This window comes from Diadema antillarum, unplaced genomic scaffold (assembly GCF_040938485.1).
Source record: "Diadema antillarum isolate AM-2024a unplaced genomic scaffold, OU_Dant_1.0 scf00000131, whole genome shotgun sequence".
NCBI classification, from domain to species: Eukaryota; Metazoa; Echinodermata; class Echinoidea; order Diadematoida; family Diadematidae; genus Diadema; species Diadema antillarum.
The window spans coordinates 2842288-2986466 of NW_027271020.1; the positions used below are offsets into that span (position 1 = coordinate 2842288).

The 144179-nt window shown below is 38.3% G+C and overlaps 10 protein-coding genes across 12 annotated transcripts; 2 read left to right on the forward strand and 8 right to left on the reverse strand.

The window, feature by feature from the left end:
- Window positions 1-291: 291 nt before the first annotated feature.
- Window positions 292-774, forward strand: LOC139720665 (uncharacterized). Its single transcript, XM_071632020.1, has one exon. It carries the CDS (start codon window positions 292-294, stop codon window positions 772-774), a length of 483 nt encoding a protein of 160 aa, XP_071488121.1.
- A 16485-nt stretch (window positions 775-17259) lies between these two features.
- On the forward strand, window positions 17260-36041 carry LOC139720627 (uncharacterized). Its single transcript, XM_071631982.1, has 4 exons — window positions 17260-17637; window positions 33115-33329; window positions 33854-33988; window positions 35367-36041. The coding sequence occupies exons 1-4, from the start codon at window positions 17631-17633 to the stop codon at window positions 35595-35597; spliced, it is 588 nt and encodes a 195-aa protein (XP_071488083.1). The 5' UTR covers window positions 17260-17630; the 3' UTR covers window positions 35598-36041.
- A 4338-nt stretch (window positions 36042-40379) lies between these two features.
- Window positions 40380-42465, reverse strand: LOC139720629 (solute carrier family 35 member G1-like). Its single transcript, XM_071631983.1, has one exon. The coding sequence runs from the start codon at window positions 42315-42317 to the stop codon at window positions 41139-41141; it is 1179 nt and encodes a 392-aa protein (XP_071488084.1). The 5' UTR covers window positions 42318-42465; the 3' UTR covers window positions 40380-41138.
- Window positions 42466-45187: 2722 nt separating this feature from the next.
- On the reverse strand, window positions 45188-46292 carry LOC139720630 (solute carrier family 35 member G1-like). Its single transcript, XM_071631984.1, has one exon. It carries the CDS (start codon window positions 46289-46291, stop codon window positions 45599-45601), a length of 693 nt encoding a protein of 230 aa, XP_071488085.1. The 5' UTR covers window position 46292; the 3' UTR covers window positions 45188-45598.
- A 9758-nt stretch (window positions 46293-56050) lies between these two features.
- LOC139720631 (solute carrier family 35 member G1-like) lies at window positions 56051-64120 on the reverse strand. Of its 3 annotated transcripts, none has more exons than XM_071631987.1 (2): window positions 63869-64120; window positions 56051-57774 (listed from the first exon to the last, which is right to left on the reverse strand). In XM_071631987.1, exon 2 carries the CDS (start codon window positions 57762-57764, stop codon window positions 56409-56411), a length of 1356 nt encoding a protein of 451 aa, XP_071488088.1. In that variant the 5' UTR covers window positions 57765-57774; window positions 63869-64120; the 3' UTR covers window positions 56051-56408. The 3 variants fall into 3 exon arrangements, with proteins under 3 accessions (XP_071488088.1, XP_071488086.1, XP_071488089.1); XM_071631985.1 differs by having other exon boundaries at window positions 63784-64120; XM_071631988.1 differs by lacking the exon at window positions 63869-64120 and adding an exon at window positions 63320-63381.
- Window positions 64121-70923: 6803 nt separating this feature from the next.
- Window positions 70924-72135, reverse strand: LOC139720666 (solute carrier family 35 member G1-like). Its single transcript, XM_071632022.1, has one exon. It carries the CDS (start codon window positions 72133-72135, stop codon window positions 70924-70926), a length of 1212 nt encoding a protein of 403 aa, XP_071488123.1.
- Window positions 72136-83082: 10947 nt separating this feature from the next.
- Window positions 83083-83796, reverse strand: LOC139720667 (solute carrier family 35 member G1-like). Its single transcript, XM_071632023.1, has one exon. The coding sequence runs from the start codon at window positions 83794-83796 to the stop codon at window positions 83083-83085; it is 714 nt and encodes a 237-aa protein (XP_071488124.1).
- Window positions 83797-93291: 9495 nt separating this feature from the next.
- On the reverse strand, window positions 93292-94536 carry LOC139720668 (solute carrier family 35 member G1-like). The gene has a single exon (XM_071632024.1). It carries the CDS (start codon window positions 94519-94521, stop codon window positions 93292-93294), a length of 1230 nt encoding a protein of 409 aa, XP_071488125.1. The 5' UTR covers window positions 94522-94536.
- A 2142-nt stretch (window positions 94537-96678) lies between these two features.
- On the reverse strand, window positions 96679-97884 carry LOC139720669 (solute carrier family 35 member G1-like). The gene has a single exon (XM_071632025.1). It carries the CDS (start codon window positions 97882-97884, stop codon window positions 96679-96681), a length of 1206 nt encoding a protein of 401 aa, XP_071488126.1.
- Window positions 97885-120964: 23080 nt separating this feature from the next.
- LOC139720670 (solute carrier family 35 member G1-like) lies at window positions 120965-122158 on the reverse strand. Its single transcript, XM_071632026.1, has one exon. It carries the CDS (start codon window positions 122156-122158, stop codon window positions 120965-120967), a length of 1194 nt encoding a protein of 397 aa, XP_071488127.1.
- Window positions 122159-144179: the final 22021 nt, after the last annotated feature.

The following is a 144179-nucleotide window of genomic DNA, read 5'->3' on the forward strand; positions in this document are numbered from 1 at the left end:
CAGATGATATCGACCTCATGGGGGCACCAACAGAGAATTACAGGACCTCATCAACAGACTGGTGGACAGAGCAGAGGTATATGGCATGGAAGTGAGCACAGTAAAGTCCAAAGTGATGGTCAATAGCCCAAACAATATTAGTGCAAACATCACTATGAATGGAGAGACCTTAGACGAGGTAACAAGCTTCAAATACCTGGGATCAACTATCTACAAGGACGGCACCTGTACGGGGGAAATTGGAACCAGGATAGCCACAGCAACAGCAGCGATGGCTAGACTCAACAGAATATGGAAGAGCAACATGTGCTTCAACACAAAGTACAAGTGTACATGCTATTCAGGTCTCTCGTCATCTCCATTCTCCTCTATGGCTGCGAGACGTGGACAATACTGGCCGAATCAGAAAAGCGAATCCAAGCTTTTGAGAGCAAATGCCTGATGAGACTGCTTGGCATCCACTACTGGGAACGCAAAACCAACGGGCCTCAAGTGACTCTCCTACAAATGGTCAAGAGACGCAAGCTGGCCTGGTTTGGTCATGTTACTAGGCATGACTGCCTCTCAAAGACTGTGATGCAGGGCACTGTAGAAGGTGGACGCTGCCGCGGCCAACAGAGAAAGAGCTGGTTGGACAATGCGAAGGAATGGACAGCTCTACCCTTGGCAGACCTCCTCATAGCAGCCCAAGATAGAGCCGGATGGAAACGGTCGACCGCTTACTATTCCTCGTGCCTCCCTAACGATCACAGAGGTCGAGGGATAAGTAAGTAAGTAAATGAAAGAGATATTATTCCGAGGGGTGAAGGTGAATGTGTGAGTCTCTTCAATTTGTCTCCCTCTACAAAAGGCTGTTGTTTCTAACAATCTGTTAATACCACACCGTCTCGATCCTTTATTCAGTACCGTCGTTATAAGTTATCAAGTTTCTAAAAATCTCCTCTACTTTTTCTTACTCAAGTTGCAAGTTATCATAATTATCTGATATAACAAACTATATGAAATACAATCAACGGAATAGAATAGATTATGTCGAAACTAATGGTCAAGTATTTTTGGCATTCCTTCCCAATGACATAAAAAATATTTGTTATTTTTTCTTGAGTTTTCCGATTAGAAATATCCCTGAATTTTAAATTGAAGGAGCAACATTGTCTTGCATATCGAAAGATTCCGTAGTTAGTTATCATTTATGTTAAATTTTCTTTGCTGAATACCTGTAGCTTAAAATTTGTGGATCCATTTTGAAACACAGTGCCAAACGAGTACCAAAAACAATGCTTTTGATATTAGTCCATGGGCCAAGACCCGGAAAATGGGTTATTGGAATGGTACCACCTGAGGTGGCAAAACCTTTTTGGTGTCATTTTGTTTGTCGGACATAGATATGCTTATCAAGCTATGATAGCATTTCCAAATGAGTAGCTTTGTCATAATATATGAATTTCTAACCAATTTGATCCCGTTTTTATATCCCTATACTTCTGAATCGAAACTAACCGCTATACAAAGAAGAGCACTGCCTTCTGTCACTGAACTCTATAGAGTTCAGTGCCTTCTGTATGTCCACAGGTGTTCTGTTGTAAACGCTGTGCGCTTAGTCTTTATTCAAGGCATCGATGGGAATATCCAAAGGGTTATGATGTCCACAGCTGTCACGCGGTGCGCTTTAATAGTCTTTATCTAGAACAATGTACCGTTATCATACAATCTAACGTTCCTAGTAAAAGGGATTATCTATACTGTTTTATACTACCCTCTCAACAAATACATCAGTTTTAAACAAAACTCACTCTGTTCATTTACAATTTTATTTATTATGATGTATTGTAGGTGTACCGGTACATTGTTTTTGCATTATCTTTCATTGTTGGATGGAGATAAAGCGACATTGGCGTAGTATTAGTGTTTCACCGTAGCAATTTCACCGGAAAATGATAAATAATGTAAAAATACGGTAAAATTCACGAGGAATAGCTTTTGTTGTTGTTGCTGTTTTTAGATAAAGGGATATACACTGTATTATAAGCTTTGGATATTCCCTTCGCTGCCTTGAATAAGCGCACCGCGTTTACAACAGAACACCTGTGAACATACAGAAGACAGTGATCTTCTTTGTTTAGCGGTTGGTCTCGATTCAGAAGTAAAGGGATAAAACAACGAGACCAAATTGGTTAAAAATTCATTTATTATGACTAAGCTACTCATTTGGAAATGCTATCATAGCTTGATAAGCATATCTACAAAAATGTTGTATGCCCGACAAACAAAATGACACCAAAGAGGTTTTGCCACCTCAGGTGGTACCAATATCTCAAATCTGGCCTGGCCCATGGACTATATATCATAGTAGTTGCTATATCCACGACGACCTTTTACTTTGAGAAAAAAAAAGGTAATGCATGGAAAAGACCACTTCTTCATGAAATTGATAGTTGTTTATCTTGTTGTTTTTAACATGTTATCTAATTTTCGCTTGGTACAGAAATTCTGCATAAAGCTGAAATTGAATTGTATGAGGCATTATCTTTCACGTTTTCTAAAATGGTGGCCAAATATTACACAATATACATTACTTCGAATGCCAAATACATTTGATATACATGATAATATTCGATCGTGATTCAAGTGAGTTCTATTTTCGTATATCAGCAGAGGTTTCTTGCGTGTTTTTTTATTCTGCCAATCAAAAAAGAAAAAGAAAAAGAGAGAGACAAAAAAAAAATCACCAAACTATATCTGCACTACTCTACATTGGGCGATACCTGCACATCCTGCACTTGTACACTACACCGGCCCACTCCTGCACACTCTGCATGACTTCTGTCTATACTTGTCTACGCGAAACCATGCCCGCACACTGTGCGCTATACCACACCCACTCACCCTGCACTTCTCTACACGATTATCAAGGCTATAGGCCTACGCCCACACACTCTGCACTACATTTACTTTCTTTTGAGATACAGAGAAAAGATATCATACCAGAGAAAAGATATCGTAAATGCAATCAGCTCGGAAAGTCGTTCACCGATTTGTTAACTTGCGTAGGTTAATGACGCTATCTTCATTCATTTCGCACTTCTACATTTTTGTTTCGTCATGTTTGTTTTGTTTACGTTTTTTGGGTGTTTTTTTTTTTTTACAGGAGGTTGGCAGTGTACGATTTGAACTCTCGAGCAAGGACTATCCGATACACATTGTATACGAAGGAAGCTATGATAATCCATGCCCTAAACATAACTGCTTTCATCATGTCCATTCCCTTGATTATGTTTCTCATGTCGTTTGCGTAATGTTGTTGCAATTATTTCATCAAGAACACGAGAAAAAGAATCTGATGTAAAAGCAAAAATGAATCTGATGTAAAAGCAAAAAAAAAAAAAAAAGCTCTCAAACGTTTCATTATGATGGAATTGATGTGGCAATTACAGTCTTTGTTTAAATTTCATTAAAACACGTGTTTGAAAGAGTATGCTATGCAGCTCTAGTTGTTTCAAAATAGATATTATGATAGACTCCCTGATTGTGGAAGTAACCAACACGTTTCATAAGCCCAACTGCGTGCATGATTTTTGTTTTTGTTGTTGTTGTTGTTCTTGGTCACACACAGTGTGTGGCTCCATCGACTAAAAAAAACTTTTTTTTTTCTATTTGTCTTTTTTTTAACGTGAAATTAAAGTGGCCCATGTAGCGTTAAAGAAGGGATGTAAAAAGAATTTCAGTTCAAGACAGTCATTGATTTTATTTTTCAAAATGTTCGTAATGCGAGCAGGGAGAAAGAGCACGTATAATTACCCAACACTAACTCGTTGCCTATACGATAAGCAGAGATCCAACAAGACTGCAGTTGGTAAGAGGCTACATTCCATTCCACTGCTACTATAACAATCATACTCTGTCCCCAACGCGTTGCAACGACTCCTTCTCCTATACCCTATATCGAGATGTCAAAAACCTCACAATGGTGGCGATGGATTTCCCTCCTCCTTACCTCCCTCCATCGCTGGCAGCAAACATTAAACAGTTTGGCGGGTATCTTTTCAGAGTTCCACCTCCTCCTCACCAAATGGTGCGTTTAGCTCCACCTCTTCCCGCCTATGCGGACAGACTCTGATGAGGTACCGTCTCACCCCTGCTCACCAGTGGTTCCTCCTCCCCTTCTTCATCCACCGGGCGAGATTCCACACCTTGAGCTTATTAGTCAACTCACACCTTCGGCATATCAATCAACAGGTAACGTATGATTTTTCGTGGCTGAGCAACAGGACAAGACGCTTAGTCGAGATGTTATATATTTCTGGCTGTTTGTTCAAATAAGATAAAACTCTCATCATCGATATTTCTTCTGATAAGGCAATATCCCCGTGTCTATGGCATGTCTCTTGAAATGAATGAGTACCTTTCTATTATAAATGAAATGATATGAAATTGAATGATATGAAATTTAATCATCATCAAATCCAATTTACTACATTTTCGTGGTCCATTGTTCGTCCTTTTGTCTATTGGTTTTCTTTGTGAATTCCTGTGAGTCGCTCGTTGCTAAACAACAGAATTAGCTCTACGACATTTCTGTCTATTTGAATAAACAGACGTATTTCTGATTAATGAATATCGAATTCAATCGGATTCCATCCACTGATCTCTTATACAAACGGCGTGTATAATAGAGATCAGTGCATGGTTCTACCTCTACTTAAAACAGGCTGCTGAAGCTTATCGTTGGGGGCGTCCTCCTCCAAATCAATTCAATTCAATCATAGTTTATTTCCAATCATCGAAAATCAAAAAAACATAGTACAAAGTATACATGTGATGAAATATTGTTCAAACGTTTGCATAAGATTCATGTAATATATATACGAGACATATTATAGAACAACATATAACATGTACAGTATTTAGGAAAACACTGTATAAATACTTCGTGGGCGAGCGGAAAATAAATTCGATTATGGAAAATAGTGATCCACTAAAAAGCATAGCTTGTCGGACGTGGATCGCTAGACAAATAATGAGTAAATTATATACTATTCTATAACAATATACATGTAATTATTTTGAGATACACCGGTTGGGAAAAAAATATAGAATACCAATGCTAGTGCCCGGACACTGCTCACTGTACCACGTGTACCGGGAAAATATGACAAGGACAACACGTTCGTACACACATTCAATTACCCACACGTATACACTGTAAGACGCGAGACAGTACCGAGAGGAGAGAAGACGGTAACAATACAAGTCTACGAAGAACAAGAGACAGGAAAGGAAGAGGAGAGAAGAAAGAAGAGAAGTCTGCACACAGAACACGCCAAGTGCTGCGACATCAGGACAAGTGAAGGCTCAAGCATAAATCAAAACAATTTAAATTATCTAAGATTATAAGTAGAAAGTAAATATTTTCTGAGTTTGTGTTTAAATGTAACAAATTTGGGGGAATCTTTTAAACTATTATCTAAATTATTCCAAAGTCTGGGTCCGGTATAAAGAAATGTATTTTGGGCATGTGCGGTTCTCATTAATGGAAGATGAAATTCGTCGGATCGTCGCGTGGGATAGTTATGAACATGACTATTTCGATGAAATGAATCATGGAATATTTTAGGTAAAAAGTTACTGTTGTAATTAAACATAAACTGGCCAAGTTGAAACACATACAAATCATTTACTTTTAATATTTTATGGTCAGAAAACAAAGCATCTGTATGTTCTCGGGTATGTAAATTAAAAACAATTCTAAGCGCTTTCTTTTGCAGTAAAAGAAGTTTATCAAGTAACATCTGACATGTATTACCCCAAGCAAGAATCCCGTAGTTTAAATAAGGTAGTATCAAACTAGAATAAAGAGTTAATAATGCAGATGAAGGAAGATAATATTTTAATCTATTCATTACACCAATGTTACGTGATATAATTTTACATATGTTATCAATATGATTCCTCCATGAAAGCTTGTTATCGACACAAACACCAAGAAATTTAAAGGAAGAAACTTCTTCTAAAGGAGTAGTATCAAATGTTACATTGCCTGGGAGGCTATTTAAAGAATTACTAAAAAACATAACTTTTGTTTTTTTTAATATTTAATGACAATTTATTTGCGTATATCCATTGTATAACCTTTTTCAGTTCTTCATTGACTGTTCTTATTAAAATGTTTGGGTCAGGGTGAGAAAAAAAAAGGTTAGAGTCATCCGCGAATAATATGAAAGATAGTTTCTCCGAGGATCTATGAAAATCATTAATATAAATAATGAATAACAATAGGCCTAATAAACTCCCTTGTGGAACACCAGATGCAATTGTTTTACTTTGAGAGTCAAAGCCGTTGACATGTACAAATTGGGATCTTTCTGATAGGTAACTCGTGAACCACTCCAAGGCCTTTCCACGTATTCCATAATGAGACAGTTTGGCGAGAAGTATTCCGTGGTTAATCGTGTCAAAGGCCTTGGAGAAGTCCAAGAAGATACCTATTGTGTGTGAAAGTGTGTCGAGTGCGTGTGTGACTTTGTCGATGAGGGCAAGTAGTGCGTGTGTTGTGCTGTGATTTTCCCTGAATCCAAATTGAAAGTTTGAGAATATGTCGCAGGTTTTAAGAAAACGTACTGTCCTGATATAAACTATTCTTTCAAGAATCTTTAATAGAGATATGGGTCTATAGTTATTGACATCATCCTTCTCCCCTTTCTTGTAAATAGGAATTACTTTCGCAATTTTCATGCTATTTGGCACATGGCCAGTTGTAAGCGATGAATTGATAATGTGTACTAAGGGATCCACTATTTGAGGAATTATGTTTTTTATCAAATAGTTGTCAATTCCGTCATGGCCAGGACTTTTTCCTTCTTTCAAATTAGCAACAATCTTTATTATTTCTTCTTTATATGTTGGGTCAAAAAATATAGTTTTGGAGTTAGGTGTATCTAAAAAATCATTAAAAGATTAACTAGAAAGAGGAATATTTTGAGAAAAATTTTTCCCAATTGAAGAGAAAAAGTCATTGAAAATTTCCGCCATGCCAGCGGGAGTGTTGCTGGAGGCATTGCCCCACCGAATTTCAGAAATATTAGATGAATTGTTAGATGTATTCATAGCATTCTTTAATGTTTTCCATGTGTTTTTAATATCATTTTTGTATTTGCTTATCTGATTCACATAAAACATTTTCTTCTGCGTACGTAATAATTTGGTGAGTGTGTTTTTGTATGAAACATATTTTTTCTTATTTTTTTCAGTGGGATTACATCTATATTTATAAAACAAATTGTTTTTCCTGTTTATAGATCGTAATATAGACTGGGTTATCCACGGGAGTCTTGGAATTTGCTTATATCTATTTTTTATGTTACGCAGGGGAATATGGTTATCGATTTCGGAGGTAAGAGTAGATATGAAATAGTCATAAGACAAGTTGACATCGGTAGTGTTGTATATAGAAGACCAGTCGATTTCTTTTAAACTGTTTTGAAGACTAGATTATCTGCAGTAATCTTACGACGCTTATAATAATTATTTTGTTTAATCAGTTTAATTGGTACATGAGTAAATATAGGAAAATGGTCAGTGATGTCTGAGAGGACGATACCAGACTCAGGAAGTGGAAAAACATTACAAAAAATGTTGTCTATGAGGGTAGCCGATTGGCTGGCGACACGGGTAGGCTTGGAGATTAATGGTAAAAACGAAGCAGACATTAATGTTTCTATAAATTCTTTTGAACTGTTTTGGGAGTTACATTTCATGAGGTCGATATTAAAATCGCCCATCAAAAATGTATCTTTATTAAGTATCATGGGATTTTGTACTAAATCCTGCAAAACAGTCAAAAAATCATTTAAATTCGAACGAGGGGGCCTGTAAATTACGCCAATCATAATGTTTTTTCCATGTGGATTTATCAATTCAATAAAAAGGGATTCAAGTACATCGCTCATAACACTAATCTCCTCATGTATAATATATTTAAATTTTTTTGAGATGTATAAACCAACTCCACCACCAACTCTCTCGCTTCTATTTCTAAATACAAATTCGAATCCGGGTAAAGAAAATAAATGACTGATATTAGAGTTCAGCCATGTTTCTGTTAACCCTATGATGGAGCAAGATTTATGATCTGGGTTTTCTAAGAGTAAGCGCAACTTATCAAAATTTTTGTTAATACTGCGTATGTTAAAGTGAGCTAACAAAAATTTTTCACCAACTGTATTCATGATCCGATTTTTATACTGATTTTCGGTCAAATAAACACACGATGGACTCTGGACTGGATCATTTGAGTCAAAGTTATATTCAAATTCTTGTGTTGAGGTATTGTATTTATCGGATATGTAATCTTCATATACACTGGAAATAATATTTACATGATCAGATTCAGAGTGCCTTACTGTGTTATAGAATTCATCACTATTCAAAGAATTAAAAGCAAATTTGTTGCGTTAGCCATGGGTTAAAATATAAAACATTCGGGAATTAATAGCTGGCTTCCCGTCTGGTCCTAGCTCAGTAGCTACGTGGGGGTATGCAGACCTAAAAGAAGAAAGGAAACCGAAATTCGTACAGAGAAACATGAAACACACACAGAACAGGGAAACGAACATGAACACGAACACAGATGACACAGAATCAACATCGTTGCGGATGGTACACAAGGCCATGGCCTCGTGTACAATGCCTAACATGAACTTATTTAACAAGCAAGGACGTGTGCTACACGTACTAGGCAGTGGAGAGTGGAAGTGGACAGAGCTCCCACTGACAAGAAAAAAATGTAAACAATCAGCTATTTACCGATATACATTTGCTTGGCAGGAAAAGAAATCATCCATATCACTGAATTATTCTTCAAACATATCAAACATTTACATGTATATGCATATATAATTATCTCGGAATCAATAATCACTAGACACCTCCGGTCTCCTACGTCACAGAAATCCCAAGGGGGGGGGGGGCGGCAGTAGCCCATAGTCATTTCATACGTTTCGGAAAGTACAACAATCTCTGCTTTGTAATTTCCCTCATGGAAAACAAGAGCAAAGAGACAAACTAAGATACAGCTAACTGAGACGCGACTTGGTATATTAAAATTAACCTAGGGATAAATACCAGTCGAACACCTCATAAGAGGTGAGCACCCTCTGAAAAGGTGAAACTTTGCAGCCCCATGTGCAAAAGATTGAACTGAGCAGCTTTGAATAGTAAGGCAACGACCAGCCAACCATAAATGAATAACAATGATGTGTTTTACGTAAGACTTCGTTGCCAAAATATATACCGTATGAAATATGTTGGGCACGTTGACTCTCACTTTTCGAATAGATTTGTAAATGGCGAGAGTCATTGATTTGAGCTTTTCTATCGAATCCAGGATGTTACGTACATAAAGCCCCAAACGAAAACTGGCCTGTTACACGTGATATGACAAAGATGAAAAATGTTTCGTGTCGACGACCGTGTGTTCGGAGTAGCAAAAGAATAATAAAACAGCTAAAAACCAGGGAGCTGGCCAAACAACTTGTTAGCTATCAAACAACAATGCTTTGTTACGTAATATTACGATGACACGTGTCCCCATTTGAGCACACAATAGTAATGTTACAATAAACAAAATTCACGTTTGAATCGCAAACGTTTCGCTCTTGGAGCCGGGGTAGCAAAGCTCAAAAGATTATTACGTAAAAGACTCTTCGTGGTGTTCAAGCCAGTTTTTACACATTTTAGAACGAATAAACAGCATTGAAATTAACTAGGGAAGTGGAGCATCGGCATTGATCCAAGAAGAGCTCTGTCTATAGTTGCTCTCTGCAGACGAACTCATCGTTTGAATGTACCACTAGACCCATATAATTGTACAGCCACTTGTGATACCGGAAACCGGCAGAAAACGCCCCCCCCCCCCCCCCCCTCCACCCACAGCACAAAAGACGCTCCAAGAGTGAAACGCAGAGAGTGGAAATAAATAGTTTAAAAAATAATCTGGAAATAAGCAAATCTGGACTGACATGTTAATATAGTGATCGTTGAATCGTGGAAGCCTTGTATTTTTCCATCATAAGCTACATGTACTTCTTGTTCTAAGTGTCGACTTGCTTTTGAAGGTCATCCCTGGTATAATATTCCATTTTCTGCTCTCACTGTTGTTGACCACTTAAGTTTACAGCATCAGTGCCAGCGAATTGTTCAGATTTTATTCAAATGGATGAAGTGAGATACTCAAATATAAAGAGAGAAAATAATGAATTAATGTGTGTATTACCGGTGAAGCTGGCTTCATCATGCAGACTGTGAACATAGACACCATACGACCATTATCACTAATACGAAAAAAAAAAAAAATATGAAGCAGGTATTCTAAAAAAAAACAACAACCAACAACAACCCACAATGACAACAACATGCATAATCTCATGGTACAATCAAATGTGATATGGTGTCTGCTACTACTCAAAAGGAGGAATACCTTGACGTTGACCTTGAGGAAAATTACTGGTTTAATTATCCGCTGCACAGGGATATGTGAACGAGCTGTGAAGAGTCAGGCGTTAAAAAAAATAATGCACACACGATTAGGGAAGCAGTTGACCTGCAACTTCCAGTAACTAGACGGCACTTCTATCTAATGAAAGCAGTAGTGGGAAGAGTCCATAGATCCTAACAGCGGAAGGAAGAAACTACCACTGAATCCCTTTGTCTATCTATTTTGTTCTATGTACATATGTAGAATGCCTTTAGTTCTGGCTTCTCTCTCTTTTTTTTTTTTTTTAGAAGAAAATTAAAAGACATGTTGTGCATATACTATGCACTCTCATGAACGAAGCTCACTCACACCTCTTAATACGATACATGATTGTAAACTAGACCATAATTATTTACAGGTGTACCCCCATGTACACTATTGGACTTATATTGTCTGTTTGTTTGTTTGTTTGTTTGTCTGTGTGCGTGTGTCAGTATTATCTGTGTTTGAGTGCTTCTATCTCTTCCCATGCATACCATAATACCGTGCATTTCTCTTCATATAACATACTAAAACTGAGTGGTCCACATCTCTACAAGCTGTCTGATACGTGGGCCTCTCTTTTACGATGATACAATGATTTTGTTCTATCAACAGTTTAAATCCATACAGTTTTGTATAACATTGCATTCTTGTAATGATTGTCTTTGAAAGAATTTATGTTATATTGAAAATAAAATCTGAATTAAATCAAGTTTGAAAGAATTGATTATTCATGTGTTATAAATGTGTTTGTCATTTGTGCATATATATCTGGTGTGTCCCTGGAAAACTCACGTTACTCGTTCATTACTCTTAGGTAGTAACTTCATTGTCTTTTATATGTGAGCCGGAGATGAATTCCCCGTTTAATTATCAACTAATGCGATACACTGAGAGTAAATTATGTACTCACGTATTCAAACACACATAAGAAGGAAACAGTTTTTTTTCCCTTTTGCTTTAACCTTTCTCCTAGTTTCGGTTGAGGTGTTTATGTCTAATTGTCCGGTAATATAAATTAATACGCTGAAGTGTCATACATGCATGCAATATGTACATGCAAACGCGAAAAGTTGATAAGCGAAAGTTGGCATGTTCACCGTATTTTATCATTCGATTGCTGTACTTTTTTTTTTTGCCGCAATGCCTGGTATTTCCTGAGGACTTCCGGTATAGATCTGATGTTTTCAGGAGCGTGAAGATCCGGTTTGAATGGTCAGAGAATGGATATCTGACCAAGGGAACTTCCCCCACGGGCAGGGAAACAAGATTATCAAAATCTGAAAATATTGTAAGCAAGGGAACCTCTATTTTCCAGAGCCTTTTCCACTCCAATTTACGAACGTGTATTCAAATTCACATGCACAGTGATAATATCCGGGCTTTCAAATTAAGAATCCAATCGATCAAAATTATTTGTAGAAGCTTTTGTTTCCTTTCTTTAAAGCCAAAATAACTCGTATTTGTATTCAGTTTCCAAATGCGAGCACTGTATATTTCTTAATACGGAAGTGTGCATTCAAATTCACATCATAACCACGATGTGCAGGTCTGGGGCGTTCGTTTTCATTTATTTTCAGGTGATCATTTTTTTTTTCACGTGGGTTGAGAAGATAATAATTTGGAAGAAGGGGGAGAACAGGGGACGAGCGTTGGGTGCTTTAACTTCTATACAAGCTCATTTATGCGATCCCCTCATTCCATCCACACGCAAAACACACACACACACACACACACACACACACACACACACACACTCACATACACCCTTCTGTTAGTAGGCTGTTTTATACAAGCTAGTATGTTTATTTCAGTTTTACATTATTCCGAAGTTAGGGGATCCCATTACAATAATAATAATATCACTGTAATGAGAATCTCTTACTTCTGAATAATGTGATATTTGAAGAATACTGGATCATAAATATGGACATGATATACCATGTCCATAATGTTCCTGTGTTCTTCCTGTCCAAATATAAGTTAATAGTCTGACTGGTAAATCTTACGAGTTCAAAGGTTAAAAAAATTGACTGAAATATGATGAAAAATAAGGAAGTTATGACATTTATGACAGTTTTTGTACAGTGGAAATGAATATGCAAAATGAGTGAGCTAATCATGTCATAACCTCACAACTTTTCATTGATCGTGCACCAAAAAATGACCAAAATTCAATGTTTCTATCATTGAAGTCTGAAACATGATGTTACTCCTGGTTGAATAACTTCAGAATAGTGATCATTGAGATATATACCAGGATTTAACCTTCGGGCATATTGCGCTTGAATGAAAAACCACAAATCTCAAAATTTCATCTACGAACTAAACATTGCAAGTTGTGAGGGGATGACACGCTCACTTTTCCATTTGCATATTCATATCAGCATTGCCCGTTCAAGAACTGTTTTTCATATAATCAGCAAAACTTCAAAATGTCATTACTTCCGTATTTTCATCCAATTTCAAAATTTCACCGATTTTGAACTCGTTACATTTTACTCTTTCTTATCAAACTAACTTATATTTGGACTGGATTTCCCCTTTAAAAGAGACAAGACACCAACACCGTGAACACCAAACACGCTAACCACACAATGCGTCAATTCAAAGACTAACTGACAAACAGCATGATCTAGTGTCGCTGTTGGAAGCCAAGATATATCATTAAACAACAAATAAGATGTACCTAATGTTCACGTTATCAGTATATTTAAACGATAACATTAATACGGCATAATCCTTTCAATTATTCGACCAAACATGAAATCAGAACATTAAGTACACACTGCTCAACGTGCTCTAAAACACTTCATAAGCTCTTCGACCTCCAAAGATACACTCCTATCAATACAATTTGTATATTCAAGCAGACACTTAAAAAACAACTCCTTGTATCATAATAGTGACATGAAAGCATGTCTCACATGAAACTCTGTTGTTCTGGTTTACCCAGTATACACTGTATACTTGTAAGTGCTAAGCAAGCATCATTTCACATCAATTGTCTGTAAAGAGCTCAGGCCTCAGTTCCCCATTTGACAGGAGGTGTACGATATGATGATTTTATCACCCTGCCGAGTCGCATTAGGGAAGAAATCTACCCCCCCCCCCCCCCCCAAAAAAAAAAAAAATAGGTTTCTGAAGAAAAAGAAAATATTCTTTACAGAATGATACAGAAATGTCAAAAATCGGATAGGAAATAAGAAAGATATGACATTTTGAAATTTCACATTTTTTTTTCGAAAAACATTTTTTGACCAGTCCTTATGAATATTCACATGAGCGATTTGATGCTGTCATACCCTCACAATTTCCATGTTTGTTATTTATGAAATTCGGGGGGGGGGGGGGATTTATTTTCAGCTAATACAAGTAAAAGCATGTTTCCATTCCAAGATTTATCAGAATTAGCATTATTTTGTTCTTTTTAATTCTGGGTGGCTTTAAGACAAGTTTCATGTCAAGTTTACACAGCTGGAATATAAGATTTTTGTATTTTCTGTATTTTCTGTATATGAAATGAATAAGAAATTGTGAGAGCATGGCATCGTCAACTGGTTGATTTGAATATTCATAAGGACTGGTCAAGAAATGTTATCCGAAAAAAAAAAATGTGATATTTCAAAATGTCATATCTTCCTTATTTCTTATCCGATTTTTATCATTTTTGTATCGCTCTGTATAGGGAACATTTTTTTTTTAATCTTTCTTTCAAGGTTTATATATTTTGGGAGTGGATTTCCTCTTTAAGTTAGTTCCCCAGAGATGGAAGCAGCTGTCAATTGGGTCAACTACCAATGATCGCGATGACTCGGATAGTCAGTGCCACATTTCCATAAAGCAATTTTGTAGCTTTTAACAGGAAGCCCACATGGGATGGTGATTGGTCAAAAGTATTTCCCTTATACGATAGTTTATATTGAAAGTCAGCCAAACAGAGTAGAATACAAGTTATGCATTTCTGGCCACCCACTATGATTAGGTATAAGTGCAATACGAACCCTCTTTTTGTCACCCTTTGTCTTTGACCACAGACAATACATATATTAACTTATATCCCGATTGGCTTGAAGTATGTTCTCTTTTATAGACCTTTATGTTATCCTGCTTATTGGAGGAGAAAAGAATAATAGATATATATATTACAATGTATAATGATGTGCTTAGCCCAAGTCCTAGAATGACGTGTAACTTAGAAGTCACTGACGGCACATTTTTACTGTAATTTTGTATCGGCAATCCACTTTGGGAAATGTACCAAACCATATGAAATTAGTTTCGTGTTTGTTTTACGTGTGTGTGTCTCTATACATAGAACTGGTATGCTTTCACAGTTCAAAACTGAGTGACATTTATAGCCTCGAAAATGATCGAAGGAATTGATCACCGACTGTAAGATTGGTGAAAAGAACAGATACTACGCATGATCTTAGCCAAAAGGCTGTTCAAAAAGCAGATTACATTCAGTTCTGACTCTTTTTTTCAAGCTCTCAAATACATAATATGGATTTATGTCTATTCACGTCTAATTATGCGTTTATCACTGAATTTATACCTTATCACTATCATGAACGACTCAAAGACGAAAACTTGCACCAGCACTCAACTCACTCTCCTTATTACTCTCTACTACGTTGTATCTATTCAATTCTGGCTGCATATCGCAATGTGATGCCAGAATTACACTATTTTTTTTTCTTCTCGCTCCCTCTCTCTCTCTCTCTCTCTTCTTTTCTTTTGTTTGCGATAATTATAGTTTACATGATGAATGTTTTGCCTGTTTTTTTCTCTCTTTTAAGGCTGTCCTATCTTCAAGCCATATGCTTATTTGACGACAGTCTTCTGCATTTACACTCCCAATACATGCGCCGTAATTCAGTCAGATCACTAGTTATCCCGAATAGTTCCCAATCGTCTGTTTTCTTATTCTTTTCTTCAATCTTTATACCTAAATTTCAATCATGTTCGGATGTACACACTGTATGTTTTATTGTGTCGGGAAAAAATGACTGTATTTCACTTGTGAAACATATTTAATGCAGAAATTTCCAATAAATTCATTTGAATCAAAAAGCATTCAGAAAAGGGGCTATGGAATAAGAAGTATATGGCAAGAAATACAATTGCCAATTGTCAATGGTTAGCTATACTAAGAATACAGGCAATAACTTACTGTATAACTTACATAATATTATGTAACTGTACTTAAATGCATACATGTACATCAAATCAATTGGTTGCAGAAACACAAGGTGACGTATAGTTTTTTGTGGTTCTTTTTGATATCCTTAATCCTTTTTAATTTGGCCACTTTCATTGACAGATCTCATCCATTAAGTCAGATATTTACTGTTCCTTCACGATAACACTCAAACTTGCAAAAAGTACAGTTTGCCATTGTTGTTTTTACAGTTAAAGGACAAGTCCACCTTCATCTACATGTGGATTGAGTGAATGTAGCAACATTAATAGAACACATCAGTGGAAGTTGGGGGAAAATCGGACAATCTGTTCAATTTTTAAAGTATCTGCGTAGTCACTCCTGGATGAGAAGACTACTACAGTGTATGATGTCATATGCGTACAACCATTTAAAAGAAAATAAAAAGAGAATTTCACAAAAAATATACTTTTTGAATAAAGTGCAAATTTCTTTGACTTGTAACTGACATATGTTCAGGGTAATATTATTCCCCCTACCTTCTGAAAGAGAGAAGTCAAATGTTCTTTTGTTATGCGAGAAAAGTGAAAATATGTTGAATTTTCTTTATTCTTTCTTTATATCGTTGTACTCATGTGACATCACAAGCTGTAGTAGTCTTCTCATCCAGCCTTGAGTGAGCAGAAACTTCAAAAATTCATAACTTTTGAACGGAATGTCCGATCTTCCTCAAACTCTCAATGTTGTGTTCTCCTAATATTGCTGAATTTACTCATGTCCATGAAGGTGAACTTGCCCTTTAATGTGCTCATTCATGCATGACAGTTGTCAACATAATTAGACATCAGTGGAAAGAGGAAGAGTTTCCCTTTCCTCAGGACCAATACTGTGCTCTCCATAGCTGACAATCGTGATATAGCTGCCCTCCAAAGTTGGATGATTTTTTACTACACTGTATATCATTGTCTTAGCTCTCTAAAAAAAATCGAGTGAAAATTTTCACTCTTGAAGGAGTGAATACAAAAAAGAGTGAATTTAGAGTGAAATTGGAGTGAATTTCGAGTGAAAATGATCATTTTCACACATTTTGGAGTGACGTCAGGGATCACTCGAAGATTTTGGAGTGATCCCTGACGTCACTCTAAAACGAGTGAAAATGAACATTTTCACTCGAAATTCACTCCAATTTCACTCTAAATTCACTCTTTTTTGTTTTCACTCCTTCAAGAGTGAAAATTTTCACTCGATTTTTTTAAGAGAGGTTTATGAGAGTTGGAGCTCCATACTGTGATGGCGGTGAGGACTGCATAGAGAAAGTGGTCGGCTTCAAATAGGGAACGTGACGTCATATCTTCTCAATCCTTTCCCTGCATGTCATTGCTTGCACCAGGGAGGTGACCTCTCTTCACCTCCCTGCTTGCACCATGCTTACACATCTTCTCGCGTCGCATGCAAAGTCAACTGACGTCACGGGCATGTTGGGCTTCATCCGAATCCGTTTCCGCTGTTTTCTATCTCAGCATAGAGCACGGCGCAAGATTCTTGCGCACAATTTGATGCTGGTACTAATATGGATAGCGCAAGCTCCACAAACCCGTTCGCGCGCGTGAGCTGTTAGGAATAATTCATCGATCTGCTGAAATTTTATTGTTTACACACACACCAACATTCGCCATTTTCGTTTGGATGAAAGGCTGCATCGCGTTCGTTTGTTTCCATCTGATTGCTCCCACTACCACCCACACTACAGTATACCCGGGTTCGACCTTCAGCTCGTTCACGTCAGTGAATTTTGCCTACAAGCCCAGTGTGTGGAGATAGAGTGCAAGGTGCAGACTTTAAACAGTCGTTCCAATCGACCACAGCTCTCTCTCTCTCTCTCTCAGCCTCTCAGTTGACGTTTGCACGTCTGAAACTCCTACACTTCTACTGACGTACAATACAGCACCCAAAATGACAGGTAAGTTTGAAGATTATTGCTGCTGCATGCGTTTTCCCATGTTTGTAGTGTGTCGGTATATGTAGACCGAGGCAATCATTGATCATCAGCAGATTTGCCAGACAAAAATACCGAAAAAATGCAACGCGCAGAGTTTCTCTTCTGTGCTGTGGGTATAGCACAGTACTTAAATACAAAGTGCCAGGAGGTGCATGGAAAGGAACCTCTACTATCTCCCTGCATAGCCTGCACAGAGCAGCTGATATAGAAACGGATACCGACATACTATGGAGGTGGGAATTTAGGACAAAAGGGGAAAAATTCCCACCTTCCTGGACATACCAATAACGATTGTACACCTCGTGAATTCTGACATTTCTAACAAGATGCATATTTCTGCGATAGATAAGGAGTCTCCTTTTGGCTAAAGGAGACCTCCGCATGATTTTCAGATTTTTACATATGAAAACAAAGCCATAAATTAGTTATATACTGAGGACAAGGTTTTAGAATTTACGAAAATTGGGATGAAGAATAGGGATATTTTTTAAACCTATAGCAAAGTGCAATGAACAAGGATGATGACATGGCAGAGTCACCATTAGAATGCATGCATGAGTTTGGGCTCAAGGAAGCAGCACAAAAGAAGAAGGCATGCATAGATTTATATACAGGTGAACTCGCAAGCAAGTGGCATTGTAATGGAATTACACAGCTACATTTCTGAAATATGTGAGCCTCCTATGTCATCATCCTTGTTCGGTGTAATTTGTTAAAAAGGTTTTTCAAAGTATTGTTTCTCTGCTCAAGAACCACAATAAATTCCACAAATCTGTACAAGGTGTTGTTGATTTATGTACTACATGATGTGAAATTATGAAAATCGTCTGGAATTCCCCTTTTACCTTCTTCTAGCTTCTGGACCTTGCCTTGGGAGATATATCACAAACACACAGAGACTTGGTTTTACCTTTAATTATTTTGTTTCAGGACTACAAAATGGCTATCTGTATTAACAAAGAAAAAATGGGTGCGGCGCTGGATACTTGAATCGGAGAGGGTTTTGATATTGTTGTACATGTATTTCTCTTATAGTTATTATAGGCCTACATGTATTTCTTATATACACTGACATGTTCTTCCTAAAATATCACTCTACATTTTAAACTCGATCCCCATTAAAATGTCGCTATCTTGGGTAGAACGGAACTCTTTCTTGTGAGCACTTCCCCTATAAGTCATCCAATGTATTAAATGGCCCTGTGTTGATATATTTGACCAGAAGAAGAAGAAGAAGAAGAAGAATCTTATTCTGTTTCACATTCCCTCTTTTTTAGATCACTTTCATACGGAAGTTTCGTATTATATAGTTTCCCGAGAAGATTTGATTTCAAAATTTTGCTCTGGTTGCGAACATTTTCAGTCACCCTTCCAAGGTGTAGACGTTGGGTGATTTCAAGTTCGGTGCTGGTGTTAATGCTAGTGCTAGTGCTAGTGCTATCTCCCCAAAGAGCGTTTGAGAGTAGAAAAATGTATTTGTATCTCCCAAACAACAGAGCTCCAACTCCGACGGTCAGATTACCCAATACCGATCACGATTATCAATCCCCAATACTGAGGTGTTGGCATCAAACCACGAAGAAAAATGGGATGCCAGATAAAAGTCAAATATTATTAAAAAGACGCATTCATGACCACTTGGTTTTAGACACATAATTAAGAAGACGGATTGAAATGCCGTAAATTTCATCTCTTCTCCAAAATACAGCGATCTTTATTTTGCACCCAGGCTCAGATATCATCAATAGGTAAGTAGTCATGTCTAGAGTGTTCGTGTACGATAAGTGGTTGCTGGATTGTAGGCGACAATAATTGCATCAGCTGCTAGCATAGACATTGCACGGACAACGTGCATCTACACGTGTACTTGTAGTATGCAGTGAGTGAATGTGGGTATCGCACAGCAACGCTAACACCAGCACCGAACTCGAAATGACAAAGATGATCGGTCTAGCAGACTACATTCAACACCGGGCCCAACACCGCCTACAGGAAATACGCCATGATTTTGAGGTCAACTTCCGTACACCGACTGATTTCACGTTCGGTTTTATTGCCGATGCTAGGGCTGAGATAACACTGACACTAGCACCTAGCTACCACCATCAACTTGAAATCACCCATTGTCATCCTTGACTTTCAGCCAGACATATTCTGTATCACCTTAATTTGCCAGTTCGGAGTTTAATGACCGAATAGCTCATCATGCGTCAACGTACAATAATCACCTTTCTTTTTCTGTTGGTTTGGCCACAGTTATAATAGGCACTTTGAAGCTTTTCAAAGTGGCAAAATGGAACAGCTTGCCATCAGACATAGCAATTTATCGAATTGTTTAAACAAAGGATGAATCTACTTTGACTGTGCGCGTTGACCAGTGAACCTGACTGGTCCGTTTGTCAACACTTGGGAAGGCATCCATTTTATTATCTTGTATTAATTGAACGCATTATAGCAAACATTCTCTATTGATGCTGCCGAATACCATGCAGGCTTGCTTTCAGGCGAATGCGCTATAACAAGCACCATTTACATGGTAAAACGCGAGTAATCACCCTATCACAGATGTTAATCTTCAAAACCATGTTTGTTAGTACAAATTACCTTTCTCTATTTTCGTGGGCAAGCTGGAACCCTGAGTTGGCTTCTTCTATAGTGCAGCTTCGCTCTGAATCCTGGTTGTCCTAGAAATAGGACAATCATAAACTTGTCATGCAAATGACTTCAGCTGCATACATGTCGCTATGCCCGTTCAGTGACCCTTTGACACCCCGAGGAAACTTGTATCGGTCAAAAGGCGTCCGAGGATTATGTTTGTTTGTTCATTTTCATATGAGAAGATGTTTGGATCACCCATATTAAGCTGCAATAGCTGGTCTTCCATGGGGTCCATTTGAATCTTAGGCGGGACCACTTCACCGGCCGATGAATAAATGAAATGGGATCTTTTGCGTGCATGAGTTGTGGCTCTCTCACACCCGAGACCTCCATTTAATGTCCTTACCGAGGAACAGAGTTTGTAGTCTCACTAGAGAAACGGTAGGATTACACACTAGGGAATCGGGAATCGAACCCGGATCCTTTGAATCGTAAGGGAGAACCCGCACTGCAAAAAATGCGGTGTTAAAAGTGTAACACCAACCGGGTGTCAAACTGTGGGTGTTAAATTTGGTGTTAAATTGACACAATTTGACACCCTTCGGTGTTAATTTAACACCAACATTCTCTCATTCATTGGGTGTTAGATTCTCGGTGTTAAAATGACACCCAAGTGGTGTTATAGTTTTGTCATGAAAAGGGGGTTTTCACTAATAACACCGTATCGGTGTTAGTTGTCCACCAGAGAGAGTCACGTGTTCGCAGTCCGATGATCTCATTGGTTACACATGCCAATGCCTGAAATTTGTCGCTGTGGCGCGGAGTCGTCAACGTCTGTCATCGCGATAGTCAGGTTTTCGATGTCGTCTGGGGCTAAAAATGACATTGAATCTATGATGGTGACTTTGCTAAGTCTGTCAGCGGGGATAAGTATCTTTTAAGGTAATTATTTCCTGTATCAGTTATTTTCTATCATAAACGATGTGCATGATTTTTACGGATTTCATCGCATATTATAGACAACTTTGTCTTTGCACGCACGTAATACTATAGTATACTATGTAGCGCAGCATACTAAGTACATGTAGCCTATAGTGTTTGCCATACATAATAGGCCATAACACCAACGCGCTAACAGCGGTGCATTGAGTCGGAATTTCGCTGAGGGTTCCTTTGTCCAATAATTGCATTTTAAAAATATCATCAAATTCTAAATATAAAAGGTTCCGTGGCATTTTGTATTGTTATTGATGTAGTTTTCTTACCTCTGAGGCTCTGGTGCGGATCTTTGTTAGCGCGCAAATCATTACCCGCTACTGACGTGCACGAAGACGAAGTTTGAACAATGTTTGTGTGTACATGTTCGTAGGTATGGGCACCTACTGGTAGGCCCCTAGGCCTACTATATTTTTTGTAGGGCCTACTGTAACTGTTCTAGGTCCAAACTGTTAGGTTTAAATTAGTACTAGGTACTAGTAGCAAATATCGCTTTGAAAAGAGCGTAAGTACCCGATTAAAGGGGCTGGGTGGGGGGTTCTCCCGACCCGATTTTTGTTTATCACAACAGGTTACGTGATGTTTTCAGTAGCTACAGTGTACACGTAGGAACGTAGGGGCATATAGGACGCTAGTGTTTGCGCGTGGATCTTACGTTAGAATCTACTAACTAGTTTCTAATATGAGTACTACTATTTATGAGTTTGCTAACCGCTTATACAAATTTACATTATATAAGAATATGCTCTTATAAAGTTGATGACGTCACATGCATGTAAAACCGGTATTTCCACCGAGTCCATGTTAAGACTCTAGACTCTAGATCTAATTGTAAGGTGCGAGTTCAAGGGTAGCGAGAAACAGAATCACAGCCCATATTAATAACTAAGTGGCAGTTGTTCTCTGTCTGAGAACTGATCCTAAATTTCACAAATGAGTCAAAATGGAATACATGTATCATCGTTTTTTTCATGATTCAAGTGAGGGAATATACGTCTACTTTGATGGTAGTATTTGTTGAAATAATCTCTTGAAAAAAAAAAATCCCTTCTGGAATATGCCTCTTCCCCATACTTATGTTATTGCCACACTTAATGATATTGGCAATAGTGCACTTGAGAATCTTGAAAATGACAGAATTGCAAAAAGACCTTTTATTATCTATCTAAAAAACCTTGAAAATGAGAGTAGATCAATTGCAAAATGGCATTTGATTTTTCCATTTCTCCTCAAATAATATTTGCATAAATGTACACTGCATAAAGATGATGAATACCTGGAAGCAGGATATTATTGCCACCCCCCCCCCCCCCCCCCCCGATGGCTAATTAAAACGAACTTGAAATTATGAGCATACAGTATCTCAAGTAGGTATATATAATAGAATCACCGACTGAATTAATCTGAAGCCACCTGAACAAAACCCTTTGTTTTCTGCAGTTCTGATCAAATCTTTCATGCACACAAGATAAATCTGTTTCATGCACTTGTATACAGTAAATACACTAGTGCAGTTATGTGGATGTTCAGTACTTTGAATCCTAAGCCAGTGCATCACACCTTGCGCACCAGTTTGACAGTTTGCGGACTTGTAGCCACTTGATAATTATGTATGTTCATGGTCCTTACACTTGCAGGTTGAACAGTACTTCTCACTCCTTCTCCCAGGCAACGATGCCAAGCTTTTTTGAGCAGTGGCCAGTTTTTGGTGGAAGGTCTTGTCAAGCTAGCAAGAGGAAAGCCTTCAGAAACCACAGTCAAGCTGTTGAGATTGCTGGGAGAACTCATGCGGAAAACTGATGTGGATTCATGAGACTTGGAGCAATCATCAAATAGTGTACCACCAGACCTGGTAGCAGTCAGGGTATGCACAATACTATAGGTTTTGAAAGCCTTTTTTTATGTTCTAGATGTCTATCCATCCAATATCGTTTCTTGTGTATCATGCCGCAAGTTGAAAACAATCATCTGTGAATGAAACTTGGTAAGGCTATGTAAATCCAGGGGGCGTTCCACAAAACTTGTCATTGGTGACAACTGTTATAAGTAGCTGAAATCTTTGCATCTGACAATACATTTTATCAAACGTTTCCCTGGAGTCGATGAGGGTCATGAGGTCAATAATCAATGGTCAGGAGCCCTTCATTATGAAAAATAAATGCAGGAAATATCTTGTGACTTTGATTTTTCAAAGGCAGATGAATGGATTTCACCAAACTCAATTGTAATATAAAAGTTCACAGTCACAAATCAATGTAATGTAATTTTGTTATTTTGGAGATGCTGATGAAATAAAGAAGAGTTTTTTTTCTTGTTTTTTTTTAAAGAAGTCACACAACAACCCATGGGTTCATCCTACATGAATGATCATATATTTTACTTAATGCTCCCTGATTATGCAGTGCAATTCACTGATAACTTCTGTTGATACCTGGATACTTTGTTAATGAGTCATAGAATAACATGCATTTCTTACAACACAGCATAGAGTGTAAGTAACCTGCAAATCCTTCTTGTACTCTATCTGCTTCCACCTGTGAACCAGGGCGCAAGGATTGTGCAAGATTGCTGTGGCTTTGGCTATAGACTACCTTATCCGATTTCAAAAGGTAAGTCTACATGACTGTAAGGTTTGTTCAAATATGATGCGACAAACCCCCTGACATTTTTAGTGTTCAGATATGGTGCGCCGAACCACGCCACTTTCATTATGTCAATGAATGCACATGACTCAAAAAAAAAATAAGATAAAGATAAACTCATGACATTGTATCTTCACTTACTTTTGAGCTTGATTGCACCATAACTTCTTGCCACTGTGTGGCAAAATATATTCCTCTTGCCTCAGTGTTTTTGTTTTGTTTTGTTGCATTTTGATCTGTTTATTTGTTTGTTTTTTACCATCTCATATCGCATTGATTTGTGCACTAAAATGTTGCCGGAGTTTGACTCATCATATCTGAACAAGCCTTTATGAGTCATTTTGGACAGGCAATTAGAACTCACAGTACTTTGGTATTCTGAAAATGAAATTGATTTTTAGGAGTTTAATTGATTTTGCATTTTCTACTTTCTATGATCTGTTTTTGTATTAGAAAAGAAATTAGAGGTCAAGGGAAATTTTCTGGTTTTTTTTTTGTGTTGTTGGACTATGTAATTTATTAAGATCACTTGCTTTTCAATGTTTCACAGGTTAACTTTTTTTTTTGGATGTTGTGAATATTTTTGCGCACTTGCCTTTGTCAGGGTTATGTCCTGATGTCGACGAGAACTTTTCTCGTGAATGCTTCAAAGACGATCCTTGAACTTTAAAGATTGTCTTCCCCATATGTAGGCTAAAATTTTGAAGTTGCTTTTTGATCAGTCACGAATAAGAGAAAAGTGATAAATTTCAAAGCTTCTTTAAGAAAAAATAGGTATAAGTGAGTTTTAATTCTGAAATTATAGTGATCTTTAAGTAAAATGGAATAAGATCCATTTATTATCCTCTGCCAAGAAGTGGTGCCTGAATTGTTATGGTTTTGAGTAGTCCATCCCTCTGTGTGTGTGATAGCTTGAAATCTGTTAAAATAATCATAAATGTGAATAAAATGTGTTAAGCCTATGTATGACTGAGTCTATCAAATTGCATTATGGAATCGAAATAAAGGTCACAGTCAAATTTGTCTAGTTTTTATTTGTAATAGATTCATACAATGTCTGTTTGTTTTTCATTGTTTCCTTACATTTTCAGCCTGATGCTAGTTTTGATCACCACTTGAAGAGGGAAAGCAGAAGAAGATGCAGCTCTTGATGCAGCTTGCTTGCTTGAAGATCAGAAGATGCAGCTTGCTTGACAGAGGACGTCAGAAGGATAACATACATGTGTACCAATATTACTTCATTGTTGACCACTTGGTACTACCCTGCCCTGGTGATATCATTCAGAGTGCCTTCGACACATTGTTCAAAGCACATTAAATATGTGTTTTGTCTACGGTATGCAAAACCTCTCATCAACCTTTGGACATTTGGAATTACCCCGAGTTCGTGAACCAAGATCTAAACTTTCAAATAGATAATGAAGTGATGCATTCTTTAGGAGTTCCCACTGAAACTGCTTTTTTTTTCACTGTTTGCCATACGAACATGGACTGAGTGATGGACAAACAATAAATTGCGCCCAGGGGGCCTGTGTATGGACATAATTTGATTCGTTCAATGGTTTTAGAAGACACTTGAAGAATCATCATTGTGACAATGAAACTGTGAAGATACTCCAAGTCCAGTTCTATGGAGGAACCGAGATAGAGACTGATGATACAAGTTGTATACAGTTGATGAAGCAGTACTCTCCATTAGTCGATGACAGTTTTTGATGAGGAGGTGATTACCTTTAGTCCAGGGGACATTGAACAACGACCTTGTAATTTTTACATGTCCTAGTTTACATGTGTCAGTATGGAGTAATGCATTACCATGGTAACATCAAATTTTCATAAAGATTACAAATACAGAATGTGGATCAAGCTACTCAGTTTTAAATCAATTCTGTTGAAATTCGATTGTCCAGAAATCTGTTGCCATGGCAATTGCAGTTTTTAAACAAATCATACAAAATTGTGTGGATCACGCTGCTCTCTTAGTTTCTTTTTTTTTAAATTTAAATTTGAATTTAATACATATGGTCACTATGATAATATGTTATCGTGCAAGACACTTTTTGTGGGGGTCATAAATCCGTTTCCATGGCAACAGCATCTTCATACAAATCATCCACAAGTACGATGTGGATTCAGCTAACTTCCTCAGATTTTGAGCATTTGACTTTAAATTTGGCACATGTGACCACTGTATTATGTACCTGTGCAAATTTTATTTTTCGTCATTGTCAAATAGTATGTTGTCAAGTTAATGGTATTTTGTAATGAGAATCGTATAAACTACAAGTGGATTGAGATTACTCTCTCAATTTGTAGCAATAACCTTGAGATATGACACCTGTATATTGTGACAAGATAAATTCTAGATGTGCAAAACACTTTTCTCGTCAATGTTAAACAATGCGTTGCCATGCTAACTTATTTTTTTTTAATACAAAGCAATCGAAGATATTGTGATTGACTCATAACTCCCTCATGTTTTAGGCATTTGACTTGAAATTTGGCACGTGACCACTGTAGTGCGCTAATGTGCAAATGTCATCTTTTGTATCGGTCAAAGAAAGTGTTATCATGGCAGTGACATTTTCAAATTAAAAACTTAGACAACAGATGATTATGCAATCTCCCTCAGTTTCTGAGCATCTGGCCTGAAATATTGCACAGAGTGCTAATGTAATGGCAACCATCTTTTAAAATGAAAATCAAACAAAAAATACTGTGAATTGGGTGAGCTCCCTCAGTTTTCTAGCATTTGACTTGAGGTTTCGCTCATGTAACCAGTGTAATCTTAAAATGAGTCGCACACTGATCTCACAGTTGAGTAATCTTGCTATGGTAACAACTTTTGTTACATTGTACTTTTTTTTCAACAAAAGGCATACAAGAATATCATGAATTGAGCTAACTCTCTAAGTTTTAGGTGGGGGTATCAATAATATCCAATTCGAGTTGAAAATATTGGCCCAAGAAGGCCTTATGTGTGTCATTTGAATATTTAAATGATCCGAATTTCACATGCTTGTATCATCACTTGCCATAGCATTGATCAAAAGAAAGAGTATGATTTTTTTTATGTTAACATTTTACAACCAGACTGGATGATCTATGTTGAATATTTGAATTATACAGCTGAGTAGACAATTCAATTTGAACATTTGAATGATAGAGCCAAGAAGATATAATACTAGTATCAATTTCATTTGAAAATTCAACTTGATAGTGCCAAGAAGGCCAAAGGTATTCAGAGTGAGTATTTAAATTTGATATTTTAGCCTACAATAACCATAATGTATCTCATTTGCATAGATAATCAAAGAACCAACTGACAGGGTCAAAGGTATTCCATTTTGATACTTATATTGTAGAGATGAGGCTTTCATTACATGTAATAGAATTATTGTGTTTTGTTGTGACAGACAGAATTTATTAAATATTTTGATCAACCTAGTAGCACGTGACTGTCTTTCACCTACTTACATTACTGTTTTATTTTGTGCGATTGAATGTGGAGAGTGTGAAATGATGTCGAGGTATCGACACTTCAAATTGTTAATAAGTTGGCATCACTTGGAATTTATTTCTCACTCTGAAGCGTTGAATCAACACTTCTGTGGTGTCAAATAAACACCAAATAATGCAAACTTATAACACTTTGAAGTGTTAGAATAACACCATGACAGGTGTTGGGGGTATAGATTCTAACAACAAATAGTGTTGAAGTTACACCGTCATTGGTGTTAAAGGGTGTCAAAAGAACACCAAAGTGGTGTCAACTTATCAATAATCTAAGCAACACCAAAGCTGGTGTTAGTATATTTTAACACCACGGGTGTTGAACCTACACCATAACTGGTGTTGGGATGTCAAATGAACACCATTATGGTGTCAACTTCTTAACACTCTCTTAAGTGTTGAAAAAACACCGAGGCTGGTGTTGGTATATTTTTACACCCTTTAACACCCATGGGTGTTGGATATTTTAACACCAGAGACGGTGTTACTTCAACACCAGATGGTGTGGTCCTTTATTGAAGTTCGGCCGGTGTTAGATTCAACACCAGTGGTGTTAAATCTAACACCACTGTTTTTGCAGTGCGGGTCCTTTGGATCATAAGGCATAATTAACCCTTTTTTCTTTTCTTTTTTTTTTTGCGGGGACCGTTTTAACATGCTCGGTGTAATTAGATTGCCTTGATGTTGTCAGCAAAACTCTGGTTCCGAAAGGATGGAAAGGCTCGCCTGTGTCATACTTAATTCTGAAATGCTCATAGACTTGATGCGCAGGTCACCAAGTTCCCCTACTGAGTGGGTTAAAACGGGGCTCCACTGAAGTCGGCTATGTAGCAAAGCATGTCAATATGTATGGGCCTACCGATAGACCAATTCGATTTGAGGTATGCCTAACAAAAGATAATTCATGCACTGTCATACCGACGCACCTAGCTTGTTTTTTTGTATCTTCTTTGGAAGTCCCCCAGTTATGGCCGCCAATTATAAAGTTACATTAGTTCCGTGAAGTCGGATTCGTCTAGGCACCGATCACCCACCAGATGTACGGGCTCACACGCTAAGGCTGCGTTCACATAGAAGTATACTATTCGGGTATTCGGGCTCGTTTTTCGAGGGCACGCGAATAGCTTGAATCGAACGATAGGATTTCCTCACACCGGTTCACATAGGAGGGCACTATTCGAAAGTACCGAATAGCTGCGAATAGTATAGCAAAGTGGGAATCGAGCTTGTTCGATTTTCTTGCAACGTATACCGTCTCTCGTTTATGAAATAATGACACTTTTGGTCTGGATTTGCCCTTTAGCAAAAATAAGCATGTTGACTGACATTCTGATGCAGTTTAAAAATTGTTAATAAGATTTGCTGGGATGTAGGAGGAAGAAATCCTCACTGCATGGGATGGCGAGTTGACGGTGCGGGTGATGGTGTACTCGGTGCCCGAATAGCGAATACCGAATACTTCTATGTGAACGCAGCCTTATAGCAATGACTATTATAATCAGAAATAATGTTCAATGCTGTATTCTGTGAGACTCGCAAAATTAATTGCTGTTGTGAATTTGAGCAGGCATTAGTCAAGGTAAGGTGCATGACAATTTGGCCTTGTGATACTCCCTTCAGCTGACTTTACCTGTTTACTGTTGTACTGTGCACTGTAAATTTCTGCAGCAGAGCCCACAGGGTGCAGACAAATAAAAACAAGATAAAGGGAGAAAATCCACAATTTCATTAATACATCATAATAGAGCAAACTGTTCCAGAATTATTTTGTAGGCCTTTGCATGATATGTCGGCAGATTTCAACAAACATTTTAGAAGTCGGAAATCCTTCGTCATCGTCCACTTTCGTCATTAAATTTCGCGTGTAGAACGTGGACTTCGACGTGATTACGTCAATTCATGATACATGTACTGGGCATGCTCCATATTCTCTGGCACGTCCACCGCCAGAATCGAGAACGCGTCCTCGAAGTTCTTCACGTCCTCCCAGACTGCGGACGGGCAGCGTGCGCAGCGTGTGCTGATTATGACGTCACCACATCCGTGGACTCGTACTTTCCGTCGACTAAATTAAAGGACAAGTCCAACGTCATAGACATGTGAATTGAGTGAATGCAGCGATACTAGTATTAGTAGAGCACTTCAGTGAGGGTTTGAGGACAATTGGACAACCCGTTAAAAAGTTATGAACTTCTGAAGTTTCTGCTTAGTCACTGCTGAATGAGAAGACTACCACATTCTGTGATCATACTGATGGCACATGTGTTCAACGATATAAATATTTAAAAACATAAAGAAAGTTCAACATTTTCACTTTTCTCGCATAATAAAGAAAAGCTTGACTTGCCTCTTTCAGAAGGCTGGGGAATAATATTACCCTTTACATATACGTCAGCGACAAGTCGAGGAAATGTGCACCTTTAAAAAGAATAAATCATGGCGGTATTTGTGCATGTGCTTGGTTTTACGCCTGAAATGTTCCATTTTTCTAATAAAGTAATTAGCTAATGCTTCTTCCCACGTGTGGTATAGTATTTTACAGGTTCTGAAGTACATGTACTTTAGTTTTCAGTGATTTGTCTTCCCATGGCCTGTTCTTTGCGCACTCAATGCAATGTTTGCTGCAATCAGCATGGAAAGGAAGAACGAACAGCTGCATAGTTTTGTTTTGTTTTGTTTTTTTTAATTTAAGAAAGTGCGCTCGGTTGCGTATTGTATTGAAAGCCTGATCATTAGGTTTACATGCAATTTACAAAGAAGGGATTCTGGTGTCTTCTCCCTCTTTGCTGAAAACGAATGAAGATTATAGTCGTCGCCATGTCGTGATTCGATTTTTGTCGCTGTTATGTTGTTGTCGTTTTATGTTTGTCTTTTCACCCAGCACAAATGTATCACTTATCATGAAGGAGGGAATATAGGGCCTATACAGTTATAATGGGGATTACCTTGCCTTGTACAGAGCTCTATAGGAAATGGAGGACATTGTGCTGGATTTTTAGAAACGCATTTCCGTATTTTCTGTATGAAAAAAGAAGATTTTTTGACGAACTCTGACCTGTACGCATTGTGAAACAAGAAAGAAAGTCTCAAAGGGTATTGTTGTCCTGCTATTCCGTGCAACGTCACGTTTATAGGCACACAGTTGAACCTGACGTACAAACCTGTAAACATTTTCGATTGTACTATATATAGTACACTCTGTGTCGTAAATGTTTACAGGTTTGTACCTTCATATCAGGCAACAAAAGGGCGTACGCTTGTACTTAAACATTTTGATTATCTAATGTCAATATACCTTGATGTGTTCTGTGTGGTACATGATTGTGAGTTTCATGGATAATGATGTCAAAATCGGGGCCGGAAAAAAAGAAAAGTTCCGCAACACACGACAAAGCAAGCGTTCCTGTTGAACTGTATGAACCTTTGTGAAATTGTTCCGCAGGAAGGAAGGTTACACACTGATGTACATAATAGTGCAAGTTTGCGGCAAACCTGTAACTTCCTCCTGTAAGGGTAATCATTTTCTTATGCTTGTGTGTGTGTGTGTGTGTGTGTGTGTGTGTAAAAAATCTTGCATCTACAATCAGAAGAGGTCAGGTTGAGTCTTAAGACAGTTTTTAATCAATGCATAATATATGAAACTATCTGTGTCGGAAAATTAACATCATAGTTATACCCGTGATCACCGAGACACATTAATCCCATTGTCTAAATGACTACGTGCAACCTGTAGACGTTCATGAAGCATTGATCAACGTAAATGCGCTGTGCTTCAGTTCAGGTGAATAAAGGAATATGACAATTACCAGAATTGCCAGAACTGCCAGGACATTAATAAAACAGCGCAGGCTGATATACTTACAGTGTATCGTGGTAAAGAATGTCATAAATATGTATGAAATAAAGGGAATAATTTCCCTTCTCGAAATCCAGTAGCAGTTTTATCGATAGGATTTAACACATATTTTGAACAAAAATGGCATACAATTATTCTGTGTACTAAAGTTGCCACACAAATGATATTTTGTAGAGCAGTTGTGTCCAAAGTTCATCGGAAATTGCTACACAGCCATCCGCAGGAAGATTATTCGCTGACATCATATGCTGTATAAGCCAATACGTAGGTTTACAGGTAATACAAATAACGGTTTATATTGCACCTGTCGATCCCTGAACCTTGGGCCTTTTAAAGGGGTAGTCTAGTTTTGGTTGAGGCCTAACTCCAGGTTTCTAAAAAAAAATAATTTATTTATTTATTTATTTATTTGGTTTTTTTTGGTGAGATGATGAGAAACCTCTAATACAATGTGAAAAGGCATGTTATTCCAAGAAGAATTCAGCATTCTATTTGATGAAACTTGCTTCGGAAATTACTCAGATATCCAAAAGAGAGCAATCCTAATAAAAGATGGGACCTACCTTTTGTTACGATCGCTTTGTTTCATTTTATTATTGGATGAATCGGCAATTTCAAAACCGATTTCCGTTAGATAAACTTTGAATTCCTCTTAGAAAATAAGTTTAAATTCTTCTTAGAATAGTATGCTCTGTACTATTTCATAAGTGGTTTCTTGGTATCTCGCAAAAAGTTTTTTAAAGCCCAATTCTCATCTCCACCAATAGCGTACGTGAATTGACACCCGACCCAATATATGCAGCCGATGTTGAATACTGTGTGCAGTTTATGATTATACTTCCATCTCTACGCTATTTACTCTTCCTTTCTGTTCCACTGCGTGAGAAATACAGTGTCTGTTCCTTTTGCTGACGTCACATCTCAAACCTAGTGGGAAAAATGCAAACACAGATATACGATTGTTTCCAATGTTGACTTTCATGAGAACGAACGAGAGAGAGAGAGAGAGAGGGGGGGGGGGGGCGGTGGGGGCAAAGAAGTGTATGCATGTACATGTACAAAAGCAAGGGTGGAAGAAGAAATGTAGACCAATTGATGGAAAGTAATGCAGTATTACGCATAAGTAGAGCAAATTGACAAAGAGGTTGTACAGGTCAAGAGCATTGGACGTTGAATCATTTATAATGATGACTGTATGAACGATAATGAACGCCTGTTGTCGTGAAAAGTTGTACGCATATTGGTGGAGGGAAGTTCAAGTTTCTGAATAATCTTCATAACCCAATCTCTCACCGTGAGTGTTCTGTTGATATTTAAAGGCTGTTCGTATATAGTTCCACATTGTGTACAGATAAAGGTTATTTGCCAGAATGGGCATGTTGCTTTTAAAGTAATGAAATGACTTTTCTCGTTATCCTGTTGAATACTGCTGCCAGCATGTTCACCAGACAGAAACAGTGTTCGTTAAATCCTATAGCTGACAGTGATAATTGGAAGAAAAAAATGTTATTTCCTTCAACGCAAAACAAGGGAAATGGATGTTTCCCCCAGATGTTAATTGATGCGCCTTTTCGTGTGACACCATGTCTACACAATTCGTTCTTATTTTCAAAATGAATTACATGAATCGTTACGTCGAGCAAACTAATTATGCATCAAATCGCTCAGAAAAGTGTGTAGTGCCTAATGCAAACTAAGGGGAAAAAGCTAATTTCCGAAATAATTAATGCGCATGCTGGCTTAGTAGGACCTGTGTCCTTTCAGAATTGTTCTCAATATGACCCAAAACACAAAAGGTGTTATCGTGTCTTCCCCGTTTCCACACGTCTGCAGACTACACACGCTTTCAAGAACCCCTGCCGGAAGTGAAGGTGCCTGGCGAAGCTCCGCCCTCAATGGTTCCACCACCCACTTACGAGGGTCAGCAGCCCCCAGCTGGCTACGAACAGCCGGCTCCAGCTGCTTACCCGCCACAGCCCCCAGCTGGCTACGGGCAGCCGCAGGCGTTTGGCATGCAGCCTCAGCCCCAGCCTCACGTTTATGTGCAGGTAATGGTTTAAAACAAGGAGCCTATCGTGTTCCAGTTGATCATTTAGAAAAGCAGAATTTCAAGTAAATTACTCGTAAAACTGAATACCAAGCAGGGAGAAGAATACCAGGAATGATAATGATAATGGTAATGTTTTGAATGCGCAAGTAAACTTGCCTTCTCTCGTGACTCTTGTGACTTCAACTGAAGTTTTACATTGTATTCAATGATTCCGCATTGTTGTAACACGGAGCAGTAGACAGTTTCATTCATGTGGTCTAATCAGAAAACAGTGTATGTCGTTTATTCTATGAGGAACAGATCTATTTTTGACAAATAACATATAATGCTTCACTATTAAATTTGAGTGTGGACTATTTTATAGAAACTCCCATAAATACATTCAAGCGCTAGAAAAAAAAAAGTGGCTTCAAGACGCAAAACTTATGAGAAAGTCCCTGCCGGGTGAGTCAAGTTTGAAAGCAAGCTATAAAGAAAGAGATTCCACGTCTAAAGAGCCATTGGCTGTTCTTTCTCTCGAAGGCGCCGGGCCAACAGATGATAACCCACGTGACCACGGCTGTCATCCCTCCCAGCGACTACTTCGGACTGGCCCTATTCGTTACGATCTGCTGCTGCCTCCCGCTCGGCATTGTGGGATTGGTGAAGTCCAGTGAGGTAATTAGAATTCACCGCCAAGATCCATCAACTCGCAGACAATTGGCTATAGCCATTCAGTATTTGCTTTGTGAGGTTAAAACTACAGTTTAATGGCCTGTTGTACGAGTCTCCTCTCTCTTCCCGTGTCTTCTAGCGCGTGATACAATTTAGAATGTAAAACAATGCAACGAACCATGCTCATGAGAAATGAACAGGCGATTTGAAGGAACCTATATACCCATTCACTAGATCAGATTGATTCACAATCAGTTTGGATTTTTAATCATCAATCAGTGCTGGTAATAATCTAACCAAGAGATGATAAACCCCTCGGTTCATTGTGCGTACCTTTTCAATGTAAGAAAAAAAAGATTACAGCAGAACGGTCATAGATCGAGGGCGAAAAGGAAAGCCTGAAAAAATACATTAACTGAAAATGGGAATCGAATGACAGTATATCTGTCAAAATATCTTCTACATATCGGGACAACGAGATTCACTTGTATTATGCATTTTATACGGCTAAATCCCGCTATAATGAAACAGAAGGGACCGGATAAGAATTCTCTCGTTTTAACGAAATCTCTGATGGTTCAAACTCTGTCAAACGGACGAAGTAAATACGTTAGAGGACACAATGACAGTTTTCCTGGATAAAAAATTCGTTCTAACGAAAGCTCATTGTATCCGTGCTTGTTGTAGCGGTGTATCATGAAGTAAATGCTTATTTTGCCTGTGATCCCTCTGAACAACAGATCGGTCCCAACACCTGAATTTGTATCGACGTTACGTCGGTACTTGACCAAAGAAGACTATAGCCTCGAGTAAAACAGGAATTTAAAAAAATCACTAAAATACATTGCTAAAAGATTCCATAACGAATTTCCCGCAGGATAAACAAAAAATAGAAACCGAGGCGATTGAGGAGACGTCTATGGAAGATTTTGTTTACAGTGTCACACGCAAGACACTACACATGATCATACCCCAAAAAGCCAAGCTCTGATAAGCAAAGGCCGAAATTCAGATTGTAGTCTGTATTTCTAAGTCCACCCATATTATTCTTGTTGACGCGTGAACTAACATAAAGCCATTTGTTTTGTTTTGTGTCTTTTCTTTTCGTTTTCAGTTCTGTTGATGATCACAGCGATAAATCGCTTTACTTACCATAATTATTTTTTAATGCATACCTGATGTTCGACGATCAGGTTGTTTGTGACAATTAGAAGATCATTGCCCACCCGAGCTGATCTGATCCTATCCGATTTGGCAACAACTAATTTTGGCAAGCTGAATTCCAGGTGTTGAAATGTTTTGAATATGAACATGTGGATTTCTCTCGATAAAACATACATAACATTTAATGTATTTGGGATATTTTCGCTGCCTTCTGCAGGTGAAAAACCGCGCTGCCATGGGCGATGCTGCGGGCGCCCAGCGTGCCTCCCACGAAGCCCATCGATACTCCATGATCGGTCTGGGGATCGGTATCGGGAGCTGGGTGATTGGCATTATCCTCATCATCGTCTACGTGGTGGTCATCGCCAGCGCCGTGGCCAGCGCGGGGAGTGAAATTTCCGACCAGGTTGATACCTGGAACGACTTTAACAGCTTCAATAATAATTGAGCTCAGTCGATGAATACTTTCTTTCGACTGGTCGTATGAGTTGCGTCCTTTCGATGATGCATTTATTCATCAGCGTGGCTAGGACCAAGACCATGCAGTAATGATATGAAATACCTTAACTTTATATAGCATTAATGTGTCTTTTCTATTTGGTTCTTTTTTGAGGAGCAACTGGGAGTTGACATTTCTTTTTGTTTGCTTGTTTATTTGTGTAACGGAGGAGGACCACAGAAACACAATTTGGTCGTTTTCTGTGTATTCTCGTTAATCTTACTGATCTATGAGGGTCAGTGAACAAAAGACAACAAAAACAATACTGATATGGTAGGTTTGTAAGATTTGGTCCTTTTCCCGAATAATGATCACGTGACACACCTCCCCCAGCCTCTCAAAAAGACAGTAGAATTCAAAAGAGATTAAATCTTCCACTATACGTTCCCTGTTCATCGTTAAAACATCCAGTCAAATCCTCTCAGTGACTCAACCCGTCTCAGTCCCTTTTGTTGTCATTCAAGCCTTCTTTTTAACCAATTTGAATAATTATCTCACAAAAGGATAAAAATCTGAAGCGCCCTCTCAACCAAATGTATGCCATGCCTGTACAGTCGTTATGCTTCTAGTGCTGCAGTTCTTTCGATAGGAAACGAGGCATAAAAATAGTTTGACTTTTATTTTGTTGTTGTTGTTGTTATACTCTTCAGTTTTGCATGTGTTAATGTTTGTGCAGTAGTTTCTATGAATTATAAGTTTGTGACCATTGTGTAAGCATTTATCTGCATTCTTTTCTCGAGTGCGAAAAACACTATAAAGATACTGTAATCTGTGATCATGGTACTTATTTCTGTTTGCGTAGTCATGCATACATTGTGTGTTGTAAGAAATAACTTATAATCACGTCAGTACTCGCCTGATATTTTGCTGGTAATCACAGCCTTTGTTAGTCGTAGTCGCGATTTGCACAGCAGTGTACTTCTGTGATATGAGTAATTGTTTTGGATTCAATGTCATAGTTTCCGAAATGTTTCGAGGCTTATTTTTGTTTTGCTTTTGTGTGTGTGTGTGTGTGTGTCGAATGTTTTCTAACCTTTAAATTGAAGAGATATTGTAAGTAGTGCTATTCCTGACAATAACCAAAGTGTATAGTCACATAGTGGCAACTTCGTTATACTAGTACAGTGTATTCGTTTATGTTCAAGTTTCTTTAATAAATACACACACGAAGTCGGGTTGTTTCCCCGTCACGTTCTCGTGCACCTTTGTAAATGGTGTTGGTCCTTGTACCGAGAATTATTTTGTGGTGGGGGTTGTCAGCGGTTAATCCTACAACATGATGTTTTTCCGACTTCACAGTTATCTCTACATGCGTTTTGCAAAGTTCTGCGCAGATACAATGTATCTGGTATAGCAGCAGTTAAGTCTTTACATGTACTTTGAAATCACGGAAACACAAGTATACACCCATAGTAGACACATCATTCTGTTCAAGAGCCAATTTCAGTACATGATCATAGATCATAATAGCAGTGCGTGTGTGTGTGTGTGTGTGTGTGTGTGTTACCTTACTCACGGACTTGAGTTCAAATTGCAGCAAATTGTCTTTTACTAAGCTCCCCCCCCCTCTCTCTCTCTCTCTCTCTCTCTGTACATATACAGTAGAATGTGTTTGTTTCTGCGTGTGCGCGTGTTTTTAACGGGGATGGAATGTTATACATTGCACCTTTACGTGTCACACCTATGAATAAAATGGATTTGCCCTGGCCCCTTCTCAAATTCGTTCTGTAGATACTCAAGAAATCAAGGAAAAAAATGATGAAAAATCGGTTGCTTGAGTAAGGTTTGTTGTTTTTGCAGTTGAAAGGAATACATGTACATGTATTTGCTCTTAAAAGATGCACTAAACATTAATGTCTGAAGTCTTCATGCTGATTGTAGATGATTGAGATGGACTATACATATATTTTGTTTATGTCGGGCCCTATAAGTTAACTAAATGCGTGTATGATGCTGTTGAAAACTTCTGAGTGAAAAAAAAAACCAAAACACGTAGTCAGCTTGAGCAGGAAAAGAAACAAGCAACATCAAAAATCCCCTTTGCAGATATGATGACTAATTTGAAATAAGTTGATTTAGCCTACTTGGAGACGGACCAGGAAAGACCGTGAATGTTTTGTGTATTTTCTGTTTTGTTGTTTGTTTGTTTGCATTTTGTTTTTGTGGTGTTTTCCTCTGGATGTAGGCCCTGTAAAGGTGTGAGACCTTCAGAGCAGACTGTACAACGGACGATCGATAGAGGGCGGGCGTAACAGGCAGAGAAAAGTCAGTTTGATGATGCTCAGCTGCGTCAGGTACACCAACCAGTCCGCAGGAAAACACACACACACACACACACACACACAAAAGCAAGCAAGCAGACAAACAAACAAACCAAAACAACCCCAGGTATACTTTCTTTCATTTTTATATCAATATTGTTACATGTATTCACTGCCATTTAACTCATCGCATTGTCATGATTATGTACATAAATTATGAAGGTTACAATATTGTGATTGAATAATAAAATCTATCTGATTCATCAAATAACGTTGTTAACCCTTTAACCCTCTGGTTTTAATCTTAACTGGCCAAGATGTTTCATCAGCATTCAATAATCCATTAAAACTTGTTTTGTTTTATTGCAAAAATATTTCGTCGCAAAATGATCTAAGCGCCATTTTTAAACATTTCAAAGTAAGTTCATCATCAGATAGATCAGATACAATTAAACCTTTCCAGTAATACCTCACTTAATTGTGACATAACAAGGAATATTCTAGAAATTATGATTAAAGATATCCTGTATTTTCTTGTTATTTACTTTGTTTTTAGCAGCTTTAATCACAAATATCTCAACTTAACAGGAATGGAGGTAGCTCGTTTTGCGATAGAACTCTTCACTTGCAGATTTAATAACTAGCCCATTCGGACCTAGCATTGGCCCTCAATCTACCACAATCATCAAGGTGCACAGAGGTGGAGATTAGGGATTTTAGGTAACCTCTGTTCATAAACAAAAATAGCTTCATTATATCTGTGCCAATTGTCGTAGAAAACACTTTCGTGTATACTTGCTATTAAAGTGAACAAAGCACAGTATGGGTTAAGCAAAAAAAGGTAACAGATACATGACATTGTATTCTCATTTATGACGCTATTTCAACAAACATTGTGGAAGCTCAAGAGCATCATAATAATATTATTTGGTGATGAAGAGGTAACGTGGGGATTTTGAGTGAATAGAAATATATGAAATGAAAAGCACACTGAAGATATTTAGTTCAAACATAAGAATTGACCCTAATCCATTAAGGTAAGTTAAATATAATTAGATTAAGTCTGAGGAATGAAATAAGAAATAGGCGGACCATACACATACCCGTGTCAGTGTGCGTTTAGTATCGAATGTCAGTTGACTACGTAATTATTTACGTCATACGTTCTCACCCAGTTGAAACTTGCACATCCCGAATCGATTGGCTGCTGTTTAAAACTACTTTCGCGAATTCAAACCATTGTGCCCATCAGTTAAAAAGACACGAAATCCGTCCCTTCTGCCAATGCTTAGTCACTTACACATGGACTTAGCTCGAGCAAACAATCTTATATCTAAGTCATAGAATGACTTGCAATTGCTCGATCAGGATATTGGCATCAAGGGGCGTGGTGAAATCGTCATAAAATATTAGTATACAGGTTGCAGGTTGTCTAAACAATAATGAAATGACTCAGATGTAACTTGCATTAATCATAATCCCCATTTGCAACACGTGAAAAATGACGGTAATCACTGATTAAACCATGGACCTACAGATAAAACAAACATATTATCTATCATATTTGCTCAAAATATTGGATAATGGTAATGATCTCTTGCTGTGTTCAAGGGGCTTTACGTTTTGATGCCTTCAGGATAATACCCGGCCTGTTTCAGAAAAAAAGAGAAGACTATGATATTACATATGATTATATATGTTAAAGGATAAAGCGGTCACTATGTTCTTTGGTAAAAGCTTATTACAACTTGTTTTCTTTGTGTTCTTTGTTTTCTTGTATTTCTAATCATTTCAGTTTCTTTGACAACATCACAGAAAGATTAACAGCAATTCTTTTGTTATTCAAAATGTTTGTGAGTGTTCAGAAAATAATGTCACACGATTTGTGTGGTTTGTATAGGAAATACGGAAAGCGACGTACTGGTCAAACATCTCGATATAGGCCTACATAGCGTAATAGCATCCAAGTGCTTATCCAGTGGCGGATCCAGAGGGGGGCGCAACCGGCGCACGCCCCCCCCCCCCTTTATTTTTCGTAAAAAACAAAAGAAATAAAAAGAAAAACAATGAAATGAAACCCGGAAGTGGCACCAGAAATATTAGTCACGCCCCCCCCCCCCCCCTTTACAGAATTCCTGGATCCGCCCCTGTTATCATGGTATAATGTAGCATTCACGTACAAGTCTCACATGTACATCGAGATAATAACCAGCATGCAGATATACGTTGAAAATAAATAATAAAACATGGTGATAATTATTATGATTATATTATAACAATGGAAAACAGACGAACATTTCATTCACAGTCTCACATATCAAGATAAATACCAACATGCAGTTACACGTTGAAAATGAATAGTTAAGTATGATGATATGATTATAACAATAAAACACAAACAAACATTTCATTCATAATATGGGGAATCAGTCCTGAAATGTTGTTGTTGGTATTGTGGTATTTTTATTGGGGGGGGGGGGGCGGTACATAAAGCTAAGTTCGTTTTCACTTGTTAAGCATAACGTTTACTGATTTAGACATTATTTTCGAGGAAGGTTTGATAGAGACCCATGAAATTTGTATTCTGTCTGGAGTTAGTCTGTTAGTACCATATCATGGCTTTTCTTTCTTTCATTCTTTCTTTCTCGAAGTAACTTGAACTGAACTAACGACTGACAATCAGCTTCTTCGGGTGTGGCGCTTTTAATCATTTGTATTCATGAAGCACAGCTTCAGATCCAGTTTTCTGATACATAAGAATTTGGAGGTTACGCTTCGACTGAATGAGTAATAATCTGCATGACAATATGCCACAGTATGACAGTTATGTAATACATATAAAACACACCGTTATATATCAGGGGTGCAGTAAGAACAACGATGACCTGCAATTATTGTCACGAATATTTTATTTTTTTTTTTTTACTATAGTAGACACTGTGCCTATCTAAACATGACTTGCACAGTGCAATTCAGATTGTTTTGGACATCAGCCGTGTTACAAAGGAGGATCACAGCCTCTATAGGTATCACGAACATATTTCAGAAGCACACACACACACACACACACACACACACACAGTCACACACACATTCATTCCAGGCTCTGCAAACATCTTCTACCATCATATAACGATGTCGCAATAATATTCACAGCAAGTGAATTGCATTTTACTTGTATCTGCGGCAGCAGCATGTGTGATAACATACAAACGGTTAAATACAATGTTCAGTCGATATGGCTTCTTTCTTCTTGTGATATTTCTTCTTTGGGATCTTGTTCACCGAGGTCAGATCTGCTCTCACTCCCTTTATCTCTTTCTTTTGTTTCCAGCCACCACTTTCGCAATGTAATCCCAACCAAGCTACCCACAATCAGAAAGGCCCCCATGACGGTAATGTAGTTAGGAACAATTCCGAAAATGGCATACTCCAGGATGAACGTGAAAAAGACGTCGTTTGTTCTAATCAATGATACAGTGGTCGGCCTTTCATTGTTGATGGCAAGCGTTATCGTGACCTGTGTCAAGAACCGAATCGCACCGTTCGCGATCAGTATGATGCGGTCCCTCCCGCAACGTGGTATCACCCACTCGTGGAGAGCTGTGGCGATGCAACCGGCAGCTATGGTCGAAATGAAAGAGTAGATCGTCAGCAGTGTAAGAGGGTGTACTCTGTAGTTGCCGATCTTTTTCAACATGATGAATATCATTCCAGAGAGGCAAGCGCAAATCAAACTCGCAATCGGCCCGAAGATCGAGGAGGAAGTCTCCTCGCCGCCGAAGATGAACGTCGGTTGGATGACGAGAAGGACGCCCGATAGTGTCACGCATGAGAACAAAACATCGAGGACAGTGCACGCTTCGTTGAGGATGATACAGCTGAAGAATCCGGTGAAGACAGGGGAACTGTACATGATGGCTTTGGCGTTCCCCACCGGCATCACTTGGTAGGCATAGTACGATAGCATCACTGCAGCCGACCCGGCGATGGATCGCAATATAATCACCAGGAATGCCTTCCTCGTCATACGGAAAGAAACGTTCTGAAAGGTGCCCGCGGACAGTGAACACAACAATATGATAAATGACGACACACAAGCAACCTCATTGGATCCAACGGATCCCGAAAGAAGTGCTACACACATGCTACCGAAGGACAACATGAGAGTCGAAATCATTGCATAAATGATGCCTTTAAAGTTACCATTCGAACAAGAAGGTCTCGGATCATTTTCCTTTGATGCAGTACTTGATGGAATGTCTTTTTCCGCTGAAGCCGTGGTGTCATCTCTTCTCTTATGTAATCCCTCGACCGAACTAGCAGACGATACTGATGACGTCACCTTGTCATTGACGTTTGTTTCTCTGTCCTCATCAAAAAGGACCTCGCAGCCAAAATTGTCCATTCCAAGGCTTTCATCTCGAACGAACAAATTCGCCGAGGCGACCTCAACAGAAGGAGGTTTAACCAGCTTTTGTCTATCAGACGTAGGGGAAGGTTGCAGCGACGACACACAACAGGTTCCCTGAAGCGAGCTCCGGTCATTGTCTGCGTACTCTAGGGCAGAATCCATGTTCTCTTGGATGGTTTCTTGCTCGATCGGCAACATGTCACTTTCGATGGTTGGTGCTATTCTCGTCCCTGAGGATTATAAGAGAGATTGTGATTTTGGCAGTGATTGATAATCAATCAAAAGAAATAGAAACATAGAAAAAAATGAGAAAATAGAATACATAGTTCTGGTTATCTAGCAATGAATTCATCAACAAACTCTTTGTTTTCCGACACCAAATTGTGAACCTTGTAACTCGGATACTATAATTATCTTTGCTGTAATGTTACTTCATTGATAGTTGTGAGAGCGTGTGTGTGCGACAGGTATCACATGCAAGCTTATACCATACAATGAAATATCAAAGAGTGACGTTTGTATACACTGTTCGATATTACACAGATTATAGCATCTCCTGCATCGTAAACATGAGTGATAGGGTTGGGATCATTTTCTGTATGTTAATTTCAGTTCTTTATGCATTGATAGAGATAATGATTTCGCAACATGTAGAATTTTAATGGAATTTTGTCTGATTCACATCAAATACATAGATATTCTATGCCTGATTCCAATAAAATACTAGTACCCGTGTAAGAAGTACTTAAGCCAGTACACTAACAGTCTGAGCAGGAAAGAGTCAAATACAATATTGTGTATCCGACTCAGGATAATGTATATTCCTATACACGAAAACACGAGGTAGCATGAATTTGAAAGCCAGTATAACCCCCATTTAGGAAACACTGGGTTGGTAGTATGCGAAAAGCTAAATGTAAATTGAAATTTTTCAGTTTACAAGGTTGGTACACATGAAGATTAAACTATTCTATCAAATCTGGTTATTAAACCCTCTTGAAATTTGTAAATTAAAGTCATGGCGGGCATTTTCAAAGTATTATTGTGGCAATAGTGTACAGTGTGACTTCATTTATTTAGTAACATGAATGTCTAAACAAGGCAAGTAAAATACTTATACAAAACGTTGCATTTTTCTTTCCGAGAAAGAACAATTATCTGATTTTCACTGTTACCGGTAAAATGCGAGACGAATTTGTACTTGCCTATACTTGATCTATATGGCGCTTTTTACTGCGTTTACACTGCCCATCGAGTCTAAAATTTTGATCATTAAATTCAAACCAAATCGGCTATCTGCCTCTAACTTGTGCCGTCGTCATCATCCTAACTCGATAAGATGACAGTTTTCAACTGTAATCAATGGGGCTGGGCATTGAAATGGACTTATGATAAGTATGTAAACATGAAACAGTATACTTGACATGCTTGACTACTATAAAAATTATGTACGCTCACATATCATCATGTGAGCGTACATTCTTTACCTCGCTGTCGCGTCATAAATTCCACAAGTTTTGAAACACTATTCAAATGGTCTTTAGATAATTATGTATAAGCCATAGCTGTATAGCCATTATACTCTTTGCGACACAGCTGACATAATGATTCTATACTTTCTATGGATAGGCAGAGAATTATAAGAATAAAGAAACCAAAAATAAACTATAGTAAGCACGATGGTTAAGTATCTTTAGAGTACATAGATACTTCTTACACCGGGACGATCATGCCGTTGTTCAGAACATTTTGTCAACGAAGTTGGATCCCTGTCACATCAAAATGTGCGCTTCTCGCATACAAGGTACGTGCATTGCCATGACAGCCGACATCTAGGTTTACACACTCATTCCCTTCAAACTTAATAATGAAATCATTGTTCCCGTAGGCACGCAGAACTGTCGATTATTGCTCCAAAAATGTACACGCATACATAAGGAATGTGTGAGATAACGCTGTAACAGGGATGCAGATAGGTAAAGAAAAATGCGAAATAATAGCCAAAAAGGTTCGGAGGAATACCATGATCTCAGAACTTACCCGATCGTTGTTGCTAAGTAATTTTTCATAATCGCATATCGATAATTGGCAAATCGGGCCAGAACAGCATTCACGATCTTCAGAGTGGTTCATATGTAGCTTGATGGAAAATACTATTTGTTAAAATCTGCCCAACTGATGTAGGGTGATGAGTTTTTTATTAGGTTGGGCAACTTAAATTGCCCATCAACTGTTGACCAATCAGACTTTACCCAACTTTGCAATTTCCCAACTGTTGGTTATATTTTGAGTTGGGTAATCATTTGCCCAACCAATTTTACCCAATTAGATATTGTTGACAAAATTAATTTTGTGTTGAATTATTTGATGTATGGGTGTTTACCAGAACATTTGTATGTCAAGACATTGTTCATAACTAACCTATCATAATCCTACAGCTAGTCGTGAAGCTTATACCTACAAATACATCTGGGCTTAGACTACATCCTTGACCTAGTTACTACCAGGAATATTTCATTCACGTAATTATATAGGGCCATTTAGTTGTAATGCTTTAAGACATACACATACACGCACAGACTTTTTTACTTGTCCATGAAAATTTACTAACTTAGAAAGGAACGTAACAAAATTACCCAAGTACTGGTAAGAAATACCCAGGCTTAATGTGCAAAATAATGTTGGTAAATCATATAAGACGAATTTCTACTTAAGTATTAGTTGCCCAACAAAAATTACCCAACACGCAAAGGGAATGCGTCACTTACACAGCGGGACAAAAAGTACCCAACTCTCCATTACCAATTCTGTTGGTAAATATTCGCCCAATATTTAAGTAAGGATAATTGCCCAATGTTGGTTTAATCACCTAAAAGCTCAATTGGGCGATAATTGCCCAGAATGCTGATTTTTTTTTTTTACCAATCAACAATTATACCCAACTAAATTTACCCAATATTTTAAGAGTGTACCCACGATGATAAATGAAAGTCGTATGCATACGATCAAGATAATTCTACACGCTTGATCTCAAAACACTCCAAAACAACTCATTAATCCTGGCAAATCGCGTCAGCCGGGTAAGTTTCTTGGTAGATACTTTTGATGTATTGCAAGCGAATTTCAAACGGTGGAAAATGAATTTTGAGCCTTTTTGTGAACTATGTTTTATCTCCAAGCGTGGTGATCCAAGGGTGATGACAGTATCCTCATGGAAATAATCTCAGAACAAAAAACCCTTTTCGTACCCAACAGCATCGCTCATGGAAGAGCTTTCACTCAGCTGCGTCTGAATGATTTTCTCTATTCTCCACTGATTTCCTCTCCAACCACCACTTTCTCAACGTGATTCCAACCAAGCTGCCCACTATAAGCACGGCGCCGATGACGGTGATGTAGTTGGGGACGATTCCGAAGATAGCGAACTCCAGGATGAACGTGAAGAGGACATCATTGGTTCTGATCAGCGCCACGGTGGTAGGCTTCTCGTAATGCACTGCAACGGTGACTGCGAACTGGGAGACAAACGTGACCACGCCATTGGCGACAAGTATGATTCGGTCCCTCCCGCAACGAGGTATCACCCACTCATGAAGGGCCGTCGCGGTACAAGCTGAGGCCAGCATAAATATGAAGGTGTAGATTGTGAGGAGTGTTAGTGGCTGTACTCTGTATTTACCAATCTTTTTCAACAAGATGAATATTATTCCTGCAAGGCATGCCCACAAGAGGCAGGCAATCGGCCCGAAGATCGAGGAGGAAGTGGCCTCCTCCCCGCCAAAGATGAACGACGGTTGGATAACGAGAAGCACACCTGATAGCGTCACACATGAGACCACGACATCGAGAGCCGTGCACGCTTCGTGAAGGATGATGCAGCTGAAGAATGCGGTAAAGACGGGGGAACTATACATGATGGCTTTGGCGTTCCCCACCGGCATCACTTGGTAGGCATAGTACGATAGCATCACTGCAGCCGACCCGGCGATGGATCGCATCATGACTGCGCCGAATGCCTTCCTCGTCATCCTGTAAGACACATTCTGGAAGGTTCCCATTGAGAGAGAGCACAGGAACTGGATGAATGCAGAGACAAATGCGACTTCATTTGATCCCACAGCACCCGAGAGTAGTGCAACGCATATGCTACCTAGCGACAGCATGACGGTGGATAACAAGGCGTAGAGGATGCCCCTCTGGTCACCTATTGAGCATGAGTGTTTCTTATCGTGGTCTACCTTGGAGAATGATGGCGTGGACGAAACGACATCTTCAGCGCCATCGATTTCCTTGCCACCCGATCGGTGTGTCGTGCTCGCGGAAGCTGCAGAGGTACAAGAGTTTTCTCTCTCCTCTGCATCCGATGATTTCTCGTAGCCCCAATTTTCCACTCCCGTCAACACGGCGCAATCGGTCTTTGTAGTTTCATCATCACCCGGTGGCGGGATGAGACACGTTCGGCCAGATGTTGAAGGGCACGACCTCTGAGACGAACGCATTCGCAAGGTCAAACTCTCTCCATGGTGCTTGTCCTCGGGGGAAGTAGTAGTAGCCATATTTGGAAATGCCTCTCGGTCCTCCGGAACCGTGTCCCGAGCGCGTCTTACCGGTCCTGCGGATGACATCGAAAATAGCAGTTTGGCCACTGGTGGGCTTTCTATAGTCACGTCTTCTTCATTAAACCACCATGCCCCCGATCCTCTCTTTATTCCCTTTTATCAACGCGTCGTTTTAACAGAATTTGGACCCTCTGTGTCTTGTCGGCAGCATCGATTCAAATGAAGTTAACAGGGCTTCAACCTCACTGGTCTGTCAAGAGGTAACAAACGATCCTAGTTAAACCTTTCAAGATCGCGTGGACGACGTGCACGACGTCCGCAACTATTGTCATAATTACCGCATCACAATCATTAGTTAATTGAGCAGAAAGTTCTCCATGCTATCTCGTTAACCGTCTGTTTATCAAACTGCAACATCCCAGGAAAGTCCATCCAAATTCTTTGCACGATTAGAAAAATTAAACTCACTCATTAGAATACCCTGCCAGAATATGTAATAAGACTGCTGTTGAACAGAAAAAAGTTTTAAAGATAATGTAAGAACTGTGCAACTCACAACGACAGCCACATTATATACGGAGCATGACTTGCGAAACGCGGGTCACACCGCGTTGTATCATTTAATGCTGAATCACATCGTGATATATAACGACGTGAATCAGCATTATTAAATCAGGATTCTATAGGATCCTTAAGAAAACAAGACCAAAGCATCCAGAGTACCTACCGAGAGTCATGTGGCTACCTGAAATACTTAACTGCTTAAAATTTGGTCTTTGTAACTCCCTGCTGTCACGAATCAGTTCTGCTTGCTGCTGCGGACCAAAAAATTCTGTCAACCCATTTGCAACATGCCAAGGGCGAAAGAGAAGATGTGCACCAACCGAAAATTCGGCGCTAAAGGTGACCTACGACTGATGTCCACAAAACTTCGGTGCAAACAACAATTATCGGCACTTTCTGTTTCTCTCGACAATCACTTGGATAATCTTCGATTCTAGTCAGGGTCAATCAACACGAACAATTAGAAACAAACGGTCAGTTGAGAACACTCTGAATGTGGTAGAAAAAAAAAAAACATGACTTACATCACTATTCTACAAGGGCCAAGGAGTGTTTTAAAATGTGTGTGTGAGTGTGTACTGGGGAGGGGGGGGGGGGTCAAGAACCGTGTTAATGTTCCTCTCTGGGTCCAGGGGCAACGGTTGGCATTGTGTGCACGTGATATTTTTCGTAACAATTTCGAACTCCTCGAAATTCGTACAATAGCAATGCATGAGTTATAAAGCTGCATGTAACGTACAATCTGCCAATAGAAATAGAATAGAACAGACATAACGCATTCCGAGGCGTTTTTGCAAGATTTCTAAAACGGGAAATGTTCAAAATTATTTAACTAAGGATAAGACATGACTACCAAGATGAATTCGTGTTTACTTGTGTATGTCTGCATGAACAGTTCAGGACAAGTGTGGTAATTTATTAGAGGTGAATTGAACAACTTTGAAGATTCCAAACTACCTGACTACACTATTGGATTGAACTGTCCGCATAATTCTATATTTATGATGTTATCTTCAGAATCTTTATTGATTAGATCAATAGACACACGGGGTATACTCCCCTCTTTACATGAGTTGTCACGTGTCTCAGTATTGTAAATTCCTATTTGACCTTAAAACAATAAAACGCTAATGTGTTCTGGATATATGTTCCGCTTCTATAGCTGCAAGTCAGCACCTGGAAACTTCATACTACACATATTATGACAGCATGCAATGTACAACTATGAAAACTATGAAATTTCATAACGTTGACAGAGATGTGCAAAAAATAAGCCAGCCATAGTTGGTGAGTTTTTTATATGATATTCATATGTATACATACATTTCAACATGTTACTTCAATTAAGTCTAAGTTCTTTTTTTTATTTCAATCTTAACACTGTAGCATTATACCACTACGTCCTTAATTTTTCACGAGGTAGAAAAAAAAATGATCTTTCGTATGACTTCTTGTCATTAACTCATTTATATCATAACTATTAGTTAGGTAGAAAAAGAATGACTCAAAAGCCTGTAAATAATATATGTAAAATCATCACTCATTCTTTAATTGGCAAAATATGACAAATGATTAGAGTTCTTTTAGTTTCTAAAGTTGACATTTTTGTTTATTAATATTCTTTCGGATAGTAGTGGAGACTGAAAGAATTTCACATGTTCCATCTAAACCTCCTCCAAGATCGAACTACATGTTTATGACGTGAAAATTAGATTTGCCAATTTACTTGCTGACAAGAGAGATTTTTTTCTGAAAAAAAAAACCCAACATATCCCCGGACTAAGGCTACATAGATAGCTAGATAGATAGATGTCTTCTTGTATTAAAGAGGACTCTGTCTGTGATGAAAATCCAAAACTGACTGTAGGCCACCATGAGAACAGCAAGTAAATCTTGAACAAAGACTAGTGGGTGTAACGAGATTGATTGAGTAAAAAAAAAAAAAAAAAAAAAAAAAAGCCAGCTCATTTTGTTGACAAATCATAAACATAGCTATTTGCGGCCCCTTTCAGTTGGTAAAAAAGCTTCAGCCTTGATATTGTTCCAATGTTTGTACAAAGGGGAGGGTACATAGTTTTCGGCTGTCAGGAACAGAGTCTGTTTTGCTACACAAGCTGGTTCAACCTTGTTACATCGGTTGACAATCAGTGGACTGTGACCCTCCCTGCCCGAAAGAGGAAAGGGCACATGCAAATGACTGGCGTATTTTGCTTTTCTTGTTGATGTTGTCATCCCCCTCCCCTCCCTTCTGCTTTGATGCTGGCATTACAGAACAAAGCTAAAACAGCACACAGTGATATCCTTACAAACCCTGATGGTCCTTTACTCAGTACGGACATAAAGGGGACAAATTATGAAAGTGTGTGTGTGTGTGTGTGTGTGTGGGGGGGTTATCTCCTTCTTTAAACGGAAGGAAGGCTCTCTCTTTATCAATCATCTTTGGACAACAACTAATAGAATGTGAACTGGTGCTTAACTGGACTGGTATATATGATTAAATAATGGAAATGGATTTATTTATTTATTTATTTATTTATTTATTTACTTATTTTTTTGCTTAAAGTTAAACAAACTTTGAAATTGGCAAAGGAGAATATATGTTGTATGAGTTGCACCAAGCGATTTATATATATAAAAAATTAAACATTACAGAAAAGAGGGTATGTCAACAAAAAGAGACGCACTACATACTAACATATTTTATTTGTACATGTATCCATTTCTCACTGCAGTCTATCAAGATGACAACAAAATTGTATCAGAATGCACCTGTTGAGAGGTAGCCGAAAAAAATGTAACACCACAAACTTACCACAAATTTCTATAACAGACTGGGAAGGGGTTGGGACATGCATTGCCACTCCATCTCAACCACCCATTGACCTTAATAGCATTGTACCAGACACGCACTAGCACACGCAGACACGTTTTTCCTTTCCGTCATTATCGTTTATATAACTTGACTATTATTGCTATCTTCTTCCTCCTCGAAGTTCCTTCGGAATCATAAGCTTTGCCCCCTAGAACGGGAACAGTTACTTAGAGGGGATATATCAATATATCGGCATTAGAGATGACCCAGTGGCTTCGGGCCACTCAAAATACTTGTCGGACCATCACTTCTTGAGAAAATCTTATGAGTTTGATGGTCCGAGCGATAATTTTGTCTTCATGTCTGTACATCGATTTATGTGGTTTTTCTAGTCTAGATTAAGGGAGAATATCTCGCGGCCCAGTGCCTGATAACTGCACGCGTTTCAGCTACGTGCTTTCACGTGACTATAACGGTTTATTTCATTCTTGTAGGGTTTTTTTTTCAATGATTTTAATTCGTTTATGTTTTTCTTCATTTTTTTAAAGACTACCACATCGGAAGACCACCAAAAAGTTGACCATGATATGATATGAAAACAAACAAAGGAAAAACTGACCATAAATGAGTGATTCACAAATGGGTTTCCATCGGGATTCGAACCCGAGGTCCCAGATTGCTAGACCCGTGCTCTACCGACTGAGCTATAAGCCATAGTCTGATAGCACAGTGTTCGTCTCATCAATTTTTGACTCTCAATGCTCGTGTGGTCATAAGCTATAGTGTGTGTATGGTGTGTGCATATATATATATATATATATATATATATATATATACATATATATATATATATATATATATATATATATATATATATATACGTGTGGGGTCTCTGTTAGGAGGTGTATGTATGACCACACACAAACGCAATTACAATTGTGATATCGCACATATTATTTTCTTTTCTATTTTTTTGTGTGTGTGGGGGGGGGGGGAGGGATTCAAAATGTGAATTCTTTCACCTCTGATTTGAATGAGTCATCTACGTAGGTATTGACAATTTGAATGTCTTTGAGTGACCATCAGGGATATCGGTATTACCGACCTCATGCACTATATTATCCACCATTCTTCAAATCACTGACGGTAGTAAACTCCCTCGCCAAAACGATCACACCCCCTGTTAATATAGTGTACACACTGAGAATAAATAATCAAAATGCCGTAACCATTAAACAAAAATGATTGGCGGAAACTTATTGCCAAAGGGGATTTCTGCACTTACTGACAAACTTCTGTGTGAAAACGAGTGATCTGTGTTAAGTTATGCATAGGCCTAATAGAGCACTTATTAAATTTTGCTCACCCGTCAGAAAAAAAAAAACACCAAACACATGAAATTACCAGGATAGCTAAAAAACTAGAACAGCATTTGAACAAACGTACACCAGAAGCGAAATGTTTCACGGACTCTCCAAAAGTGAGTACTGCTACTTTTCAGAATGACCCTTTTATATTTTATGTGTGCTCAACAACTCATTACAAAACAAATTATTCTCATTGTCACACAAAAGTTTAATAGTCAATTCTCGGTATCACCAATGCGCAAAAAATAAAATAGATAAATAAAATAAATAAATAAATAAAAATCTGTTCGCGCTGCAGAGCCCTGCGATGTCACAGAGGCACTGTGGGATTTCTCGGTAGTATTGTCGCTTCCGGTTGTCTTGCGAGGTAGTTCCCATGCGATTCAATGCAATTTCCGTCTGTTTTTCTTTCGTTGCTGCTTTTCCTTCTGTTTATTTAGAATTAAACCAAAAGAAACGAGTTTGAAATGTCAAAATTTTACTGGTTTGCGGTCACTAGAGTCATGGTTCACTACTGCAAGGCTTCAATGTGCTGGTCACATGATGGAAAGCGAAAAAATCGTCAACAAAAACACCCCTGGATAATGACGGAACGTGACCTGAGTGCATATATGCAGCCAAAACTCCCCTGACTTATGCCTGACCTACCCCGTAATGCATCCAAAACGCTGCTCGCCGCATGGCACCTTGGTATTAATTGGCGATATCGAGAATTAAAGTATATATATATATCCCTGCAAAATTATCTTGCTCAAAATCGCCTCGCTCAAAAGTTACACTACTTTGGTGAAAGGTTGGGGGGGGGTACTTCTTTATTGTGTGTAGATACTGCTCTGCTGAAGTTTAAAAACAGTAAACAGTGCTGAGACCGTAGATATCGTGATCATTATGTGCTACACATTAATTTTGCTAATGTAGCGTACTGTAGGTCGTATGATCGTACGCGTGTACATTACAAGTATAGTACCGGTAATCAAATAAAAATACCCACCGTTGTTGTACTCATAGTCACGCAGAGAACTTAAGTTTTATGAACTTACCTGGCACAAAAATTGTTGCATTAAATCAATGAACAGTTTCCTTGACTCCAATGTAAAACCTGTTTGACTGAAATTCAAAAGAACATCCGTGCAGTTTGGGTGGCGCATGACCGGAATAAAGACCACTGAGGTCTCGCTCTTCGTAGTTTAGCCTGAAATTAATGTCAGCACAATCATCCAGCGTAATCATGGTCTTTGTTTGTTTTCTTGACAGTCTTGAAGGATGAACTATGTACCTTTGCGATATATTCTACAGCCTATGCCATGATAAACCGTTCAATTAACTCGCCGTCCAATACTTGCTTGACGTAAATGGGGTGATTCATTTTCATTGGGTAGTGGTTACGCTTATACAGTCATGTGGAACCAAAGTTGCATCACCTTTTTGCTGTCGTGTTTCGCTATAGGATTGCTTAGACTCGAGCTGGGTATAGAAAGCTTCGCTGCTCCTTGCGTCATTTCCCTCATTCCCGCACATGGCATATCATCGCATTACAAAACGCAAAACACTTCTTTGACAAGTGGATACTTCTAGTACAACAATGCACCATTTAAAGGAAACAACCCAAATATCCCAATGTGGATTGAGTGAAAGCAGCAATATTAGTAACACATTAGTGAAAGTTAGAGGAAATTCGGACTATCGATTTAAAAGTTATGGATTTATAAAGTTTCGTTGCTGTCACGGCTGGATATTAGGAGACTTTCATACTACAGTTATGACGCCATTATGGACAATAATATAGAGAAAATATAAAGAAAATTCAACATACTTTCACTTTTCTAACCATATAATGAAAGAGCACTTGCTCTTTCAGAAAGCATGGGGAATGATATTACCCTTAACTTGCGACTTGCTGACATATTATGTCAGGAAGTCGATGGAATGTGTGAGAGAAATTTTGTGGAATTTTCCTTGTATGTTCTTTATATTGCTGTCCATACTGACGTCATGAATTGTAGCAGTCTCCTTATCCAGCGATGACGGCATCAAAACCTTAAAAATTCAAAACTTTTGAATCTATTGTCCGATTTTCATCAAACTGTCGCTGACGTGTTCTACTAATTTTGCTGCTTTCAGTCAATCCGCATTTATTCATTTTTTTTAATTTTTTTAATTTTTTTAATTTTTTTTTTTTTTTTTTTTGGGGGGGGGGTTCGATTCCTCTAACACTGATAGTTATTGTTCACCAAATGATCTGAGTTACGTTGGTTCTTTTCTTTTTCAAGTTTGTGATGAAATGCAGGTGACGCAATTAGAACTTCACTTTTAGGATTGAGGTTACACTCTGTTGTTGTTGCAACTTGGCTCGTGTCGATGCACTATGCAAATTGCTACCAAATAACAAGGTATAGGCCTACTTTGCATTTCATCTGGCAAATATTCATACAAAACATCATAAGCTCTATTTAAATCTGATGTGTACAATGTTTGTAGTTACATGATAATGAGGATATTGTTTTTTAGCTGAAAGAAAACTCAAGCATTTCATCCAGTCAGTCGAACAATATAATTCCTTTCATTTATTCATTTCAAACCGAAAAGCAATTACAGTAAAAATATCTAATATAACGTACATAGTTACACGAAATTATTACATTTCAACATTGTAATAAAGGAAATATGTTAACGGAAGTACATTGTACGCAGTGACTATTATGACTACATATCGAAACCAACAATGTTAGAAATTGAGGGGAATAGCAAGGCTTGTCATGGAAAATTAGTCATTACTGACGTACAAAAAATAAACCCACAAAAAATCAAGGCAGATTGCAAAAAGGTAGACAAAACAGGCAAAGAGAAAATACACATACAAACAAACAAATATGAGTCAGCTCTCTTAGAGGAAAGGATAATCGTGGAAGGAATAACAGAAACAGACAAAAGAGGATAGGGAAAGGAGGAAAGTGGTGAAGGAGGAGGTAATAGAGGAGTTAATTAAAGAGTCACAATGCACACGAGGCATGAGATACATTAAGGATGGAGAGAATATCATGTTCTGAGATTTTTTCTTTTAATATGGTTTTGACGAGGATAAATCAAAGACTTGAAATTAACACACATTAAAAAGAATCGTTTGCTATGTAGGAATTTTTTTAAAGTCTTTTTTTCAAAAGTAAAAGAATCAAAGCTTAAAGCTATTTTTTTTGTGTGTTATCAAGACGATGCAAAAGTTTATGGCCAGAAAATGAGAATCTGGAGTTGATAAAGAAAGGTCCTAGTCAATGCATGAAATGTGGAATTCTTTGGATTGCCCGGTAGAATATGAATACTAGCAAACGGTTTTGGTTTGTTATTGAACGTGGAATCGAATACAAATGGAAGAGAATGGGAGAGCAAGCCGAGAAAGTCTGTACATGAATTGTCCCAAGTGCAAACGGTACAAATCATTAATCTTCGGAATGTTAATTTCGTGGAATAAAAAACAAAATCAGCATGGCTTCTTCGTGATTCATTTATAAATCATATAAAGAGCTTTTTTTCCCGCGATAACATTGTTTCTATGTACGAGGAATATTTCCACAGACGAGTATGCCGTAGATTAAATAGGGTGAAATTAAAGTTGAATAAAAGTATACCATCAAAAGAGAGATTAAAGGAAGACAACATTTGACTTTGTTCATGATATAAGATAATGCGACATGCAGAATCAACGTGTAAATTCCCAGTGAGCTTATTATCAGGAATCAAGCCTAAGAACATTATGAATTCAATTGAAAGGACTTCTTCTCTGACTGTGTCATCCCGAAAGCTATCCTTCGCAGTTTTTCACAGAGAGTTACTAAACAGCATGCATCTGGGTTGTTTGTTTGTTTGTTTGTTTTTTGAAGATTTACAATTTATTAGGACTTATCCACGGAGCAATTCTAAAATTCGGTATTTAAAGTATCAATCAAGATCACGTGAAGATTGAGAAAAATGAACTATGCGCATCGCAAATCTCTCAAAAAAAGTTTAGCATATTTGATCACCCATCTCTTCACATTTACGACATTATTATAAATTGAACGATTCTTTTAGTTGTGAAAGGATGACATTTTAAAACTATTGACTACTGATTCAGACGTCATCTTACATTCACCGGCCATGAACATGATGAAAGTACTCAAAATGCCAGTCGATGTTTACAGGCATGGTGCAGAAATGTGACAAGTGTGTACGCATCACAATAACGCTAACATCATTTGTAATTACACGGTACCATTTAACAGAATGATCTATAGTAAAATCGCTTCAAATCTCCAAATACCGTGAATACCGGAATGCAGCCCACACCGTTCCGCTTTCCGTACCCGTTTACCTGAACTATCAACACGATTTTACCAAACCTTTCAAGAAAGATATAAGCAGAGTTTCTAGCATTATAAGAAATCAGCCTCATTGTTGAGAAAATAGAGAAATCAGACCAATAGAGGGCAAAACTTAGACGGGGCATAATATTGCAGAAGGCGCAATGAACATTGATTTTATTAATTTAGAGATGAGTAAAAAATGCAATGTCCTATAGGTGAAAAGTTGACATGGTTCACAGTGTTCACTTTGGAAATGGCTAATGGCTGATGGTGTCTATACATTCCAAAGATATAAAAAAAAACTGTGCACAAGGAGCCTGTTATGGAAATCGTTCCAAAACTGATGATAACTTCCCGTGTAGCTATAATCTGAACTTATCATTGTGTAACGCATACATATCAGTTTTAGAGGATATACAGTTGATCATGAGTGGAGTAATATGAAATCAGTCGCTTGCGCTGTATTTTTTCAAATTGTTATCAAAGTCTTCGTCGTTTTTCTCCTCTAATTTTTTCTTCTCCCTCCACCACTTCCGGAGCGTGATTCCAATTAAGCTCCCCAAGATTAGAGCGGCGCCAATCACGGTGATGTAATTCGGGAAAGTCCCGATGAAGAAGTATTCCAGAGTGAAGGTGAAGAGAACGTCACTAGTCCTGATGAGAGACACCATCGTCGCCTTCTCGTATCTCGTTGCCAGGGTGACCGTTATCTGTGAGAGGAAAGTAAACACTGCGGTGAGGACGAGGAGGATGCGATCTCTACCGCAACGTGGTATTACCCACTCGTCAAAGATCGTTGCCGCAGAGCTGCTGAAGAGCAGAGCTATGAGGGAGTAAACGATGAGGAGCGTTACTGGATGGACGCGGTATTGCCCAATCTTTCTCAGACTGATGAATATCGTCCCGACGAGAATGGCCACTATCAAGGCGAATATCGGTCCCAAGATGGTTGATGATGTTTCCGTTCCTCCAAAGACAAAAGTCGGCTGGATTACGAGGAAGACCCCGAACAGCGTGATGGCGGAGAAAACGATCTCGAACGCCGTGCAAGTCTCATGGAGGATGAGGCAGCTGAAGAGAGCAGTGAAGACTGGCGAGCTGTAAATAATCGCCTTGGCGTTTCCCATAGGCATCACTTGGAAGGCAAAGTACGCCATCAGCGAGCAAATGGATCCAATCACGGAGCGATACAGCACCAGCAAGAACGCAGTCCTCCCCACTCTAAAGGAGACCTTACCCAGAACTCCGAGCGGTACACATATGAGGAATTGAATCAGCATCTGCGCAAAGACGACTTCGTTTGATCCGACTGATCCGGCAAGCAACGCCACACAAAGCGTCGCAAACGAAATCAAAATCGTAGAAACCAATGCCAGAGTCACGCCCTTGTACCGATTCAGTGAGCATGCGCTCTCGCTACGGTCTGCCTGTCCCTGCGAATCCGACATCGAAGGAGTGACCACCCCTGCACTCCCGACATCACTTCCATAATCGGAGTCGTATATTTCCTTGGAAAGTGGCATCGATGATCTGGAGCTGCTGCAGCCAACACCGCGGTCTGTCGTTTCGTCATAGCCGAAGTTGTCCAGTCCTTGCGCGTGGCAGCCGCCGTTCTCGATGACATCTTCCGGTTTTCTTCGAGAGCGTCTCAAGGTGGGCGTAGTACCAGGAGAGGGGATGTAGTCTGACTTGGTTGTGGGTAACGGGGACGGCAGGACCGGCTGTTTAAAGTCGCCGCTCTTACTCCTGCTGGCCTGAGAGTCTTCAACTCCGGAAAGCGATTCATTACCCCGGATGAACATACTTTATCTCCTGCAGACAACGATAACGACAATAAGACAGATCATAGTCAAAGACATGCGTTTTGTCTTTAGTCAATTTGTATCTGATGATAACACAAGCAAACATAAAATATATAATGAGACATCAAAATCACAGTAAAGCTTGAAGCAGAGGATTTTGCATTTAAGGAATCCAGTCGATAAACTCTGTGCTGTGTTTATTTGATTTTCACTTTTGATTTATTTCGGTGACTTTTGTTGTTGTTTTTGGGAGAAGAAGAAGAATACAATGTACAAACGAAAAGAGAGCAAATACACAGCTTAAGGTGAAATGACATTCTCTGAGGAAAATCATATTTAACAAACGAATTCAATTAATAGTTAAGATACAAAATGCAACAGAACGTTGAATTTTCTTTTACATGACATCTTACAATCACCATACTTTAATAATGATTCTTGATGAGGTGACAGCCGTTTCATGAAAAAAAAGGGGTCGCAAGTGCGGGGGAGGGAGGAATCACGAATAGTTTGATTTGATTCTACTTACTAATGAAATATGATTATGCTCAAAGGGATCATAAATAACCATAGCTCTACATTTCTGTTATAAGTATTTGTACTACATTATATTTCAATACATACTTTTATAACTATGAATATCATTAATATCATGAATATCAATAGCAATATCTATTTATCATCATTAACTGTACCTTTCTTTCAAAAGGTTTTCAAAAGGAGTGAGAATTACTTCAGATGATTAGGAAGAGCATTCCATACGTCAGATCCACAGTGTCTTTAGGACTTGTGAGCTAACAGAATTCTCGGTTTATCGACATGATCTAAATGAATGTTATTGCAGGTACAGATTGGATATTAATTAACTTTTTAATTTTGTTAAAGCATGAGGTAGCAGAATCTTTGTACACTTCAACATAAATCTTACCGTTTGAAAATCATTGATATCATCTAATCTGATCATGTGAATCGGTTAAATAAAGGATCAATGTATTTTAAAGGTAGAATTCATACAGCCTTCTTCTTGTACAATTAAATCGTTTTAATTTGGATTTAACACAATTTACCCATAAGTAAGATTACAGATAAAGTATGTGAGGTAGGGTTACAGTAGAGTGTTAAGGCATTAAACGAATTTTTGAGACAGAAGTGTTTTATCCTATTGCATGGAATTCAAATTCCTTCAGCCAATTTTGAAGATATATTAGCTGTATGATAATTCCACCTTAAATAATTGTCAATCATTACTCCTAATTTTTATCTAAAAATGAATTTTCAATCTTTATTATCATAATCAATTTGCTGATTGACATGGGAGTGTGCAGTTTTTATGCATCATTAAATTTACCAATATTTAGCTATAGTTTATTACATTTCAACAAATTTGCCAACCAAGACATGCAAGATTTTGTTACAATTCAGTACATTTTTTTTTCAGTCTCGAAACGTTGCTAAACCTTGCCTTTAAACATTACCCAACATTACCTAATGAAGGCCATCAACAGTGAAACAGACTTCGGGGCCAATCCCGATGTACACTTCCTATCGCAGATTACTTACTACCATCTTATCATAGTATTAAGATTACAAAGAACCCCTGATTACTAGTCTCTACTCAGCGACACAGCCTTTGACCAGGGAGATGTTACATAGCGGAAGCAATTTGTGCAAATTTATGCGTAGGTTGGATAGCATTTCACTGGCTTTGATGTCCCATGCTCCAATCCACTCATCCATTGAGATTGGATGTGGAGACCAATGAAGTGGTTCTTGAAGATTTAAATATATATATATATATAAGTCGTATTGAAGAGAAAAATTAAATGTTTAAATCCTGTATGGAATATGATGGAGATGATATCGATGAAAAAAAAAATCTTCAATCTCCCTTTTACAAATGCCCCAGGACTTAAAAAAATAACAGCAAACAAGAATATTAGTAGTCTCTCAACAACAAAAAAAAAAGAAAGAAAAAAGGTATACATTCAACCATCGTGAGGACAAATGTGCACAAACTTGATCACCAGGTTTTAACACTTGAATATCATTTCTTTTTAAATTAAGTAATTGTCTAATGTGATGTCGACGCACTTAGTCAGACAGTAACATTTTACATCCAAAGAAGTACATTTTTAAATTTTTTATCCTGTCCTTTACATATTAATATTTGCTACCGAAAATATTACGAGACTATAAATATATGAACTGCTGCTCGCTATAGATTTGTCGTGATTCGGGAATGATGCATATTTGAACAGAAGGGATCTGTTTTATCAATGCAATGTATTGTCACCTGCGATTTACAGCTCATAATCTCCGCGACAAAAAGGAGAATAGAGAGATACTGGTTTCTTCTCCTCCGATTACATTTTCCTCCATTGACATATTGACCATTGACGTATACTGCTATCCATACTTTTATTCATAAAAAAATAACAGCTATTTGAATACTCTGGAATAAGACTGAATGTATGTTTGAACGAAAATCAAATCTCAACAAAACCCTATGCCTCGACTTTTTCCTTACAGCACCAAGTCCCGAGGCTAGTTGCTGTAAAAATGATCATCCTGCCGTCATTAAACTCCCACCTCAAAATGTCACTTTGTGTCTGACACTGGAAAAAGACTGGAAGGAACTTACGAAATTTGTTAAGTTTTCACTTGATCGCGGACAGAACTCTATAAAGCTTTACAAAGTTGAAAGAGAGAAGCAAGAATTCAAATCGTGTCAAATGTGTGCCAATGTAAAAAAAATAAAACATTTTAGAATTATTGTTTTAGAATTTGTTTTAAATTTAGGCTTTTGAAAATGCAACTGCAACTGCAACATTCAAGCAATTACGTATCAACATCAGCAAGGATCAGAGGGCTAATGACATAATAGAAATTGTTTTTTTTTCATTGTTCTCACGATGGATTATAAAACTACATCATAAAGAACAAATCACAGAAATATGGTTTCTGAGTTTATGGGTTGATTATTCAAAGGTTATAGGACCATGGTTGTTTCCATCTTCAAACTGTCTCCGTGTGTTTTTGTATTCTTCAATTGGTAGGGCAAATATCGCCCTGAATTGTGCAGTGAATGTCAACATACAACTTAAACATCACAGAACTTCACAAATACCGCTGAATAATTCTGTCTGCGGAATCAAGTGTACATTCAGTCAACTTCGTGTTTAAATAAACGCTTTCGCTCATTGTCGATGCAGCACATGTTCAGAAGGAATTGCCATTAGGCCCTACTGGATGACAACATCAATTCGAAAAAAAAAAGTTTCGCGAAAGAAACTGTACACTTACAGCTGCTTACCACACGGTTCACCTGTTTATAAGGTATATACTCTGACATGGGATATGCTGGGTCAATGCGATATGATAATCAAATTGATCCCATTTAAGAAAAGGCATGTTAGTGACCATTACTTTATGTTCATTTGCAGTGATATCATAAGTATTGAGGTTTTTTTGTTATTTGCTATGATATCATGTTTTCTTATGTTTTATAAGCCTATAACTGATGGAACCGAACATACAACTGCAGATGTGATTCCAGCAGTGTTCACTATCTGCAAGATTTGACAATTCCTATTCTCAGAATACTAAAAAGATTCGAAGATTCAAGGTTTGATTCAAACATTGATAGAACACGACTAGGTTAATTCTTATTTCATACTACATGCAAAGGTATCATGCCTACATGTTTTAAAAGAGTTATAGATGTAATATTAAAAACATTGCGCGCAAATCTTGTTTCGATTGAATTTTCAACGAATTGTTCATTGGTGTGTATATCTCTACCTATCTCTTTCTTCTTTTTCAACCTTCTTATGTACAATTATGACTATGATGTATGCTATTCTTTTCATAATTACGTCCCTCTGCGCCTCAGAATAGGATACTAGATCGAAGGCGCATTACAAATGCTGTACTTATTATTATTATTATTATTATTAAATAACAAAGTAGGCCATATTTTATTCAGTAGGTCCTATGAATGTGGCTCGAATTGTCCGCGCATTTAAAAGATCCTAAAACCGTAGTGTGATTACTATAACCTTAGAACATCACATAACATTTCCGTCATTTTTGACATAGACTAAAAAAAATACGGCCGGAAAAGGGGTGTGGGTGGAAAATCATTCAAATATCCATCTGTGCAACTATAGAGCTTATATACCTTTCGCATATAGACAGGAAATTTCGTGTTTTTCACTTTTGGGAATATGTTCAAAGAGGAAATGACAGGGAATGAATAAAGCAATTACTTGTTGTTGTTTTTTATGTTCTGTTATATGTTGGCAGATGTAATGATAAAAGAGTCAGGGGCCTTGTTTCATAAAGTTGTTCGTAAAGTTACGAACGACTTACGAACGACTGGTGATCAGTTCTTATGTGCTAGCTTGTCAGAATTTCAATAATTCAGCACAAGAACTGATCACCAGTCGGTCGTAAGTCGTTCGTAACTTTAGGAACAGCTTTTTGAAACATCCCCAGGGAGTGGTATCTCTGAGGAAGAGGAAGTGAAGAAGAAATATAAAAAGATAAAGAGCTATTGCGTAAGAGATTAGCTTATGAAACCACTGGCAACATTCCTAGTTTTGTAAATCAACATCATTACACGTCGGGCTTGCACCTCATGAGCCTGAACACGTGCTTTGTCTTTATTTTCAAACCAAATTAAAATATTCATATTTGTCAAGAGGAATCATTAGCCACAATTAGGTAACGAGCATAATATACACAACATTTCATGAAATCGAAAGGAAGTACGTAACAGCCATAATTCTGCAATAACATTGTAATATATTCTATAATACTAGTAGTATAATAAGCTAAATAATTGTGTCGATTTATGATCTCCTGAACATCACATTTTTCATGTTTATCTAAATACGTCACAATGCATTCTATAATTTTTCTGCTGTTTTTCTGACTTTACGCTTACAAAAAAAACTCTCAAAGTAAGAATGTGTAGATAATATCATCTGACAATCACTGCTGAAGTACTAATTTGATTAACAAAAAAAAGCAATAACATTGGAATGTATATCTTCCCTCAGACTGTGTATAATTTCCATATTTCCATGTTACCTGTTCAAATCAAATTAAATCAAAATTAAGAAAAGGCATTGCACGGAAACAGACAAAATATAGGGGTAACTAGGCCAGTGGATTCCATTGTCTTTTGTTTATCATATTAGTTCAGTTCAGTTCATTTATTTTCATTCTCATTTTTTCCAACAAAACATAACACAGAATAAATCAGGAATTATATCATATGCATTATGTACATTAGAATGTGCGAATCGAAAATTAACAAATAGAGGTATACATATCGGCAAAATACTAAATTATGTTTGAAGGGGGAAAAGGAGAACTGAGAGGTTCACTACGAAAAAAAGCAATGCTTGTATATTGTGAACCACTCAAGTGTTTCTTTAGAATTACTTACTGTAATTACAAATACTTAACACGAAAATGATTAATTAATTGATTAATCAATTAACACGAGAATAATTAATCAAAATGAAATAATTATTAGTATACTCTACCAGTAATTGGCAGCTTATGTCACTGGCAGAATCATGGTTTGGAAGTTGTTTTTTTGTGTGTGCGTACGTGAACATATCCAATTCATCTGAAAAACATAGTAGAAAAAATTGAAATATGACACATGTTTTAAAATTTTAAAGTCATATAATTGATGATAAGGGCATTATGACCTAAACCAAGTCAATTTTTCTCAATTTACAACACAATTTTTGTAATCTAGTTAATTCAATTTAGCAAATTAAACGACGTAAAGACTTGATTAATAACAGCGTAGACATAATGTTTAAAGTCTTATAAAACGACTCACCCAACGTTCAAAGACGGTACAGATGAGCTAGAATCTGGCTTTCGATATAAAGACACCGATTCCACCTATGCCCACCTGCCAACTGTTATATACTGACAACAACAACGCGGAATATCATCTTGGTTTTCAAATTTATGTGTTAATGAAACGACTTACCTTTTGTTGATATCAGACAACATTAACAAATTAATACTGCGTCAATCCACAATGATAAAGTCAATGCTTTGTAGTTTCTCCTTACCGTGCTGCAAGCGACGTCAAAAGAATGGGATTGGAAATAAAATGATCCACACAGTTCCTACGTCGCTTTAGACGCAACACATCAGCTGCTTTTCAACAAGAGTGATGGTCTCCCCTCACTATAAAGCTGTCTTTTTCAAGTAGTACGGAGAACACTTTCACACTCTGTACACTCATTAACAATCGCGTGTGTGTTGTCCACCTTTACAGCGAGATGAAAATAAGTTATGACCATTGTAGCGGAATGGCTACTGTCACACACACGAAGCCAGATGACATGAAGGGACACTTAAATCTGACGGACTGTCATTGTGTATCTAACTGATTGAACTTTGCACTCCCGTTAGCTTTGGTTCATCCAGTACCTCGTGCATTAACACGCTTTCATGATAGATATCATGTTTCTGTTTTTAATGTTGTTTTGTCAATTTTTATTGTCTGTAACTCACTTGTTCATATTGTCTCTCACTATACGAGACATTTCAATTCTACAATTTCAGTTTATAGAGAAAATGTCATTGGAGCGTGTGAAAATGTGAGTGGACAAGCTTCTATGTATGGTTGCATGTGTGTGCGTTGTGCGTGTGTGTGTGTGTGTGTGTGTGTGTGTGTGTGTGTGTGTGTGTGTGTGTGTGTGTGTGTGTGTTAGCATACTGGGTAGATATCCCTAAGATAAGAGATATCACGAAGTTTGATGTAACACAATATCAACTAACATGGGACTCACTTTGGACAATAAGACATGACCACTTAATCATCCAGCCAGGTAGAATGAACAACCCGGGTTTGCTTGGGATAGGATGAAAGGTCGTCTTTGGATTGCTTCTACACACATGCAGTGACTCAGGTCTTTTTGAACTCGAGGGACCAAAAAAAAAAAAAAAAAAAAACAGCAACAACAACAACAAAACACTTCCGGAGTCTGAAACGCTGCTATAAGAAGTAGTACTATACAACAAGGCCTTCCGTTTGCAGCGAACATCACGTTATCAAAAAAGAAGGGGAAAAAAAAAAAGAATGACGAGTGGTTATTGATCATGCTTTCATCTTCTACTGCATTTGACATTTTTCTCATTGTCGCTTTTTGCTGGCACCAGCATGTAGACCAAGCCGACATTGACTGTGCATGCTTTTCCTGCGACATATCCAACGTCTCTCAAAGGTGTATATCAAACGTAAAATGACGCTGCATACAGGTCTCATGTATGTTAGTCAGGAAGCAAGCCTTAGTGGTAGGGCGAAAACTTAGCATATTGCAGTGCGAATTGTCACTGCATAAATTATGACATGCAGCAAGAAAAGATAAAAGATGTACCGTTAAAGGGGTAGTATAGTATTGGTGGAGATGAGAAATGGACTTTTAACTTTTTGCGATATATCAAGAAACCACTTGTTAAAATAGTCCAGAGCATATGCCATTCTAAAGGGGAATTCAAAGTTTATTTGATGAAAATCGGTTTTGGAATGGCCGAGACATCTAAAAACAAAGTAAAACAAAGCAGTCGGAATAAAAGATGGGTCCCAGCTTTTATTAGTATTACTCTGTTTTGGGTGTCTAAGCCATTTACAAACCAATTTTCATCAAATAAACGTTGAATTTTTATTGGAATTACATGCTCCTTTATATTTTCATAAGAGGTTTCTCGTAACCTCACCCCAAAATGTTATAGGCTTGATGTTAGGTATCCATAAAAACTATACGATCCTTTTTTTTTTTCCTCTGGAGGCGTACACACACAGTCAGTTATAAATTATTGCATCGTACTGTATCACATGCACTGTTTTTTTTTTCTTCTTCTTTTGTGATGGTAATTTTGGTTTTGCATTGTCTTAATGTTATTTTGTTTTTTAGTCTTTTTGTGCGCTCAGAAACACCAGTATAAAGCGCCGTATTAATGCAATTATTATTATTATTATTATTATTATTATTATTATTATTACTATTATCATCATTGTTATTATTATTATCATTATTATTATTATCATTATTATTATTATCATTATTATTATTATTATTATTATTATTATTATTATTATTATTCAGGGAGCAGCTCAGGTGTTAACGAGGAAACACTTAATACAAGCCCCACCTGTACTTTTCCATTTTATGGAGGCAAGGGCCTAAACAAATTGAGCTGAGATCTAACGGGGGCATCCCACGAGACCGACACCCACGAGTCATACGGTCCTCGAGACCGACATCAATAATAGGTCCATGAGTCACACAGCCCACGAGTTATACGGCTCAGGAGTCATACAGCCCATGAGTTCGACACTACGCACAACAGGCTCATGAGAGCGACACCAAGCAAACATAGCCCACGAGACCGACACTAAGCAATAAAGGCTCATGAGACCGACACTAAGCAAAGAAAGCCCACGAGGCCGACAATAAGCTAAAAAGGCTCACGAGACCGACACTAAGCAAAGGAAGCCCACGGGACCGACAGTAGGCAAAGAAGGCCCCCGAGACCGACAGGATAAACAGCGCCATCTACATGTCAATCACCTGTGCAGGGTGTTCCATGAACGGAAAAATAACATACTGGCGGGTGTAATTTCGTAACGCTATCAACTGAAGGATGGTGACCATTTACATAATTATTAACGTCATCAAATATGTATTTCTACATACTTCTGGGGAGGGGGGGGGGGACAAGTGTGTCAGGGAGCGACATTGTTATCAAGTAGAAAAATTGAATTGTATTCTTCATGCCACCGCTCCCTCCCCCTCCCCAAAAAATAGAAGAATTAGTATTCTTCACCCCCCCCCAAAAAAAAAGAGACAAAAACACAAATGAATTTAACAGAGGACAATAACGATGTATGAATTAATATTAGAGCATTGATAATGCCATCGTGCTATTTTTTAAAGGCTTTCCCAATTTTTAGCTAGAAGATGGACAGGATATAATTTTTACCTATTCTCTTTCCCGATTCACTAGTTACTTATTCTATTTTAGATTTTCTACCCTCCTGCTTGGAAGTTTTGCAGTAAGATCTATTTGTAATTTTCTCTGTAACTGTAATGTAATGCTACTAATTAAAACGTTTTATATCGCAGGGACTCACCTCAATTTGTGGCTTGTGTTATTCTCCTCCAAACAGTACATTTTTTTTCGTGAAATACAATAGCTGTTTTCAATGATGCATCTAATTTTTCCCGAATCCCTTACGCTACCTTAATAGACGATTACGTTATTTTTTTATTTCTAATTAATACTAATTCAACACCCTCGCAGGTTTACTATGGAAAGATCTGTTACACACTTTTACTGTACTTTGTTCATTTTTTTTCACAAACAAACACCCATGCAAACACAATTAAAGATCCTGATCATTTCAGGGGGGGGGGGGGGGGCAACTGATGGGGTTACACCCTGCCGGAGATGGCAACTCTTCTTTTCCATCTCTCATATCTGCCTATGCTATTATCAGGACATCCCATACAATTTATTGGTCTATAGGTGGCGCTGTTCATCCTGTCGGTCTCGTGGGCCTTCTTTGCTTAGTGTCGGTCTCGTGAACCTCTTTTGCGTAATGTCGGTCTCGTGAGCCTTGTATGCGTAGCGTCGGTCTCGTGGACCTTTTAAGTGTAGTGTCGGTCTCGTGGGCTTGGTTTGCTTACTGTCGGTCTCGTGAGCCTTTTGTGCGTAGTGTCGGTCTCGTGAGTCGTATAACTCCTGGGCTTATTTTACTTGATGTCGAACTCGTGGGCTTTATTTACTTAGTGTCGAACTCGTGGGCTGTATAACTGGTGGGCTGTATGACTTGTGAGCTGTATGACTCGTGGGCTGTATGACTTGTGAGCTGTATAACTTGTGGGATGTATGACTCGTGGGTGTCGGTCTCGTGACGTGCACCCTTTTTATTACCCACACGCTGTACTTTAGAAACAGTTCAAACGCTCTTAGCTATTGCCTCGGCCGTGGTAGACTGCTCCGGCGGTACCTTGTGTGGATAATTTTTAATAATGCCCTCACTGATCTGTAGAATTTACTTTGTGTAATAGAAGATTATGCTTTTCAGAAGTCGATCAATAGGCCAGCTTGCCTAATGACGTCAGAGGGGATTAATCGAACTTGAGTAATTGATGTTTTGCTGCGGTATTTTCGATTTTTAAGTGAGAGTACCCCCACACCATCGACACAGAAATCAAACTGCCGGGTTATATTTTGTCCTTGTACCAATTACAGTGGATGCTCAGTTAATGCATACCCGATTTGTAAAGTCACAAAAGTTCTTGGAATATTGCACACTTCGATCAACAGTTACAAATTTGTATTTCAGTTTTCGTCAAATTCGTGTGCTGTTCTTTGTATCAATCCATGATATCACGCTATATGATAACGAACTGATACAGGGAATTTCGCGTAACTCCATTACATTTATACATATACATATATATAAATTCATACGTATATCCACATAAAGATAATAAAGGCAGCACAGGTCTACACAATAGCAATGATACCACATGAACAGTGCATAATCTCGAGTACACTTTAATAGGCTGTTTCACGATAATTGCAATGATCCCTCAAGATGCATTTCATTACCCGTACAAGCCGAAGGCTTCGGTAAAATAGAATTAATTATGTATCAGGGTTGATTTGGCAGTTATAGAGTTTCTAGTTTTTAGAGTGGTACAGCTTGGCAGGGTCTAGTGCTGACATTAAAGGGTGTGTACAGTTCTGGTCGAGGTGAGGATTTAGCTTTTAACGTTTTGCGAGATATTCAGAAACCACTCTATGACATGTCAAAGAGCATGCAGTTCTAAGGGGTATCAAAAGTTTATTCTATGAAAATCGGTTTTGAAATGGCTGAGATATCCAAAAAACAAGGTAAAACGAAGAGATCCTAATAAAGTTGTGGCATGTCGCCTTTTATTATTATCATTTTTTTTGATATCTCAGCCATTTGAAAACCAATTTTCATCAAATAAACGTTAAATCCTTCTTAAGATTACATGCTCTTTCATATTTCATAAGAGGCTTTTCATTACCTCACTTAGGAATGTTCAAAACATAAACCCCCACCTCAACCAGTACTGTACAGTCCCTTTAAGACCGTCGATTTTCAATGCAGCCAAAACATGATTATAGTGTATGAACATGCACTCTGACGACTCTGAGTGTTTTATTGACACTTGAACGCGAATGAAATAAAACCTGCGTCGCCTACTCATGGTGACGGTGCATGGACTTTCAACTCTATGATAAACAGCACAATCTCGTTAACGTGTCATAATTGACAGAGCGTATTTGCCAAACGGGTGTAATTGTTTCTGATTAAACAATTTCCATTTTTATTTATGCCTTGTTCTCCACGTCTTTATGTTTTAATGCCAATTAGCGGAAGCTTATGGAGCCATTACTTTATCATCGCGAATTGTATCAGTCAAGTTTGTTTTCTTTTACGCTTGGCAGGTCGCTTATAAGTTTCTACACACTAATCCACAATTTCTATGTACTCAAACAATACGTACATTGCATGGATATGTCATCAAGTGTAGGGCTATACGTGCCCTCTCGATAGAGTGTTTGGATATCATTTTCTTTTTGTAACGCAGAATCATATAGAACACATGTACGCGGTCAGATTTGAAAGCAAGATTTCTCATTGGGACATGATATTCAAATTTTTTCTAATTTCATGTTTTTTTTTCTGATTATTTCTGACTATAAGAATGACAAAATCGTGTCAAATTCCTCTTGTTTGAGAAATTCAAACAAGCAAGTCAGTGTCGATGCTAATCATGATGCTCACAGGACCTTTGTTGTCCAAAACGCATGGTACCCTCAACATCACTTATGTGGCGAAACGAATATCTTTTTGTTGTCGTTGTTCTCCTTTTTTTTTTGTCAGATTAACTAGATGCGCCCTCCAAAACAAAAACAAACGCAAAAACAAACCTTCCAAGCCAATTTTCTGCTTTTGACCTCATCTGTCAATCATTGCTAAGGTACTGGTAAAATTAACAAAAGACATTGGAATGCACCTTCCCTGAGACCGAACATAGCTTGCACGTTCCCCTGCAATGTCTTTTGTTAAGGATATTAGTACTTTAGCAATGATTCACAGATGAGATCACGAAACAGAATACTGGTTTTTGAAGGGTTTGTTTGAGGGCGTATATCCAAGTAATCTAAAGAAAAATAGTATAAAAATATTATGAAATAATATATGTAACGTACGTAGAAATTTGTCTCGCAACATAAGTGATGTTGAAGATATCAAGAATCAACACAAATCACAACATGCACTTACATCACATAGGCCCGTTGATTTCTATTCATTCAACATGTATATATATTACATCCCTAATTCATTACACCATTTAACTACATTATATCCGCTTTCGATGACTGCTTTCAGGCAGAGACTATACAGTGATGGCTGCAAGTTCGTGGTGACTTTAATATGGCGCGAAAATCGTACACTTACATTTGTATGAACAACTGCGAGCAGGACAAGGTAGCAAACTGACGTGTCATTTGTAATTAGTGCACCAGTTGGAATAACATATCTTTCTCTACAAATAGGAATAAATACCAGACCTCTTAGATCGCACTGGCCATGTCTACGTACAGGATATGATAACGCAATACGTTGAGAGTTACTGCATGCCTACAAAACATCTTCCCCAGCATAGGTTTTTAAGGATCCCTTGTCGAAGAAATGTAGGCAAGATTACTTCCGTGTTTGCCATTGTCGTGATCGTGTTGCGTGAACATTGACCATCGTTACCATGCTTCTCTATAATGTGATACGATGTCTGTAAACAAAACCTGCATTGTTTTCCTAATCTTTGTTGTGAATATTTAGAAAATGAAATCTAAATCTATGCAACATAAGTCAAAACCAACACATGAGATTACGATTACCAATCGTAGACCTATTTGGTCGTTTCACGTGAGGTAATTAGAATCGTTTCACGTTGATGTTGAAATGGCACTATCTCAATGTGCGTCAACACGACTGCCGTGACTTCGTACATGGTTGTACGAGTATCTCTTTATTCATAAGGCAGGAATATGAGTTATGAATTTGAACCTAGAGTTCCTGCGTTGTCTCAATAGATTGTGTATCGTTCGGAATGCTGAAGTTGTTGTTAGATTGCTTATCATCTTCTTGATTCCGAAGCCGTCTTTTCTCCGTCCACCATTGCCCTGCTGTCAAGCCAACGAGACTGCCGACGATTATGAATGCTCCAGATATAGTAAAACCATTCGGGACCGTACCGAATATGAGAAAGTCGAGTATGAAGGTGAAGAAGACATCGGTTGTCCTGATCAAGGAAACGGTAGTAGCCGTCTCATACCTCATGGAGATGACGAAGGTAACTTGGGATGCGAAGGAGAATAGGGAATTGCAGATTAGAAAGATTCGGCTCCTCCCACAAGGCGGAATTACCCAGTCTCCCAGCCCTGTGGTCATGGATCCACTGACCGTTATCCCTACGATGCAGAGGGTGACCAACTGGACCAGTGGGTGAACTCGGTAAGCCGCTATCTTCCGAAGAGAAATGTAGATCGTCCCTATGAGGACAGCGCTGATGAGACAGAAGGTCGGTCCGAGAAAGGAGGACGATGACTCTTCGCCGCCGAAGAGGAATGGTGGTTGGATGACTAGGAACACTCCGCCAATCGTCGTCAGGGAGAAGATCACGTCAAAGACGGTGCACGCGTCGCTGAGGAGGACACAGCTGAACAACCCCGTGAAGATTGGCGCACTGTAGAGAATGGCCTTGGCGCTGGCTACTGGCATAACCTGATACGCGAAGAACACCAGGCAAGTCACCGTGGATCCTATGACAGACCTTAAAACAATTAGAACCCACGCCTCCCTCGGGTACTGGAATGATGCTTTCTGCAAAGTAAGTAGCGGTATGGAGAACAACAACTGCATGTACATTTGATTGAACACTATCTGATTCGAGCTGACTGACTCTCCTACAAGAACAACCAACATACTACAGATCGACAACATCATTGTTGAAAACAGAGCGTAAATCTTGCCTTTCAGCCGACTCGGACAGCAAAAAGTCCCTAGATATTTGGTCCTATTGTTTGATGTCAGAGAACTGCTCTCTGACGGAGCTGTCTCTTCTTTCAAATTCAAAAATTCTCTGTCCTTGCAGCTCTCTTCTGGGTGGGTCGTCATAATATTAGTCACTGGGTCATTATGGTCGTCGCTGGTGGTGTCATAACCCTTGTTGACGAAAGCATTACTATTATAGCTACTGCCTTCATCAATGCCTTTCATTGTGTGTGAATCGGAAAGGCGTGTATTGCCGGAGTCCTCAAGTGTTTGCGAAGATGTCGATCGTGAAAATTCCGCAATCTCGACTACTTTCTTGATAAAATCTGCTTTCCGGGACTGGATTCATGATTTCGGAATCTGCATAAGCTGTCCAGCTATGGATGACAGAGCAAACATAAGCAAAGTAATAAAATAAAACATAAATTCTACCTAAGGGAGTATGAGTCACATAATGAATATAAAGGAAAGTGTAGGTGATTGCGATTAGGAGATGGTATTGGTTCTCACTTTCATACTGAAAGTTGATTTACCGGCACTGAAGGATGTACTATGTTCTAAACACACACACACACACACACACACACACACACACTCACACAAATACAAAACCCATGTTCTAATTGGATTTCAGACTATGCCTTCCCCGACATGGTGAAATTGCGGCGCTTAAGAGAATGTATGTACCTTAGCAAATTTTCTGTCATTCACCTTGATGTGTGAAGATATTCTCAACAGGACACTAAGCAACAAGGGCTGTATCAACGGTGTTTCCGTAACAACGGAGGTTACCGTTTGTAATTGTGTGTCTTATGTCCTATTGGAGAAAGAGTTCGTTTCAACGAAAGTGCAGTACAAAACGATAAAACGTTAACATTCAAACACAAGATATTTTTTTTTCTTTCCATTTTAGGCAATTGTCTAAACAGAAATAGCGTTTAATCGGCTATCAACCCAGTAGGTTATTACAATCATTATCATTATTGTTACGAATGAGTGAACACAGCTGTTTTTGTCTTCCAAAGCAGAAAAACAAAAATTGCAGAAATTAACATTTTTTTTTATTCATTTGCAAATGCCCTTCACGATAGCATTGATAAGAAAGACTTGTTTAACATAATTAGAGACATGAGCGAAAAGTAAAAATGAGTTTTTGTTCCCTTGTATATCCTGATATTCTCATACAAAAACAAAGTAGGAAACTAAAGGGGAAAATGAGAGGTTTTCTTTTTGTAAACTGACACTCAATTGAGATATAGGGAGTAAGCCGCAAAGGTGATAAAATGGAAAGAATTTCTGTATTTCATTTCTTTTAATTTCATAGGAATTTTAGAATTCATGAGAACCAAATACAATATTCAAGTTTCTTAACTTGAAATAATATTCCAAGTTTCTACAATCTGTTTTTTTTTTATATTGCTTCTTCTTTGATGTCTTTTGATATTTGTTTATTGCCTTTATTTATCTTTGGGGGCTACAGAGACATTATAGAGATCAGAGGGTGATTTTTTTGCAAATTGATTTATTTTTCTTATTGTGTTAAATTTGTCTTTTGTTCAGAAAATATGTACGAATGAGAAATTGTCCATTTTTGCAATTTTTACTTTTGTGCCTTGGACCAGAAAAACGCTGGTGTGCACTCATCCATAAATTTTCCATTTTAATGATCTACCAGGTTAATAGCCAATAAAATTACCTTTAAAATGATGTATAAAACATTAATATCTAGCCAGATTTCTATGAGAAACATGAGCTTGAAAAAGTGTTTGTTTTCTTTCTTTTGCTGAGTGTACGTACGTATATTCAAAACACGATGACGTTTTGCAGCAAGGAATAATCAAGATCTCCTAGCCTCATTGTGTAAAATGTTATTCTGTCCCACAAGACATTGAATGACTTCAAACCTATCCCAATTGCGTTTCGAACCCTATTCATGTTTCCTCAAGTCATTTCAAATTTTATGGTATCGAAATGACGACCGACATCACATAACCGCAGCTGTAACACAGAGAGAAAGCGAGGGGGGAGGGGGAGTGTTCGACTAACAACACATGACAACTGTTATAATACCATGTGTTAATGAAGAATTTAGACAGCTGCTTGGTCAGTGGTGAACTTATCGAAACCGTCACGACCAGACAGACAGATGCATATTACCAAAACAAACAACTGACAGCTGACTGGAATTTGTAAAAGAATACTTTTGGCTTGTGTTTAAGTTGACTTAGAAGTATAAGACAACAACCTACAAAAGGATGGCGAAAGTTTCATAACGATGAGACGTAAGATAAAGATAAAGATCTTATAGTTTTTTTCACAATTTCACCAAACTCTGATTCGATCTACTACCACTCTGCAGCTTACAGGATGTAAAAATTTCATATCACAAATTACTTTTCTTGTCCTATGTCCGATTTTCATTAATCCTCTTTTCGTACGTTCGATTTGATTTTACTTCCTCACCGCAACTGAACTTTCTAGAGCAATATTGTACTTTCCCACCAACTAATTGTACTGCATACATGTGCCATAAAATCTTACCTACAATATCAACGGCGCTGGCAACAAGTTGTCACATCAATGTACGTTTGAATGCGTCTCAATTGATGTTTGATAATCGACGTCTAATAGGCTTATCTCGAACACACGAGGACTCTTCGCCATACAGCGAATCGTTCACAAAGGTTGACAAATACGAAAACGTAACGTCAGGCCCCTTTTGTATAATTTCAGACGTAAGATTGTGAGAGGTCAACCATGATCCCCATCAAGTATTCAAAAGCATTACTCATCGAAACATCAGCTCTTATCAAGCTTCTGTTTCATCTAATATCTGCATTAATAATTGATCCAATGCGTTCGTTACTGTTTAACCCATCCGGTCGGTACTACAGAACTTTGAACATCGCCCAGGGTCCATTTGGACTCATCATGTTGAATCCGCCTCGATCCTTCGCTCTTTATCCCTCTGTTTCTCCCTCTTTTTAACACATACGCACACACACACGCATTACACTATCTATCTATCTATCTATCTATATATATATATATATATATATATATATATATATATATATATAGTTTGTGTAAGTGTGTGTTTGTGTGTGTGTAGGCTTAGGCATGGGAAGAGTTTCATTTCAAAACGAGTTGCGCGCCACTTTCAAACATCTTTAAGTAAGTCCATCATCAGATAGAGCAATACAAACTTTCCAGTGATACCTCACTGATTATGTACCTCACTGATTATGTAACATGTAATATTTTTGACATTACCATTAAAGGTTTATCACATACAGATTCGCATTGTCTTCTTATTGTAACAGTTTCAGTCACAAATATCTCAAATTGACATGAAAGGTCTTGTTTAACGATCAAACTGTTCATACATTCATTCATTGATAATGATACAAATACTGTAACTCGTTATTTAGGTATATATTAAGGATGATTTCTTTTTCTCAAACAATTTGTGTTAGTAAATTGATTAAGTACTCGTATTCGAGATTTTGATAAGAGACACCATTCAAGAAAAATCTGGAAACAAAATAGTGAAATACTTTTTGTTTACCACGTTTTAATACTGTGACGACACAAGCTGCTGTTTTCCCATCTAAAAAGACTATAGCTAACCAATATAATCAATTCAATTCAATTCAATTCAGTTATTTTCATTTATATTTTCCACCAAAATATAACCCAGATGATGATGCGATTTTTCTTTAATGTGGATAAATTGTATGATAGCTCAATACGTTCCATTCAATTTGGAGGTATTTATGTGTCATTGCAATGTATTTACCCTTTGGGATACGATTTTGAAAGTTTTCACCAAGTAAACCATTCTAATAATAATAATAATAATACCATCACACACACACATACGCACGCACACAAAACAACAACAGATCAAAAAAATGTTTAAAACGTGTGTCTTCATTATTCACTATGCATTGTGCCTATAATACATTATGGTATGCACAAACGGAGATAGAACACGACACTGATCGAGATTACCAATTCTCGTTGCCAAGTTGTCCGGTCTGCGGATCTACGCAGTTAAGTAAACATAAAACGAAGTGATACTGCATGTTCCAAAACCTTTACCTATAGAATTTTTAACTCAGATGTAGTCAACTGCTTACAACGGACATAAGGTTAGAAAATATTGTTGAGACAATTGTATATTGTATTCTCTCAGCTTGAGAACCCTGACGCCTATAGAATCGGCCTTTTGCAGTCTCTGTTATACGGAAATGATAAGCCTCAGATCAACGGCGTAGCCAGGATTTCATCTTAGGGGGGGGGGGGGGCGGTTAGTCTGCGAGGGAGCGAAGCGACCGAGCCCGAGCGAGCGGAGCGAGCGAGGGGGGGGGGGGGGGGGGAGGGTGTGGGAGGGGTGTGTCCCCCTCCCACGGTAGGAACTTTTTGCATTTTGATGTTGTAAATGGTGCAATTTGATGCATGTTTTTGCGCATTTTATCGACGTGAAACAGTCCCACTTGTTTAAGGTAGCAGTTTATTTTGATGTAGATTATTATTGAACAATTTGCCTATAAAATGGTATAATTTAGATAAACATCTTGTATTAATTCTTTTCACTAAATATCAGGAACGCCACTGAACCCGAGCGAACGGAGCGAGCGAGGGAGGAGGGGAGGGTGTGGGAGGGGGTGTCCCCCCTCCCACGGTAGGAACTTTTTGCATTTTGATGTTGTAAATGGTGCAAATTGATGCATGTTTTTGCGCGTTTTATCGACGTGAAACAGTCCCACTTGTTAAAGGTAGCAGTTTATTTTGATGTAGATTATTATTGAACAATTGCCTATAAAATGGTATAATTTAGATAAACATCTTGTATTAATTCTTTTCACTAAATATCATGAACGCGATTGAACCCGAGCGAGCGGAGCGAGCGAGGGGGGAGGGGAGGGTGTGGGAGTGGGGTGTCCCCCCTCCCACTGTAGGAACTTTTTGCATTTTGATGTTGCAAATGGTGCAATTTGATGCATGTTTTTGCGCGTTTTATCGACGTGAAACAGTCCCACTTGTTTAAGGTAGCAGTTTATTTTGATGTAGATTATTATTGAACAATTTGCCTATAAAATGGTATAATTTAGATAAACATCTTGTATTAATCCTTTTCACTGCATATCATGAACGCGATTGAACCCGAGCAAGCGGAGCGAGCGAGGGGGGGGGGGGGGGGGAGGGGAGGGTGTGGAAGGGGGGTGTCCCCCCTCCCACTGTAAGAACTTTTTGCATTTTGATTTTGCAAATGGTTCAATTTGATGCATGTTTTTGCGCGTTTTATTGACGTGAAACAGTCCCACTTGTTTAAGGTAGCAGTTTATTTTGATGTAGATTATTATTGAACAATTTGCCTATAAAATAGTATAATTTAGATAAACATCTTGTATTAATTCTTTTCACTAAATATCATGAACGCGATTGAACCCGAGCGAGCGGAGCGAGCGAGGGGGGAGGGGAGGGTGTGGGAGGGGGGTGTCCCCCCTCCCACGGTAAGAACTTTTTGCATTTTGATGTTGCAAATGGTGCAATTTGATGCATGTTTTTGCGCGTTTTATCGACGTGAAACAGTCCCACTTGTTTAAGGTAGCAGTATATTTTAGTGTAGATTATTATTGAACAATTTGCCTATAAAATGGTATAATTTAGATAAACATCTTGTATTAATTCTTTTCACTGAATATCATGAACGCGATTGAACCCGAGCGAGCTTAGCTAGCGAGGGGAGAGGGGAGGGTGTGCCCCCCTCCCACGGTAAGAACTTTTTGCATTTTGATTTTGCAAATGGTGCAATTTGATGCATGTTTTTGCGCGTTTTATCGACGTGAAACAGTCCTACTTGTTTAAGGTAGCAGTATATTTTAGTGTAGATTATTATTGAACAATTTGCCTTTAAAATGGCATGATTTAAATACATTTATAGTATTAATTCTTTTCACTGAATATTATGAACGCGACTGAACCCGAGCGAGCGGAGCGAGCGAAGGGGAGGGGAGGGGAGGGTGTGGGAGGGGGGCGTCCCCCCTCCCATGGTAAGAAATTTTTGCATTTTGATGTTTTAAATGGTGCAATTTGATGCATGTTTTTGCGTGTTTCAACGAGTTGAGGGGGGAGGGGCGGGCGAGCAGGGAGAAGGCGTGGGCGAGTGTTATCTCCACCCTTCCCTTCCGATGGAGCTTTTGCCTTTTTAAGGTTGAAATTGAGATATCTCGTATACGCATGAATCAACATTTGGGAAATCACAAAAAAACTGATGGGGGGGGGGGACTGAGGGAGGAAAGGGTCGATTTAAAGGGGAAATTCCCCTTATACATGAGGGAACCTTGAGTTTTCGGAATATAAGTGATAAGTCTTGTGCACTCAGAATTATTCATGATTTTTTGTAAATCTAAAAAGTGTACTTAGTATAGGGAAAGAGGCACAGAGGGGGAGGGTTTGGGAGGGGATACCCCCTCCCAAGCACGAGAGATTTTGCATATTTTGAATTGAAATTCAACGATCTGGTGCACACTTTTAGTGAAATATTCAAAAAAATATCTTATTTCATGAAAGGTTGCAAAGGAGACCCGCTTCATGTGCATGCATACAGTATACACGCATTTTTTTCCGCCTCCCAAATCCCCGGTCCAAATCTTAGGGGGGCGACCGCCCCCATCGCCCCCCCCCCCGCCCCCCTGGCTACGCCATTGCCTCAGATACAGATAACTGTAAAGGCGAGAAAACTCTGCCATCCTGTTGTGTATTATTAATAAAAGCATCTTTGACAAGAATTCTTTCGAATCAGTTGAAACTTGTGTACATCGGTAAATATCTTTTGAAGATAAGATAATCCTCATATCTCAATATCTTTCTGACACCTAAATAAGGTTAAACCACAGGTTCCGACTATTCTCCTAAGGCCATTACACGGCATGACATGACATTGCATTACATTACGTTTTCCACATCATAATGACGTACATAATGATTACGTACATACGTTACGTACATCATTACAGCTCAACACACACCTCATTTTCTGTACGCCCTCTATCTGCTCATTCAGAGATGTCAGATTTATAATATACGTTTTATTTCATGTTATGTTGTAACATCACCTGGGGCCATTTTCCCAGTTAATCTCTGCTTATTAAGATGGTTCTTGCATGTCTAAACATCTTCTCGAAATCTTTTGATACTCGAAGTGTATGCTCTGTTATTGTACCTTCAGTATGACATTGCTATATTGCTTTACTTTATACGGTTTTCTTATAATTATGTTACATACATATATTGACGGACATGATTCTTGTGATCATGCCGACACTTTGTTAAATTGTTTTTTTTTTTTGTATTGTAAATGAAATGCAGAAATAAAGATGAATTAAAGTGGACGGAAATTTTGCATGAGGTTTCGTAAAAAGCAGTATCAAAACAATTGATTAAATCAGTTCGAATGTGAACGGATTTTTTGTTTTGTTTTTGTTTGTTTGTTCGTTTGTTTAAATACATATCATAAAATGACGTGACTATAAAAGTCCGTCAGACGGTTCAACTGCCTTACTGATTTTAACAAATAAAATCGAAAATTTAGTATGTTAGTTAGTTTTTGATTGTACAATTTAGTTGTATAATGTGATTTGTCATATGATTATGTAAAATGAATTATCTGTTTCTTAAGCATTATCACTAGAGATGTATCACGTTGTAGTATCATTATGCTTATGATGAGCACCTTATGAAGGAAAGGGGGCTGTTTTGACCCATCTCGAGCTTGCACTGTGTGAATATGTTGTAAAAATAGGTTTTTGGTAAACTTAAGAACTGTTCATTGTTATAGGTTTATTAAAGGTTCTCTGACATACAAATGCATGTTGATTTGTGCTGATTTATGGTACCCTCAACACCACTTTTGCGGTGAAAAGAATACATAGAAACATTCCATCAATACTTTAACTAATTTTCTTTTATTTTCCTTCAGATTACTTGGATACAAGTCCTTCCAAACCAATATTCCTTTGTACTTTAGTATGTCAGAGAACCTTTAGCCATGGATGCCATGGATACCATGGAAGAACATACCTATCATGTAAATAGATCTGAAATTGGCCATGAGCCATTACAAATTCTATAACTCATTACATGTCAAAGTTCAGTAATGTTTGATGATTTACCTTCGATTTACGATCTAAGTATATCATATTCAAAACTGTACATTCTTCGTATATGATTTCACTGTAATTGTGTTGTTTTGTTTGGCCAACTAAATGCTACCTCTAATCATAAAAATCACATCTGCGGAACAAGATCGAGTAGAACGTTTATCTAAATATCTATTTTCTTTATACTGAATCATATTGTCAATCATTCGCGAGTCTCCCCCCCCCCCCAGCTTACTCAGTATCTTCAGTCACTCTGCACGATAACAATCGTCAGATTGTAGCTCTGTACAGGAGGGAAAGAGGAATCCATTTGGAGGTAAGATGTCTTGAATCATTGGAATTAACATAAATGATATGACATGAAAGGAAATATCATTATATAAAGTGGTACACAAAATAGTAATATATCAAATATTCATTATAAAACTGTACATCGAACTGGAAAAAAAAAAACACCAGACAATCACATTCTTTCTCATGCGTAGGAAATATGTACAAGATAAAGGATGCAAGATAGTTACTAAAGACAGTGCTGTATCTGTTAATATTTCGAAATATCAGCGAAGTGAAGGAATTGCCGAGTTTCACAAATATCTCCAGAACATGTTAAAATTTCCCTTGTAAAGAAAACCATTACGAGGGCGAAGATGAATTTCAAACAGTTTCCATTGCGGTATTTTACTTCTTCGCAAACACATTAGGCTGTCTCTGGCAACTCTAGAACCTGTCGTGGCTCTGATCATTGCTGTAATTAGTGGAAAGGACATGGGTCAATGTCAGAACAGCATCATTAATAAATACTACCAGATTCCTTTTATTTTCCTTCATCTATATTTGCTCGTGAATGTGAAGCTTCATGACCTCGGCGAAACACATGATTGAACATTTTCTTCGTATAATTACCCCCCTCAAAACAAACAAACAAACAAACAAACAAACAAAGAAGGAGAAGCAGCAAGTAAAGATTTAAGATACAACACGCAAGCAGCCTTTAAAATTACCATTCGAACACGAAGGTGATGCAGTACTGGATGGAATTTCTTTTTTGACGGAAGCCGTCATATGATCTCTTCTCCTATGTAACCCCTCAACGGAATTCTCGCTATCGCCAATGACGTAAAAAGTACCCGGATGTTGATTTAAGCGTCATTTACGGTGCATTATGGGATAGTCCGGTAGCAAAATCACTTCCGTTCGTACGCGCGTGATACGTGACTAATACGATTTACACACACAACCGACTGTATTCTACGTGTACTTCCGGTTTTCTCGACTTGAATTACAGCTTTAATATGATTTGAAATTTCTCCATTCTTAAGAAATTGCTGTTACTACAACTATTGGTTGTTGCTGCGAAGCTGCCATGTGTTGTTCGCACGACAATAAATGAAAAAAATCTGCAGAAATAGGACCCTTACTGGCATGCGAGACGTGACGTGGCAGCGTGGGTGAAGTTTGCGGGTGACTCCACAGCGCAGTACGTGCACGCGCGACTTACTAGTAGTGGTAGTAGCACTAGGTACTAGTAGTAGACCTAGTACAGTGCCTACGTACATTGTACGTACGTGTACTTACTTGGAAGAAATTGTTTTGGAGACAGGATAAGTTCGAGATCACTGTTCGTTCCCGATTGTGTTCGCGACATTTCGACAGAGAACAAATAAAGAAAAAAGATGGGCATTCCATGACGATATACTGTATATCCAGGTGGGTGAATATTTTCCAGCATATTTTCAGCGTATGCAGAGATGACTGATCTGTGATGTACGCCGTACCGGTATGTGTTAGCTTATGCGCTGCAGCGTGCAGTGAGTGGTGCATGCTAGCAAGAAAGGCCGGCCGCCGGCGGCGGGGACTACAGTGTACGAGTATGCATGACAGGCCTGGCCACTCGCTGGCTCGGGCAGTACAGCGGCCTACTGTACTAGTATCCGTGGTCGGCGCTGCGCTATAGGTAAGGTACACGTACGCGCACGCTAGCGTTGTGCAAATTATGCCCCGCGCCGGAAGAGCCCTTGCTACCAAGTGAACTAAATCTTGACGAGAAAGCCACATCCGGGTACTTTTTACGTCATTGGCGATAGCGAGAATTAGCAGACGATACTGATGAAGTCACCTTGTCATTGACGTTTGTTTCTCTGTCCTCATCAAAAAGGATCTCGTAGCCAAAATTGTCCATTCCAAGGCTTTCATCTCGATCAGACGTTTGGGTAGGTTTTTAATGCCAATTAGCGGAAGGTTATGGAGCCATTACTTTATCATCGCGAATTGTATCAGTCAAGTTTGTTTTCTTTCACGCTTGGCAGTTCGCTTATAAGTTTCTACACACTCATTCACAATTTCCATGTACTCAAACAATACGTACATTGCATGGATATGTCAGCAAGTGTAGGTCTATACATGCCCTCTCGATAGAGTGTTTGAATATAATTTTCTTTTTGTATACGCAGAATCATTTAGAACACATGTATACGGTCAAATTTGAAAGCAAGATTTCTCATTGGGCCGTGATATTCAAATTTTCTTTAATTTCATCTGTTTTTCTGATTGTTTCTGACTATAAGAATGACAAAATCGAGTCAAATTCCTCTTGTTTGAGAAACTAAAATAAGAAAATCAATGTCGATGCTAATCAGGATGCTTAAAGGACCTTTGTTGTCCAAAATGCACTGTTGACCTGTGTAGATTCAGGGTACCCTCAACATCACTTAATTGGCGAAACGAATATCTTTTTTTTGTCGTTGTTCTTGCATTGTTTTCCAAATCTTTGTTGAAAATATTTTCGAAATGAAACAAATAATATGCAACATAAGTCATGGCCAGCACATGGGACTGCCCTATTATAAATCGTAGACCTAAATTCAGTCATTTCATAAGAAGTAATTAGAACTGTTTCACGTTGATGTTGTAAAGGCATTATCGCAATGTGCTGTGATTTTTACACATGGTTGTAAGAACATCTCTTTCTTCAGATAAGGAAGGAGTATGGGTTATGAATTTGAATCTACAATTTCTGCGTTGTCTCAACAGACTGTGCATCGTTCGGAATGCTGCAGCTGTTGTTAGAGTGCTTATCATCTTCTTGATTCCGAAGCCGTCTTTTCTCCGTCCACCATTGCCCTGCTGTCAAGCCAACGAGACTGCCGACGATTATGAATGCTCCAGATATAGTAAAACCATTTGGGACCGTACCGAATATGAGAAAGTCGAGTATGAAGGTGAAGAAGACATCGGTTGTCCTGATCAAGGAAACGGTAGTAGCCGTCTCATACCTCATGGAGATGACGAAGGTAACTTGGAATGCGAAGGAGAATAGGGCATTGCAGATTAGAAAGATTCGGCTCCTCCCACAAGGGGGAATTACCCAGTCTCCCAGCCCTGTGGTCATGGATCCACTGACCATCATCCCTACGATGCAGAGGGTGACCAACTGGACCAGTGGGTGAACTCGGTAAGCTGCTATCTTCCGAAGAGAAACATAGATCGTCCCTATAAGGACAGCGCTGATGAGACAGAGGGTCGGTCCGAGAAAGGAGGACGATGACTCTTCGCCGCCGAAGAGGAATGGTGGTTGGATGACGAGGAACACTCCGCCAATCGTCGTTAGGGAGAAGATCACGTCAAAGATAGTGCACGCGTCGCTGAGGAGGACACAGCTGAACAACCCCGTGAAGATTGGCGCACTGTAAGTAATGGCCTTGGCGCTGGCCACTGGCATAATCTGGTAAGCAAAGAACACTAAGCAATTCACCGTGGATCCTATGACCGACCTTAAAATAATTAGAAACCACGCCTCCCTCGGGTACTTGAATGAGGCTTTCTGCCACGTGAGTAGCGGTATGGAGAACAGCAACTGCATGTACATTTGATTGAACACTATCTGATTCGAACTGACTGACTCTCCTATAAGAACAACCAACGTACTACAGATCGACAACATAATTGTTGAAAACAGAGCGTAAATTTTGCCTTTCAGCCGAATCTGAGAGCAAGAAGTTCCTAAATATTTGCTTCTATTGTTTGATGCCAGAGAACTGATCTCTGACGGAGCTGTCTCTTCTTTCACATTCAAAAACTCTCTGTCCTTGCTGCTGAATTCTGGATGGGTCGTCGTAATATTAGTCACTGGGTCATTATGGTCGTCGCTGGCGGTTTCATAACCCTGGTTGACGAAAGCATTACTATTAAAGCCACTGCCTTCATCTGTGCCTTTCGCTGTGTGTGAATCGTAATGGCGTGTATTGCCGGAGTCCTCAAGTGTTTGAGAGGAAGTCGATCGCAAAGATTCGGAACTTGTTCCGCCATCTCGATTTATTTCTTGATGAGATCTGCTTTCCCGGACTGGATCCATCATTTCAGAATCTGCATAGGCTGCCAAGCTAAGAATGACAGAGCAATCACAAGCAAAGTAATGAATAAAACATAATTTCTGCCTAAGGAAGTATGAATCACAAGAATATAGATGTAAGTGTAGGTGAATGCGATTAGGAGGTGGTATTGATTAGCAAATTTCACATCATTTTTATACTGAAAGTCAATTTAACGTAACTGCTAGGTGTACCAATAGTACTACATCGTTTGTATGATCAAAGGACACTAAAACCAAACACCGTGTTTTAATTAAATTTCAGCCATTGCCTTCTCCGACACGGTGCACGCACGACGCTCAAGATTGTTATAGACAAGTTTTCCGTCATTCACTTTGATGTCCGAGGACATTCTCAACAGGACACTAAGTAACAAGGGCTGTATCAACGGTGTCTCCGTAACAACAGAGGTTACCCCTTTGTAATTGTACATTTTTTCCCATTGGCGAAAATGTTCGTTTTGATAAATAATATACCATACAAAACGAAAAAAAAACGTTGGCATTCAAACACAAGTTATATTTTTCTTTTTAATGTAAGACAAAAATATCTAACTAGAAATGTTTTTATTTTCAAAAAGATTTGTGATCATCACAAAATTGATGTTCTAAAGCAAAATTTGACATTCGAAATTCGGAAGACTGTACAAATTGTGTCCTCCGTTTTATATAGGAGTACTTAGACTGTTAAGGATATATCAGAATACATTTTGCAGAAGGTATTTCCATTGGGGGAAGGTTTCGAATCTATTTAATAACGAGTGAACATGTAATGTTAGCAAGTTTGTCGTCGAAGATAATTCTTGCCTCAAAGTATGTTGTTAGTGTTCAATAGTTAAATGCTTCAATTGTCTTTATTTTCAAAAGCATAAAAGCAGGTATATAATTAATTATACAGGCACCTTCACCTTACGGTCCATTTGCTCTCAGCACTGTTTTGCGCAAACAGATATTTCTTTGGAGCTGTAGGTGTTAAGTTGTTTTGAAATGTGTATATGAAGGAAATTGTGTTCTAGGCTTATTGTAGATTACAAAATTAACATACAAAAATTTATATCGTCGCTTGGGTGACAAGACGTTGAATCTCCAATTCTAGCGAAAGTGATTTTTTTTTTTGGATTAATGGTGAGATGATCATTTTAGTGACATTCTGCCCAAATCCTAGCTGTCTTACCCCCAAAATGAAGCCACCATGCATGTCAAAAGAAAAGGCTATCCCATTTGAAATTGTGCTTTGGCTGCCACTTTTTTTGTTTTTGTTTTTGTTTTTTTTTGTCTTTGCTCTCCTGAACATTTGACACTTTTGAGTTACGAGGTCTTGTCGCCAAAGCGACGATGTAAACATATATATTAGACATTATTAAACACTTAGCCAAAAAAAAAAAGAAGGTTAACACCTTTGCCATTACATATTTCTCATAGAAGATTTTGGTACAAAAAAAAAAAATCATTTAGTCAAATACCACATTAAAGGTTATTCAATTGGCTATCAACCCAGTAGGTTATTATAATGATCAGTACTGATAATGATTAACATTATTGTTACGCATGAGTGAACACAGTCGGGTTTTTTGTCTTTAGAGGTATAAAAGCAAAAATTGCAGAAATTGATATTTTGTCATTCATTTGCGAATGCCCTTCAAGATAGCATTGATAAAAAAAAGGTCAATTTAACATAATGACAGACATGAGCGAAAGGCAAAAGTTAGTTTTTGTTCCTTTGTATATCTTGATATTCTCAAACAAAAACAAAGTACGAAACTAAAGGGGAAAATGAGATTTTTTGGTAACCTCACATTTAATTGACAAAGGGACTAAGCCGCAAAGGTGATAAAATGGAAAGAATTTCTGAATTTCATTCTTTTAATTTAGGAATTTTCGAATTCATGAGAACTTTATACCATTTTCAATTTCCTTACTTCAAATAACATTCTTCATTTCTAAATTTTTCTAAATATTGCCTCTTCTTTGATATCATTTGATTTTTTTTTTTTTGCCTTCCTATATCTTTGGAGACTACAAAGATATTATGGGGATCAGAGAGTGATTTTTTCAAATCAATGTATGTTTGTTATTGTTTTGTTTCTTACTATTAAATGGAAGAGCACATATGCATGAATGAGAACTTGTCCATTTTCGCCATTTTTACTGTTGTGCCTTCGACGCATGTGTGCACTCATGCATTCAGTTTCTCTTTTTAATGACCCACCAGGTTGATAGCAAATTGAATTACCTTTAACATGGTATATGAAGCATTAATATTTAACCAAATTTCTACGATAAACAAGAGCTTGAAAAAGTGTTTGCTTTCTCTCTTTTGGTAGTTGTTTCTTTCGTCTTCTTCTTTTTTTTTTTTTGCTGAGTGTATGTACGTATTACACAGAACACGATTACGTTTTGCAGCAAGGAACAATCGAGATCTCCTAGCCTCATGGTGTAAAATGCTATTCTGTCCCACAAGACGGCATTAAATGAATTCAAACCCATCCCAATGACATTTCGAACCCTAGGGTCGAACATTATTCATGTTCCCTGAAGTCATATCATTCATGGTATCGAAAGACGACCGACATCACACAACCGCAGCTGTAACAGACATGACAGAGAGAGAGAGAGAGAGAGAGAGAGAGAGAGAGCGGGGGGGGGGGGGGAGGGGGAGGTGTTCGACTAACAGCACATGACAACTGTTATAAAATCATGTCTTAATGAAGAATTCTCAGGACGTTTGTATGCGAAATTTATGCAGCTGCTTGGTCAGTTGTGAACGTATTTAAACTATCACAACCAGACAGACAGATGCATGTCACCAAAACAAACAACCGACATTTGACAGTAATTTGTTAAAAAGTACTTTTGGCTTGTATTTATAAGTTGACTGTGTAACGCAAACAAAAAAAGGATGGCGAAAGTTTTATTAGCGATTGAGACATTTAGATTAATATTCAGATTAAGATTTTGAAGTTTTCCACAATTTCACGAAACTCTATTACCACTCTGCAGCTTCCAGGATGTCATACTTGTTTTTTATCACAATATGATTTTCTTGTCCTTTGTCCGGTTATCATTAACACTCGAACGTTCGATTTGGTTCTACTTCCTCGCCGCAACTGAACTTTCTAGGGCGATATTGCACTCTCCCACCAACTAACTGCACAGCATACATGTGTCATAAAATTCACGACATTGTTATGATTGTGAACTTACCTACAATATCAACTGCACTGGAAACAGGTTGTCACATCAATATACGTTTGAATGTGTCTCTCTTGATGTTTGATAATCGACGTCTGATGGGCTTATCTCGAACAAACGAGGACCTTCGCCATACAGCTAATCGTTCATAAAGGTTGACACATAGGAAAACGTAACGCCAGGCCCCTTTTGTATAATGCAGACCTAAGATTGTGCATAGTCAATCATCTTCCGTTCAGAAGCATTACTCATGAAAACATCAGCTGTTATCAAGCTTATGTTTCATTTAATATCTGCATTAATAACTGGTGCAATGTGTTCGTTACTGTTTAACCCAGCCGGTCGGTAATAACAGAACTTTGAACATCGCTCAGGGTCGATTTGCATACTTCATGTTGAATCTGCCTCTATCATTCGCTCTTTATCTCTCAGTTCCTCCCTCTTTTTACACAAATACACACACACACACAAATAATATATATATATAGCTTGTTTGTGTGCGTGTGTGTGTCTGTGTGTGTATGTTTGCGCGTATGAAGAGTTTGATTTCAAAACGGGTTGCGTGCCACTTTCAAGGATCGATCTGAAAGGAAGTCCATATCAGATAGAGTAATACAAACTTTCCAGTAATACCTCACTGGTTATGTAACCAGAAATATTATTCTTGATATTACCATTGAAGGTTCATCACATACAGGTTTGCATTGCCTTCTTATTTTAACAGTTTTAATCGCAAATATCTCAAATTAACATGAATGGACTTGTTTTACGATCAAACTGTTCATACACTCATTCATTGATAATGATACAAAGACTTTAATTCGTTATGTAGGTATAATGACAGTAATATTAATGATGCTTTCTTTTTCTCAAACAATTTGTGTTTAATAGTAAATTAAGCACCCGTATTCGAGATTTTTAGAGGTGACACCGTAAAAAAAAATAATGAAATATCTAGAAACAAAATGTAAAATACTTTTGGTTCATTGCATTTTAACCAATATATTGCGGCCTCCTGCCTCATTCTGTCCACTAAAAAATCTCCCTCGGAGAAAAGCCATGTTAAACCCCGTGACGTGCACTGAGGTCGCCTGTCTAAAGCGATCAGCGGCTGCCAATCTTGTATCCGGTGGTCGATTTTCACCTGTATATAGCGGCCACGGACCCAAAGAGAGCCGAAGTCGAGCCGAAAATGAAAGTGTACCATTACTATGGAAATCAAATTTGTGTAGAGCAAGGATACAAAAAAAAAGCAATAATTCACCTGTAATAGCCCCTGAAAGTATACATATTATTTCGATAAGTTAGATCATAACTCTGTAACAATTTGGCACTTCCGAGCGTTAAAGTTCTGTTCCGTAAGCGCCGGTACCCCATACTGATGTGGGCGCGTTCTAGCTATATTCGTATGTTTTGAAGATTCCATGGTATATTACTGCTGCATTGGCTGGAAGCAGAAAATTTCAGATGATGAAATAGTATTATGAAAAGATGATAAAGCTTTGATAATCTCCAGAAATTGGAAGGGTATTTTCAAGTGGAAGTATATCTTATTAAGTTCAAAATCTTTTAGTATACACAAACATTATGCTGAAAAAGTCAGTGAACCATCAATTTAAGATATTGAATCAAAAAATTTCACGCGCTACAATAATTCTATCCCAGTAATCTTTACTTACACACACACAAAAACGCACACCATCATGTATCGTCCTTTCCGTGTGTATGCGTCCTTGTGTATTGACATGTGCTAGACTATGGGCATGCGGATGCCAGTATGGATACGTGTTTACTGTCTGCATAATTTTTAATTTCAATAATATTGGTTGGAGTAAAGGAATCATGATTTTTTTTTTCTTTTATACTCATTCGTTGGTACAGATTGATTAAAACATACTTATACAATGGTGACATACGAGCATTTTTGTCATAATTTGCTTTCTATAGTATCAGTCCAGTAATAGTCCTATTTGTATCTGATGAGTAAATCTGTGGAATAACAATTTGGCAGGGTTTACTTGTGAAGTATATTATGGAGGATGCTGTGTAATATTCATATTTGTGTATTATTGTATTATATGTCGTAATATTTTTGTGCAATATATTAACATTAAATGATGCAATTTCCTATGTGGATTTTTGTATGATAGCTGAATATGTTCTATTCAATTTGGAGGTATTAAAGGGACTGTACAGCGCTGGTTGAGGTGAGGATTCAGGTTTATAACATTTCTAAGTGAGATAATACAGAAACTTCTTAAGAAATATGAAAGAGCATGTAATTTCAAGAATGATTCAACGTTTATTTGATGAAAATTGGTATTCAAATGGCTTGGATATCCCCCCCCCCCAAAAAAAAGTGATAGTAATAACAGGCGACAGGCCGCGAATTTTATTAGGATCTCTTTGTTTCCCCTTGTTTTTGGATATCTCAGCCATTTCAAAACCGATTTTCATCAAATAAACTTTTGATTCCCATTAGAATTGCATGCTCTTTGACATCTCATAGAGTGGTTTCTGAATATCTCGCAAAACGTTAAAAGCTAAATCTTCACCTCAACCAGAACGGTACAGTCCCTATAGATGTCATTGCAATGTATTCTACCCTTCGGGTTACGACTTTGAAAGTTTTCACAAAATAAATCATTCCAATAATAATAACAATAATAACAATTATAATAACACCATTTACACGCACACACAACAACAACAACAACAACAACAGATAAAGCATCATTATGTCTTCATTATTCAATGTTATGTATTGTATCTATAATACATCATGGTATCACACAAACGGAGATAGAGCACGACACTAATCGAGATTAGCAATTCTCGTTGCCATGTTGTCCGGTCTGCGGATCTGCGCAGTTAAGTAAACATAAAACGAAGTGATACTGCATGTTCCAAAACTCAGATGTAGTCAACTGCTTACCACGGACAAGAGGTAAGAAAATATTGTTGACAGAATCCTAAATTGTATTCTCTCCGCTTGAGAACCATAACGCCTATAGAATCAGCCTTTTCCAGTCTCTGTCGTCAGGAAATGATAAGCCTCAGATACAGATAACAGTAAAGGCGAGAAAACTCTGCCATGCTGTTGCGTATTAATCATAAAAGCATCTTCCACAAGAATTCTTTCGCATAATTTGAAACTTGTTGCATGGTTAAATATCTTTAGAACAAGAAAGAAGAAAAAAAATCCTCATATCTCAATATTTTCCATGCATGTAAAAAAGCTTTAACCACATGTTCCGACTTACTCTCCTTAGGCCATTACATAGGCATGACATGACATTACTTTACATTTACATTTTGTTTTCCACATCACAATGACGTACGTAATATGTACTTCTGCAAATCAACATCATTACAGCACAACACACACCTCACTTTCTGCACGTCCTCGGCACTGCTGCTCATTCAGATATGTCAAATTTCCTCAAATCAGATGTACGCTTTATTTCATTTAATGTTGTAACATATTCACCTTGGGCCATTCCCTTGTCAATCACTGATTATCACGATTGTTCCTTGCATGTCTAATAATATCTTCTCGAAATCTTTTAGTACTCGAACTGTTTACTCTGTCAATTCCTTCAGTATGACATTATATTATTCCCTCGGTTTTCCCTACAATTGAGCTACATACATGTATATTTACGGATGTGATTCATGGTGTGATCATGCCGACATGGACTTTTTTTTTAAATCTTGTTTTTTCTGTATTGTAAATGAAACGCAGAAATAAGAATGGATTAAACTGGACGGAAATATGGCATGAGGTCTCGTAAATATAGTATCAAGATGATTGAAAATATCGAACATGAACGGATTTTTTTTTTGGTTTTGTTTGTTTGTTTGTTTTAATACATAATTATTATAAAATGAGGTGAACATAGTCTCTTATGGACGGTTCGACTGCCCTACTGATTTTAACAAATAAAATCGATAATTTAATATGTTAGTTTTTTATTATACAATTTAGTTGTATAATGTGATTTGTCATATGATTATGTAAAATAAGATTACCTGTTTCTTTAAGCCTAAGCATTGTCACTGTAGATGTATCATGTTGAAGTATCATTTCATGCTTATGGTGAGCACCCTATGAAGGGAAGGGGGCTGTTTTGAGCCAACTCGAGCGGACACCGTGTGAATATGTTGTAAAAATAGGTTTTTGTTAAACTGAAGAACTGTTCATAGTTAAAGGTATTAGCCATGGATGCCATGGAATATCATATCTATCATGTAGATAGATCTGAAATTTGTCATTGAACTTTACAAATTCTATAACTCGTTACATGTCAAACTTCGGTAATGGTTGATTTACCTTTGATTCACGATCTGAAGTATATCATATTCAAAAATGTACATTCTTTGTATATATATTTCACTGTAATTGTGTTGTTGTTTGGCCAACTAAATGCTACCTCTAATCTTAAAAATCGCATCTGGAACAATCGAGTAATGGAGAACCAATACCTAGATATTATTCTCTCTACAAAATCACATTTTCAATCATTCGCAAGGCTTTCCCCTCATTATCTTTAATAATTCTTCACCCTCATCGTATCACGATGATAACCTCGCGATTGTAGCTCTTTACAGAATTCGAAAGAGGAATTAATTTGAAGGTAAGATGTCATCGGAATTGATATTGAAATTGGTATGGCATTAGAGAAACCATCTTTATAAAATGATAGACAAATAGTGATATATTAAATATTCATAGTAAGATTGTACATCGAACAGAGAAAGAAACCACATTCTTTCGCATACATAGATTGAACTCTGACGTATACAACATATGTCAGAGTTACTAGAGACAGTGTTGCATCTGCTAATATTTCTAGATATCTGCGAAGTGAAGAAATTGCCGAGTTTCACAAATTCCTCTACAGAAGATTTGACAATTTTCCTTGTGAATATAGAAAAGCATTGCCATTTAAAGGTATACTGTTTCCCATTTGGAGCAGTGATTTTAAAAATGTTCAAGATAACACATTTGATGCATATGTGAAGGTCAGTTGTATCACAAAACATCCTACCATGTAACAATTTTGTAATAAAGCCTAAAATATAAGGAGATGTCACTATTTTTCTCAATAAACCATAACTGTAGACGGTTTAGTTTAGAAACATTTTATCATAACTATTGTTCACATTTTGTATATTCAATATTATTTAACATTAATAAATATCAGCGACGTGAAGGGATTGAAGAGTTTCACAAATATCCACATAACATTTTACAATTTCCCTTGTAAAGATACGGGGATAAAGATGGATTTCAACAATTTCCATTGTGGTGTTTCGCTTTCACGCAAAGACTTTAGGGTGTCTCAGGCAACTCTAGAACCTGTCGCGCCTCTGGACGTTTCTGTGAGTAGTGGAAATGACAGGGGTCAATTTCAGAACAGTGTCATTAATAAAATACTACCGAATTCCTGTTGCTTCGACTACTTTGGTTTGCTCATGAATGTCAAGCCTTATGACCTCGGCGAAACATATGACTGAAAATTTTCTTCGTATAACAAAATTCCAAAAGAAACGAAGAAGAAAACCAAGAAGAAGGTAAAGATCTAAAGCCGTGTGCTCAGGACATTACTGGAATTTTACCTACACCTCGAAAGGAATCAAGAAGAACAATGATTAAATACCAGTGTCTTCTGAAACGATACTACTACATCCGTCATCATTCTGACAACTCAGTTCTTCGCTGTCATCTTCATCCGTTTTCTTCCTTGTGACAAACCATTGTTTTCCTACAATTCCTACAAAGCTCGCTATGATAAGCACAGTTCCTAACAGCGATACCCAATTCGGAACGACACCGAAGAACACAAATTCTAGCACAAATGAAAACAGGACGTCGCTGGAGTGATAGAGGGACACATTGGGGGCCCTCTCGTACTTCAGGGCGAGATAGATGAGTATTTGGGAGAAAAAGTTGATGAGGCCGTTAGCAATTAGTGCAAAGCGATCCAGCCCACATTTAGGAAGAGTCCACTGGTTTGGGAAGGACGTAAAGAGGGCAGTGAAACCGGTAGCGGTCAGAGAATATATGGTCAGCATTCCTAGAGACGAGATACCCATGGAGGCAAGTTTTCGCTGGAGGATGAGAATGATCGCGGAGAGAAAGGCTGAAATCAAGCAAATGATTGCACCAAGGACGCTGGAGCTGGATGCTGAAGTCACCGAATCGAGAGCATCGAAAAGGAACGGGGGCTGCGCTACCAGCATGACACCCGTTAGGGTCACCAGTCCGAGGACGACATCGAGGAAGGAGCATGCCTCTTTGAGAAGCAACCAGCTGAGGAGGCCAGCGAAGATAGGACAGCTGTACATGATGGCTTTCGCGTTGGCCACCGGCATGAGGGTGTATGCGATGAAGACAAGTGAAGTGTTCAGAGACCCGAGGATGGAGCGTAAAAGCAGGAGGGCATACCCTTGTCGAGTATAATTGAAAGATAGCTGCTTCCAAGCAGCGATTGGAAGACAAACTACAAGCTGCATCATCATCCGGGTGAAGGCAACCTCGTTAGGGCTAATGTAGACTGTCAAATGTCGCACGGACATCGCTGCAAGCGAAATGATGGCGGCCGAAGTCAGAGTATACCAAACACCTTTCCAACTCAACACCACCTCCCAGCAGTTCGATATTGCCCCTCTGCTAACTGCCTTTTCTGCCTCCACTTCTTTTTCCGACGTACTTGGCATTTGTTCATTTTCATGAACGCGTATTCCTCTGTCGTTACAACAAAATGCATTCCTACTAAAGTCACATGATTCAGCACCGTTTCCAGTTTCGATTTTCTCTCGCAAACTGTCATCATCCTGCTCACTCTGTCGTTTCGCACTTGCACAGTTGTTGTCAGCCATTTTGAGGATGGTTTCTCAGTCTGAGAAATATATCCTACGATTTGCAGCGCACTCATACCGTTCGACATGAATGTGAATCAGAAGTTTGTAGAGTCCAGTTTCATTGCCCCGATGACGTAACTCCTTGCCTTTGGTCGAGGTTTTAGATAATGTATTTGTCTTCTTTATTAGTTGCGATTGCCAAAAGATGGGCAAGACAGGTTCGGTCCAAAGTCCTGCATGATGTCTGAGATGTCCTGTGCAATGTCACGAGACTTGATATGACATAACATTGCCAGTTCTCTCTTCTCTCTTTCTTCTGCATATTCGTCGTCTTTATCACCATCCTTCTTCCCCCAATTGGAGGTAGCGACGGAAATTTGGAGCGTAAGCACAATTTGCTAGTATACCTTAACATTGAATTTGTATCCCGTGTTTCGCCAGAAACTGTAAATTAGATTAGATTAGAGCAGTAAAGCATTGTTTACTAATGGAGTGTTATCTGGTGTACTACCCTGTCATTACGGAATAGCATCTTGTATAATGACGTATACAAGTGATGTACATTGTATAAGACCATACAAACACAACGTGGGCACTAAAAGTGGTTGCGGTTGAATTTCATACGAGATACCCAACAGCAAAACTAAATGTTCCCCTTAAATGAGCCTTATCTGGTATATCTTTGGTGGGTGCTTACGAATTTCTCCGTTATAGATTTCATTCGAACTCTCTGATAGTAAAGTACTGTTTACCATTGGGAGCAGTGATTTCAAAAATGTTAAAGATAACTTATTTGATGCCTATGTGTAGGTCAGTTGCATCACAAAACATCCTACCATCTGTGACCTTGTAAAAAAATTGCAATAAAGTCTAAAACATAAACAGATATCGTTATTTTTTCTCAAGAAACCATAACTGTAGACGGTTTAGTTTAAAAACATATTTATTATAAGTATTGTTCACATTTTGTATATTAAACAATAATCAAAATTAATCATACTGATTCAAATTTTTCCATTAGTTGTTTCTATCCCTAATTCATATTTTAGAACTGTTTTAGGCACTTAAGTTGGGTTTCTGTTTCATCTGCAAATGGTAAAGTATGCTCTTAACCTGGCGTACCTTATATTTCAACATCAATAACAAAGAAAAAAACACAGAATGAGTAATTTTCCATTACACTTCAGATGGAGAACCAAGGAATTGGCCTACGACAAGCTCTATCTTTGGAAGTCATATATCCTTGTGCTTAAGTCACTATAGTTCCGAAAGATGGAGATAACTTCATAGATTTAGCCACTTTACCTTGCTATTTAGTATCATCTTGATCGCTGCTGCGACCAGTATTTGTATTAAGAATTCAGGCATGTTTTTTTTTTGCCAAGCTGTTTACCCTTTTACACCGTCAACACAATCTCAAGTCAGACGCACATTAAATATCTCACGCACTGTCCGTTGTGGAAATGGGTTCTTCATGCAGTCAAGTTTTTCTTTTCTTCACTTTTAAATTGCAAAACATAAAAAAGGACTCGAGCTCAAACTTAAGAGCTTATGATTATCATGATAATATTGTCCGAGGGTGCCCCCTTGTATTACCACTATTTCGCAAGCACCCTGCCATAATAATTATAGTAATTACAATAAGAAGATGAAGAAGAAGAAGAAGAAGAAGAACAACAACAACAGTAACGTCTTATTTATCCAGGTCACCCTGTCCAATGTTACCACTGCTCCGCCAGAGGGCCCTACCATTATTCTTACCCTAGCGTTGCAAGGTACCCATTTATACACCTTGGTCGAGAGGGACATGGTGGGTAAAAACATCTTGTCCAAGGGAAATAGAACTCGGGTCCTCCGATTGGGAGTCCACTATGCCACAGCGCCCCCTCACTGTAGCGTTGCCATATACCCATTTTTCATCTTGGTCGAGAGGGGGCATGGTTGGTTTACAAAAAAATCTTGTCCAAGGACGTAAGTGCTGGACTAGATGCGAACTCAGTTCCTTCGTTTGGGAGTTAGGAGTCGTATCCACATGCCACAGTGCCCACACTATTCAGTTAGAGGATTATAAATTAAACAAAATTATGTAGATAGTATACTAACACAGCATGAAAAATAATGAACAAGCACACTGCCACAACGTTGGGGCTCTTGCATGTGGCAAAAAAGGGTAGATTACATTCGCACATTGCTTGAGCTCACACCACTCTCACTTGCGGCGACGCTACACTTGTCCGATTTGTCGTCAGAAAGCATCTTTTTTGTGGGAGGTGACTTTTTTCCAGTAATGCCAATGAACCCTGTCACAATCAAAGCAGTTCCTACAATTGTGATGTAATTGGGGACGGTACCAAAAAGAAAGTATTCAAAGACAAACGCAAACATGACGTCACTCGAATGGATTAACGCCACGTTCGCAGCCCGCTGAGATTTTAGGGCTATGAAGACTAAAACCTGTGAGAGGAAATTGCAAATGCCGTTCAATATGATTGAGATGCGATCCAAGCCGCATCCAGGGAGAGACCATTGGTTGGTAGAGGAAGTCACTACTGCGGTGAAGCACACGCCGAATGAGGAGTAGAGGGTGAGCATGACCATGGGAGTCATGCCGTACAAGCCGAGTTTCCGCAAGATGATGATGATGACGGAGTTAAAGAAGGCTGCCAAGAGACTTAGCAAGGCGCCCAGGACGCTGGAACTTGACTCAGAATCCTCCTGCTCCGAGAGGTCAAAAAGGAAAGTGGGCTGCGCCACCAGAAACACTCCTGTTAGCATAACGAGGCCTAAGACGGCGTCCAGAATCGAAAACTTCTCCTTTAAGAGCAGCCAACCTAAGAGACCAGTGAACAAGGGACTGCAGTATTGTATCGCCTTCGCGTTGGCCACAGGCATGATTTGGTACGTGTAGAAAACGACAATTGTGTTGGTGGACCCGAGGATGGAGCGCAAGAGTAGGACGATGTAAGCCGCTCGTGAATATTTGAAGGATGGTCTTTGAAATACTATGATAGGAACACAAATTATAAGCTGGATGGCAAAGCGGGTGAAAGATATCTCATTTGCTGACACTGATCCCTCCAGCTGCTTGACGGTCATGCCAGAAAAGGCTATGACGAGGGCTGACAAGACAGTAAACCAGATGCCCCTTTGCTTCAACAGCATGTCCTTACGTTGTAGCGATTTGTCATTCTGTTGCAGTGCACTGGTGGTGTTCTGTGTGTCTACTTCGTGAGTAGCTGTATCGCCTTCGAACGCTTTATTGTCCAAGCCAGCTCCTGCCCCACCACTACAAGATCGCCGATGAAGGCCTAGTACACTGTTCATGTCGAGATCAGTCCAATCTTCCAGCGTCTCCTGCCCACTATTTAGACTTTCAGCCATCGTGTCCGGGGATCGTTAATTAACAATGACCCTCTACAGTAAAGATACAGATTTGAAATTCTAAACTCTTTCGCGACATGATCAGTTCTGGCTGAATCTGATGACCCTGAATAATCCTATCGTAATGGAGACTTTGAAGCCCATCACTTACGCTATTGCCACATGACATCAACAACACACTCATTCTTGAACTTTGCTCATCAGTTTGACGCTGATAACATTAAGACTACTATAAATAGTCTTCAGAATGGATTCAAGAAGTACGAAAATTTATAATGCCCATTCACACTATTGAACTACAGTAAAAGACAATGATGCAAAGGGTTACGGATATCTCATTACAAGTCTTTGTTTTTCTTTGTGTGTGTGTGTGTGTGTGTGTGTGTGTGTGTGTGTGCCCATTCTACTTCGTGTCATGTCGGTTTAAGTTACACAGATTCTTTATAGACCGTCATTGCATTGAATTGAAATGAATTACTGAAACTGCACCAATCTTACTCTCGAAACCAAACTCATTGGGGAAGTTCCAGTACGTTTATTTTCATCTTTGACTTTACATTAATGTCATATCACAAGAAAAAAATAAACAAACACGATACGAAATATGATAATGCAGTGGATCGCATCTCCCTTTGTGCGAAATTTGCCAAGAGCATTGCAAAGAATTTGGACTCTCGTCTTCATGACTTAATCCCAGCCAAGAGAATGAGGTGTCATGGACGCTGTTTGCAATACAATAGCCAATTCACAGAGCTGAAATGCAGAACAGAGCGATCTAGAAATAGCCCATCCCATTTATGATAAGATTATTCAACAGCAATCAATGAATTGTGTCAATGGATCGTGGGTACTGTGCCCTGTCTGTGTAATGTCTGTATAACCGCATTTTTAAGTGGGTTATTAAAGGAGACCTTCTGATGATTTTCAGACTTTGACATACATTATGAACAACTGTGATTTGGTTATAAAGGTTACAGAGTTTCAGAAGTTAGAGTGATTGAGATGAGGAATAAGAATATTTTCAAAATTCATAGTAAATCACAATCACCGACAATGAACAAGGATGATTACATGGCAGCCTAACTATAAGAATGCATTATTAGGTGCTCAACGAAGCAGAACAAAAAACGAAAGCATGTATGAATTCTACACGTTAACTTATCAAACACGTGGTATTGCAGTTGTATTACATTTCTACATTTCAGAAATATATGAGGCTGTATGTCATCATCTCTGTTCAGTGTAACATTTTGGGGGTTTTCAGAGCATAGAATTTTGTACTCAAGGACCACAATAGATTCCACAAATCTATATATGGGAGCTGTTGAATTGAGGGGGTCGGTGCAATATAGTGCTAACCCACACAATAGTCATTTTGAGATAATAGCTGTTGAATTTTTGGAAAGTCCATACATCGTACATTAATAAAATATGAATGCATGCATTTTTTACCATCTTATTGGTTGAATTCAAATGTGATATTTTCACGGAGGTTAGAATGAAGGATAAGGATTATGAAAATGCATGTAACTCAATTTTGACAAAAGTGTGGGTTAGCACTATATTGCACCGACCCCCTCAATTATGTACTCCAAGTGGTAAAATTATGAAAATTGTCTGGAATGCCCCTTTTATGGAGACACGACTCTTTGTTTTCTTATCGCTTGGTACGATATCGTGACGCGAGAGCCTCTCCAAATCAATTTGCATGGTATGCTGCCATCACTCGGCAGACCATGGCCAGCTTTATACCCTTATGGTTATACAGAGAAGAGAAAAAATCCAACTTTGAAGGGCTGCATTTCATAATTGTCAGCTATCGAGCGCGCAATGTTAGTTGTGAAGTAAAGGTAACTCTTCTTCTTTCCATTGATGGCAAATTGCACTTTTTCCAGGTAGTGAGTGTCATCGTGAAGGAACAATGACTGTCTTACTGAATGCATGAGATCTGTCAATGGAAGTGGTCAAATTAACAGGCCAGCCTGACGACTGCAGGATTGTGTTTACAATGTATGGTCCCATAATCTCCAACATGACCACGTTGTCGATAACTTGGTCACTTTCACAAAGGCTAACCCATCATCCACTTTTCTCTCTTCATATTCAAGACATGGTTTATCGCTGCAAGGTATGTGATGAATATGAACAGAGAAAATGGACTTTTGGGGGTTGTGGGGTTGGTTTTTGCGGGAGTGACGAAGTAATCGAACTAGTGGCCATGTCCAAGGTTATGGACCATTAATGTCAATCTTGAGAGAAACCTAAACACAAACCCTGAACACAAACCTGCATTCGTACGGGCCGCAGTGTTTATGTTTGCACTACCATTGACAGATCTCATCCAATCAGTGAGACTTTCATTGTTCATTAATGTGACACTCAAATGTGGAATTTATCATTGTTGTCTCAAAAGTTAATGCGCTCAGTCATACATGGCATCTGTCAACATAATTTGGTATCAATGGAAGAGGCCAGTGGAGTATTCCTACTTCTTTCCTCTCAACCAACCTTGCACAGTACAGGACTGAGAGTGCCTATAGAAGCGCGTGACGCGTTTGTAACAACTGGTTGAGTGCGCTTTGCTAGTGTAGACATTAGGCGTTTTCACATCAACCCGATACAAATCCAAGCTCGAGATATTTTTCGCGATTCCGAATTAGCGCGTTATTTCATTTCTTATTCACATCAGCCCGAAGAGAATTAGCCCGAAATTTTTTCGAGCTAATTCGACAGCTGAGCATGTGCAAACAGCATCAGTAATGTGTGCACTTTCAAAAATTTCTCATGCTTTGTGTGCAGTTTGCCTCGATCGATCGGGTCACACACGCTAGGCATGATGGGATGCATCGCGCTAATTCCTTGACGCGTTTTCACATTATCAAATAGCGCGCTAGTTCGCCAATTATCCCGCTATTTCAGAAATTTCCAGACTTGGACTCGAGAAATTTTCTCGACCAGGGCGATACAATCAGCCCGCTAATTTGTGTTCACATTATCAAATAGCGCGCTGTTTCGTGATCGGGTTAATTTCCCAAGTCAGAAAATAGCGCGCTATTTCGAAATATCGGGCTGATGTGAAAACGCCTATTGTGACGTCAGTGACCGAGCAGTTATGCTTTCTCTGTAATGACCCATACATAGAATAACACGCCGTGTTGTTGTGACTTTTCGCTGCTCACTTTTTTTTCACGGCTGTGCATACATGTTAGAAAGGAAATCGAGAGCACACACGTGATTCATTTCAGCGCTTCTAATAGGCTACATTATTGAACCCATTTTATAAAAATGTATTTCAACTTTTATGTGATTGTTATAAGTATATGAGAACGTGTTTGATTGTGCCGCATTTTTGTTTTGAGACTAACCCACCTGCATAACCCCTAAAATACTGACAATTCTACGCGCTCGTTCTGCTATTCTTGAGATGGTATACAACACATTTGATTTACGTTAGTCAAGATTTGCTAGAGTTGTTATGAACAGGACATACTATAACCATCCGATAGTCAAATAAGATAACTAATAGCGGTCACAGATCCAACGAAAACCATGGAACCATGGAAATCAAATTTGTGTAAAGCTGGAATACACAAAAATCAGCCATAATTCACTTGTGATAGCCCCTGAAAACATATTTCGATGAATTAGATCATATCTCTGTAGCATTTAGTATTTTGGCATTTGTTTTTGCTCCATAAGCGCCGGTACTGATGTGGACGCGTTTTAAACTATATGGGTATATCTTAAACATTAGGTATATGTTAAAATTCCCTGTTTGATTACTGCTGGTGAGGCTGAAAGCAGAAAATTTCAGATGATGAATGAGTATGATGAAAAAGACGATAAAGCCTTGATAATTACCAGAAATCAGAAAGGTATTTCCAAGTGAAGTATTTCTTTACAGAGTTCAAAATCGTTTAGTATACACAAACATTATGTAGAAAAGTAGGCGAACCATCGGCCTAACATATTGATTTCAAAAAATAAATTTCACGTGTTACAATAATTTTGTCCCAATAATCTTTAAGTACACACACACACACACACACACATACACACACACACACACACACACACACACACACACAGACGCACACAATCGTGTATCGTCTTTTCCATAATGTATGCGTGCATGTGTCTTGACATGTGCTAGACTGTGGACATGCGGATGCCGGTGTGGATACGTGATAATGTTTGAATGATTTTTAATTTTAACACGAGTTGGAGTAAAGGAATCATTTTTTTTTAATACTAATTCCTTGGTACAGATTGATTGAAGCCTATACTTATACAGTGGTGATATACACAAGAATATTTTCTTTTCATATTTCCTTTCTATAGTATTGGTTCAGTGATATTTATTTCTGATGCTTTCTTAAGTAAATCTGTAGCATATTATTTGGCAAGTTTGTATTAAGTGTATCATGAATGATGTTGAGTAATATTCTTACTCGTTATAGAGTATGTAGGTGAAGTATGACGTGTGGTTAAACATTTTTTGTGTGCAATATATTCATATTTAATGATGAGATTTCCTATGTGGATTTTTGTATGATAGCGCAGTGTGTTCTATTCAATTTTGAGGTATTTGTATGTCATTCCAACGTATTTTGCCCTTTGGGCTATGATTTTGCAAGTTTTCACCAAATAAACCACTCTAACAATAATAATAACAATAAAACTACACACACACACACACGCACACACACACACACTCACTCACAACATCATAAAAAACAACAACAGATTAAACAATTTGTTAAAACGTATGTCTTCATTATTTATTGTATGCATTATATACCTATAATACATCATGGTATCACACAAACGGAGATATAGAATACGACGCTGATATAGTATAGAGAATAGCAATTTTCGTTGCCAGGTTGTCCAGTCTGCGCATCTACGTTAAGTAAACATAAAATCTGGCACAGAAACAGTAAAAAGAAATGGTAATGCATGATGTTACAAAACCTTGACTAAGAATCTTTTGTTCAGGTGTAGTCAACAGTTTACCAAGGACAAGAGGTATTGTTGACAGACTGCTGAATTGTATTCTCTCAGCTTGAGAACCATGACCCCCTTTTGCAGTCTCTGTTATAAGGAAATGATAAGCCTCAGGAACAGATGAAAGTAGAATTCTGCCATGTTGTTGCGTATTAATCACAAAAGCATCTTTGACAAGAATTATTTCGCATACGTTGAAACTTGTGAGCATCGTATTATCTTTTGAAGATAAAAAAAAATCCTCATATCTGGCTGGAATGCTCTCAAGGGAGTGGAGGGTGAGCACTGTCAGTGCTGGCGAGAAATAAGGTATCCAGACACTGGGTTAATAATAGCATTAATATGAGCTTTGAGCACTCTACAGACTGGATTTGGCGCAATACAAATTCATATTTTTATAATTATTGTTATTATTTTTTGACACCTTGATAAGGATAAACCACAGGTTCCGACTTACTTTCCTAAGGCCATTTCATGGCATGACATGACATGGCATAACATTTCGTTTTCCACATCATAATGACGTACATAGTAAGTACTTCTGCAAATCCACAGCATTGCAGCACAACACACACCTCACTCTTCAGCACACCCTCTGCACTGTGCTCCTTCAGAGATGTCACATTTAAAATGTACGTTTTCATTTCATATTGTTGTAACATCACCTGGGGCCATTTTCATATCATAGTCAATCTCTACTTATTAACATATAGTTCCTTGTACGTCTAAATATCTTCTCGAAATCGTTTAATACACGAAGTGTTTGCTCTGTCAATATACCATCAATATGACAATGTTATATATCTTTACATTAAACGGTTTGCCCATACAGTGCAACATTTATGTATATTGACGTATATAATTCATGTGATTATGCCTACACTTTGCAAAATGTTGTCTTTCTGTATATTTTAAATGAAATGGAAAAATTAAAATGGATTAAACTGGACGGAAATGTTGCATGAGGTCTCGTACACAAAACAAAACAAAACAAAGCAATACAGTAGAAAGATAATTTATTGAATCCGTTCGAATGTTCGAACGGATTAGTTTGTCTGTTTTTTATGCACATTGACCAATGTTGACCAGACAATAGTTTGGTAGTCAAGAGCCTTACTGATTTTAACAAATAAATCGAAAATTGAGTGTGTTAGTTTTTGATTATACAATTTGCCTGTACAATGTGATTTGCCATTATGATTATGTAAAATGAATTACCTGTTTCGTAAGAATTGTGTCTTAGATGTGTCATGTTGTATTATCTTTTATGCTTATGATGAGCAACCTATGGAAGGAAGGGGAGACTGTCTTGAATACACTCGAGCGGGCCTGTGTGAATATGTAATAGAATATGTTTTTGTTAAACGGAAGAATTATTCATTGTTGTAGGTCTAATAACCATGGATGTCATATGTAAGCACATATTTCTCCATATTTATCCATATTTATCCATGTGGATAGACAGATAGATCTGAAATTGGCAATGAAACATTACAAATTCTACAACCCGATACATATCAAAAGAAAGAAACCGTTTTAACAAAATTATACACAAAATAGTGATATATCAAACATTCAGAGTAAGATTGATCGAACAGGTAAAGAAACCACATTCTCTCGTATACATACATAAATATATACAGCATAAAGGATGCAAGAGTTGCTGCAGACTGTGTTGTATCTATTAATATTTCTAGATATCAGCGAAGTGAAGGAATTGCCGAGTTTCACAAATATCTACAGAACATGTTACAATTTTCCTTGTAAAGAAAACCATTGCCATATAAGATCTCTCACTACGAGAACGAAGATGGATTTCAACAATTTTCATTGTGGTGTTTCGCTTCTTTGCAAAGACATTAGGCTGACTTTGGCAACTCTAGAACCTATCGTGCCTCTGGTCATTTCTATGAGTGGTGGAAAGGACAGGGCTCAATCTCAGAACAATATCATTAATAAAATACTGCCAAATTCCTGTTCTTTCGCCTACATTTCCTCTTGAATGCGAAGCTTTATGACCTCGGGAAAACACATGATTGATGTTTTTTCTTCGTATAACGGTATAACGAAATTCCAAAAGAAACGGAGAAGAAGAAGGTAAAGATTTAAGATGAAACACACAAAAAGTGTGCGCACGAAGCTATTGGAATTTTACCTACACCTCGAAAGAAATCAAGAATAAAAATGATTAAATATCAATGTCCTCTAAAATGATACAAGTACATCCGTCAACATTCTCACAATTCAGTTCTTCGTTTTCATCCTCATCCGTTTTCTTCTTTGTAATAAGCCACTGTTTTCCTACAATTCCTACAAAGCTCGCTATGATAAGCACAGGGCTGTTCCTAACAGCGTTATCCAGTTCGGAACGACACCGACGAACACAAATTCTATCACAAATGAAAACAGGACGTCGCTGGCGTGATAGAGAGACACATTGAGGGCCCTCTCGTACTTCAGGGCGAGATAGATGAGTATTTGGGAGAAAAAAATTGATGAGGCGGTTTGCAATTAGTGCGAAGCGATCCAGCCCACAAATAGGAAGAGTCCACTGGTTTGGGACGGACGTGGAGAAGGCAGCGAAATCGGTAGCGGTCAGAGAATATTATGGTCAGCATTCCTAGAGACGAGATACCCAAGGAGGCAAGTTTTCGCTGTAGGACGAGAATGATCGCGGGGAAAAACACGGAAAATAAGCAAAGGATTGCACCAAGGACGCTGGAGCTGAAAGCCGAAGTCATCGAATCGAGAGCATCGAAGAGAAACGGGGCTAGGGTGGGCTACCAGATTGAATGACACCCGGACATGACACAATGGCGGTCAAAGTCTATAGTCTGTACCAAACACCTTTCCACCTCCCAATGGCTAACAGACAGGTCCATATTGTCCGTCAGCTAATCTTTTCTGCTTCCATTTCTTTTTCCGACATACTTGGCATTTGTTCATCTTCACGAACACGTATGCCTCTGTCATCAAAACCCAATTCATTCCTAAGCTGAAGTCACATGATTTAGCATTGTTTCCAGTTTCGATTCTTCTCTCGCAAGCTGTCACCATTCTGCTCACTCTGTCGTTTCGCACTTGCACATGTGTTGTCAGCCATTTTGAAGGTGGTTTCTCAGTCGTTTAGTCTGAAAAATGTATCCTACTATTTGCAACACACCCATACCGTTCGACATGATTGTAAATCAGAAGTTTGTAGAGTCCAGTTTCATTGCCATGATGACGTTACTCCTTGCCTTTGGTCGAGGCTTTAGATAATGTATCTGTCTTCTTTATTAGTTGCGATTGCCAGAAGATGGGCAAGACAGGTTTGGTCCAAAATCCTGCATGATGTTTGAGATGTCCTGTGCAATGTCACTAGACTTGATATGAAAGAACACTGTCAGTTCTCTCTTCTCTCTTTCTTCTGCTTCTTCGTCGTGTTTGTCATCATCATCATTGTTCACCCAATCGGGGGTAACGACGGAAATTTGGAGCCTACGCAAAAGTTGCTAGTATACCTTAACAGTTATATCCCGTCTTTCGACAGAAACTGAAATTTAGATTAGATTACAGCAGTAAAGCATTGCTTACTAATGGAGTGTTATCTAAAGTACTACCTTGTAATTGCGAAATAACACCTGAGACACTGTGATGTACACGACTACAAACAAAACATGGGCACTAAAAGTGGTTGCGGTTGCTTTTGATACGAGATAGCAAATTGCAAAAATGAATGATCATAACTGAAGTGAATGAATGATCATAGCCGTAACTGGTATCAATCTTTGGTGGTTGCTTGCGAATATTCTCCAGCATACATTTCATTCGAACTCTCTGATAGTAGCCTACCTCATATTTGAACTTCAACAACAAAGAGGAAAAAACAGACAGAATAGGTGATTTTTTTTTCTTCACACTTTAGATGGAGAACCGAAGAATTGGCCTACGACAAGCTCTATCTCTGACGGTCATATATACCTGTGTTTTAATCTCTATCGCTTCCGAAAGATAGAAATGAGCTCGTCGATGTAGCCGCTTTAACGTAGGTAAATTAATCATTTTGATAGATATTTCCTATATATCAGTACTGGGATATCGATGCTGTAATAAGGAGGTACATTAAGAATGCAGACATTTTTCCCGAGTTGTTTACCTTTTTACATCCACAACACCACTTCAAATCCGCACATACCAAGCAAAACATCTCAGGCACTGTCCTTTATCGGAATCGGACCTTCGTGCATCCACATACTTCTTTTTTTTCACGTGTTTTTAAATCGCGAAACGTAAAGGGAACAACAATGACTAGAGTTCAGACTTTAACGCTTATTATTATTATTATTATTATTATCATTATTATTGTTATTATTATCATTATTATTATTTTTATCATTATATTGTTTTTTCTATCTAGGGTGCCCCGCCCCCCCCCCCCACCCCCTCCCCGTGTTACCACTGTTTTGCAAGAGGGTCCTGCCATTATAATTACTCTGGCGTTGTAATGTACCCATTAGTTTATGCACCTGGGTCAAGAGGGACATGGTAAAAAATGATAATAATAATGATAATAAGAAAGGAATTAAAAATCTTGTCCAAGGACGTAAGTGCTGGACTAGATACGAAGTCTGGTACTTCATTTGGGAGTTTGGAGTCTAATCCTTTATGCCACAGTACACGCACTATGAAGTTTTGTGATTATAAATTGAACACAGTTGTGTATACAATAAGAGAAAAGAATGAAAAAGCCACTACCACAACCTTTTGGCTCTTGCCTGTGGCAAAAACAAATATATTACATCTGCATATTGCTTGTGCTCACACCACTCTCACTTGCGGCGACACTACACTTGTCAGATTTCTCGTCAGGAAGCCTCTTTTCTGAGGGTGACGACGTTTTTCCAGTAATGCCAATGAACCCTGTCACAATCAAAGCAGTTCCTATAATTGTGATGTAATTGGGGACGGTCCCAAAAAGAAAGTATTCAAAGATAAACGCAAACATGACGTCGCTCGAATGGATTAACGACACGTTCGCAGCCCGCTGAGATTTGAGGGCTACAAAGATGAAAACCTGCGAGAGGAAATTGCAAATGCCGTTCAATATGATTGAGATGCGATCCAAGCCGCATCCAGGGAGAGACCATTGGTTGGTGGCGGAAGTCACTACTGCGGTGAAGCACATGCCGAACGAGGAGTAGAGGGTAAGCATGACCATTGGGGTTATCCCTAACAAAAAAGTCCTGTGGTACTCCCTGTGGTACTTGTCGGTACCACACAATGTACCACACACTTGTAATGTTACCACAGGAACTGTGTGGTACTGTACCACAGGCTTGTAGGGTACTCCCTGTAGTACTTGTCAGTACCACACAATGTACCACATAAATAAATGTTACCACAGGAACTGTGTGGTACTGTTTTACAGGCTCATGTGGTACTCCCTGTGGTACTGGTTGGTACCACACAATGTACCACACAAATATATGTTAACACAGGAACTGTGTGGTACTGTGTCACAGGCTCGTGTGGTACTCTGGGATGTACCACAGGGCAGTACCACAGGACATTACCACAGGAAAGTACCACAGGACAGTACCACAAGACAGTATACACACGAATTGTCCTGTGGTATTTTGGGACGTATACCACACGACAGTACCACAGGACAGTACCGCATGAATTGTCCTGTGGTATTTTGGGACGTAACACAGGAGAGTACAACAGGAAAGTACCACAGGATAGTACCACAGGACAGTACCGCATGAATTGTCCTGTGGTATTTTAGGACGAACCACAGGACAGTACCACAGGGCAGTTCCACAGGACAGTACCACAGGGCAGTTCCACAGGACAGTACCACAGGAAAGTACCACAGGACAGTACCACAGGAATTGTCCTGTGGTATTTTGGGACATACCACAGGACAGTACCACAGGACAGTACCACAGGATAGTACCACAGGACAGTACCTCACGACTTGTCCTGTGGTATTTTGGGACGTACCACAGGACAGTACCACAGGGCAGTACCACAGAGCAGTACCACAGGACAGTACCACAGGAAGGTACCACAGGATGGTACCACAGGACAGTACCACACGACTTGTCCTGTGGTATTTTGGGACGTACCACAGGGCAATACCACAGGACAGTACCACAGGACAGTACCACACGACTTGTCCTGTGGTATTTTGGGACGTACCACAGGATAGTACCACAGGGCAGTACCACAGGAAAGTACCACAGGATAGTACCACAGGACAGTACCACAGACTTGTCCTGTGGTATTTTGGGACATACCACAGGACAGTACCACAGGAATTGTCCTGTGGTATTTTGGGACGTACCACAGGACAGTACCACAGGACAGTGCCACAGGATATTACCGCAGGACAGTACCTCACGACTTGTCCTGTGGTATTTTGGGACGTACCACAGGACAGTACCACAGGACAGTACCACAGGATAGTACCACAGGACAGTACCACACGACTTGTCCTGTGGTATTTTGGGACGTACCACAGGGCAGTACCACAGGACAGTACCACAGGATAGTACCACAGGACAGTACCACAGACTTGTCCTGTGGTATTTTGGGACATACCACAGGACAGTACCACAGGAATTGTCCTGTGGTATTTTGGGACGTACCACAGGACAGTACCACAGGACAGTGCCACAGGATATTACCGCAGGACAGTACCTCACGACTTGTCCTGTGGTATTTTGGGACGTACCACAGGACAGTACCACAGGACAGTACCACAGGATAGTACCACAGGACAGTACCACACGACTTGTCCTGTGGTATTTTGGGACGTACCACAGGGCAGTACCACAGGACAGTACCACAGGATAGTACCACAGGACAGTACCACACGACTTGTCCTGTGGTATTTTGGGACATACCACAGGACAGTGCCACAGGAATTGTCCTGTGGTATTTTGGGACGTACCACAGTACAGTACCACAGGGATGAACCACAGGACAGTACTACAGGATAGTACCACAGGAGTGTACCACACGACTTGTCCTGTGGTATTTTGGGACGTACCACAGGACAGTACCACAGGGCAGTACCACAGGACAGTACCACAGGAGAGTACCACAGGATAGTACCACAGGACAGTACCACATGACTTGTCCTGTGGTATTTTGGGACGTACCACAGGACAGTACGACAGGAATCCCTGTGGAATTTTGGGACGTACCACAGGACAGTACGACAGGAATTCCTGTGGTATATTTTGATGTATACCACAGGAGAGTACCACAGGAACTGTCCTATTAAATCCCACAGGAAAATCATAATATGGTGCTATTCCACACGGAAGTACCACACAGCAAATTAAATTCGTAAGTACCACAGAAAAAAGCTACAGGATATTCTTTTTTTTTTTCTTAACATTTTATACCAGAGGACTATGACATCAGGAGAATATCAAACAGCAGTACCACACAGGAGTACCACACAGGAAAATTGTAAGGCAGAATCTACTGAAATTCATTACAAAAATACAAACAGAAAAGCACATATTAATATTTCTCAGTTAATTGATAGATGAGTTATGCTGTGAATTATAGCAATTGATTTGCCATTACTTATCCTGTCCTATACTCCTACAGTATTACCTATTTAGTGAAAGTGCTGATGTAAAGCATGAGAAATTTCATAAGGACTTCTGTGGTACGGTACTCCTGTGGTACTCCTGTGGTACTCCTGTGGTACAAACTTTTACATAGCTCATGAATATTCATAAAAAGCACTCTAGATTTTAGAAAATACATATATGACTTAAAAAGTCAAAGTATTAATGATGGAACTTACTTTGAACTGTATGAAAGATTGTCTACTACCTAGGAATAGAATATGACTATATAGATCTATTATAGGACTAGATTGGCACTTGGCCATTAGACTCTCGTTTGAGGTTATATGTTAGGAGTAGGACAGGTTATTAACTAGGGCCATGTTTGTACTGATATCCATCACTCATCTATCAGGAATATTCCTTGATATGTGACTAAAATTCTCCCAGATTTTTTTTTCGAAATGCTGTGTGGTACTGCCCTGTGGTAATGCTGTGTGGTAATGATCGACCTGTGGTACTGTCCTGTGGTACTGTCCCAAAATACCACAGGACAGTTCCTGTGGTACTGTTCTGTGGTACTAGTCCTGTGGTACTGCCCTGTGGTACGTCCCAAAATACCACAGGAATTCCTGTTGTACTGTCCTGTGGTACTGTTCTGTGGTACCGGTCCTGTGGTACTTTCCTGTGGTACTGCCCTGTGGTACGTCCCAAAATACCACAGGAATTCCTGTGGTACTGTCCTGTGGTATGTCCCAAAATACCACAGGACAATTCCTGTGGTACTGTCCTGTGGTACTTTCCTGTGGTACTGTCCTGTGGTACTGTCCTGTGGTACAGTCCTGTGGTAATTACCACAGGAGTACCACAGGACTTTTTCGTAAGGGATGCCGTACAAGCCAAGTTTCCGCAAGATGATGATGGTGACAGAGTGTAAGAAGGCTACCAGGAGACTAAGCAAGGCGCCCGGGACGCTGGAACTTGACTCAGAATCCTCCTGCTCCGGGAGGTCAAAAAGGAAAGTGGGCTGCGCCACCAGAAACACTCCTGTTAGCATCACCAGGCCTAGGACGGCGTCCAGAATCGAAAACTTCTCCTTCAGGAGCAGCCAACCCAAGAGACCGGTGAAAACGGGACTGCAGTATTGTATCGCCTTCGCGTTGGCCACAGGCATGATTTGGTACGTGTAGAACATGATCATTGTGTTGGCTGATCCCACTATGGCGCGCAAGAGTAAGAGGAAGTAAGCCACTCGTGAATATTTGAAGGATGGTCGTTGGAAGACTATGATAGGAACACAAATTATAAGCTGGATGGCAAAGCGGGTGAAAGATATCTCATTTGCTGACACTGATCCCTCCAGCTGCTTGACGGTTATGCCAGAAAAGGCTATGACGAGGGCTGACAAGACAGTAAACCAGATGCCCCTTTGCTTCAACAGCATGTCCTTGCGTTGTAGCGATTTGTCATTCTGTTGCAGCGCACTTTTGGTGCTCCTTGTGTCTGCATGCGTATCCCGAGAAGCTGTGTCGCCTTCAAACGCTTCATTGTCCAAGCCAGTTCCTGCCCAACCACCACAAGATCGCCGTCGAGGGCCTAGAGCACTGTTCATGTCGGGATCAGTCCAATCTCCCAGCGGCTCCTGTCCACCATGCAGAGTTTCAGCCATCGTATCTTAGTTATCCTTATACCTCTGTATTAAGATTTCTCCTGTTCCACGTCATTTAACATGCGCACCTACGGTCTGCATATCATGACAGACTTGAAATACTTTAACCTTTTCTGCGACATAATCAGTACTGGCTGTAAATCCGATGATTCTTGAACTTTGCTTATCAGTTTGACGCTGATAGCATTGAGACTGCTATAAATATTCTTCAGACTGAATGGATTCAAGAAGTATACGAAGAATTATAATGTCCATTCGAACTAGAAGACAAAGATGCGAAGGGTTACGGGTATCTCATAGCCGGTCTTTGTTTTTCTTTTCTCTTTGTATGTTTGTTTGTTTGTTTTTGGTGCCCATTGATTTGCGTAAAAACTGAGGCAAGTGTGGCTGTTTGATATCTATGTGATCACCTCCATTGCAATCCTTTTTAAATATCTATTTTTCATTTCGCTTAAATGATTTTGGACAAATGTGTTTAAACGTGATAAGTTATACGCCTGCTCAAACTCATTTTCCTATGTGTTATGAACTGAATTGAATTGAATTACTGAAACTGCACCAGTCTTGCTCTCGAAACTCATTGGGGCAGTTCCAGTGCGTTTATTTTCATATTTCACTTCACATTGATGTAATACATACTAAGGAAGAAAATATAAGCAAACAAGATACAAAATACAATAAACAGTGGATCACATCTCCCTATTATGTGTGATGTTTGCCCAGGACATTGTAAAGGCGGACTGTCGCCTTCATGACTTAATCCCAGCCAAGAAAATGACTTGCCATGGGCGCCATTTGCAAAACAGTAACGAATTCACAGAGCTGAGATGGAGAACAGAACCATCTAGAAATAGCCCATCCATTTATAATAAGATTATTCAACAGTAATCAATGAATAATATGATGCTTTGGGGGTACTGTTCCCTGTTTGTGTAATGTTGGTATAACCTCATTTTTAAAGTACATTATTAAAGGAGACCTCCGGATGATTTTCAGACTTTGACACATGAACAACTATGAACGGGTTACCGGTTTCAGAGTTTCAGAAGATATAGCGATTTGGATGAGGAATAAGAATGTTTTAAAAATTCACAATGAACAAAGATGACTGCATGACAGCCTAACAATAAGAATATATGAGTAGGGACTCAAGGAAGCAGAACAAAAGAAGAAAGCATGCATGAATTCCACAAAGGTCAAGTTATTAAGCACGTGGGTAGGCCCTATTGTAATATTATTGTATTAGATTTCTACATTTCAGAAATACATGAGGCTGTATGTCATCATCCCTGTTCAGTGTAACATTTGGGGGGTTTTGTAGAGTATAGATTTCTCTGCTCAAAGACCACAATAGATTCTACAAATCTGTATATGAAGAGCTTGCTTCCAAAAGACGCTAAATCCATTGTAAAACGATGGATTTAGCGCATTTCGAAAGCAAGCTCTTCATATAAAAGAAGCTGTTGATTTATGTCCTCCATGAGATAAAATCACGAAAATTATCTGAAATGCCCCTTTTATGGAGACACGACTTCTTGTTTTATGAGCGCTAGGTACGATATCGTGACGCGTGACCCTCTGAAAATCAACTTGCATGGTAGGCTGCCATCACTCGGCTGACCATTGCCAGCTTCATACCCTTATAGTTTAACGGAGGGGGAAAAAATGCAACGGCTACGATTTCATAGTTGTCAGCTATCGAGAGGGCAATGATAGTTGTGAAGAAAGGGGAACTCTTCCTCTTTCCAATGGTATTTATGTTAACAAATGTTATGCGTGACTGAGCACACGAACTTTAAAAAAAAAAAAAGTAAAATGACAAATTGCACTTTTTCCAAGTTTGAGTGCTATCGTGAAGGAACTGTCGTACTGAATGGATGGGATCTGTCAAGGAAAGTGATCAAATTAACAGGCCAGCCCGACGACTGCAGGGTTGTGTTTACAATGTATAATGGTCCATAATCTTCAACATGACCATGTTGTCGATAACTTGGTCACGTTCACAAAGGCTAACCCATTAAACGCTTGAATAGACACTGTACTTCTGAGCCCCTTTTCTTTATAGTTCACACTTTTCCGGAGTGTGTGCTTTCTTTCCAGTACTAGTATTTGTGTAGGTTAAGGGATTCCATTTGAAATGAGTTATACATCATTTTAAAGCTTAGAGTCTGCTCTTTCAGAATCTGCCCTTAAGTGAAAATCCATGTCTGGGGACTTTTCGTTGGTTTTGTGGTGCAGGGTCACCTATGGACTTTACATGCAGCTTGCAGCGTTTCTCAACATTGCAATTATCTTCATTAAAGCCGACATCACACACAAACACACAAACACACACAAACACACACACACACAAACACACACGCACACACATTATCGTGTATCGTCTCTCCCACTTGTATGCGTGCATGTGTATTGACATGTGCTAGACAGTCAAGGTGGACATGCGGATGCCGGTGTGGATACGTGATGATGTTTGCATGATTTTTTTTTTCTTTTTAATATCAATTCCTTGGTGCAGATTGATGGAAACATACTCAGGCAGTGGTGATATACGAATATCTCTTTTTTTCATATTTGCTTTTTATAGTATCGGTCCAGTGATATGTGTTTATGATGTTTTTTAAAGTAAATATTATGTAGAATATAATTTGACAGGATTTTGTGGTAAGTATATTATGAAGGATGTTGTGTAATATTCATACTCGTGTACTATAAGTAAAATACGTGGTAATATTTTTGTGCAATATGTTCACATTAAATGATGCGATTTCTTAAGTGGAATTTTGTACGATAGCTCAATGTGTTCTATTCAATTTTGGAGATATTTACATGTCATTGCAATGCATTTTACTCTTCAGGCTACGATTTTGCAAGTTTACACCAAATAAACCATTCTAATAATAATAATGATAATAGCATCACACACACACACAATACAGAATACGACACAGACAGAGAATAGCAATTCCCGTCGTGCAGTCTGCTGATCTAAACATAAAATCTGTCACAGAAACAATAAAAGGAAATGGTAATGCATGATGTTACAAAACCTTGACTAAGATTCTTTAGCTCAGATGTAGTCAACTATATTTACCACGGACAAGAGGTAAGAAAATATTGTTGACAGAATCCTAAATTGTATTCTCTCAGCTTGAGAACCATGACGCCTATAGAATCAGCCTTTCGCAGTCTCTGTTATAAGGAAATGATAAGCCTCAGATATAGATAACAGTAAAATGTTTCCATGTTGTTGCATATGAATCATACAAACACCTTTGACAAGAATTTTTTCGCATACAGTAAGTTGAAACTTGTATACATCGGTAAATATCTTTTGAAGATAAAACAATTCTCATATCTCAATATCTTTCTGACACCTTAATGAACTTAAAGGGGATGGCTAGTAACTAATCAGTGGGAATCGGTGGGAATGCTGGGGAATTATTGTTCCAATCATTGTGGGATTCATTTTATACTACATTTTATTTTTGCGTGAAACTTATTTGACTCAGAATGGGTTCCTACTCAAGTAATGTGCAGTTTAATGTTTCCAGGTTAGCATGCCTGTACAATGACGGGGCATTAAACTGCACATTAACTGAATACGAGACCGTTTTAAACCAAATAATTTTCACACAACAATTGATATATAATGTACTCTTAAATGAATCCCACAAATATTGGAATAATCATCCCCCAGCATTCCCACTGATTCTCACTAATCAGTTACTAGCCATCCCCTTTAAACCACAGGTTCCGACTTACTCTCCTATAAGGCCATTACATGGTATGACATGATATGACATTACATTACATTATAATACATGTCTCATGTCTCATCACATTACATTATACCTCATTACATTGAATTACATTACATTACATTACATTACATTACATTACATTACATTACATTACATTACATTATATCTCATTACATTACATTACATTACTTTTCATAATATCACATTAGATTACAGCACATTACGTTACATTACATCACATTACATTACATTATATTACACTAAATCACATCATATTACGTTACGTTTTCCACATCATAATGACATACTAACATAGGCTAACCCTACGTCAGCATCATTACAACACAACACACATGTCACTTTTCTGCACTCCCTCTGCACTGCTGTTCATTCAGAGATGTCAGATTAAAAATGTACGTTTTATTTCATTTAATGTTGTAACATCACCTTGGTGACATTTTCCTAGTAAATCTCTGCTTATTATGATGGTTCATTGTATGTATGATGATATCTTCTCGAATCTTTTTTTAATGCTCGAAGTGTTTACGGCACTTTGTTAAATGTTGTTTTTCTGTACTGTAAATGAAATGCAGAAATACAAATGGATTAAACTGGACGGAAATGTTGCACGAGGTCTGATAAAAAAAAAAAACAACCACCAAGCCAGTAGCAGGATAATAGATCCATTCTTTTCGAATGAGAACAGATGTGTTTCTTTTTATGCATGTCATAAAATCACTTAACGATATAGTCTGTAAATCAACAGCCTTATTGATTATAACAAATAGATAACAAAATTAATTACAAAAATTGAATATGTTAGCTTTTTTATAATACAATTTGCTTGTATAAAGTGATTTGTCATAATTATGATTATGTGAAATCATATGCTTAAAATGAGCGCCGTATAGAGGGAAGGGGGCCTGTTTCGAATACACTCGAGCGGGCCTGTGATGAATACGCAGCTGTGAATACGTTATAGAATATGTTTTTGTTAAACTAAAGAAGTATTCATTGTTATAGGTCTAATAACCAGCAATGCCATAGAAGCACATATCTATCATGAAGACAGATCTGAAATTGGCCATGGAACATTACAAATTCTACAACCCGATAGATGTCAAAGTTCGGTAATGTTTGATGATTTACCTTTGCGTGATTCATGATCTGAATCATATCATATTCAAAATCGCACATTCTTCGCATATAATTTTACTGTAATTGTGTTGTCTTATTTGGCCAACTAAATGCTACTTCTAATCTTAATAATCACACCTGGGACAAGATCGAGTAATGGAGAACCAATACCTAAGTATCTTTTCCTTCTATTGATTCGCATTTTCAATCATTCGCGAGTCTTTCTCCTCATTATCTTCAATCACTCTACACGATAAAAAGCTTGTGATCGTAGCTCCGTGTTGTAGGGAAAGAGGAATCCATTTGAAGGTAAAATGTCTTGAATCATTGGAAACGACATAAAAATTGGTGCGACATAAAATAAAACATTTTATAATACACAAAATGGAGATACATCAAACATTCATAGTAGTATTATACATGGACAAGGAAAAGAAACCACATTGTTTCGCATACATATAAAATATGAAAGACATAAATGACGCAAGAGTTACTCAAGACAGTGTTGTATCTGTTAATATTTCTAGATATCAGCGAAGTGAAGGGATTGCTGAGTTTCACAAATATCTACAGAACATGTTACAACTTTCCTTGTGAAGAAAATCATTGCTATTTAATATTTCTCACTACGACTACAAAGATGGATTTCAACAACTTCCATTGTGGTGTTTCGCTCAAGTTTTTCGCAAAGACAATAATTAAATATCAGTGGCTTCTCAAACAATACTGCTACTTCCGTCAATATTCTGATCCCTCAGTTCTTCGCTCTCATCCTCCTCCGTTTTCTTCTTTCTGATAAACATTGTTTTCCTAGAATTCCTACAAAGCTCGCTATGATTAGCACAGTTCCTAACAGCGTTACCCAGTTCGGAAAAGAAAAATCGAAAAAGAAAAATCCTAGCACAAGATGAAAAACAGGACGTTGCTGGAGTGATAGAGAGACACGTTGGGGGCCCTCTCATACTTCAGGGGCGCGATAGATGAGTACTAGTATTTGGGAGAAAAAGTTGATGAGGCCGTTAGCAATTAGTATTAATCGATCCACTGGTTTGGGACGGACGTGAAGAGGGCAGTGAAAACGGTAGCGGTCAGGGAATATACTGTCAGCATTCCTAGATACGAGATACCCAGAGAGGCAAGTTTCCGCTATACCATGAGAATGATCGCGGGGGAAAAAAGGCGGAAAATAAGCAAAGGATTGCACCAAGGACGCTGGAGCTGGATGCCGAAGTCACGGATTCGAGAGCATCGACCGGACATGTAACACACGGAAATCGCTGCAAGCGAAATGATGGCGGCCAAAGTCAATGTGTACAAAAGACATTTCCAACTCAACACCACCTCCCAATGCCCAACAGGTCCATATAGTTCCTCCGCTAAAGGCCTTTTCTTCCTCCATTTCTCTTTCCGACGTACTTGGCATGTATTTTGTTTATCTTCACGAACAGGTATGTCTCTGTCATTAAAACCCACTTCATTCCTGCTAAAGTCACACAATTCAGTGTTGTTTCTAGTTTCGATTTTCTCTCGCAAACTGTCATCATCCTGCTCACTCTATCGTTTTGCACTTGCACAGTTGTTGTCAGCCATTTGGAAGATGGTTTCTCAGTCGATCAGTCTAGAAAATATGCCCAAAGATTTCAAGCACACTTAATACCATTCAATATGAATGCGATATCAGAAGTTTGTAGAGTCCAGTTTCATTGCCCTGATGATGACGTAACTCTTTGCCTTCGGTCGAGGCTTTAGATAATGTATTTGTCTTCTTTCTTAATCGCGATTCCCAGAATATGGGCGAGACAGGTTCGGTCCAAAGTCCTGCATGGTGTTTGAGATGTCCTATGCAATGTCACGATACTTGATATGACACAACATTGCCAGTTCTCTCTTCTCTCTTTCTTCTGCTCCTTCGCCATCGTCTTCTTTTTCTTCTTCTTCTTCTTCTTCTTCATTGTTCCCCCAATCGGAGGTAGCGACGGATATTTGGATCGTATGCACAAGTTCCTATAATATATCAACATTATATCCAGTGTTTCAACAGAAACTGTAATTTAGATTAGATGAGAGCAATAAAGCATTGTTTACTAATGGAATGTTATCTAATGTACTACCCTGTCATTACGAAATAGCACCCGAGCCCTTGTGATGTTCATGACTACAAACAAAACATGGGCACTAAAAGTGGTTGCGGTTGATTTTGATACGAGATAGCCAAGGGCAAAAATGAATGATCATAACTGAAGTGGATCAATGATCATAGCCGTAACTGGTATAAATCTTTGGTGGTAGCTTATAACGAATATTCTCCAGCATATATTTCATTCGAACGCTCTGATAGTAGCCTACCTCATATTTGAACTTCAACAACAAAGAGGAAAAAAACAGACAGAATGGGTGATTTTTTTTTCTTCACACTTTAGATGGAGAACCAAAGAATTGACCCACGACAAGCTCTATCTCTGACGGTCATGTTATATCCCTGTGCTTTAGTCACTCATAGTTTCCGAAAGATAGAAATAGATTCATCGATTTAGCCACTTTAACGTAGGTAAATAAATCATTTTGATATGATATCTCCTATAGATTATTACTGGGATATCGATCCTGCAATCAGTAGGCCTAAGTGCATTAGGAATGCAGACATCCCCCCCCCCCCAAGTTGTTTACCTTTTTACACCCACAACACAACCCTAAATCCGCGCTCACAAAGGAAAACATCTCATGCACTGTCCTTTATCGGAATCGGTTCTTCGTGCATCCACGTATTTCTTTTTCCACGTGTTTTTAATCGCGAAACGTAAAGGGAACAAAACATGACTCGTGCTCAGAATTTAACACTTATTATAATCATTATTAATGTTATTATTATCATTATTATTATTATTATTATGACATTGTTTTTTCTATCCAGGGTGCCTTCCCTCCCCCCCCCCCTCCCCCCACCCCCTCTCCGTGTTACCACTGTTTTGCAAGAAGGTCCTGCCATTATTATCACTCTGGCTTTCAATGTACCTATTTGTTTATACACCTGGGTCGAGAGGGACACTGTGTTTAAAAAAAAAATGTTAAAGGACAAGTTCATCTTCATAGACATGTGGGTTGAGTGAATGCAGCATTATTAGTAGAACCCATCAGTGAGAGTTTGAGGAAAATCAGACAATCCGTTCAAATGTTATGAATTTTTGAAGTTTCTGCTTAGTCACGGCTGGATGAGAAGACTACTATAGCTTGTGATGTCACATGTGACGATATAAAATAAGAATAAAGAAAATTCAACATATTATTTTGACTTCTCTCGCATAATAAAAGAACACTCGACTTCTCTCTTTCAGAAGGCAGGGGGAATAATATTACCCTTGGAATACGTCAGCAACAAGTCGAAGAAATGTGCACTTTATTCAAAAAGTAAAGTTTTTGTGAAATTCTCTTTTTATATTCCTTATATTGTTGTACGCATGCGACGTCATACACTGTAGTAGTCTTCTCATCCAGCAGGGACTGCGCAGATACTTCAAAAATTCTTAACTTTGGATCGGATTGTCGGATTTTCCCCAAACTTTCACTGATGTGTTCTACTAATATTGTTGCATTTACTCAATCCGCATGTATATGAAGGTGGACTTGTCCTTTAATAAAAAAAGAAAAAAAAAACTTGTCCAAGGACAAGGACAAGTGCTATACTGTATGCAAACTTGGGTCCTTTGTTTGGGAATAAGGAGTCTTATCCATTGTGCCACAGTGCACACACTATGAAGTTTGATTATTATAAATTGAAAAGAATATATATATTTACAGGAAGACAAATACAACATGAGAAAAGAATGAAAAAGCACACTGTAACCAGGGAGGTTCTCTCTTCCACCTCCCTGCTGTAACAATCTTTTGCCTCTTGCATGGAAAAAATAGATTACAGTAACTTGCTTGTTGCTTTAGCTCACATCACTCTCACTTGCGGCGACGCTGCACCCGTCAGGTTTGTCGTCAGAAAGCCTCTTTTTAGAGGGAGGCGACTTTTTGCCAGTAATGCCAAGGAACCCTGTCACAATCAAAGCAGTTCCTATAATTGTGATGTAATTGGGGACGGTCCCAAAAAGAAAGTATTCGAAGATAAAGGCAAACATGATGTCGATCGAATGGATTAATGTCACTTTCGCAGCCGGCTGAGATTTGAGGGCTATGAAGAATAAAACCTGCGAGAGGAAATTGCAAATGCCGTTCAATATGATTGAGATGCGATCCAAGCCGCATCCAGGGATTGACCATTGATTGGTGGCGGAAGTCACTACTGCGGTGAAGCACATGCCGAACGAGGAGTAGAGGGTAAGCATGACCATTGGGGTCATGCCGTACAACCCGAGTTTCCGCAAGATGATGATGATTACGGAGTTTAAGAAAGCTGCCAGGACACTGAGCGAGGCGCCCAGGATGCTGGAACTGGACTCAGGATCCCCCTGCTCCGAGAGATCAAAGAGGAAAGAGGGCTGCGCCACCAGAAACACTCCTGTTAGCATCACCAGGCCTAGGACGGCGTCCAGAATCGAAAACTTCTCCTTCAGGAGCAGCCAACCCAAGAAACCGGTGAAAACGGGACTGCAGTATTGTATCGCCTTCGCGTTGGCCACAGGCATGATTTGGTACGTGTAGAAAATGACAATTGTGTTAGTGGACCCCAGGATGGCGCGCAAGAGTAAGAGGAAGTAAGCCGCTCGTGAATATTTGAAGGATGGTCGTTGAAAGACTATGATAGGAACACAAATTATAAGCTGGATGGCAAAGCGGGTGAAAGCTATCTCATTTGCTGACACTGAACCCCCAAGCTGCTTGACGGTCATGCCAGAAAAGGCTATGACGAGGGCTGACAAGACAGTAAACCAGATGCCCCTTTGTCTCAACAGCATGTCCTTACGTTGTAGCGATTTGTCATTCTGGTGCATTTCACTGTTGTTGCTCTTTGTGTCTACATGCACATCCTCAGTAGTTGTGTCGCCTTCAAACGCGTCATTGTCCAAGCCAGCTCCTGCCCCACCACCACAAGATCGCCGATGGAGACCTACTACACTGTTCATGTCGGGATCAGTCCAATCTCCCATCGTCTCCTGCCCACCATGCACACTTTCAGCCATCGTGTCCTTATTTAGCCCTCTATATTTAAGTTTTCTCCTGAACGCTGCGTATCATTTTACGTGCACTCCTAAGATCTAACATGTTGCATATCATGACAGACTTCAAGATGATATTCTTTTGCGGCATTATCAACACTGGCTGAATCCGATGACCCTGAATAATCAGATCGTAATGGACACTTTGAAACCAATCACATACGCTGTTGCCGCATGACACCAGACACTAATTCCTGACCTTTGCTCCCCTGTTTGACGCTGATAACTTTTGTGACTGCTATAAATAGTCTTCAGAATGGACAATTGACGTATGAAGAGCATTCAAACTATTGAACTGAGAGACAATAACGAGGAGGGTTAATAGTCTGGATTTGGCCTATTGATTTGCGTTTGTATTCAGGCGTTTCCCTATTTTAGTTATAAGTATAGCTTTTGTCGACATGTAAGTTGTTTTCAATGCATCCTCCTAAAAGGACAAAATATTCTATAGCAGCATGCATGCATAGGCTAATTATAAGTGTAAAAGCAGCCCTCAGTATGAAAGGATCAGTTATTGTAACTTGAATAACTTTTTGCATGAGTCTTTTGTCAAATCATACTCACGATCATATCAAAGCTAATATTGCAAACAGAAATATATTGCAGACACACGCACACGACACACATATACACTAAAAACAAACCAAACTATGGCCAAATTAAAAAGCTTGTACTTCACACCCTCCACATCACAGCACAGCACTTGATACCTCAGGACAGTGTAATAGTAATAGTTTGTTTATGTTATATTGCATTTGTACATCTGCTTCTTGAACCAAAAAAGAACAAATGGAATGAAAATGATTTCTTCATTTTCCTCTCTTTTTGCCTAACAATTAGAACGATATTTCAGAGTTGATGAAATATTCTACTTTGTAGAAACGTTCCATATAGTTATGTCATTCAAATCTAATTTCGAATTTAAATTTTCGAATTGAAATCCATTATTCCCAAATCAATTTATTCAAGTCCCCTTTTTTCTCCATTTTCTTTCTTCTAAATTGTGGTTATTTTAATGACATAGCATACTCTGTATGAATATTCAATTATCACCTAGCTCATTTACAATTTTTATTTTCACGACCTGAATTTCTTTGTGATATTGTAGTATGCTATTTCTTATATATCGAATAATGTTATACTCATATAAGGTATGTATGTATTTTATTTCAATCTATAAGACAGTATGCCAAGCCTTTTCCATCGTGTAATGTTATTCCTCAAAATGTATGTATTCTTTATTCAATTAACATTTTCTGGCCGTGATTAATGCCAACTTTCAAAGCATTAGCATTATCTTCTCAAAAGTCTGAAAGTAACTAAGAGTTGAAAGTGAAGATTGTGCAAAGAATTGTCAAGAAATAAAAAGGGGCCTCTAGGACATACCTGATCACGCTATTCTAGAAAAAATAAATAAAAACAGTTGTAGAAAAATGTTGAAGACACACTTTCGATTCATTTTATGATCCCAAACTTATGAATACTGTAGATGAAGAATAGCTCTTTCAGAAAATATAAACAACTCAAGATTGACTTGGTTGACTCTTTTCACCTTTTTTTTTTAAGTCCGTACGTAAAATTAAGGGGTGCGACCTTTTGTTGGTTTTGTGATGCAGGGTCAGACATGAAACAAGGCATATAAAAGTTTTCTTCCTACGCTGCATACTAATATCTTGCGAAAAAATAGTCTAATTAGTTTAGTTACTTAGGTTAGCTTAGTTTTAACTTGATATAATTTACATATTTCTTTCAGCAATGCCTGAAATTTTAAGGATTCCACGATCTGCCCGCTAGTCTGGGGCAGGACATTCATATTCATAGGTGATTTTCAATTGAAAATGGGACTAACTATATACTAAAAGTGAATCATCTGAGTGAAATACAAAGAAAAACACATTGATTCTGGACAAATTGTCATCATAGTTGAAGCTATGCGAATTCATCCCGTGTCCTGCGATCATCTCGCTCAATCCATCTCCAACTTAGCCCTGGACCCTTACCACGGACCCGCTATGGAAGTCGTGCTTTCGCCGTCGCTGCGCCCCAACTATGGAACAAGTTCCCCCTGCACATCAGATCTTCACCCTCGCTAGATACGTTTAAGACCCTCGTGGAGACACATTTAATGAAGAAATTACTATGATGTCATGTTCCTGTATGTTATGTTTTCTTCTTTTTGTGTCTATTAAGTATGTTAATTTAAGTATTTGATTATTGCTGAAGTATATTATGCAAAGTAAATTATTGTATAGTTTTGTAGTTAATATTGAATATAAGATTATGTATTGGTATGATTATAATATAGTAAGGCGCTTAGAAACTCTGTATTAAGCGCGATGTAAATGCTAATTATTATCATTATTATTATCATGAGCAGCTTTAGTCAATGTTTTCATGTTATCAGGGAGGTGTTAGAGAAGGAGTGAAATCTCTTTGCAATTTCGAAAAATTATGCGTAGGTTCCATGGCATAAGAATTGAATGCTTAGCGTTTCACTGCCTTTGATGTTCCATGCTCCAAGCCGCTCATCAAGAAAGTTTGAATATGGAGACCAAAGAACAGTTTCGTCAGTATCAACAATTTTAAGCTGTATTTCCGAGAAAATGTTTAAATACGGTATGGAACTTTGGTGATAATCTTGTACGAAACAACTACTTTAAGTGTTTCTTCAAATCTCTTTGTTATATATACCCCCGGACTGAAAAGGAGTACAGTGTATTGATATTTCATTTAAAAAAAGTATATATTATAGCCATCTTGCGCACATTTGTACATAATATTGTTTGTAAGGTTTAGCATTTGGATGTTGAATCTTTCGAAGTAAGTAATTGGGTAACGCGTGTTTCTGCCTATTAAGTGGGCCTTTTCAACAATCAAAGGGAAACCATTTTTACTAATTTCTTCGCCTGTTCTTTATTCTTTGCACACTAAACAATTAATTGCCTCCGAAAATATTGAAGGGAACAGGGAATTGCTGTTGGCATGGTATGTTGTATTTTAGGAAACATGCATACTTAAACAGAGATTATGTCTTAGGTCAAAGTAATTTAGTAACACCTGAGGTAGAGAGCATAATTTCTTGGCGGTGTGGGTACAGAGGGAAGGTTCGTGTTTATTATCTAACACCTCCCTGATCGTATGTGACGCTTCAGACTTTATTCCTAGTGAAATTCACTATAATTTTGAAATTATTGTACTTGTTGCACAATATGTGACCGTACATAGCGCTTCGTATCCAGTGGAAAAGGCGCTCTATAAATGTATATTATTATTATTATTATTATTATTATTATTATTATCATTATTATTATTATTATTGTTGTTGTTATTATCATTACATCACAAAATCAACAAAAAGTCGCACTCCCTGATTTTACGTGAGGATTCAAAAAAGATGAAACAGGTCAACCACGTTAATTTGGAGTTTTCCATATTTTCCGAAAGAGCTGTTCTTCTTCTACCTTCTTGAGTTTGAGAGCATAAAATGAATGGGAAAGTGGGTTTTCAGCAGGTTTTCTAAAAACCCCTTTTTTGGTAGGGTAGTGCGATGAGGTGTGTCTTAGAGGTCCCTTTTTTCATTTTAAATCCTTTGCGCACTCTCCACTTTCAACCCTGATAACTTCACTCAAAGGACAAAATCAAAGAAATGGACAAAGGACAAGGAGTGTACGTAGTCCCTTGCCGTTCTTGCCAAGCCTCTACACACGATCACAGAGGGCATCTGCAAGCCAAACATACAACAAGTCTGCCACAACTGACCATGTTTGGAGGGAAAATCACGTCAACTGGGAGGGTGCGCAGTTAGTAGCGAGGGAGAGCCAGGACCTGAACAGACGCACCAGAGAGGCCATTTGGATTTAAAGGAACCACCGCAACATGAACCGGGATGCGGGGGGGGGGGGGGGGACATACCAACTGTCTGACATTTACGATGGCACACCACCGCACAAACACCTTCCCTGCAACCCATGATCGCAGCTCATCCCACCACAGACAACCACAACACAACCAAAGAAACACACGCATCTGCCTATATCAGGTAAGTACATTATTGAATTTAGTTATGATATGTTTATTTCTGTTTATTATTTCTCATTGTATAATATGTCTGTATGCAATATATACCCATTGGTATATATTCATATACAGTAATATATTGGTGAATGTTTGGTAATTGCTAAATAGTTGTATGTTCAAGTATGTTCTGAAGTCGCTTACTCATGCTAAACCTATACTCAGTGTATTATGTTCACTGCTCTGGTGCTATGCTCAAAACCTATATTACATTTTGTATAAACAGACAATAAAGCTGTCGAAGAACTGAGGTCGAAAGCTTCCGTAACAACCGGCATCGTGCGACATCTACTGATTCTTTGTCTCCATATATATATATATATATATATATATATATATATGTGTGTGTGTGTGTGTGTGTGTGTATGTGTATACATATATATGTAGTATATATACATATGTATATATATATATATATATATATATATATATATATATATATATGGTTCCCCATATATATATATATATATATATACATGTATATATTCAATATTCAGCATCATTCAACATAGACTCTCAACCAATAAATTTTCCTCTGGCAGCAGCGATATATGGAACTCTCACATAGTTGAGTATTTGTTTTTGCAGATAACATTGCGTAATGAACCTGAAAAAATCGTGTTGTACTGTTCAATTCAGCTCAGTTCAATATTGATAATAATTGATAGGAGGAAAGTAAATGATGTAACTAAAGAGCCAGACAGTCTTCACATGAAGCTAATATGCATTGTTTATTAACGTTTTCACAGAGTACACAAACACTTTGTTCCTGTTGAACAAGAGACACGAATGACATAACACATGGTACAAATGCTTTGATGAGATGTTTTTCTCCCTTTCTTTGTCATGCCTATCTTTAGTTTTATTTTCTGTCTGTTCCGTCCCTGCTTTCGTTCTTGTCCTTGTCATAGTCCTTTTTTTTCTGAATATTCCGCCTGACATCAGGGGGGCATTTCATGAAGCGTTTTGGTCGGATATTTTTCTGACAAACTGTTACAAGCTACTGAAATCCTTGCATCTGATTGGTTGAGAGCAAATTTGTCCGACAACTTTGTCGGACAAAATGCTTCATGAAATGCCCCCCAGGATATAAAAATTTTCATACAATGGTGTCCTGACGGATCTTGATATGCCCTCACCTTCTAAGGTAATTCAAACATTTTACAAGCTATGTTTTTCTTGTGAATTCCTTTTTTCCATGTAGAGTTATAGATTAGGATTGTATTGCTTACTTGTTTATTTATCCAAACCAAAGTTGATATCATTATAATATTGTATTCATGTTTTGTTGAAACTTACGTGATTTAAAGTTCCTTTTAATATTATGTACTCATGTAAGCGTTATGTATATCATTTGTATTACTTTATATGGAAATAGAATAATTTAGAATTGAATTGAATTTAACAGATGGAACTATATCTAATCTAAGGTATAATCTATATTATTTCTAAGACTTCCACGTTTACAGCAAATTTCATGTCTCAATCTTTTGTGTGTGTGTGCACTGAATTGTGTTAATTCTTCATAATACAGCCAAAGTAAATTGCTTGCAAGTATGTTTTCGAGGAATGATGATTGCATCGTACATAACGCCTTTCTTTTTACAATGCCGATATGCACATTTTATCTTGTTTCAAATATAGAGCAAGATCGTATCATGTATGTTGCACTGTTAAGCACAAAAATGAGAAAACAAGTACTGGTTTGTCGTACAAGTCATACCATTTGCGTTGATAACACCTCAGGCAAATTCCCGTCTTTCGATAGTTTTGTTAATGCTTCCCCTTTCCTTTCGATTTTCTAGTGCGTAGCTAGCATAAAGGTGAAGCAATGATTTGTCATCCAAGATAGTGTACAAATATTGACTGCTCATGAGGCCTAATTCTAGTTCTGACGTAGAACTAAGTAGACCACAGTGATGGCGGGAAAAAAAATCCGGAAAAAAATCCGGAAAAAATCCTTTTGGACATTCATGAATGCAATGTTATTTATCTTTCACGCTCTTCTGTTGTTCTGAGTACTTATCTGTCGATGGATAACTTGTATGTAGGCTATATAGATGTTAACACTCATGTGCTTTTCTTTTAAGGTTAAATGGAATGCTAAAAAATGTTTTATAGAGATTAAGCGTAAAGCATTATAATAATTTTTTTTTTGTATTTCCCGTATAACATAAACTTTCAAGCAATCTTTAGTATCGGCTGTATATAGGGCCCTTTTTACAATTACATCTGTCATTACACCACGAGATGAAATGCCTAATTTACCAGCAAGTGCCACGGAAAGGCACAAACTTATAAAATTGACAGTGGTATATCAAAGATGGACGGTTACGGCCATGTGCATAGTCCAAGGATTAATCACCGAAAACCTGTAAAAGAAAACTATGTAGCATGAAAGATGAATATGAGAGTAAAGCATGATTTACAATTGATGACAAGATGACAAGATTGTTGAAATTACATATTCACCGGAAGAATATTAAAAGCAGTGTGTAAAGTGATGTGTTACGTTTTCCATCATTTTCCTAAAGATCCTGTGAATACGATCGAGTGCCCTTTTCAGGCACATAATGCTTCCAGTGAATATCTTTATAAAGAAATGTATTAAATATGACACGGCAATAAGGAAAATAGATGAAATCGTTTGCTACAGTGCGCCACTATTGTACGTTCTTTCTCAGTTATTACGCAACATACCTACACTAAAATGCTCTTTTTACTCTTATAAAAGAACTAATATTTAGAGTGTGATTTCTTAGAATATGATAAATGAAGTAAACATATCTAAATGTAAATGCGTAGTACATATTGTCAATGTACATGTCTTCAGCCCATGCGAACGTTTTAATATACCTTTTTTATACAAAGAAGTCGCCGTCGTCCTGCATACAAGACGCACACGGTGATGGCGAGGACGAAGAGAACAGCTGTCAGTGCGTAAGATGTCGATGGTTGTCGAAGAACTCCTCGATGACGGTCATAATTTCCTAAAATGTCAAAGGATAGGAAATTGACCAACCAATACTACGACGGGTTGTAATTTCAAGAAAGGATCCATTATTATATGAAACCAGCTATATAAATATCGTTTATCTATGTTTGTGTGTTTTTTTTTATATGTCATGCTATAAATATACTATGTTAGAAATGGAATAAAGGAAATTAAAGGAAATGAAGTTGACTGTAATTTAAGAGTTATTGACACGATACAGTAATACCTTGTGGCGAAATTCAATTTCAATCAATTCAATTCAATCATAATTTATTTCCAATCAACGAAAATCAAAGAAATATAGTACAAATTTCCAATCAACAAAATTCAAAACATAGTACAAAGTATACATGTCGTGAAATGATATTGTTCAAACATTTGCAAAAGATTCATGTAATATCCGAGATAAATTATATAACAACATATGTTTATATATATATATATATATATATATATATATATACAATTATTAGGAGGAACAATACATATATACTTCGTGGACGTGCGGAAAATAGATTCGATTATGGAAAATAGTGATCCACTAAACAGCAAAGCTTGTGGGACGTGGATCGCTAGATAAATAATGAGTAAATAATATATTATTCGAGGGTTTTTTTATAGTTATCATATTTGATATAGATTATTTCAATCATTTGTAAAAAAATATATATATGTAGTTATATTGAGATACGCAGGTCGGGGAAAAAAATATCAATGTTAATGCCCGGACACTGTTCACTGAACCACGTGTACCGGGAAAATATGACAAGGACAAGACACTCGTACGCACATTACCCACACACATATAAGACGCGAGACAGTACCGAGAGGAGAGAAGACGGTAACAATACAAGTCTACAAAGAACAAAAGACAGGAAAGGAAGAGGAGAGAAGAAAGAAGAGAGGTCTGCATACAGACCACGCAAAGTGCTGCGACATCAGGACAGGTGAAAGCTCAAGCATGAATTAAAACAATTTAAATTATCTAAAATTATAAGTAGAGAATAGATATTTTCTGAATTTGCATTTAAATATGACGAATTTGGGGGAATCTTTTAAACTATTATCTAGATTATTCCAAAGTTTGGGTCCGATATAAAGAAATGTACTTTGGGCATATGCGGTTCTCATTAATGGAAGATGAAATTCATCGGATCGTCGCGTGGGATAATTATGTACATGACTGTTTCGATGAAATAAGTCATGAAATATTTTAGGTAAAAAATTACTGTTATTACTGTTAGAAATACCATTGCACAAGACATGTCTGTCTTCTTGCTCGTGTATATGCCTACATCAGTAGGTGTGTGTTTATACGTAGGTGGTGGGAATGTTCATATAGGGTTATTGTCTGATAGTCACATTATGATTATTGCGTGCGAAATCTTTATTTCCAAATGACCCGGATATGAACCGAGCGATCTAGGAATTCAGCAAAGGACTGTACAGACAATGATATGTATCATTTTGAATGAAAGCTACTGGTGTGTGCATTTACGTTGTATCTAATTTTCATCTTAAATCCTTACAGAATTTACTTTACAGATTTTGATTTGCTTTCAAATAAAATGGAGGACTACTGAGGCTATCACTTCTATCACTTCTGTGAACTTGGGGCGGGATGTTGTGATACACGCATTAGGTAAACGCACACACACTTATACTCACATGTAATGTATAATGGTCCTGCGGAAAAGAACTTAACGGTGTGAAAAGATTTCACACTGTGTTTCACATTAACTTTCACACTGTGGGACACTGTATTCTTTCAAGGTGGGTGAACAGACACTATTCATTGGCTCCTCTGAATGCAGACATTTGAAATACCTTATTTTGCATTCGTTCTTTTTAAACTTTTCTGCTGTACCTGTTATCATAATGCCCATTTAACAGCAATCTGGTACTATGTTTGAATCCTGTATCAGAAACATATCACCTGGGGATAAGTTTTGTGTTGACTATCATTAAAGTTTAGTCAATCGAGTATGCTAAAAAAAAGTTTAACATAAGGTCTTCAAAATGTGTCACCTCTTGGGCAAAATTCTTCCACGGTCGTCGTTGATCCCATGACATTTTCTCCTCGGCAGGTGATATTCGTGCAGCTTGCAGGGCGTGGCGATATCGTAAATGATGGCGAAGAGCTTGCTTTCGAGAGAAGCACACCCCCAACGATGGTGTCAAAGCTGCGAAGAGGTGGATAGGGTTGGTCGGTTTCATTCACGAGGCATGACACGGTGACAGAGGGTTGACCATAGTTGTCCAAATGCTCGTCGAACACGACTTCGATGATGTCATCGGATGGCTTAGCTTGGTATGATTAGGAGCGTGTGGATATCAAAAGAACGATTATATACTTGCCATGTGTTAAGGCGTTGGACACCCCTAGGTAAAAATTGGTCAATAATAATAGCAATCACGATAAACTAGAAACAGTGGTTGATGATGCTTGGTCTTCAACAGTTCGCATTTAAATATACTGCGATAGGATAGTATTGCAGTCGATGTTATCGAGAATAGAGCGACCGATATAGAGAACGGGGTCTTTGCTCTTGCCTTGTATCATGACTTGCCTGTATGACTTGCCTTTTCTATAAAATAAAATAAAATAAGATTTTAAAAAAATCGGGGATGTACGCAGGAAAAATAACCATGTACTTATATGCTACGCTTAAATGTTTACAACTCCTTCTGATTATTCAAGTAAACGATAATAGTGTAACGAAGGTGGGGTTTTTCTTTCTCTTATGAAAGAAGTGTGAATCCTCAGAATATTTTTTTTGGTGAACTACGTAATCCACGCACAATACATACACATCAAAGAAAAGATCTGTCAAGGACAACAACCTCACAATTCCATTTCTATATACAGATGCCATGAAAAGAAAGACCGCTTCAATTTCCTTTTATCTGCCATCTATTATTCTCTCAAGCATCACATTAATATACTTACTTTTTGGGCAGTAGGTTCTCACAGACGTAGTGGTTCCGTAACTGTTCACTCCAATGCACGTTATGTTAGTGCACGATTCAGGTCGGGGTGCCAATGTGACGGATGCCGAGCGTGACGAAGAAATCGTTTCATTGTCTGTCTTGATGACGTAAGTGTCGATAGGAGGGAATGGCTGGTGATTAAATGTCACGTGACAGGTTATTATCAGGTCAATTTGTTGAAACACTTCTCCGCTACATTCCCGGACTCCATCAGTGTCTTTTATAAACTCTCCATTGCCCTCCGTAATCTCGCCATTGCCTTCGAAAAGCACACTGCCACTCTTTGTAGTGGCACCTGTATCTTCACTTGCTTCACTATTTTCATCCAAGAGAAATCCTGATTCTACGATTTCGCGGTTTGCCGTCACATTTTCTCCAGGTTCTGTCCAGACGTGGGAAAAGGAAACCTTTGCCATTTCCAATATAATCAACAGAACGAACTTACATTTACCGACAACTTTCGCCCTTAAAATATGTCGGTATTACAAGTAGAGGAAATGTGTAGTTTTAATTTTACAAAATGAAATATTGAGGAATCGTCTTTATTTTTCCAAAATGTTCTCCACATGCGACGTCACAAACTGCAGTAGTCTTCTCATCCAACTTCGGTGGCACCGAAATTTAAAAAATCGGTAACTTTGGAACGGATTGTCTGATTTACATCAAACATCAATTGTGACCGTGCACCTCAAAACAAACATAAAGTCGCACACACTGATTTTGCGTGAGGACTGAAAATAAATGAAATGGGTCAACCTAGCCGAACTTGACTTTTTCATATTTTCTGAAAGAGCGGGTCTTCTTTTACATTATGCTAAAATTTGGTATCATAAAACGGGCAGGAAAGTGTGTTTTTTTAGCAGTTTATCTCGAACAGTTTTGGTAGAATAGTGTAATTAGGTGTGCCTTTAGAATCCCTTTTTCATTTCTGAAAAACCTTGTCCACACTCTTCACTTTAAACTCTAATAACTTTTGAAAGGATAGTGCTACTGCTTTGAAAGTTGGCATTGATTATGGACAGAATGTGTTAATGAGGCATGTTTAATTTCAGTTTAATCTGATAATCCCTTCATTGTTGTTACTCTGGTGGTTTACTTCCTGTTTTTTGTCCCATTCATCGCACAGCCAGCACGGTTTGGTAAAAGATTAAGCGCTTGAATAGACACTGTACTTCAGAGCCTCTTTTCTCAGTTCACACTTTTCCCGAGTTTGTGCTTTCTTTCCAATATTTAGATAGGTTAGGAGAGTCCATTTGATTTGAGTTATACATCATTTTAAAGCTTAAAGTCTGTTCTTTCAGAATATGGTCTAAACTAAAAATTCATGTCTGGCGACTTTTTGTTTGTTTTGAGGTGCAGGGTCACAATTGATATGTTCTACAGATATTGCTGCATTCACTCAGTCCACACTTGCACTTGTTATATTGATGGTGATTTTACTAACACTTTAGTAGTGAAATTACTAACAATTATTAGTGTACATAGAGCTGAGGTTCTTACTGCATAGGCCTAGACATACAATATCTGCGACAGTGGTTTAGACAGTTAGTGTAACCACAACACCCCTATCCTGTCCTGGATAAGCTATAGGCCCCTTGACACTAACTTCAATAGTAAATGTGTTTATCATTAATTTCCTTATTAGTTTGTATTTGCACATTCACGTTAACAAGGTAAACAGTATCACACAGTAGGGCCTAAGTTGCAATTGCAAATCAAAAATCATCTTGCCCAGGAAAAAATCAATGATCATTCTATTTATGTTCAATATAGTACCTACATCTAACCCTCTCCATGCGGAATTATATTGCATTCTCATATGTTTGTGTGTACAATTTGTGCACATTTGACTACTTGGGAAAGAAAGGGTTAAATAATGAACAAAAATATATATATTTTCTTTACCTTTCGTGACTACACCGTTGTCGTATGTAACAGTGCCATTGTCGGAGATGAATGTACCATAATTTACCGTGTCGTTGCTGTTAGCGACATCGCTATTGCCATACATGTATGTTTCCGTTCCATTGCTGTCGGTCACTGTTCCATTTACGTAGACGAATGTACCATTGCCGTAGACGAATGTACCATTACCGTCAGTGACTGAACCATTGCCGTAGATGAATGTACCGTTGCCGTATACTAGAGTATCATTCCTGTATGTCAGCGGGTCATTGCCTTGGACGACTGTTCCATTGCTGTAGATGCCGGTGCCATTGCCGTATAAGATCATTTCATTGGTGTGGGTTACCATATCATTGCCGTAAGTAACCGACCCATTGTCGTCTAAGAAGTCACCACTTCCCTCTACCACATCACCACTTCCCTCCGAAAATTTGTCAAGACATTTTGGTGGATGCTCAAACTCCAGGAACTGAATGTCTATGATGTCGCTTAAAGGAGGTTCTATCCATGGGAACAGAAATGGAATACCAAAATAGATAATAAGTTAATGCTCACACATTATTTCTTGCACTAAAATTGAGAAACATAACATTTCAGCCTCACATGTTTATACATTATAAAATTATTGATTCTGACCTACATCCGTTTGGCCTGCTATTTATCCACGAATGCTTTTCTTTCATATTATGCGTAAAATGGGATGAATTGTAATTTTTACTTTAAGACAGTGCAGATTTCACAACGTGTAACAAATCTTATAAATGCCAACCTTATCCCATTGTGACCTGGTGACAATGTACCTATTCGTTAACAGCTGTATTCACTGATATAATATTGACATTGATAATACCAAACATATACATTCTGGAGGTCTCCCCTGTCAAACATTGGTAATACAAGTGTAATACTTTCATTCTAATTCATCCATGCATCGTTGTCATTTTTCGATTCATTGAATAAGATGACTTGCGATTATAGGGTAATTACTACGTAAGCACATGCATAGTGTTAATGAGTGTATGAGTACTTTTGCAAAGTTGAGAAGGGTAAATCGATTGGCGAGCAGTATTAATGGATGTATAATAAAATTCTGCCCTCATCGAAGAAAAACAAAACAAGGATTAAAGGCGAACAGACTCAATCAGGATAACGATCAGTAGTAACCTGAAGGCATGTTATGTGATGTAAGCAATGAAAGTCATGAGTTATCTTGAAGTGGTTCCATGTAATCATAAAAGTGTAAGGTTCCACATTGAATCCAACCCTTCGAGTATATATCCCTGTACATAATCGGTTGCATGTGATGAACTATTTCCAGAGATAATATAGATTCTCTAGAATCAAAACATGACAATCGAAACGACATAAGGGTACCAGAAGTGTAATTAACAATAACCTTGTGGACAATAAGTTGTGAGGCTCGATGTCTCCCCAAGTCCGTTGCTTCCCGTACATGACACTTCGACGCAAAATCGAGGCCGTGGGGAAAGGCGACCGCGTGGAGTCGACGATGTAACGATTGTGACGTTATCAACTTTAATCTCGTATAACTCAATGGCGGGAGCCGGTTGGACCGCTGGAATCACGTGACATTCGATTTCTAAAAAGGATGGCTCTTCATGGATCTTGATAGATATTATGTCATCGGAGGGGGGACCTACATTAATGATAATGGTAATAATACAAAGGACTTATGTTACGCCGGATCCATTCTGTATAGAGTGCTCCAGGCGCACACATGGTTATTACTATTATTACCCCGGTCACTTGATATGTGTACATTATTTCCGACTAGAATTGAAAGTGCTCACTCTCCACTCTCTTGGGAGGATTCTAGCCAGTCACTATCTTACAGGCACATAGTTGCTGATCACCCAGCATTTTCTTCCTACCTGGTACACATTTATACTCCAGGGTAGAGAAGAGCAATGTGGACAAGGTGCCTTGCCGAAGAGGAAACATGTCGGGCTTCGCTGGGCTCGAACCCACAACCCAAATCACGCTAATGTGATTCAGAGACTTACGCTCTTATCCATTCGGCCACAACACTGACCTCCACATTGTGATAGAGTTGTATGTTTTAGATTTAGTTCTTGTAATGGTGTTAATTTGTGCTATGGAAAACTATCAAACCCTTGAGCACTTATTTAGCAAGATATGACGAAGGATCTTCAATATTCAACTATTCGTCATAGTGACAAAGGTACACTCGTCTTTTTCATAAGTGGTGTTCTGTTCATTAAATGCCCCTATAGAAATAATTATTTAGCATCGAAAACAAAGTTTTTGCTGCCAGATTTCTTCCACGGGACAATTTTATGACAGCTTCGATCATGTCTAACCTCATGCCAATATTTTGTTGTCGAACGAATGGAATGAATGAATTATTATTTTGATTTTATGGAAGCATTGAAAAAAATGGCTATTTAAAGAGTGATTCATTACGAGATTATATAACTGAAATTAACTAAGTCTGCTTATGATTCAGTAGTACTTATAGCATGCTAGAGGAATCGAATATGCTCTCAAAATCTAAAATGAATAAAGGGTTTTATCGAAAACGGTCTCAAAACGCCACTTTCAAACATATTAAAGTCCATGATAATATAGAACAAGATTAACAATTTTAAGTGCACATGATACACTTGTACCAATACAAGGAACGTTTGTGAAGTTATGATTGAAAATTTAACATATTTTCTTATCTGTTTTTTTTTTGGTGGTTGTTTTAGCAGTCTTAACCACAAATATTGCAACTTAACAGATATGGAGTTAAATCGCTTTTTACGACCAGTCTTCAAATGTACATGATAAACAAAGACAAATTGCCATAAGCATATATTTTGTCCGTTTCTTAAACTCAAAGGCTAATGGCCTATGGATGCTGATGTTCAGAGTATTTGACGATTTCCAACAAGATTCGTGTAAGACATTATAGGTTTCAACACTTTCAATCGACATTTTCAAGCACATGTGAATGGGTATGTGAAACTAAATCCTTTCTTCTTGTATTATTCTTTACATTGTTTCAAATATAACTCTTTATTGCTAAAATATTTGTGACCCGCCACGTCAAACGGATCCTAAAGTCAAAGGCTGAGCCAAAAAACAAACAAACAAACAAACAAATAAAACAAAACAAAACAAAACAATTACAAATACAAAGAAATCGAATTTAAACCATCAGCTTTCTTTTTTGACATGATTTTGTAGTCTTATGTTTCGTCTATCATCTGCCGAAATTTAGAAGGTAAATGATCAAGGAAAAGGGACAGAAATTAGTGTTGTAGCGGGTCACATTTTATTTTGCCCCTTAAAGCAGAATATAACTATAACGTTTTGCGTGAAAGAAAGTTATGGATATATTTGTATCAGTTTGTTATCTTTAGTTTGTTAAAGTAAGGAACACGAAAAATAGAGTTACTGGGTAAAACTCACCTTTGTAACAAATACGGTCTGTGGAGCTCGTTGACCCATACGAGTATTTATTTTTTCCTGTACACATTATGACGACACACTGGTCGGGATGAGATTCAAGAATCGTAGAAGGCTCATGTGATGAAGAAATCGTGACATTATTAACTAAGATTTCATACGTGTCGATTGGAGGTGTTGGTTGGTCAGGTGGTTCAATATGACACGTGATCAATAGACTAGTCTCGTTGCCAGCTCTTCTCACTTCAGATTGTAGTGACATAATATCTTGGCCAGGAGGATCTGTAGCAAAGATTTTGTTGATACTTTTTGACATACATGTAAACTTAGCTTTGAAAAAGAGTAATAACAAATGTAAGAACAATATTGATGCTAACGATAAAATCATTATACTATTAATATTGACGATAAATATATGGAATGTACGTGGAAGGAACATACATCACAAAAGAAGAAAAAAAAAATCTTCCTACCACTAGTGTTTAGTGTACATCAGATAACTTTTAAGCTCAAACTTGATGTTAAACATGAAAGTGAATCTAGAGCTCCGATTATACTGGATTTTCGCTTGAAAAAAACAAAAACAAAAAAAAGGCAAATGAAACGACAAACAACAGAAAGCATATTAAATCTTGCGTCTATCAAACCAATCCGGACAAGTGGGCTCTAGTATTCAAGCCTATTAGATACCCCGTGAAGCAATGATGAGCCTAACTTTTGAGCATTTTTAACGAAATATATGACCAAGATATTTAAAGCGTCAAACAGAAACATTCACTAATTGTTCGTTAATCTTACGATTTTCGCTGAAAGAAATATGTTAACATGATACTAAATTCACTGTATGTTGTTTTCACCTGTTTTATTTCCGATGAAAAGTCAACTTATTGTACAGAAGCAAAAAAGCAACAAAATACAACATCAACAAAGATTACTTGTCTTAAAAGTTCCCGAGTGAACCTTTTGGTATAAAATACAGTTCTAAATATTAAAAAAAGTAGTGAAAGAGGCATAATACAAATCAATGTGTTCTGGTAGATACGGCAATACCTTTAGGGTAATAGGTGGCTATAGTCGTGGTCTCCCCAAGCCCATTGGTTCCGGTACATGACACTTCGACGCACCGACGAGGTCGCGGGGCAAGGCGACTGTGGGGAGTAGGCGATCTGACGATTGTGACATTATCAGCTTTGATCTCATATGAATTAATGGCCGGAACCGGTTGGTTAGCTGGAGTCGCTCGACATTCGATTTCTACGAAAGACGGCGCATCACTGAACTTGATGGATATTGTGTCATCAGAGGGAGGACCTGGAATTTGATACAGTGACTTTGTCTTAGCTTTAATTTTCTGCAGACACTCACAAAATCAATAAAAGCAATCATACGAAATATTGACAAAGTAAATAAATGACTTTATGCTAAAACTGATTAAATATCAAGTAGGCCCTATTTGATTTGATTTAAATTTAAATTATTCTGAAGTTTCATTTCAATGGAAAGGTCAGGTGAATTCATCAAAAACATTCGCTACGCGCCTGAGTTGGGTAGCTTTTTGTTAATAATACAACTTGAGAGGATTGATAATAACTACACACACACACACACACACACGCATGCACGCACACAAATGAGTGACTCAAATTTGTTTACCTGTGTAACAGAAACGGTCAGTTGAATTCGTTGACCCATGTCTATTTCTTCCTTTACACGTGATGTTAAGACACTTGTCAGAATGAGATGTCAGAGTTGTGAAAGGATCATGTGAAAGAGAAATACTTTCTCTATTAACGAGGATTTCATACGTCTCGATTGGAGATGTCGTTTGGTCACGTGGTCTGATGTGGCACGTGATCAAGAGGTTGACCTGGTCCCCAGCCTTCTGCTCCTCGAATTGAAGTGAAATTATATTTTGGCCGGGAGGATCTGAACCAAACTTCATTGTAGAGAGTGATATTACCACAACGTCAGAATAGTAAAAAGCTGGATTAGATTTAATCAGTTTCTCTATCAAGATGAAGATGAGATAACACTATAATCCACATTTCTACATTCACGCTTGACGTACATTATTAAAGTCCATGCCGTAGTAATTCCTAAAATTAATCACACTTTGAAATTACATTAATTTCGGGAAAAATGATAAGAATTAAACCAACCACAGAAATCACGAGAGAAGTGGAAAGATTCTCGTAATGTAATAGTATTCAGTTGTCAAGTCAAAAGAATTATCAGAGAAATCACATTTGAAATAGATCCTGTGAAATTCAAATTCACAGACACAAACAAAGAAAGGGAAGAAGAACACCTTACAGTCGGAAAGTCATTGCACCATGAAATTTCAGAACGGTTTCTTTGAAGTGTTAATAGGGGTGATTGATATTCAAATGCAAGTAGAATTATGTACCAGCAGACGTATAATATTCTTAAACACACATTGTAACACACACACACACACACATAATAATATATATATATATATATATATATATATATGACAGAATTTTCTGGAACTTCGATAGAAAAATACAATGTAAAAAGAGAGAGGACAAAACGTGGATCTAACCTTTTCCCTTCTTCACTTCTCAAACCTGTTTGATATTACATTTGATCGTCTCTCTCTCTCTCTCTCTCTCTCTCTCTCTTCTATAGCAATTTTGTTTTTTTACAATAAGATATATGACCGTACATCACAAAACCAACAAAAAGTACATTGTAGCCCCCTTTGATTTTACGTGAGGACAAAAAAAAAACGTGACATAGGTCTACCAAGGCAATCTTGAGTTTTGTTTTGTTTTTTTTCTGATAGAGCTATTCTTCTTCTACGTTATTCTTATATGGAATCGTGAAATGAATGTGTGTTTACAGCAGTTTTTTTTTACATTTTTTTGTTGTTGTTAAGTAGTGAGATCAGGTATGTCTCAGAGGCCCCTTTTTATTTTTTGAAAATCCTTTGCACATTCTTTACTTACTTAACTCTAATAACTTTTGAAAGAATGATGCTACTGCTTTGAAAATTAGCGTTGATCATGGCCATAATGTGTTGATAGAGCATGATTAATTTCAGCTTAATCTAATAATCCCTTCATTGGTGTTGCTCCAGTGGTTAACATCCTATTTTGTGTCCGATTCATGGCACACCTAGCGTGGTTTCATAAAGATTAAGCGCTTGAATGCACCCTGGACTTCAGAGCCTCTTTTCTCAGCTCGCACTTTACCAGCGTGCGTGCTTTCTTTCCAATATTTAGATAGGTTAGGAGAGTCCACTTGAATTGAGTTATACATCATTTGAAAGCTCTTCTTTCAGAATCTGCCCTTAACTTAAAATCTATGTCAGGTGACGTTTTGTTGGTTTGTGATGCAGGGTCACATTTAATGTTCAGATTGAAATTTGCTGGTAGGGCAAACCCGACATTCTCTATTCTATTTTTTTTTTTGGGGGGGGGGGGGAGAATTCATACAATCTCGTTCTTGCAAATCTTGAATCGTGAACACACTGAATGTGTAGCAGTTAGAGTTGAAACATTTTCTCCGCATATTTGTGTATGAAAATATGTATCCGATTTAAGTTGACACATATCGCAGGTAAACAGTCATGCACGTTTATCTCTTTGTTTGAAAGTCAAAATAATCATTATCAAACTGAACTTACCTGATGGACAATATTCCCTCACAGTCGTTGTAGCACCTAAGTCATTTGACCCCCTACAAATGACATCCCTGCAGTCTTTCGGGCGTGACGAGAGCATGATTGAGGAGGAGCTCGACTCTGAAACCACCTCGTCGCCTACTTGGATCCTGTAGCTGTTAATAGGCGGGTCAGGCTGATCCCCTGACGTCACACTGACAGGAAATGTTGACTACAGCTTGGTCATCACCATCCAGTCGCTCGTCGAATTCGATGTCGATTATACCATCGCTTGGTGGACCTGATTACAATCCATGATAAAGGGATGCCATGTGGGTCTCTCGTAATGAAGTCAAAATATCAAACAGTGGTGACAGTGACCTTCCTTGATTCATGAGTACGAGCATTCTTAATGCAAATAATACTATTCCAGCTTGTTTTTCAATTCGAGCGCGACATAGATTGCAATGACTATAGGAAAGGTTCCCATTGGTCGTTTTTTTTTTTTGCATTATGCATTTTATTATGCATTATTATCACTTTTTCTTATTAACTAGTGAAAAGTGTGTCGTGAATAGTAGTAGTAGTAGTAGTAGTAGTAGTAGTAGTTTAATAATGATAATAATAATAATAATAATAATAATGATAATAATAATAATAATAATAATAATGATAATAATAACAATACTTTATATAATACCCCCCCCCCCCCCCCGCCCCCGAAAACATCAGCAGTTATTTATTACTCACAACCTCTAACGGGGCGATCACACATCGCTGGTTTAGATGGCGGTTCATGGCGGTTTTCAAACCGCCGTGAACCGTGTCCCAACCGGATGGCGGAAAGCACTTAAACGCGATATGAGTACATTCTCAACACGTTTTGAACACGTCGCTAACACGGACTGGCGCGGTAGTAACACGGATCTCCCCGAAAGATGGAGGAGTCCCCTGTAGCTGGATGCAATCAGAGCCCTTTCACTCGTCTTCAATGGGTTACAACAAGAAGCGTGTTGCTTCGTTAGGTAAACACAATTAAAAAAAAAAATTGCGAAACGTTGTAACTCCCTGTGTATTTACAGATTGACATAAGTGATTGGCATAAGTGATACATAAGTGATTAGTAGTACAATGTATCTTTATAGTTGTGTTATCAATAAATACAATCATACTTTTCGGACAGTAGGCTTTAACAGCAGACGTAGAGCCGTAATTATTTCGGACAATGCATGTCCAAGTGGTACAGCTCTCAGGGCGGGGCGATATGGTGTAGTAGGTTCTAGAGCTTGACGACAACACTGTTTGAGAGCCCCTTCTGATGACGTAGTTATTGATTTCGGGGAAGGGTTGGCTATGCGGGGCTACATTACAGTGCACGGTTAAGTCTACTCGATCTCTGTAATACGTGAGGTCTCCAGACTCTCGAAAGTCAATCTGTATGATGTCATCTGCAGGACGTCCTGTCAAGAAAACAGATCAAATCAAGGGAAAAGGAAAAACGCGTATAAAAGAAAGAATCACTGAGATCACATTATATTTTGTTTATTTCTCTTTGCTGCTTTGTACTAGTATACTCTTTGTATAAAAAAAAAAATAGAAGAAGTCTGTCCTTTGCCATGTTTGCCAGAGACAAATTCTCTCTAGGAATAACATTCTTTTATCGTGTGACTTGTCTTAGTATTCGCCTTTTTGCAAAGCCAACCTTTACGAGGCATCGGAATGCTTGCCGGCAATGCATTGGCACAGTCAGACAGCAGTAGATAATTAGGCATTAGAATCTTATATTAAATGGGTTAATAAAATACCGGTTAGTGATTGGCCAAACACAGTTACGTGATGGACGCACATTGGTTATGTTCGCCCATGGGCAGGAAATTTTGGTAATGTTCTCCCACGGGAAAACATTTTCAAATAACAAATGACAAACAACACCAAACGATCAAACGATCATATTTTTCACGAACTAGCAGATTTGACTAACCCATGTTATATAAGAGATGATGACTTTTGTTGTCGCGATCATGTACCAAACGTTTGACCCTCAGGGTTTGCAATGCTATTTCGGGAGGCTATAAGTCTCTCGACTTCGTCTCGGGACTAAGGGCGTCGGAAGCGAGGGGGGGGGGGCAGGAGGGCACTTGTCTAAAAGTTGTCAATTTCATAACTAAAATGCGAAATTTTTATAATACACTAACAATATACATTATTAGATCTATACAATAACATTAACTTATGAGTAAATTTAGTGTATACATGGTAGCCTCGCGTCCTTGAGTTGTGCCCGCTGAAACACACAAATAGTAAACCTTAAATTTTTCCTTTTCTTCTCTACTTTATAGCGGTATAAGAATATTTTCTATTGCTCGAACAATGCGATCACGTTTAAGCTTTCACGAATGGCAAAGTGAAAGTGGTTCGCTCGCGCTACGTGTACTTACAGTAACATGAATAGTTTTCATAGGTTATGATCATAGTCTTTCGCAGTGATTTCTTTAACTATGTTTAATTCCTTAGAAATTGTTTAATAAATGGCATATAAACGCTAATTTTATACTCTGTTTTACAAAAAAAAAAAGGTCCATCGTGGGAGAGGGGTATATATCCCCCTCCTACATCCTACCCCGCTCGGTCGCTTCGCTCCCTCGCTGAGAATCTCACACCGTCACATAATGTATGCCCGTATGTTATAATCATAGTCCTTAGCACTGAATATTTTCCCTACGTTTAATTACCTAGAAATTTCCTTTTTTTATGCTCTATAAACACGACTTTCATACTCTGTTTTTACAAAAAGTCCCTTCGGGGGAGGGGGTATCCCCCTCCCACACCCTCCCCCGCTCGGTCGTTTAGCTCTCTCGCCGAAGATCTCATACCGTTACATAATGTACCCCCAGTATGTTATGATCGTAGTCCTTCCAACTGATTTTATTTTTCAAGGTGTGAATTCCCTAGAAATT

Bases quoted from the DNA above. Each gene is read 5' to 3' on its own strand.
- LOC139720665 (XM_071632020.1), top strand. From the start codon at position 292: ATGGAAGAGCAACATGTGCTTCAACACAAAGTACAAGTGTACATGCTA.
- LOC139720627 (XM_071631982.1), top strand. The intron at 33,330-33,853 runs GTAATGGTTTAA...TTTCTCTCGAAG, and splicing joins AGCCTCACGTTTATGTGCAG to GCGCCGGGCCAACAGATGAT. The intron at 33,989-35,366 runs GTAATTAGAATT...TGCCTTCTGCAG, and splicing joins GATTGGTGAAGTCCAGTGAG to GTGAAAAACCGCGCTGCCAT.
- LOC139720629 (XM_071631983.1), bottom strand. From the start codon at position 42,317: ATGGACAATTTTGGCTGCGAGGTCCTTTTTGATGAGGACAGAGAAACA.
- LOC139720630 (XM_071631984.1), bottom strand. From the start codon at position 46,291: ATGCTATCGTACTATGCCTACCAAGTGATGCCGGTGGGGAACGCCAAA.
- LOC139720631 (XM_071631987.1), bottom strand. From the start codon at position 57,764: ATGTTCATCCGGGGTAATGAATCGCTTTCCGGAGTTGAAGACTCTCAG.
- LOC139720666 (XM_071632022.1), bottom strand. From the start codon at position 72,135: ATGAAAGGCATTGATGAAGGCAGTAGCTATAATAGTAATGCTTTCGTC.
- LOC139720667 (XM_071632023.1), bottom strand. From the start codon at position 83,796: ATGCCAGTGGCCAGCGCCAAGGCCATTACTTACAGTGCGCCAATCTTC.
- LOC139720668 (XM_071632024.1), bottom strand. From the start codon at position 94,521: ATGGCTGACAACAACTGTGCAAGTGCGAAACGACAGAGTGAGCAGGAT.
- LOC139720669 (XM_071632025.1), bottom strand. From the start codon at position 97,884: ATGGCTGAAAGTCTAAATAGTGGGCAGGAGACGCTGGAAGATTGGACT.
- LOC139720670 (XM_071632026.1), bottom strand. From the start codon at position 122,158: ATGGCTGAAAGTGTGCATGGTGGGCAGGAGACGATGGGAGATTGGACT.